This window comes from Gambusia affinis, linkage group LG02 (genome assembly GCF_019740435.1).
Source record: "Gambusia affinis linkage group LG02, SWU_Gaff_1.0, whole genome shotgun sequence".
Classification (NCBI taxonomy): Eukaryota; Metazoa; Chordata; class Actinopteri; order Cyprinodontiformes; family Poeciliidae; genus Gambusia; species Gambusia affinis.
Genome location: NC_057869.1, coordinates 5,125,223 through 5,245,740, shown reverse-complemented (window position 1 = coordinate 5,245,740; position 120,518 = coordinate 5,125,223). Strand labels below are relative to the sequence as shown.

The window sequence follows — 120,518 nt, the reverse complement described above, 5'->3', positions numbered from 1 at the left end:
AGCTGAAAGGATCAGATACAGAATAAGGGGATCAAAGTGAATCCTCAATAACATAATTTTGCTTCACTACGAGTGGAAGGAAGTTGTTCCGCACCCATAACAACTGTGAGCTGCAAGGCTAAGACAGGAAGAAGAGGAAATAGAGTTGTGTAGTAAGTAAGCAAAGTCAGCAATAGCAACACAGCTCATGGGTGCAAACAGACATGTCACATGATCATTAAGTGTTCATCTGATCTCATTAATACGTTGATCAAAAGATCTTTATGTGGATAAAAATGGGACCGCAAAAAAGTGAAATGCCCAACATTTCTGAGCTGCAGATTATGACCCTTTGGTTCATCCCATGGTAATGATCTGCAAACACACAGGGCCAGTGATCTCTCCAGATCGTCTAGTATAATATGAATAAAAAGGAGATTTGTGGCTATGTGTTTTTTTGAGGGTGATATTTCTGAAAGGGGCCTCTGCTTTGTCACACAGGGGGTTTGGCATAGAACATGAGCTCGTTCTCATCAAAAGGAGTCAGTTGAGGTGTTTCGGGCATTGACACAGAATATTTCCATTTGGAGGTTTTCCAAGCTTTTCCCACTGAGAAAAGACCTGGAACAGAAAAAAAAAATCTTCATCTGTCTCTTGTTTTTGGCTTGGGAAGGTGATTGGATTCCCCCAGAATAAGCTGTAACAAGAAAAATTGATATTTGCATTTCTCTCCTGGATGTATTAAACTCAAAACCAAATACTGGATAAAATGTGAACACAAACTGCACAATTAAAAACATTTATTTTGTGCTCACTATTTCAACGGACCTACCAAATAATGATGTTTTTAAACCCTGACTCAATATTCTTGTAGAATCTTTTTATTTTAAAAGAAATGTTACACCTTTTACCGTTCAAGTGGGCTGATGAATCATTGAATGATATTCCAGCTTTTAATCCCTGATCAGTTGACCATCGTAGCTTTTCTCTATCATTTAGCTGTGATAGAAATGGTGACTTTCAAGAGCAATGCCCTTTCTGTACAACAGACAAAATCTCAAATGATATGGAAGGCATCCTGCTGCAAAAGTCTGTATGAGAGGTGCTTAATGCTTACCTGGCAACAGATCCTGTCATCACATGGACGACACTCGACTCCTATTAAAATGTGCTCCGGGGGAGCTTGTTTCCTCTCCGTTAGACTACCTGAGCCAAGGTCACAGTGGGAGAAATCCACACAATAACCTTGATAAACTGACCTGAATGGGTTTTTGCCTATCAATATTGTTATCTGGCAAATAAATCTACAAACTGAGACAACCAAAGATATATGAAATATATCTTAGCTCAAAATATGATCACATTTTTTTAGCTTTTCTGATAACTGAAGATTTTCTTTCTGTTTTTTGTTTACGTATGTTTTTGCTTTTGAATGTGAGCCAGGCTAAGAAGAGGAAATGTTATAAAATGAGAAGTCAGAACCATGTAGGTGGAATTCTTTCCTGGATGGACAGTAGTCTTTCAACTGTGTCAAAAATTGTATCTCAAGAGCTGTTTCATAGTTCTAAAGTTTTTGAGAAAATGTAACTCATAGTTGTTCATCAGAAAACCACTGAACAGAAATTGAAGTTGTAACACTACACATGTTTACACTGAATATTTTCAGTGCTGCACTTTACTATTATGGGCTGTGAATAGCAATAGGTTCAATCTGATGTGCTTTTGTTAGAGTTTGGCTCCAATGACCCTATTATAGGATTTTATAGGATTGAATGACTAATTATGTTTTTATACCATTAAATAGGTATGTGATCTGTCAACTTCCTTAGAACTGGAACCAGTCTAAACTCTAAATACACTAACGCTGTACAACAGATACATGAATTACAAAGCTAGAAATGAAACCAATCCCATCAGACGAGATGGGGGTCAGGGGGTCTGTATGAAACAATGTACGAAACACTGTTAGAATTTCACAATGTATCTAAATGGAAGACATTAGTCAGGCCCTACTATTTTCACAACCAATTGGCTACAAATTATCGCTAAAGATCTGATGATGAAGGAAATATACGTAGGTATTCCAGTGTCCTCTAGTCTTCTTTAAAAAATAAATAAATAAAAAAAAACATTTCCATGTTATTGCTGCAAAATCTTTATGAAATCCATGACTGGTTCTTAAATACAGAATGCTTGTTGCAGCGATGGGGTTTAGAACTTAACATATTTGAGGAAGAAATTTGATCAAAAACATGTGAATAAATAAGAAAAAATAGAAAAAATAAAGCAACTTTGGTTAGTTGCCTTGTTCCCTCTGTGATGTCAGCAGAGGAATGTGTCCCTGAAAGATTAGGTTTGGAAGGGTGATCAAATAATGATCTACAATTAAATACAACAAATATTAAAGTTGACCATAGCAAGCTGTTTTAGAGGTAGCAAATTATATCTAAAGTGAGGTTAAGGGATTTTACAAAAGTCTTCCCAGTTAATTTAACTCTACAAAAATGTGAGTTCAATAGCCAATTTGAAATGTTTATTTATTTAGCCTACTACAAACATCATATAAAAAACGTCTACACAAAGTGAAGTATTTAATGCTTATTCTTTGGAGAGGCCAGAGTTCAGCCTCTGCATTGCTCTTCAACAGTACAGCCATGCAGTTGGCAAATGACCGAACAGCTGGCGGCTCGCAGCGCACCGCCCGGTGACAGCACTCCGGGCTGATAAGCGCTCTAAAGAGGTAAGGGACACTCATTCAAGCCTGGGACCTGTCATTTCCTGAACTACCCAGAAAACTGGGAAGTTATATACAGGAAGAGGAAAAAAAAACGTCCTTGTGATCTAGAGCATTAATAACAGAGTTTATAGCCTCCTCTAGTTTTATGCGTCTTGGTGCGAACAGGCGCGTAACAGAAGGTGTGCGCACATGGGCAAACATTTGTCATTTTAACTCAGTGACCGAAAAAAAAAAAAACTGTGAAAAAGTTAAGCTATAGAAGAAAGAAAGAATACCGAGATGTCTACTTCTTCTACTGCCGGGCGGGAGAACACAAAGAACTCCAGGAAGTTTTCAGGAGTGGCACGTGGAAAGAGACCACCGGATTTGGAGCTCTCGGAAACAGCATTCAATGGGCATGAATCAGGAACAGCTGCGGGGAGCAACGACACAATGCAAGGAGAAGGCAGCTCCCGTGTTGAAGCTCCCCCTGGTCACCTGGACCCCTACCTGTCTCATCCCCGGATGTCTGTGCGGATGTCGGTGTACAGCACCGGGGTTCGCCCAGCTGTTACCCGCGCCTACATCCAGGGACGAGTGTATAACTTTCTGGAAAGGCCGTCTGGCTGGAAGTGCTTCATGTATCACTTCACAGTGTAAGTGTTTCTTCAAATCTTCTTTACGTTTAAGCTTCTGGATCCGCGGGGTATTTCGTGGGATTATTACAAACAGATTCAAATTAAACAGGGAGTTAGTTGCACTTGCAAAGTGTTGCATTGGGAGGTCTTACAACAAAGAGCTGTTAATCTTTTGAATTTAAGAAAGATGCTGATCAGATAGCCATGCATCTCCAATTTCCACTGGGAAGGATGTAAGGACTAGGCTGAAAATAAATGTGATCCATTAAAATTTATGAAATGTTGGGGGCACTGAGATGACACTATTAGACACATTTTTAATTTGGAAACATGTTTTTTTGTCTAAGCACCAATCTGTATTTCAATTTCCAGCAAAGCATTGAGGATTTACTGGATTGTACTGAGAGATTCTTTAAAACACACATAATCTCTCCTGCCAGATGCAATGTTATTTTTCTTTTCTTTCTGCACACCAAAGATGAAATATCAAGTTTAATCACCGTCTATGTTTTGAATTTATGCAATCCACTTCCATGAAACTCACAAGCTTTAAACTGGATGCAGTTGATAACCAGCCAAAGGTTTTGGAATATGGGATATGGGATTTTCTAGCACACCCCCATGTGTGCTGTCCATCCCTGCTTGCTGGCACTGATAGCGGGCAGCTAAACTTGGCAGGGTGCATGCCGTGGAGGAGGCACTGGCCTGGTCTCGCCCTGCTACCCTGTGACCCTCTGGTGTCGGTGGGGACACAGAGGAACGCGGCCTGTCGGAGCAGGTTAGAATCTGAGTGACTCAAAGGGAACATGAGCAAGCTTAACGCAACTCCAGCATATTTAAACGGCAAGTTCACAGAGCACTTCAGTAAGGAAATTATATGGTTAAACACCGTTCTATGTTCAGTTATGTATGTATGTAGCCTTTATTTAACCAGGTATGTCTTGTTGAGATTAAAAATGTCTTTGTTCAAGAGAGACCTTGAATTACTGGATCTTTAAATGATATTTCTTGAGAAATATCATTTCCCGCTCTTGTTGCGTATAGTTAGTTTTTAATTCTGTTTGTTTAATTTGCTTATGTTTAGAAAAACTGTCCTTACTGACTAGTTTCATTACATTATTGGGATCCAATGTTTCTGTTTGCTGCAGCTCATCTACTTTCTTCATGACAACATTCTTTGCCATGTTACTGGAAGGTTCTTGTTTCACTAATGTTATGACTTTATTGGCCTAAGGGTTTAATGAAATTGGCCTTTCCCTGCACCCCCTAAAACAAATATGATGTCAATGACTTTTGTATTGATTGTAAATGCTTAGCCGTGTGAGAGACTGTAAAAGGCTGGTGAGAGTGATGCAGCAGGTTGTAGCATGAAATTGCACATTTGTGCTAAAAGTGGTGATGGAAGGTCTACATGGCTGATTTCTACGTCTCATATTTCCAAATGTGTTTGTGTTAGCCGGCTGTGGATAGAAACAAGGTCAGAGTTAAATAAAGGATATATTTCATGGCCCCTTCAATTGACATTACGGGAAAATACAGCTTTGGTTTGAGGGACAATACAATTGAATTCACATTTTCTGTGGAAACATATGAAACCGCATGTTTGACCTTGCAAAAGCATTTATATATCTTGAACTTTTCCACATCTTGTCAATTTCTCACCTCAAATTTTAATACATCTTTTTGGAATTTTCTATGTTAGCTCAGGGGGTGGGCACTCCTGGTCCTCGAGGGCCAGTGTCCTGCAACTCTTACATGTCTCCCTGGTCCAACACACCTGAATCCAACAGCTGAATCACCTCCCAAGTGGAGTCAGGTTCTCCAGAGTCCTGCTAATGACCTCATTATATGACTCAGGTGTGTTGAAGTAGAGATACATCTAAAAGTTGCAGGACACCGGCCCTCGAGGACCAGGAGTGCCCACCCCGTAGTTAGCTCAACACAAAATATTGTCTAACTGTAAAATAATAAGATAAATAGATAAAGAAATATGGAGACACATGGTTTTTAAAAGTTATTTTTTAATGAATAAAGTATAGCAGGCATTTGAGTCAATATTATTTAGAGTCCCATTTCAACAATAAAAATTCAAGTCTTTTGAATTGAAACTCCCTGCTTTGCATAGGTCTAGAGCCAGTGGTCTCAAACTCCAGTCCTCGAGGGCCACAGTCCTGCAACTTTTAGATGTGCCACTGCTGCACCACACCTGAATAGAATAATTAAGGCTCTGGAGAACTGGTCTACACAAGGTGGAGGTAATTAAGCCATTTCATTCCAGCATTTTTGTACCTGTGGCACCTCTAAAAACTGCAGGACTGCGGCCCTCGGGGACTGGAGTTTGAAACCCCTGGTCTAGACTAAATCGCTGTCCTTTCTTCTTTGCATTACAGTTGAAGTTCATTTAAACAGATGTAGAATATCTAGAAACCTAAATTTTGAATGGCTTTTCAACTGGATGGAGATGTGGACTTTGACTAAGCCATTCTGAACATGAACATGTTCCCATCTAAAATTATTTGCTGTTATAGTTATATGTTTAAAGTGGTTGTTCTCCTAAAAACTGAACCTCTGTCCCATTTTAAAGTTATTCCCATACTTGAACATTTCTTTCAGGATTTCACTGTATTTAGCTTCCTTCATTTTTGTTTTTCTTAGTAAAACCATTTTGAGGCATTGCATAACTTTTGTTTTACATCCTAATTATGCACTACTTTGTATGTGTATCTTTTAAAATTCCAATAAAATGCTCTCAAGTTGCATGGAGTCTGAAAATATTTTGTGATAAAATGTGGTAAACTTCAAATGGTAAAAAAAACATTTTAGCAAGGCACTGTGCAAATGCTTATTACATAAATTGTAGCTATCATAATCAGATGTACTGGATATTCTGAGTATGACTGATCAGCATACAGTTTTGTGATATGAAATCTTCCTGCAGGTATTTGGGGCTCACTACAGAACTTTGTTTTGTAAATATTTGATAGAACAGCAGCTATGAACAACCATGTTCTTGTCATTGACCCGGAACTCGAACATCAAAGTGACTCAAAGCCTTATCAGAGTGTTTCTTGTGTGTTTGCACTTGGATATACATAAGTTTGGTGATAGAGTATACCTTGGGCTTTAGATCTGTTCCATTATGGTAAATATTATGAATAACATGTTTTATGTACAATACATGTACATAAAATATGTAAATATGTACAAGTACATATTTAGCTTCATGGAATAGATAAAATCCATTGTCGCACTGAAACATAGAATGGTTATACATATTTAATTCTCCTTTTTGTTTCAGCAAAACGTTTTTTGGTGTGTTTCTGTGCGAGTGACAAACAGCTAAATGGGATGTTTTGGTCAGCAGCAGCATGGATTCACCCCACATGCTGGGCATAGATGCGTCAGCTGGGAGAGTTAAAAGAAAACTGATATTTCAAAGTGTTTTCCAGACTCAGCTCTATTAAACTAAACCACTTATTCTGACAAACAGTCAGAGGGAGGAAGTTCAGACATGCATCAATGATTTAACAAAAAGACTAAGAGATCACAAAGCGTTACCCGTCTTCATTAAAGACACATTTTGACTTACTGTTAGTATTTTATTTCATTGTTTACTGCAATTGTGTGATTTTCTCTTTTCAAATTCAAGGTGCTCCAGTTGTTCCACACCTTGTCAAACTTAACCCCCAAAATATCTGCAATTTACAAATATCTGCAACAGATGCTCACATTTTCAGTGAACCACAATAACAACATACTTTTACCTACTATTTACATACTGACTGCACTTTGGACTGATAATTTGACAAAGACTTACACCATGTATTTTACAGCCTTAAGTTAATTTAGGAATTATTTCTGTTCTTACTCTATTCTTTTCTAAACACACACAATACAACAGAGTGCAAGTGAGCCTGTCCATCAATAATAGATAGGTGGAATGCTTTGAGCTTTTGTTTAGAGTTCAGTGAAGCCTGTGCTGCTGAGCCATTGTATTATTTTGTCTGTTGCTACACTAAAAAGAGACAGAGGCTGTATTTTCTAAGGGCCTTGAGGTAAAGGAATTGTAGTACGATGGAGCAGTCAGTGGTGAGGGAAGGACAAGTTAGAAAGTCTTTGCAAAATAAATACTGAAGCAAGAGTCAAAGCTGAGGATTGTTTTACTGTTTATGTTTATTGTTATTGCAAATGACATAAAATAAACTAGATAGGGCTTCACTGAGAAAATAGCTATTGCCATATCAGAATGACTATTTGGAGATTTCCCTCTGCTGTGGAGTCGCTTTTTTTTACTGCTTCTGTCACACATATAATGACATAAACATGCATTGACCAGTGATTAAATATTTATCACAGCTATTTTACTTTTCACTTTCCAGAAGACAAACAGACTTTCATTTACATATGCAACATCCTGGGGGCAGAATTTAGGGGATTCCAGTGTCATTTTTACTGTGTTGTTTTGTCACCATGTTTAGTCATTTCAGACAGGACCATCTGCTTTAGTGGTGTTATCCAGCAGCCCTGAGCAGATCCCTCCTCGGTCTTTTATCTGTGTTGACGTGTGGTGTGCACGTTTTTGACTGTGTGTGTATGTGTTAGCTCAGAGGGGGGGCATTTGGATTCCTGGCTGGACTTCAATAAACGGGAAGCAGTAGCAAGAAGTGATAAGGGTCTTCGTCGTGCAAGCAAAACTGTTGCTACACATACTTTCCATCAGGTCTACTAGAGTAGGATTAACTCTGTGATTACTTATGATTCTTTAGTAAAAGTTGAAATCTTCAAAGACAAGACAAAGGACCAAATTTTTATTGATATCATAAAATGTCATGCTTTATGCAAGTATCACTTTTTGGTTTAAAGATACACTATTACAGTTGCAAAAATGTATTCATTTTCTGAATTTGACATATTGGCAGTGTTTAACTGAAAAAATAAAAAAAAACAGGTTAAAACTTGATGTTGGGTAAAATTCCTTGACTTTGAAGTATCACCATGTGTCATGAGATGGACACAAAGTTGAATTGTCTACTTCTCCATTGTTCTGCATTGAAGCTTTTCTGGATTTATTGTCTTTTCCATTGTTTTCTTTTATAAGCCTTTCTGTTAGTTTTTCTTATTTGCTGCCAATTTCCTGAATTTTATTTTAGTTATATCTTAAACTGATGGCGTTTCAGACATCTTAAAGTTGTTTCCTTGGTTTGACTCCCTGTAATTCAGCAGGGATTTTGGCATTTGTGACTTTTTACCTTGATATTTCAGTCTTAATTGTGTAGATTCAGTCTGCAGCTGTCACCATTTTTAGGTTCGCTCACAGATATCATCCAAGTGCACTGAGAGGATAATGCAAATGTTACAATTTGGATGCTCACAGTTATGTATGGGATCCATGTCTGTCTGCTCTGCAGTGATAACACAGAGTGACTCTGCAGTAAATCTAGTTAATGTTATCATTTCCAAACTCAGCAGTGTTATAACAGCCACATGTTCTCTGCTCTAGAGAGCAGCAACTCATTGAGATGGTGATTATTCTACTTGTTCAGTAAATTACCATTATCTACTGTATGGGTTAGCAAGAGTAATGGGGATCAAAGGGACAATCTACATCGTCTCCTTATTAAACCTGAAGCTTATAGCAGTATGAGATATTCATCTGAAAGTAACATGATCCACAGAATTTGATAATGTTCCAGTAGCTTATAGCTTTTTAGCTATGTCAGGGTGAAACCTGAGTGTTTATTTTTTTTTTCAATGAAACTCTTCACTGAGTTTTATTCATATGGAATTTATTTTGCCTAAAGATAATGTTAAAAACTGTTACTTCCTAAGACCCCAGGTCCAACGCTTACTGTAAACACTGAGTGTGGTCAATTTTGACCAAGTATTAAAACAAGCAGCAACTAAAACAGTAGCAAAAATTATACATTAAAAATTCACGCTCATGTTCAAGTCTGTGAATTTCCTTGTCTGTTTCCACATCAATCATCTTTTTTGGGTTTAACATTCCCAAGACTGCAGCATGCAGAAACTCTGGATTGTGCTATATTTTCTCTGTCAAAATTGGAGTTCATGAAGATTTTGTTTTTTATTTTTAGAATTAACTTAATTCTTTTGGGCTTTTTCAACACATCAAGATACTACATCATCTGTTTTTAAAATGTGATGTGCTTAATTTCTACCCTTGATTCTAAGAGATAATTGCACTAATTATATGCAGATAAGACAACCCCTTACAAGTACAGAAAATACAATGCTTAAAATTTCAGCTTTTCTTGTTCCACAAACAAAGCAGGTATTGAAATGATCAAAGAGGTAGGAGGTAAAAATAAATTAAAATAAAGTTCTGACCTGTCAAGTAATTGCTGAGTGATGCATGTTTCTAGTTCACTGTTGCAGATTTAAAAAGGCAGGGAAGTCTATTAGATTGCAAATGTATTATATAATCACTTTGCAAATATATACTGCACATACTTGTTTTACTTTGTGAAAAAGAAACCTGCTTGTGATTCTGATCACAAGCAGGTAGTATTGTACCTGCTGGTAGTGTTACTTACTACTAAATTAATGTTGGGAAATATCTGCCTTTGTGTCTAGATTCAGAATTAGAAGAACACAGTCAATTACCCAAAGAATCAATTCTTTAGTTGCATTGATTACTGCAATAGTGTCTTCTTAGGTCTGCCTAAAAGGTCAGACAGATCAGACAATTTTCTAATGACTACTTCCACGTCTAAACTTAAAATGGCCTTAAGCCAGCTTCTTGAACATGACAGTGAGTTCACTGTACTCCAATGACATCCACAGTCAACAAATCTCAATCCAATAGAACACCTTTGGAATGCGGTGAAACTGAACATTTCTATCAGGGATATGCAAGCAACCGATCTGCAGTTACTGCATTTTGCTATCGAGTCAATATGTACTAAAATCTTTGTGGAATGTTTCTGACACTTTGTTGAATCTGTGCCATAAAGGATTCAGGCACTTTTGAAGGCAAAAGACAGTCTAAGTGAGGTGTATCTGAGAAAGTCAGTGTATGTAGCTATACCTCGTGTTGATGTGGTAAAGATGATGTCCAAGAAGATCCTGTGTTTATGACAACTCAGCAATACGGGACACGCATCATTAAATATAGAATGATTCCACATTTTAAGGGATGTGTGGAAACCCTAAAGCTAGGATAGGCTCCAGCTTCCTTGTGACCTTGACTAAGCTTAGATGGGTATAAAAAATGAATTGATGATGCCAATACAGTAATTTCTTTCATGCTCTTGTCAATAATAGACGAAGAAAAGCATCTGGCAGATTGTTTCTTGTCGGCTGTTATGCAAATCACATTTACTTCTAATTCCATGTTAACTGCATGCTGCTTTCTATATAGGTCAATGAATCACAAGTATAAAACAAGCCTTTGGATTTATTCACAATCTCCTATTTCATTCACTTTCATTCAAGCTTTTTTCCTCACATTTCTCACCACCTCTTGCCAGCAGAATAATGAGTTTGTCCTTCCTTCAATGTCAACCTTTCTGCAAAATTTCATGAAAAGTTCATTTCCCATTTTACCTGTTAAACAGCTGAAACGCTGAAACACCATCATCCAAATTGAGCCGTGATAACAGAGACAAAACTGAAGCAAATGAAGTGAAAACTGGAACTCTGGCCCCACTTGATGGGTTGAAACACATCAGAGCAAGGAAATAAGTTGAGATTGGCTCGTGAGTTATATTGCAGTTCACCCTGCTTGCCTGACTTCCTCTTCTTCGATTGAAATTGAGAAGGATCCCTCATATTGACTTTTATGAACAACTCTGAAAAATGATATACACAGGGTAGCAGACTGTATTCTGACTTTTATTTCAGGATGCAAGTTACTACATTTGAAATTCAAACTGCTCTTTTTATTCAGATCTCAAAAACATGTTCATAAAAGACTCATGAAATCCAGTTCATCCCTAAATTTGTAATCTCTAAGAGTCAGAACTGGATTTATATTGATACTACTTCTTTCTGTGGTGAAGTGTCAAAGCAGCTTCAAGCCTTTACTTGAAGAATTGCATTTTTTTCTTTTTCTTATAAGTGGCTTGAAGGGCTTTGAACATCTTTTTTGTCACATTTGAAGCACTTTTCAACTCAACAGGGATATTGGTCAAAGAGTAATTTAGTACTTAGAGATAGAGTAAGTGGGTTGTACAATTCAGTATACGAACATGTGACACATTCTGCATGTTCTTTGCATTTAAATGCATACATTTTCTAAAAGTTCACTTTTCTCTATAGAGCACAGTTTCCTCAGGTTTTTGTCAGATACTTGAACTAAACACCAAAGTTAAGGCTTTTCACTTTTGATCAGAATCTGAAACGTTGACATAAATATGAGCAGGGATTGAGGAGATTCATGTTTGCCTGACAGACTGCAAGCAACATAGAGCTTTGATTTGAGAAGTCTTTTTTATTAGTGTAGACGGTTCAGTTCAGCTTAATTATAGACTCAGCTCCCACAAGAATATAGAATGCGACTTCTAACATAAACAACTTTTCAATCAAGACATTTTCTGCTTTGATCTATACAGGTTCCTCATAGTACTGGCCTGTCTGATCCTCAGTGTCCTCTCTACCATCGACCAATTCCAAGCTCTGGCTCACACAACTCTCTTCTGGATGGTAAGTTTAGATTCAAATATTCTGACATTCCTAATAGAAGATTACAGCAAAATGAAACTGCAAGTTAAGTCCCAATATAGCATAAAGGAGGAAGAATATAAAGCTGTAATGTAAATACAATGTCAAAACATGAAGATGCTGCTAATAACAACCCATAACCATTAAAAACACAACAGTCATAACATAAAAATACCACTTTTGTCATTGCAACAAATCCTTCAGGTGCAATCTCCATCTGAGTATTAAACTATAAACTCAACTTACATGGAATACTCTGGTAAAGTTAAAAATGCCCGAAAAAGCAATGATCATTGGCATTTAAAACAAAGGTGACAAAAATATCATATTAAAAACATATTATATTGTTTTTAATGTAACAATATATTAAAAATATATTGTTTTAACTATATTAAAAACAATATACTATAGGTACTAATAGTATATTGTGCACTATTATAGTGCACATAGTAGCTATTTTTGATTCAATCAGTGATAAAAACAAAGAAGAATTTTTTTTCGATCCGCACATCCGCCAATATTGTCGTTAGAAACAAACTTTGTGAATTTCATCCAGACAATTAGCATCAACTCTTACTAAATGCTATGTAAGGCTGTGTTGTAGAGCAAAGAATAACCTTCTTGAAACAGATCTTGAAGGTGAATGTTAAAATCTCAACAAGGACAAAGATTTTAACATTCTGTGAAAGATCTTGCCTTTCAGTGTGGAGTTTATATCTTTTGTTTGTAAATGTGTGGGCTTTTCTCGAGGTTTTCCAGCTTCCACCCACAATCGAAGACTACTATTTTATGCTTCACATTACCATTATGCATTTGTTGACGGTTGTTAGTCTTTTCATTGCTTTGAGTTTATCTTGCTTTACACTCTGGATAGGATTAATCAAGTAAATAAAAAATATTTGTGGATGAATACTCTGTAAATATGAACACTTCCTCTGTGATTGAATAAAGCTAAATTCCCATGTAGAGTTTCATGTAGATAAATAAGTTACTGACGTAAATTAACTATTCGTAACATTCCATCTCATTAAAATACCATGGCATATAGCGACAAAAAATACACACTTTGAGTGTGAAAGTCTGTGAACGGTACTGTATGAATTAAAAACTAAAGCTAATCTGGAAGGAAAAACACCAACTTAGAAATTGTGTTGGTGCAAATTGATTAGGTAATTGTAATAATATAAAATCTGTCAATGAATTTGTTAAATGCTTAATATAAAAAAATCACAAAAATCAAATCTCATGTCCTTAAAAGTAATATTATTGCATACAGGTTAAAAAATCTGACTCAAATAAAACTGTTTAAATGGAACTGCATAACACATTTTTAAAAACAATTTCAGTGTGTCCTGCTGGCTTAGCAGATATAACGCAACTCTTCTAAAATCAATATTTAAAGGGATAAACTTAACCCCAATCTTCTCAGCCAGGGAATTGTTGGGTAGTGGCTGAGTCCCTCAAACTCAGATGAAAGAAAACCCATTCAAGGAATAAAAAAGAGCTGAGGATTTACTGTGTGTAGAAATGAAGAGTGCTGCATGTGACAAGTTCACCTTGAATTGAGAATATTTTGATGAGAAGAGAACGAGTGCTTCATGAGCTGTTATATTAGAATGCCACATCCTAGAAGTATATTATCAGCTTCATGAGGAAAACAGTAAAACATGATTGTGTGAATGAGATCAGTAATTAAAATGAAGAATTGTTAATTTTATCATTATCACACAATCGGAGAATAGACATTTCCTTTGCAAAAATATTTTCCACCTCAGGTTTTCTCTCAGGAGATGTTTAATCTTCCTATTCTTCTTCTCGACTCAGATAATGAATAATTAATATTTACGACTGAACCTCTAGAAATCCCAGACATTCATCTGTTTCGTTCTCTGACCCAGGGGGACTGTTTAGTAGTTGGTGCTGTCTAGTTGGGAGATTTTCTCTGACCCTCCACCCCTTTCATCCATTCCTCCTCTATGACATAAGCCTTTCTTTTTGTCTTCCTTTTTTCTTCCTTCACACTCAAGGTTAACAGAGACCACACTGCCCTGTGCTTTGAGATGCAGCTCTGGCTGATGTGCTTTTGGTCAGATGCTTGGCAGTCTGCTCCAAAGATTTTTTTTTTTTCACTTTTTAGGATGGAAAATATGGACCATTTAAATAAATTAGTCAAATTTCACAGTGAATTGTAATTCTGAGAAATACTCCCAATGCCTTGATGAGATATTAACTTCAAATTTTAATTAGTAATAAAGATTTTTTTTTTCCCATTGCTGATTTCCTTGTCTTCTAAGAAATTACATAAGTGGGAGTATAAACAAAGTTTGCATGTAAAATGATGATTGATTTGGGTCAAAAATGTTGCCGTGAGGAACCCTGGGACTTAAACTCTGCGTGGGGGAAATGACTTTTGGAGGAATCCTAGATTTATTGTTCTCCTTGTGGCTTCTGTAATGAGAGAAAAGGAAGAGTAGGAGCAGTAGAAGGTGGGCCTGTGATCATTATGTGACTTGGAGGTTAGAAAGATGTATTGGTTTTATTCTTTTTAATTGTTATATCTTTATTCACAAATATCTATCTTTTAATGGAATTCTGAAGAATTATCTGGCACATTCTAAAACTTTATTTTATGTCCACATTTAGCAAATCACAAACACAAACTTAAATCCATTATATTTGTACTTTACCTAATAAAAAAAGGAAAAAAACAATCAACACATTAGAATGAAGTGAAAAGAAGATGATTACGCATTAGCTTCCTTTGACTAATATCTTACAGATTTAAGTGAGTGAAAATGGTTTGTGCATATTTTTTATCCCTCACTGTTGGTCTGTTGCTTTTTCTTTGGAAAGGCAGCTTATTTTTCAACGGCAAAGTAAAAACCACCAGTGATTAAATTAGGAAATGAAGCAGTTGGCTGAACATTAGCTTCCGGGAGTACAATTAAACATATTATTCATCCAATTTTCCTTTCAAACTGTGCTATTTTATATTCATTGACTCTGATAAAGAAAGCACTACTAAGAACACCGCTGAAAAAAATGCTCAGTTCAACATGGAAACATCATTTGTCAGAACCCTTTAGTGTTCTCCCATCATTCACTCCGTAGATAGTGTCATCATAAAAAAGAAATTGAAGAGGCTATTGACTTTCTCTCAGTTCTTTTTCTTTATGGCTGTCAAATATTAAGACATAGCTGGATGAAACTGCATTTTACAAAATATCATTAATTTCTACTCACTGGACTCACCTCGTGGTCCTTCTTTATTGTAAGGTGGAAATAAACTTGGATGAAAATAAAATAGTTGAAGACCATTGTGTTGAATGTATTCAATCACCATGAATTAAAAAAAAATTAACAGATGGAATTACATTGAAGTATAAAAGTAATATCTGTATGTGACACAAGCATGTTTTCGTAACACATGGGCAGAGAAAGTTTGAAGTCTTGGTGTGATCTCACAATTTCTCAGATCTCAAGCCAATATAACATCTGGACTCACAACTTACAGTACTTAAAATATCTGTTGCTAACATCTTGGTATCGAATAGCAAGGCATGCCGTTAGGGGTCTGGTGGAGTTCATGTTTTGGTGACGTCTGTTTCCCCCAAAAAATTGGGTTCTCCAAACTACTTGGCAGGTGGTCATTATGCTATGTTTGTACTGTGTATGAAAGTGTTCAAACTACTTTTGTATCTGTGATGAAATGATCACCATGAGTGTTCATAATGAACACATTGGAATCTGTTTTGTTAAATGATGCACAAAAACTTGAATCACAAAGAATCTAATGTACTACAAAGCTTTGGAAGTGAGGAGTGTCTATGATATATTCTATTGTCATTTTATTATTTCAGATTTTATTGTTAGATACTAAAACAATCAGAATTGAGACTGTTCATGCAAGTAGCGACCAGCTGTGCAGAAAAAAATAGAAAAAAATAAAGGGCTTAAATGGCAGCTTTAGTATATGCAAGATTTCTGATATATGCAAGATCCAGAACTGAACTAGATCAAGTTAGAGTTTATATTATGAATTCTTTAATAAATTTGATTGAAATTTGGATAACTGGTTTGACCGGAATATGGTGCATGTTACCAGATATGAACTACACCTGCTTGTTTTATACAGGTTGCTCCAAAATATTTTTTTTCCTGATTTGTCAATATATATATATATATATATATATATGTATATATATATATATATATATATATATATATATATATATATATACATATTTGTACTGTTTAAATACAGTACTAAGCCTTTTCCATGGCACCTAACCATAGATGTCACCTTTAAAAATGATCAAGCAGCCACTAGATATCATGCACCAGTAAATCAGAATTAACTACATATAGACAGAAGATGAATCAAAGGACAATTCCATAATTTGGTGCCAGTTAAACATAAACAATTTACTTATCTGCTGAGGTACACTCAATAATTAGGTCATATTCTGTTGCTCCATCCATCTTTTATAAAATCTATGCCTCTGTTTACATCAGGAAATCACAGTCTTCAACAGTAATAATTTCATAGAAAAATCAGATGAAAAACAATCTGAAGAACCCTTCTTTAAAAACAACACAATACAGATAGATTTTTTTGAACAAGCATGTCTTAGTCACATATTAATCAGGCACAAGTGCACTGCAGACGAGTCAGAGAACTCATCCATGAGGTGACACGAATAAAACATTAACAAATGGCGTCTCTTCTGGGGGAGAATCAATAATCCTTAATTAATTGTGTTGACAAGATTAAGACACTGTGAAAAGCTTTGCAGTGCTCACATTTATAATTTAACCATATTTGTTTTAAAGCAAAGGAGGCACAAACTTGAACCGCTGTTCAGGTGCTGTTGCACCAAGTAACCTGCAACAACATCTGATGTTTGTTTTTCTGTCCTTCTGTCCCTCTGCCTCATTTGTCTAACAGGAGATCGTCCTTGTGGTGTTCTTCGGTGTGGAATATTTCGTCCGCATTTGGTCCGCAGGCTGCCGCAGTAAATATGTTGGCATCTGGGGCCGACTACGCTTTGCCAGGAAGCCAATATCTATTATAGGTGAAAACACAATCCCCATACACTTGTATATCTCTACCCATGCACACAAGCAGACATGTCACTCCTCACCCACTCTTGCAATTTTTAAACAATAACCGGCAATGTAGCCTGAGCCTCTTCCTAAAATGAGATAGTTAAGACAAATTCAGCATGAAATTAAAACTGTCATTGCAATATTTTCTTACGTTTAGTTTCTATTGTTGAGATTTGTGCCTCCAGGTGGTTATTCCTATATGTGCCACTGTGAATATTATTATTACTCACACCTTCACATTTTACCTGATTAATATAATTACTTTGAATTAAAAAAAGCCAAATGTTTTCTTTTTCTAATCTGTTTCTATCCTAAAATAAACCTGTATTGTCTTATTGATGAACAACTCCAATATGTTCATCCCCATAACTATGCCAAATTTAAACAGAGATTCATGTGCTTCATTATCACAGACCTGATAGTGGTTGTCGCTTCAATAGTTGTGTTGTCAGTGGGCTCGAAAGGCCAGGTTTTCGCCACCTCTGCTGTAAGGTAAGTGATTCTGTGTGTTCAGGTAGAAAATGTAAGATAGAAATTCTTTAGAGTCCCAGTATAGAGTGACAGCCAGGACCCTAAGATCTCTTCTACCTTGATATAAATTAACAAGGTATAAATTTACCTTGCTAATTTATACCATACTTGTAAATACTTTAGTCCGATTGTGTGCAGGCATGCCTTGCAAAACTATTAATTTCCCCAAAACATTTTCAGGTTTTTCAGATTACATCCGCATACTGGAAAGTATTTCAAAGGAATTTTATGCAATGGATCAACACAAAGTAATATTTTTGTGAATTGAATGAAAAAGAACAAGCCTGTTAACAAATAGAAATCTGGGCAGTCTGGAATGCAATCGTATGCAGCTCCCCAATACTTTGAAGATAATCTAACATTCGTGTCCCAATCAGATTTGCATATCAAGAGGCTGAAGTATTTTCCCATTATTTCTCACAAAATATCTCAAACCCATTCCAGATGAGTGTCCGTAAAACATGCATTTCAAAACATGACACTGCTGTATTCCGCTTGATCCACCTTCCAATCTGATCAGTTTCTTTGTTTATTCTGAAGAAAAGCTTACTCAATGGATCATGCTGCCACTACCATGTTTTATTGTAGGGATGATGTGTTCAGGGCAATGTGCATTGTTAGTTTTCTTCTTCATCTAGCATATAAAAACCAGAAAATTACATGTACCGTAGGCGTCATCTGAGCAGAGCACTGTGCTTGATGTTCTGTATCCTGGCTGTGCTTCCTCTATTTGGTATTTCAAGCTGCAAACAGGATTTCTATCTGTTCTCTTTCAAAAACTAATTTCTTCTTGCCACTCTAAAATTAAAATCCGATTTGTGGAATCCATGACCAATATTTGTACTGTCAAGAATTTCTTCCTCCTGAACTATGGAAAAGTGGAGCTACGTTCACTGTTCTTATTGGCTTTTTGGCTGCTGGTCTTTCAGTTAAAGTCTATAACTAACTATTTGGTTTGAAATTGCGCCATAAGATCTTTTAAATCTGGGCTATCATTTTAAAACTGAAACATTCTTTGCACGTCTTCTGAATGTTATCTCTGACCTGTCTGTTAACCGAACACAAATATACCACAATTTTCAAATTTTTACTTGTAAAAAATGAGTACGAGGTAAAACTTTCATTTCACTTTACAATTTGGCTCTTCTTAACATTGGCCTATAACATAAAATCCTACTGAAAAGTTTGTGGTCGCAACTTGACAAACTGTGGGCAAGATTATGATATAGGAATAGTTTTGCAAGGCAATGTAGAGCCCCAGGTTAGAGTGGCAGCTGTCCCCCATATGACCCTAACCTTAAAATCATTTGGTGCATTTCATTAGCAGCTTCCTTTATGAAAGGATTATTACTTCCATTCTATTGTCTGCACTGGGATGTCTACTTGTATTTGGCAAACATATATTGTCAGCAGGTAAAAAGTGGTGCATTTTTCCAGAGGGATTCGCTTCCTGCAGATCCTGCGAATGCTGCATGTTGACAGGCAGGGAGGAACCTGGCGTCTCCTGGGCTCAGTTGTCTTCATCCATCGGCAGGTACAAAATCACAACTCTAAATGTGTTGTATATTTCAAGTCCACAGTCATTCCTGTCACTGGGGTTTCAGACTATTATAAATAAACTGGGGACTCTCCATCTGGGGAGTAATAGCTTCTCCACATCATGCATTATTTTTCTCACTGTGCAATGAAATAGATGGTGTTCATGTGAATACACATCATTCAGCCAAAATAGTAGTCAGAGAAGAGAAGTACAAGAAAAAGCTAAATTATGAACATGGTTGGGTTTTTAGTTTTATCGACACATTAGCTGGAAAGGATTATGTCTTTCTCCAGGGTGTCATTTAACCGAGACACAGAGGTGGCTGTGATTATCCCCAGTGGCCATGGTAGCTGCCTTTAATGTCCATATGAAAGTGATGAGTGATGGGTAGGGTGTCAGGAATTTTACTCATTCAGGGCCACCTGCTGTTCTTCCTTTCCTTCATGATGACTATATCACTTATAGCTGCTGAGGATTATCGACAGCTGCTGACCTTAGATATGAAGGTAGTTAATAATGGTGCAGGGAAAATATCAGAGACCTTTTCCAAACAGAGATTGGTGATGTTGACAGCTTTGCAAAAACGATTAAAAAGATAAAACGAGATGTTCACAAGAGTACACTTTTAAAATCGACAGTACACGATGGTGACCTAACAAGTACATTGTTGTACTTTTCTATTAATCTTGAGTAATAACTTCATTAGGTGTAATATCTGGTGCCTTCTTATAGGTTGTTAAAAGTTATTTATTAAAACAGCATAAATACAAAGCAAATGCATATGAAGCCAATGTAAGATAAAGCAAAAGCACACTGTCTATTAATGTTATTTATATACTCATATTATTCAAGTTATACTTTCAAAATAATCATCCTTCAAAAAATGTTGCGAGAAGGATGGCTCTGTGCCACAGTTAGTGGAACTAACTAAGAGTGATGAGGATCAGCCTGGGTATGAAGGCCAGCCTGGGGTTTATTTGGGGTTTGCATGATTCTCCATTCATGCATACTAGGGCTGTAATGTTTCCTCGAATGATTTGAGAACCTTGATTAGTAAAATTCCTCAAGGAACATTTATCTGCCTCGAAGCTCCGTTAAATTATGTTTTATTATTTAGCACACCGTGTTCTGGCCGGGTCATTATTTGTGTTAGGCAGCGTTCTCACTTCCACCTATGAGTTGTGGCTAATTGCTAGCAGCATAACATCCAATTTTCCGTTTTTTTTTTTTTTAATATCATTTTTCAGGGAACAAATAAGCATCCTTAAATTGACTGGTGTGACACCTGGAGTACAACAGCCTTTCTCCTCCTAGAACTTGCAGATGGCTGGTTCCAGGCGAACGGAGAGAAGAGCGCAGCAGGTCCTTCAAATTTATACAGATGACCGTTTTGGTTGGGAAGAATTTAGCAAACAAACATGTTCAAAAAGATGAAGAACACACCAGACAAAGCAGAAAAAAATGGAGTGAAATTTAAAGTAATATTACATTATAAAACAATATTCCAAGTTTTGAACACATCATGACCACTGTTGAATCCATCATATTAAAATGTAAATAGTATATCTTAGTGACAAGGCTACCAAGACATTGTCATCAAGTATGTTTGTCATCTAAGTGGCATACATGGCAAGAAGCACATTAATCAAAGAAACAGTCAAGGTCCATGATAATTTAGCAAGATCCACTGTCATATATTAGTCTGAACATGACATGACTATGGTAAAACATGGTAATGTAAGCATCCTGGTACAGGAAAGCTTTTTACTCACCAGGGACAAGGAAGCTGGCCAAAGTTAATGGGAAGATGGATGGAGGTAAATACAAGACGGTCCAGGAAGAAAACCTATTAAAAGCTGCAGAAGACTTGAGCCTAAGATGGACACTTAACCTGCAGCAGGACAACGGCTACAACACCTAGCCATGCACCAGTGCTACAATGGATGGTTCAGATCAGCGCATAGTTATGTTAGAATTAACCAGTCAATGTCAAGACCTAATTCTAATTCCGAATCTGAAAGTTGCCTTGAAAGTTGCCGTTTGCAAATAGTATTGATGTGTCTTAGCTTGAACTAGTTTGTGAAGAAGAATGCACAGAAAATGTTGCCTTTACATATGAAATTCTGATCAAGACAAACCACAAAAGACTTGCAGCTAAAACTGCAACAAAATGTGTTTCTGGATTAATGCAAACATAGACATGGCACCCTTTAGATTTTATTTTGAAAAAAAAAAAACCCAGAAATTTAAAAGAGTCTTCTTCACAATCATGCACCTTGTGTTGGTGTATCATACCACATGTGAATAAAATACATTTAAGTCTATGATTATAATGTGACAAAATGTAAATAAAAGGTAAATCAGTATGAATAATTTCATTAGGCACTGGAGGACTTCACATGCCATTAATATTGCACATAATTCATATTAATGACAATTTTTATATATTTTTGTTTAATTACCATATAAATCCCTAAAAAATTTCCTCCTTTGTTTTGAAAACAGCTTAAACCTGATGGTCATACAAAACAAAATATGGACATTTAATTCAAAACATGTTCTCCCCAGACAGAAGCTATTCACTATCCAACCCATGTTTGCCTCGGACTCAAGGCTGTGGAAAAAGAAATTTGAGGGCTTCAGCGTCAAATTACTCTCACATATATGAGCTGGACCCATAATAGGGCTCAGCCTTCACACATAAACACCAATGGAGTCTAATAGAGGAGTCTGATTCCGAGAGTGACTCTCTGAGAGGCCTTGTAAAACTCAGTTCTGATTAAAGGCATCAGCAGTCCATCTGTGTCTTGTGAAGGTGTTGTCTCTGTGAGAATTGCACTTTACTCATCATTTCATTTCAAATTACCTTTTTAAGAGTAACAAAACCATATGATATTCCAAAGCCACTTGTGACTCCCAAAAAACCCAATGCAGTGTGTGGTTGGATATGTTGTAGAAGTCAGCTGAGTTCTGCACTCTTCCTGTATTATTTTATGCATACTAATACCTTGCAACACAATCTTACAATTAATTTGACATGTTGGTGGTGAAAGCTGCAGTATCTAGACTGACAATAACATTATAATTTTTTTCTTGCTTGCAAATATAATTTTTATGGTTTAAGTCTAGTTCAGTCTCTAGCATATGGAAACGTGTGTTGTTCAGTAGAGTTTGCCAGGTAAAAATGGCAACTACACATTGAATAATGGTTAAAAATCTGTTCAATACTTCAATCCATTATTTTTTTTTACATGTTTTTTTGTGTTGTTGTTTTGTTTTTATGGCAAGAAGAGTTTTATCTGGGTTTATGTTGTTACCCAGATAAAACTATTCCATCTAAAGCAGATGGAATACTTTTTCTCAACAGAAAGTCATTCTAAATAATTACTCCTGGGGAGCATGATTTTTAAAGCAAATGTGAAATTGCATAGTAACTGATTATACTTCAACGATATACAAGAGTTTTGCCTCCTGGGCAGATTGTAGTTAGTTGTTTATTGTGACTACAATAATAAGGCTTAAGTTTGTTTTTTTTGTTGTTGTTGTTTTTTTTTGCTTTTTCAATACAGCACATGGGGAGAGAGGAGTGCTCAAAGTTTCTGGCTAGTTGAGGGCATGAAGCAAAGCTGCAGGGGTAGATATTGTGTTTCTACTATTTCCTCCTTTCATTTGGTTCCTATTTTCTGCTGTTGCAAGCAGTGGTCGTAAATACTTATCCACTCAACAAGCAATATTTGTTGTGTGTGGAACCTTCCACAGTTGTTTTGTTTGTTTTTTCAAGCTGCAGTGCAACAGCTCGAAAAAACATCAGGACATCAGCCCTGAGTTATTTTAGTCCAAGAGACTCAATACTTTAATCTACAAACATTAAAGTTGTGGAAAGTTTTCTTTTTTGGAGAGTGCAAGGAGACTCAGTTATTCAGTTCATTGATGGAAATGATGGTGGTACAAACAAATGCCCACCTATGTTTCCTTCTCTGGTGAATTAATAAAATAAGAACATTCTGAGGAACCTCGTTTGCATTCCATAAAGCAGTGTTTCCCAACCCTGGTCCTCAAGGCACACTGCCCTGCATGTTTTAGGTATTTCCTTGCTTCAGTGCAGCTGATTTCAATTGATGACTGATTAACAGGCGTTTGTTGAACTGCAATCAGTTGAATCAGGCACATTAAAGCAGGGAAACCTCTAAAACATGTAGGACAGTGTGCCTTGAGGACCAGGGTTGGGAAACACTGCCATAAAACATTTAACTTTACATTTCTTATTCTCTTGTAGTGGTTTATACTCGCATGCCAAGGATAGCACCATGTTGAGTTTTAGAAAGCAAAAACTTTTGATGTAATGCCTTTAATAAATTTAATTTAATAAATCAAATAATCATTTATGTGTGACAATAAAGCAAAAAAACGGAAAATCTTCTTCATAAAGCTGTGTATACATTTGAATTTGAAAGCATTGTTTTTATCATAATGTGTTTGTTGGTGAGCTCCGAAATGCAGACGGGATCTGGGAGCATGGGTCATGGTGACTGTTCTATTATGAAAGAAAATGATGAAAAACTTAGAAAGGAGCACAGGGAGTCAGAGCAAAATATAAAAAAATAATAATAATAAAAATCAAAAATCTAAGAAAAATGCTAACAGGGAAGAAATGGGGATGAGGAACAGCAGGGTATTGCAGGAGGAACCAGCAAGGAGTGTTAACAAGAGAGGGGTTCAAAAACTGCGAGGGTGACCGCTGGAACAAAAGACTTGGGCTGATTAGCTAACGGGTTGCAGGTGTGAGAGGAAAGAGCAGCAGGCAGCACACAGGGGACTAGGAAATAAATCTAACTCTTAGAATAGCTAGACATAAAAACAGAATTATACTAGAGTAAAGAGGAATAACTAGGGACAAGTTATGCACTGGATCAAATCAGAGAAAGAAAGAGAGTCAGGAACACAATAAACAAACCTCAAAACAACCCAGCTTAGAAAGAAAACAGTTTTATCTTTCGTCTTTCTGCAGCAGAACTAAGTTCTGCACCATTAAGTTGGCATAATACCAGAACATATTCAAACTTATATACAGATCATATACAGTAACCCTCCTGTATATTTTTCTTTGACTGTATTTAGGTTGAGATAAAATCAAAATGTGCTTGTCATAAATAAAGCATTAATTTGAAAGTTTCTAGTAACCTGGCCAAATCACAAGCTTGAGACTTGAGACTCCAGCAACCCATTGCATGAGGTTAGCAACCTCTCAAAATATTTTTCAAAAACATGCTGTCATACACCCAATAACTAATATTTCAATTTTAAAAAGTTCCCAAAGCAGACACTAAATTTTGCTGTGAGAGGATGTTATTGCCTTATTTGTAAAAGCATGGACATAATTGTTGGGAGACGTTTTGTCTATTTAGTGTTGTTTTTCAATACTATTTTGAATAATAGTCAATAACAATAGAATGACATCTGATGTCATTCTGTCATCAGGACAAAATAACTGTAAAAATCTAAGATGATTTTTAGGCTGCTGTTTAAAGGTTGGCAAGTGAATAAAATGCCCTTCTGAAAGGGCAGTTTTTTAATTGATGATTGACTTAAGAGAGTACATGGGACAGAGGGATATTTTAATCTTATTCACATACCATGTTTACATGAATATTCAAATCCATATGCCATTTGGATAACACTTAAATTAGACCGTGAGTAGATAAGATTAATAAAACTGACACTTCTGGGAAGCGATAACTATCAGAGAGTAGTTCACATTAAAAAGATATTTGGCTTAAGATTGAAATAACTAATGTTTGGCTTCATGTGTGTTTCAGGAGCTGATCACCACTCTGTACATTGGGTTTCTGAGCCTGATCTTCTCCTCGTACTTTGTCTACCTGGCAGAAAAGGATGCAGCTGATAGCACAGGTTCCACTGGTTTTGGAAACTATGCAGATGCTTTGTGGTGGGGAGTGGTAAGACTATCTCTACTGATTATGACTGTTTATATATGTCTTTAATTATGGGAAAACTAAACCACTCCCTTGTAGTACACATGAAAAACAGTAGCTGAGTTAATGCATGTGAATATTTGATCATCAACTAAGGTGACCAGCAACTGCTGTTATCCATAAATCTAGAAAATATTGTTAGGCTATTTCTGACTAATTTGAATTTCATAATTTTGTAGATAAAAATAAAAATAATAATAAAAAAATTGAAGTGGATGTCTCATTAAATTCACAGCCAAGTCAAACAATGTAGCATTAAAAGAAAAAAAGAGAAAAAAAACAAAACATTATACATTTCAGACTCTATGCCTGGGATTTATCACTCGAGGCCTAATGAGCCAGTTTCCAGAATGTTTTGCAGTTATCCTTGTCTCAGCACACCTGAATCAAATTAATAATCCTTTACCAGTCTGCAGAAGCCAAGGTTTCAGCTTTGTTGGAGCTTGAACATATCAAGATGTTGCAATGGCCCAACTAAACATAGGATCTCAACCTGATTGAATTGCTATTATGGAAACAAAAGAGAAATGTGCATAAAAAATAACTTCAACAGAGTGGACTAAAGTTTCCAACTACAATGTGAGATGTAAGCTATTTCCTTGGTTTTAGTCACTTTTGTCATAAAACAATCTTTTTGAATGATCATGGCAGTTTTCATGATCACATCAATTAAGAGTACATAAGTATGAAATGCAGCCTTTTAAATTACTATTTAAAATGATCAAGACAATGTTATCAGACACTTGTTACAAGAAATAAACACATGTAGCACTGTTTTCCAAAGTGTATTATCAACATTTGTAATGTTACTTAAGTTACTGCTCATCTGTTGTAGTTTTTCTGCTCCCATGTTACACTTCTTGTCTGCCGGTTCTAAACCCAGCAGCAGGGTGTTGTTCATAGGAGATTATCACCTGCTTAATCACAGAGTCTTCAATTTGCAAACACCATCTCATCATTACAATAGTCATGTGACTCTGCTGAGTCAGAGTCTCATCTTTGGTGCATATTCACTCAGTGTAAACAACAAGATAATGGAACACACAGAGCTACATTTTAAACTAGTTTCAATTTATACAATGTTTGAACAAATAAAAATGTTGTAATTAGGACTGCACTGATTTGTAACACACCTTTTAACAATTACAACAGTTTAAACATAGAAACTGCTAATCTTTATTGAGGCATTTCTCTATATGACCCATAGCTAAATGGGTTGATTTAAATAAGGATAAGCAGCATAAAAATAATGTAGTTCCTTAACTAATAGCTCCTTTCATAATGTAAAATTTATCTGCATTATTATCTCATTTAAAAAGACACACATTAACCACTTGAAGAAATATTGAAGCTGCATATTTACAGCATCCTCTGTCCAAATTATGATTTATTGCAGTGTGGATAACATTTTAGTTTTTTGCATAAACAAGCCAGTTACTTGTGCGATTCACAATGCGGAGCAAGCAAGTAAAATGCCAAGTTACTAAAGATGTACCTAGCAGATTATGCCACTTCGCTGCAGTGAGGCATTCTTTTTTGGGTAATTCCCCATTAAAATTAGCTTTTTATTGCTCAATGAATTGTATTTACAGCTTCTTTCTCACTAGTTCAGGATTGCTCAAGTTGCTAAAGGCAGATTGAAGAGTGGTTGAATGTCTAATCAATCAATCAATCAAACTTTATTTGTATAGCACATTTCAGCAGCAAGGCATTTCAAAGTGCTTTACATCAAATCAAACACAAAACACAATGCAACATAGAATCAACAATAAAAACACAACATCAATAAATTTGCAATTGATTACGTTTCGAATACAACTCTAAACAAGTGGGTTTTTAGTTGAGATTTAAAGGAAGTCAGTGTTTCAGCTGTTTTACAGTTTTCTGGAAGTTTGTTCCAGATTTTTGGTGCATAGATGCTAAATGCCGCTTCTCCTCGTTTGGTTCTGGTTCTGGGGATGCAGAGCAGACCAGAACCAGAAGACCTGAGAGTTCTGGAAGGTTGATACAACAGCAGCAGATCTTTAATGTATTGTGGTGCTAAACCATTCAGTGATTTATAAACTAACAACAGCATTTTAAAGTCTATTCTTTGAGCTACAGGGAGCCAGTGGAGAGACTTTAAAACTTCTAATTTCATATAGAAAATACATTTTTCATCTGTGTTAAACAGATGACATAATTTTAAAGCATATGAAGATACTAAGCTTAAAGAAAGTTTTCAGTAGGTTAATTGTCACTTTGTGAGTGTTTCAAACCATGCTTCGACAACACGCATACTCATTATGCATGTTGAGTATGCATAATGTCATCTTAACAACATCTTATTTTTTGTCACGATAACATGACTCTGAAAATTACATCCCTAATTAAACCCTTCCTATATTTATCGCCCAGATTTTTTCATGTTTTAATTGATGAAATTTGTTTAGTAAAGAGCTTCAACGCTTTTCTGGGCAGATGGCCTACTACTCTAATATTTAGCTGCCTCCAGAGATAGTCAATCAGAATAAAATCAGGACTTTATCAAAGACACTTTGAAGCTTTAATATTGCACCCAGTCAAAAGAAACCTGTTGGCTTGACCATGTATCAATCATAGATTGATTTTAGTTAACTGACCACTCCTGGGAATGTTCACCAATACTTCATGTTTTCTCTATTTGTGGATTATAACTCTCGCTATAGTTAACTAAAGTCACAAACCCCTAGTAATAACTTTGTAACTTTTCCAGACTGTTAGAGGTCAAGGACAATATTTCTCATCTGTTCTTGAATTCCTTTTGATCAAAGCAGGATGAGGTATTTAGATATCTTTTTGTCTTATTATTATAAAGATTCTACATAAGTGATTTATTAATTCCAAATGTGTGGCTAACAAAGTTAATATGCCATTAATGATTGTTTTTATTTATATTAATTCTAGTCAATTCATGATTTAGAAGAGGGTGTTTCATTTTTCACAGAAACAGGGTAGTTTTTGGATTGCTCTTTTCCCTTGGTGAGTGAAATTATTTGAAAACCGGATATGTATTCTGTAGCTCATATTAAAGTTCTTTGATGATCTGAAACATTTAACTGTGATTAAAAAAACTGAACAAAAACAGAACCTTTATCTGTTGCAGTTACCTACCTTATAGCTGGGAACTTATATTGTTGAATAATAGATTTACTTCTGATCTTTGATTATGATCATATTTTAAAAATATTGTTCTTTATAAAGAAGCCTTGACTACCCTGGGGCTGTAGTTCTTCAACTGTGAGAGGTCAAACACAGTCTGTGTTTTCTCTGTGGTTTTGTTGTTGAAGTAGGAGTGTGTAAACTCGTGGGTAGATCCAGTGGGCTGCTAATGCAGGCACTAACACAAATAGTGAAGAGAACATGGGATGAACTTCAGCTTTCTAAAAACTTAAGGGACTCTTTTAAAAGCACACACATTTTCAATTGAGTCGATAACCTTTCTTACATAAATAAAAGTTTTGGTTGATGGATTTTTTTTATCCAGTTTTACACACAGTGATTTTGTTTTTGGTTTTTCTATAGCAGTGGTCAGGAAGACTGGGAATTTATTACAAAGAGCAAGAGTTGTTTTGAGTATTTTTTCAAAAATAAGTTACGCAGTAGTTCTTCAGGAAGCTACACAAACAATCAAAGCCCTACAACATAAAAGGAGTGTTAATAATGCAGTACCCATGCTAGACCTTGACAGTTTTTGGCCTAAGGCCTTTAAACTGTTCCTGTTCTTTGCCTTTTGACCATCAATACAATATTTTATATTTTGTATTTATGTGTTCATGGTCAGAAAGTAGAAAAAAATGGTTTAAAATATAAGAGCAACCTGTAGATGACATGAAGCCATCTAATTTAACCCTCTACAAAACTGACAATTAAGTATCTTTGTAATGGTTGGAAAGCCATTGAAATCAGGTCACCACAGGTGTTATAGATTCCACTCTTGCTTCTTTATTCCTTTTAAAATATAGCCGTGTATCTATTATAGCTGCAGACCAAGTAACAAGTAAGGTGTGCTTTCACAATTATGAGAAATCTGTACTGAAACTTTTTCTCATCCTGGAGATTTTGATGAAGAGGTATTATGTACCATTAATATAACAAAAACGTTTAATGTAATAACTGCACATGATGTAATAATTTGGCCCGTTTAAATGGAATAAAGTGAATTATATTTAAAATGCAATAAAACATTTGTTTTTCACAGATTATCTATCTAATAGATTATTGTCATGACATGCAGCTGTAACTTGCAGCTGTATTGACATGTTAGTATGTTACTTGCTCAAAAGAACTACTTCCCTGTTCAAAATTACTTCATTGGCCTAGTTATGTTTAATTTGGCAATGATTATGTTCTTGGCAGTTATTTCAATATTATCCATTATTATTTTATTTGGTTGTTGTCAGATGAAAGCAGCAGGGGAAATTCCCATGCAAACTCCTGGACTGCAGTATCTCTCTAGTGGCTTGTGTCCAACGACTGCATCGTTACCTACTGTACTGGCCGACGGGTGGGGGTATTTCCCAGCAGATCCCAAATATCAAGAGCCAGTTTATTCAGCACACTGCCTTAGTCAGCTATGGAAGAACTGCTGACAGACAATTAATAAATCCAGTTCAATTCACAGACATTGTCAAAAACCAAAAATCTCTTGTCCAGTACATGCTCCATGTATGCCTAAATAATGAAATATTTTATTGAATAGGAGAACATCACCATTATAATGAAGATAGGACAGGACTATTGTCTCTTACAATCAATTTAAAGAATTCATAGATGTACTAAAAGCATAGATATTTCAAGGAGAAAGGATATGCAGGTGTTATAATTATCACCTTGAACTAGATATGTGCTTCTGATCTAGCCAACAACCTGATTGTTGAGAGAGAAAAGTACAGCATATTTAAAGAGCATTCATACAGTGTTTTGACCCTTCAATATTAAAACAAAATGTGATGTGACAACCAAAAACTTCTGATCATCATCAAAACATCTTATGAATGTTGACCCAACAAATAAATCCATTATTAAAACAAAGCCACAGAATGTTTGCTAAAAGCCATAGAAAAATGTAACATTGTTGGCTTATTTGCAAATCATATGTGTGGAGCAAACTAAATTTACAGGTCACCCTAAACATAATATTTATGTTTAGGGTGAACATTGTGGGATGTGGTCATATCAGCATATAGTACTGGACAAATTTCTCAGAGCTGAATAGAGGACGACAGAGCTACCAGGTATTAGAGGCTGTGGAACACTTGAAACTGGGACAGATGTTCTCATATAAGCAGGACAATGGCCCTGGACATGGGACTAGAGCCAGAATGAAATGGTTCATATAAATCTATATTTATGTATTCAATAAGAAAGCCTAGTCTAACTAAAAAAGAAACAAGAAAGTAATTTACCAGAAACGTACTCAGAAACAAAAGAAACTTTCATATGCATCTAATGCTTTAGAAATTAGTTTTAAATTAAACGTATGCATGGATGTAGACTGCAACGTAATACAAACGCAGGATAGTGAGTGAAGAAAAGTTATGGCAGAAATGTTTAAATTAAAGCATTATGACCAACTAGACTTTAAAGACATTAAATAAAACAGAAATATTTATAAGGGTCAAGAGGAAAACAGAAACCGATCCACTTTGTCACATGTTATAGTTTCACACAACTGAACACCTGTGAAGAACAGGCACATAAGAACTGCAATGAATTTACTTGCATGATTATATTAGTGATTTTACAACAAAAATCTCTTGTATTTATAGTGGATAAACATTTCTTTCTTCTATTTTTTTTATTTTAAAGGTGACTGTGACTACTATTGGCTACGGAGACAAAGTACCTCAAACCTGGATTGGAAAGACCATTGCTTCCTGTTTCTCTGTGTTTGCCATATCATTTTTTGCTCTGCCTGCAGTAAGTTGATGCACTCGGTATGATTTGTTGTTTTCTGAAAATGCAAATTATGGATATTTTCATTGTGAGAGTTTGGTAGTTAAATTATTGTAAGCCATAAGCCATAATTATGGAGAAAGGAAAATTGAGTACAACAGAAAACACAGCTAACAAAACTAACAACAGTGTAACTGTCTGTCAGAGATGGATTGCCTATTCCACCGACAGATGACAGCAAGATAAAAGCCATGAGTCAAAATAATTTACATGCGACTGAAGTTCACAGGTGTTTTGTCTCTCTGTGACTCATAAATCACTAAATTATAGACTCCCAGACATGTCAATCAAGCCAGCTTTGCTCCCAAACATTTCTCTGTTTGCTCTCTATAACAGTGATCAGAAGACATTTCCCTGGGGAAAAGTGTATTGACATTCATTATGTGAACTTATGGTTGAACATTGGAGCCTGTGCTTTTGAGATATTGCATGTAAACACACATTTTTTTATTTAGTACAAAATGAACAAAGGTCTATTGAAGTAGACTAATATTCAGCAGGAACACTAAATAAGCTGAAACTAATCAATTGCTCAGGCATTTGTGACTGACTGGCTGCTGACCGCTTATGACCAGAAATTAATTACAATAGCACAGCCATGTTTCTAAATCCCAGGAATTTTAAGGACAATTTCTGTTCATGTACAGCAACTGAAATAATCATTGAACACTCCAAGTTATCCACACTAAAAAAAGAATTGAGCAAATTAATCTGCAAATTAAGATTTGCAGATTAATCTCCTGAATACACGTTTTTATGCTACTAGAGCAAATTACGTGCTTGTTTCAACCCATCACCAGTTCATCTCTGCTTTTGGGTCTAGCCAGCAACCTACACAAGCACATCTACCTTCATATCTGCTCCTCACCTTATCTCTGACATAATCGGTTTCAAAAGAAAGAAAGTAAAAAAAAAAAAACTAAAAAAAACTTGTAAAAGTTGTATACATTTGATCAGAATTCTATATCTCTCCATCCATCCATTCATTCATTGCCATACATTGCCATACATTCTTATCCTTGCAGGGTCACAGGGTGGGGCGCTGGTGTCACCTCCAGCAGTCATTGGGCAGGTTTTATTTGTATTTGTGTGTCTGTTGTGTGTTGTTGGGCATTTTGTACTTTGGTTTTGGAAAAGAAAAAGCAAGGCAGACAAAATAATTTTTCTGCAGTATAATGTAAGTAAGAACAGATATTGCACATTGTGTAATGCTTCTTCATATATATAGAGTGCTGACCATCTGGTCTGTACAATAAAACATGTTCAGTTAGTTAAACAGCAGAATTGCAAGAGCAGGAGTAGCAGAAGTTTTTCGTATCACATGTTGCTATTTTTAAAGGCTGCTTTGTGCTCTGTTTAACATGTCTTGATCTCAGCTTTAGTTCGATTACAGATTTTGTTTAGCTGTTACATTCAAATGAAATCTGCCTTAGTTTTACAAGCTCAGGGATTTGTCACACATTGAATGAAACAGCTCCAGTTTAAGAGAATATAGATTCAAAATATCTCATGTGGATTTGGAAGCGTGATGTGGATGATAATATGTTCTGAAAAGTCTGTTGTTACAAAAAATAACAAAAAAGCACTATTTTATTTTTTACAGTAACAACTATCTTATACTCAGTTGTTGTTTTTAAAAATTTCTAAAAATGTGTCCAGAAGTAATGTAAACTCCAAAGAGATAGATGGGTTTTTTTCATTTTTATTTAAAAGAATTAAGTTGAAATGACATAAATGAAATGGTTTTTTCAGTACGGTAATTATTTTAGTCATTGTCAAGTCTCTAAAAGGTAAAAAAGACTGTTACAAAAGTTTTTAAATCCACGTTTTGTATTCTTTTTTTGTATCAATGTTTGCATGATTTGGAAAATGAAATGTTTTTCCAATAAACATTTCATGTTTTCTCAGTTTTTGGCCCTCGTTCATGCTCCTATTTGTGGGATTATAATGGAATTAATAAGCAAAAAGAAAAAAAAAAAATCTCCACTCTGATGTTGTTCACAGGGAATTTTAGGTTCTGGCTTTGCCCTGAAGGTGCAGCAAAAGCAAAGACAGAAACACTTCAACAGACAGATTCCTGCAGCTGCCTGCCTCATTCAGGTATTTACAAAAAAAAAAAAAAAACACCTCAAAGGAAACCTCAGAAAAGCTGGGGGACTGAATGGTCTCAAAGCCCAACTTTTATTACTGAGAGCAAACTTTCCTGCATCTTTTTCTGTCTTTTTTAAAATATGGTCAAGGATGAAGTGTATCCATCATTCCAATACATTTCAATTTCCATGTCTCTACAGACCTCTTGGAGATGTTTTGCAGTGGATAACTTTGATTCTGCTACATTCAAGCTGTTTTTGAGAAAGAAATCCAACATTCCTGCCTCCTTTCTTTCCAGCCCCAAGCAGAAAAAAATGGTTAGTAATCATTTTAAGGATTTCACTCCTCTTCACTTCCTACCATAATTTCAGATACACAAAGTCAAATAATGTAGTTTGAAGGGGATGCTGTGGATTGTAAATTAAGACCAGTTCAAGTATAAGGGTGTTTCTCTTCTTTTTTCTTTTTTTTTTTTTTTTGCTGAATGTCTTTATTTTATTTCATGAATATTTTTCTGTGCTGTGAAATAAGATAAAGAAACAAGACAGCAAGTAGAGCACCATCACCAACTACATTACATACACTTCAGTGGGTTGAATAAAAATACTGAGTAATTCAAATCCCTTGATACTCTTCAAACTGTGTCATACATTCCATTTCTTGTGGCTTGGATTAAAAAAAAGTCATACTGGATTATGCTGATGACTTGTGACATTTAATTCTTTTTCTTGAGGTAGGTGCATGTAATGTCTGTATAGGTTTCAAAAAGACAGAGAAAACATGTTTCCATATATGACTGTTCTGGTTTTGCTTTTTTGTCTTAGTTACTTTTTTAAGTTCATCAAGCAGTTCTTATTGTCAGCTAGAGATATACTGAGTAGATAAAAAATAGTTGTTGTTTTTTTATTTAGTTGAAGAAAACTATTTATACCAACTCACTCAATAACCTCCAACTTGTCTTTGTATGCCTTGATACTTTGCTAATTTCTTACAAAATAATTTGACATTCACAACTATATATATATATATATATATATATATATATATATATATATATATAAATAATTTTTCTTCCTTTGGAGACCAAAATTTCTCTGACTATCAATGACATGTCAAAAGAAGACCTGGATGGGTCATAAACTGTTTGGTTCTATAAATCTCTTTTGCCTGGGGGCACCTGGGTGGGTACTCAGTAAATTTGGTCCTTACAGCTTCTGTTATTAGATCCCATCACACTAAGCTATTAAGCAGTTTCACATGTCTCATTAATGTCCTGCTGAGAAGGACAGGTAGGGGGGCTGAAACTGCTTTAGGTGAGTACTGTAAAAGTCAGAGGTGTGACTTGTTTTCAAAAATGTTTAAGTGAAAAAAAAGTAAGTAAGTAGCAAGATATATCAGGATTACTATATCTGTCAATGGTTTTAATGTTATGTTTGATCTTCTATGTGTAGATATATACACGTATATATATTTAAATGTTGTTACTACCGTGGGAAGCGTTTTTGTTCCAGGGGTCAAACATTTCACCAATACCTAAGCAAAATGACAAAATAGCTTATTTTTTTGACACAAGGTCAACTTTGTTTTGGGGTTACGTAATTTAACACATTTTTTACTTGTGCAGGTGAAGATGAGGAGGAAGCTGAAGAGTACTGACAAGGACAATGGTCCAGCTTCTCCCACTGTCCCCAGCATCACCTGTGATTCTGTGTTTGACAGCGGAAGGGAGCTAAGTTCAGATGTTTACAGCACTGTTGGCACAGGTACTAAAACAGGACTTATAAAATATAAAGGTTACATCACAGCATTAAAAAAATTGTTGGACCCCTATTCAAGTTACAATATTGAATATTTACTTCAATTGAAGTAATATTATTGAATTAATATTCAATATTACTTCAATATATTGAATATTGATGTAAATATCCAATATTTACTTGAATATTTACTTCAAGTATGTACTGGATGTACTGGAAACATAATGTTTCGACAAATAATATTCATTCAGTTATACTTATTTCCATTGTAGTATACACACACAAAACAGGCTATTAAAATAGCCTGTTATATGATAAAAAATAAAGCCAAGATGTGAGAAAATGTGTTTTGATCTGATAACACCAAGGTTGGACTTTTTGACCATATTTTCTTTTAAATGTCTGAACACAATTCACATCATGAAACCCCCAATGAAGCAGAATGTTTTAGGGTTATTTTGTTCATGTGCAACTGGGGCTTTAGTCGTGGAGGGAATTATGATCAATTTCAAATACCATTCAATGTTGGCACATAAACCTAAATGCAGTTTTATTTTTTCTATCAATAAGTTTAGCATTTTATACAAATTACAGGCATACAGTTTCACAACTTATGTTTAGCAATATATTTGGACTTTTCTTACTATGGTATATTACCTGAGGATCAGGTCATTAATTTGAATATCTCTAAGAACATAAATACAGTTCTCAGTAATTCATGATTTACAAAAGTCATAAATTATCTGCATGCTGTGCATTGTTACATGCACAAGTTCCACATTGAGCCTACCAAGCTTAAATCTGTTACAGAAGCAGTTTTACTTCTTTAAGCTATTCCATTAAATGATATATCAAAAAAGCTAAATAAATTGTATAATATGAAAAAGAACAAGTTTTGTTATTTATAAATACTGTTTTTTTCTACATATAATGTACCCTTTATATGACATGTCTTTTATACACGAACACTAATGTTTTATTTTGTAGTAAAACATTTCACTAGAGAGACATGTTTACAATTGAATTTCATCACCCCCCTTTTTGTTTTTTTAAACATCATTTTTGGCATTTAGACACTAACCTAATTCCATTTGCTGCAGTTTTGAAAGTGAAATGTTTTCCCCATTCCTCTTTGACATTCAATTCTGGATTTCTTTATTGCCGCTGTCTTTTTTGCAGCTCAAGCAGTATATGTTTTAAAAGATGAACAAAATTTGAGACACAGTTTGCTAAACACTGTTCACTTTGAATGACCTTTTGAAGGGATTTTTTTCCCCAGTTTTTTGATTATGTAACCGATGTACAGATGAACATTCTTATCATGTTTTGAAGAACGTCTTCTCTCTTTTAAAAAGATCCAAAAGGAAAAAGGGAAACATCACCTTTATTATGCACAAACCCACATACAGGGAATTAATGAATGAGTCTCTTCACAAAGGAATATTAGCGGGGACTGTCTGTTTCAAAAGCAGATAAATATGGATACTTTTAGCACATCCATAGCATGTAACACCTAATTGGATGATGCTCTTTGTGGTGCCTAGCTGGTGACCTTTTTCTTTTATACGAGGCGCTAACATGAAAAGCTGCTTAGATGTCTGACTGCGGTACCAACACCGGCGTGAAACTGCAAATGGTTTTTGCTTTGCACTCAGTTTTCTGTGAAACAGTAGAATTTAATATTCCCTGTTGTACAGATGTATATGCTGGCTGAATGTTCACAGTGAATCAATGTCTTTGATAAGAAACCAAATTGATGCAAGAGGTCAGGCTCTATGTCTAACATATAAGGCATGCTGCTTTTAACTTTAATGCATTTTCTAAATTACCACTGCTGTGAGAGGATGGATGCTGACTGGATGATGACATGTGCATCAGCTTCCCATGGCTCTCTGCTAGCAGTACCCTTTTAGGGTATTTTGCATAGGCTTTTTTGTTTAATAACAACACAGATATCTGTAATTTCACATTCTGTCAGTTGTCAAGATATCAAACTGGTTCTCAATTCAAAAGATTATATGAATAAAGCAGTAAATGGTGAAACTTTATATTTTATTAGCTGACTGCAGTAATATATTCTTTTTATATTTACCTCATTAATATTTCCATCTAAAGTTATTTTGTTGTAAAATTTGGTTCAGGAAATAGTGATGAAAACATTATTTTAACATTGGTGTACATTTTTCTTTTATTTCTATAACTGTTAAGAGAATTGATGAAGCAGAGAGTTGAGGCACCTTTTTCCTTTTCGGTATCACTTGATTTTTTAATTTTTTATTTTGCTAAATGTAGTTCTGATTGTTCCATTCTCTTACTTTAGTCTTTCTTCACACTTCTGCTGTTATGTTTGTGTATCTCATTTGGCAGGAAGCCAGCCACTTGGAGGATGTGGTGAGCTGCTGTTAGTGTCTATGTTCTGCATGGGTCCACTTCTTTTGGCTTTGACTGCTTTCCCTTTTCTTATTTGTACCACTAATAGATAAATAGAACTGTGTTGCAAATGCTGTATTTTTAATTGAAAGCAATACAGTTGCAGTTATGCTCATGTTTGTGTGTGCCTTAGACCGCCAGCAGTCATGGACATCTTTGTCATCTCTGCAGTTCAGCTCATCACCCCCAGGTGACTTTTTGTATTTTCTTTCACATTCATCACCATCAGTGACACCTCTGTGGAGACACGGGTTGGTGGGTTCACTTGACCCATTACTGAATGTTTATCATATTTTCTGAGGATAATTAACAAACTCTGCATGTTAAGGACTAACACAACCCCTTGACAAGCAAATTATGCAGTTGTCTTGACTCTATAAATGAGAATAAAAATCTGCTTGTCAAGAGAAAAGTACATGCCAAGTTACATTTGTTTTAGCTTTCAGCACAATTAGGACCTTTCCATTTCAAACCCAGCTAAAGCAGAGGCACTTCACACCATTTTATTCTTCACACATCAAAATCATGAACCTGTTGTGTCACACTTCTCCAACTGGTGTGGTTGCTCTTAGTTGAATAATCAATGTGTTTCTTTCCAGCCTTCCTCAGCAACAGTCAGAGCTCTGCATTAATTAATACTTAACTAATTATTTTGTGTGTCTATTTCCCACAAAAATGACAACCCCACATGACCAATTATTGTGATAAAACTGTTATGTTAGGCTTCATCAAAGGGAAAGACATGCTTTACTCTCAGTAGGGTTTCTCATAAGTACTAAACCCTTGAGACATACTGACAGACTTAGTGTTTAGGAGGAAAATAAGCTTTGACTTTGTTGTTTACTCTTTGACTCCAAACATTCCTAGAATTTTACGTTCTACATTAAATTACTGGAAAAGACAAAAACATTGCATGAAATTAATATTTTTTTGCTGAAAAGATTTCTGTAGATACTGTTTGCAGAGAAGCTTTTGATCTGAATACTGAGGTTGACCTAAGGTCTAGTATGCATGATTTGGTGTCATCTCAGAGTGCAAACGGGAAATTGAAAGTAGCTGAATGCTGTGCACCTACTCCCAAACTGTGGTGGTCGTGAAACATGCAGAGAAAGGAAAGGAATAGAAAGAACCACTTAAGAGTTAGTGTTTGTGTGTGTGTTTTTTTTTTTTTTTTCCTTCTGGGCTGCTGCAGAGATGTGGTGCAGCATGGCAAAAGGCCAAGGAGAGTGAAGGCATCATACAGACATGATGATTTTTAAGCATTGTCACTGTTAAATTTGTTTTTTCTTCCAATAACTTACTATATATATTACACACTTGTATTTTGTGCTGGCATTTGGGAAATGTTTGATATCTAAATCAACAGATTAATTGAGCTAATGTGTATCATATTTTGTTATTGAATTAGCTGTATGTGTGCAGCTCTCAATGACTTCTTCTTTCAAATGACAGCTATGTGGGGTGAAAAAGATCAATTTCCAGCATTATTTCACTGTATTTAGTAGACAGTCTGTGGGAAATAAGAATGTTTTCCTCTTTCTATAGCATCATGTTTGTTCTTAAAATTAAGATGGAGCAGTAGAACAGCGCATCCAACTTAGTGTGAGATTTTCATAAAATAGGACAGATTTTAATTACCAGAACTTAGATATCTTGATGGGATATATGATATCATAGACTATCAAATACCACATTTGACATGCCAGATTAGTTCCTACTCACAGTCATTCTGGAAGAACCCTGAGGAAATGTCCAGAACAATAAAGTATTCCCAGCAGATCCAGTCAGAAAATCAAATTACTGAGGAAATCAGTCAGCAGAAGATCAAAAACACAACTTTTCTTTAATGCTGCATATTCCTTATATTGACATTTTTAAATAAGCTATTATTTAAGTTATAAGTTATTATTGATTCGAGAATCGCTTGCATAAATTTTTAAACAGGATCACATGTCTAGTATATATATATGGCTTCTCAGAGTTTTGGTGTTGATGCGGAAACATTTTTCCACATTGCCAAAAACATTAGATGTTTGTTTGTTTTTTGGTGTTTTTTTTTACTTAGCTGGTGATAAGATTGTGTGCTATAATGTTGAAACTGTAGGAAAGCAAAGCTGGAAAGTTGTTTTTGGTCTTCACTGAAATTGTTTTAATTTATGTCCAGGACTTCCTCTTTTGAGATGCTGTATGTCACTGAGATCTTTCTGGCTAAATACAGGCATTATCTAAGTGATTTATTGTTTCTTAAAGATAGGAACCATCCAATGTCACTGAAACACAAGAGAGTTATGCATTAGGGTGACAAGAGTGTAAGGCAAACAGGTTAAAGTTGCCGCTGCCTTGTTTTGATTTTTGAATTAGATCTCATTTCTCTGTGGCAGTTCTGGAATAATGCAAACCAGAGCTCTGCTCTAAACATGCAAGTTTACATGTAGTCATAATTTTGCCACAATGAACACGTCCCTTCCCAAATCATTTGGGTTTTTACGAATGTGCTGTAAATGTTTCTCTTTGTCTTTCATTTTCGTTCTTGTTCTTGCACTTTTTTTGCAAATACAAATGAATTTTTTGTCGTTTCAAGTAGCACATTATATAAAGATCTCTTAACAAAATACCAAAAAAATACTGAAAAATGTTTATAAATACCCCTGTATCTGATCTGCTTTCAAAGCTAAGCAAAGGTAGTACAGAAGATGTTGCCTCATTAAAAACAATTAACTTGTTTTTTTGTGAATATACAGTAAAAAGAGGTCCCAGCCTTAAGGATACCCAGTCCACCATTCCACTCCCAAGAAACTGCAGCTTTGCTGACGATCTAGAGCTGGAGTTTGAGCGAGAAAGTGATTTGGCTCCAGCTAGCACAGTATCACAGTGAGTTGCCTTCACTCTGTTGCAATGTTATTGCATTAGATCAAACCACACTTTGTTAATCAGTGTTTATGTGTGAGTGAATCTTAAGCATGAACTGGCAAAAGATGGGGTGCTTGTACTTTATTTTTTATGCTATTTGTAATTAACCTTTGCATTATGCCAACCTCAAGTATGATTGTGTGCTAGAGATAATCCCTTGTTTTCTGAGACACTTACACAGCTAGAGACTGCCACTGATATAAGGAAGTGAGTGTTAAGTAAAGGCAGTATGATGTAGATGCACCGTAAGTGAAACAAATGGAGCGACAGTTCTGACCCGTGGGATTCGCGTCCTAAATGGTGGTGTAATGATGCAGAGTGAGAACTGCACGCAGACGTGTTGTTTGGCACAATAACTGTGCTCTGCTGGCTCCAAAATACGTAACCAGCTGTTCTCACAGAGCAACACCACATCAAATCCCATGCTAAATTGAATCATTATGAGGCAAACTACTATTTCTAGTAATTGTGGTGAGAGAACACGGTGAAAAAGAACTCTTTATCGGGCTCTTTTTAGTTCCAACATACCTTTCCAAAATGTCCATATTGTGTAAACTCAGTGCATAGGAAGAAGAAAAGCTTTGCTACATCTGTTACAGAAATTTCAAGGATTCTTGCAATGCATTGACCTAAAAAGGAATCACAGTTACTATTTATACAGTTAATAATACTGTATATCATTATTTTGAAATTAAAGGCTCATGGGCTACTGAGAATTTTAACATGTCTTTTTCTAGAAGTAAAACAAAAATACACCGACATAGACTCAAAATAAAATTACTTGAAGTCAAGAAAAGTGCAAGAAGTATAATGTAATAAATTATAACTCAGAATCTAATTTCTTGTTAGATTCATATGGGATTCCAGTGTCATAGCAATCTAAATTACTATTATTATTATTATTATTATTAGTAGTAGTAGTATTTTACGTTAATATTTTTATTGTCTGTATTTTGCAATGTTCAAAACAAAGCATTATATCATCTTCTTACAAGGCTATTATATATATATATATATATATATATATATATATATATATATATATATATATATATATATATATATATATATATATATATATATATATATATATAAACAATGTATATATACATTGTTCATATATATATATATATATATATATATATATATATATATGAACAATGTATATATACATTGTTCATATATGTATATATATATATGAACAATGTAGAGAACATTAAAATTTACCTCATACAGCAGTAGTAGTTCCACAACTAACTTATGATACTTTATTTCATTGTGGTCTTGGGAGTTAATTGTGACTGAGTTTTGACAAGTAAATTCATGTTTAATTCGGCCAAGTAGCAATTTATAACTCATTCGATGTTTCAACTTTCTTGTTGTAGTTATAAAGCTTTGCTTTTTCATTCAGTCTTAATGTTCCATCTGCAGTAATTTAGTTAACCCTCTTTCATTGTTACTTGAAAAAGATGAAAGAGATTGAGTTTTTGATCTCATAAACTACAGCATCATGATCAAAAGCCTGTGTTGTGTGAAGCATAGCCTATAGATAAATCCCCATTTTCTTTGAATCTAAGTAAGCAAAAGGAAGATGTATACATAACTGTTGCCCCTAGTTATGTACTGTAACATCCTGGTCAAACTATTATATAGCTGCCTTTTTTTGCTTCAATGCTGAAGAAGACACAATGTCATAGGAATCTAAGGCTCCAGCATCTCTAGTAGGCATTTGACACTGTAACAGACGTTGCTTTATCACCAGATAAGCCAAGTTGCTGTGATTTTTTTTTTTAGACAAGTCAAAAAATGTTGCTGCATGAGCACCACAGCTTTCTCAAATAATTTATATGCCACATATGTGCCACTCATGCAGAACTGATATGTCTGTGTTATGTGTCCCAGCAGTCACAGAATAATTTTTGCTTAATCTCACACTATTTGCAGATCCTTCACTTACCTTTGAATTATCTTAGAAGCTTGAAACTGAAAGCTAAACTGATAACATTTGTGATAAAATCTGTTAATAATCTGGACCACCTGAGGGAACACTTTGTCTTTCTCTGAGAGAAATTAGCAGTTTCCCAGATTCTCAGTTGATCTTTAAATTTAAAGCAATAAAAAAATTGAGACAATAAGACAAAGGTAAAAACAGCCTTTTATGTCTTGACACATCAGTTTTCTGCATATATGAACTATTTCCATGCACTACAGCTTGTTTGTGGTGCGACACTGGTTGTCAGAGTTGCATGCTATATTAATAATCTAAATAATATAAGATGCAGAGGTATTTGATGTTTATTCTACTTTGGAGTATACCTAGTATTCCATGTGTTCTCAAGAAGCATTGTATATAATATTAAATATATATATATTTTTTATTTTAGTTAAGGCTAGGCACTTGTTATGATCGTTGTCGTGGAAAAAAATCAATTTCCAAGCACTGTTCAGGTAAAATCACTCAGTCAGATTTATTCATATATTGTGCACAACATAGAGAGCTCATAGACAATCAGTAATGAAGCAAGTCTGGATGCAAAAGCTCTGCCAGGCAGAGACAACACATGTGTTTTATACAAATAGGATAAGAGATCCAAAGCATGGGAAACAAACTGGTTCTCATGCAGCTGGGGAAAACAACGTTCAACCTTCTACATGTAACCCAAATAGTGAAAACGTGATGGGAATATTCAGAAACTTATAATAAACATAGAGCAATACAACTAGCAGGTGTGACCTTATTGTAATTTTCCACATCACCGTATAACCCTAATTGCCCTTAAACGTATGCCTTTTGTATAATTTTACCTAAAAAAAAAAATGAAGCTATGTAATTTACTAAAAATTTTTGAAAATATGGTTATTTCATTTTATCATTCATCATTAAATATACGCTTTTAAAATTGAGTATCCCATTAGACCTCAGCATGTAAGGCGAACTCTAATGACTGAAGTTGATTAAACTGCGGGGGGATATTTAAAGACAGAACCAACTCATAACTTGTTGTCAGACATGAAATAAATACAAAGAGTTAGTTCTTATTTCATTTTAACATTTATCACAAGAATAAGGTGTTTTACACCTTCAGTAACATAATTTCTGCAAGTTTGTTGAGATCTATTGAACATAATGTTGAACTATGTCTTTAAAGATGACAATGTTCTTAATCGTGGCTTAATAAATTCATATCACAACATTCATTAGAAAGAAATGCCTTTACTATTATTTTGAAAGCATTTCAATATCTGCCTATTAAATTAATAGAACATTGGATTCACTGCCTGGGCGTTCATTATATCACTAACCCATATTCCTTTTTATGATGGAAATGGCTTCTATAATAGCTCAAAGATTAAATTATTGAGATTTCACTATGTTAATTTGACCAAATGTTATGATAGTCAGATGGAAAAATCCAGCCTTTTAAAAGTCCATAATGAAGCTCTTAAAGACCTTGTTCGACATCAAATGCAACTCAACAAAACATACGCAGCTCTCCCGCCACACATCCTAACTCACTGCTTTTACAGAGTAATGAACACTGATAAGTAACAGCTTTTCAATAATTCCCACAACCTAATAATGCAGGCTAACTGCCTCACAATCACTCTGGGCCTTTTACTATTTTTCACCTGCCTTTGTTCTCACTGTTCATCACCTTGGTAACACCAAAAGGAAGCAAGGTAATGAGGGAGAAGCTTTGATGTAGATTGTACAGGGAAAAAGAGCATGCTTGATGCTTTTCTCTAACATGATGAGTTTTGGCATAACGTTCATCTTTTCTTAGTTTTTTTGTAATGCCTGTTTCCCTGAAGAAAAATCAAAGGAATAGCACAAAGGATCCTGCTTTAATTTAAGGTTTTGTTCAGGAACTTTTTGTGTGATGCATCCACTCACAAGATGTGTTGAGATATCAGAACTAAGAAGCTAAACTTTTTTTGAAACATGTTGTCACAGATTGACGGAATCGCACCGAAAAGCCATTCGTGTCATACAGAAAATGCGTTATTTTGTGGCTAAGAGAAATTTTCAGGTAAGAGCATTTTTTTTATCACTATACTGTTTCTTTCTGTTTCTTCAGTGGAGATTTGAACCAGCAGAATGTTTTCAAGGGCTTTTTGTTGACGCATGTGAAAAGGGATCTAAAAGTAGTGTAGGTGAGACAAAACAAGCACTGGGTGACAATATCCCCTATGCAGGAGCCAACCAGATTTAAAACAGAGGTCTGGAGAATATGAAGAGGGTTTCATGTTTTTTAGAATATTGCTGATGTCTTAAAACTTTACAACTGTGAAGGATGACAATGATTAGGAAGAAAAGTACTGTAAGCACTTCCAAAGTTTATATAATCTTATTGAAAGAGGTGTTATAAGTTCATATAATAAGTGAAAATTTTAAAATGTACTCTGTAATTTAGTTTTAACACACGTTCTTCTTAAAACTAGAAATAGTATCATTTATTCAAGAACCGTTCTGTTTTGATAAACATGACTGATTAACCAGAGCCAGTAGGTCTAATTCAGAGCAGCGTTTGTGATGAAATGATCGAATAAAGGCGTTAGGATCATTGCCATGAACTGAGTTCAGGTCAACTAATGCTGGAAAAACATCAGTTGCTGACTAATTAAGAATCTGTTTTTCTAACTTCAATTTACAAAGAATATTAAAGTGCTCATCAGAAGAATTTAAATGCAGTGTCTACAAAGTAAACTACTTTTTGAATTCTTCATACTCATACTTGATTGGCATTAAAAAAGAGCTTAAAGTGTATGTTGAGATAACTGTAAATTGTATCAGTTTGAAGTATAAGAACTCAAAAATAGTGATTTATCTGGTTTATTGTAAAGCCTCATTTCTCAGAAGCAGAGTTGAGTTAAACTAAGCCGCTTCCATATATTCGGCCTAATTTTGCAATGCCTTGTTCTATAGCTACAAGGCAACAAACACATTATTGTATCTTAGTACTTAAAACCCTGTTACCGTTGTAGTTATGTGAGCAGTTTACAGGGCCCACACATCAAACAGCAATGACCAGCATTTTCCTGATCACAAGAACTCATCAGCAGCAAACTGCAAATCAGCTCTTACAGGGTTTTGTCCATACTGGCCAATTAAAGCAAAACTGATAAAAAAAAAAAAAAAAAAAGATGTGTACAGAATTAATCTTTAGCGTGTGGGCTGTAAATGTCCCTAACGCAGTAAATGCACACCCGTCTCTGCAGCAAAAAGACTAAAACTTTTACAGTGCTTTTTGAAAAAACAAAAAACAAAAACTGAAACCAACTAATCAACCTGTAAAGTACAGGGTTTAAATGCCATTTAATCAATGTTTTTTTTTGTTGTTGTTTTTTTAGCAAGCCCGTAAGCCGTATGATGTGCGAGATGTGATTGAACAGTACTCTCAGGGTCACCTCAACCTCATGGTGCGGATCAAGGAGCTTCAGAGAAGGTATCCTCTTTAAGTAAAATGAGCTTAAATTAATTAGTTCCCTTGAGTAATGAAATGTGTTTATGGTGTATATCTTTTTGCAAGTATATCAAGAAAAACAATCCTTCCCGAAAATATCTTGGAACACGGAAGAGTGTGAGGGTGACAGAGGGAACACAGAGGGAATCTATAAATATTCTTCTGATGTTAGCTCTCTATTGTTTCTCTCAGACTAGATCAGTCTTTGGGGAAAATGACTTTGTTCCAGACGGGTTCAGGTAATAAATCACTGTTGTTCTACCTGAGAATGGATTATATTAACTGTGGAAAAAAAAAAACATTTCTCTTAATGATCTCTTTTATATCTTTCTTTAATTTTTTACATTTCATTGCCTAATGTCAACCTCTGAAGACCGCACCAGAGATAAAGGAAACAACTCAATTGGATCAAGGCTCAACAGGATGGAGGACAAGGTAAGAACTGTGTAATGTTAGTATAAATTTACAACCCTCCTTCTACTTCAAGTGGTTTGCACATTTTTATTTATTGTTTTTAGATAAAAGTCTTATTTAAATCAGACAATACTCATTTAGTATTCATAGGTTGTGGGCTTTTATGAAAGAACAACTTATGAATGTCCTCTTGAGAGAATTTTGACAGCACAGTTAACTTATTAAATGTTAAACGCAATTGAAAGTGGTTTTGGATATGCCAGCAGTTGCTTTTGTTTCCTCCCATCATTTGTTATAATAAAATATGAAATGTGTGTTTACTCTTTTTTTATTATTAATTCAAGTAACAAACTTGAATATTGCAGATATTTTACAAATACGAATTGAATTCACTACCCACAATTTCTCTTACAAGAGTTAACAGACACATACTTAATAAAGCAATACATGACAAATAATTCATAAATCATAAAGATTTTTCTAGAATTCCTTAAGTTATGAAGTTTCTTGTTTATTACCAGAGTAAATACTCTGTTTTAATATGTGCTGTATTTAACATTTTTTCTAATTGTAGGCAAAAAAAATTACAGAATATATTGTGCAATCCATAATTTTAAGCTTTATTGATACTTGAATATTGTCATTGAATATATATCAAAAAGAGTGTTCTTTCTTTATCATCTGACTTCTGAGTTAACCTTTTGATAAATTAGACACATTTAGATAAATTAATTTAACCATAAAACTGTTGATGCTGCATACTGGCATATCATTTTGGCAATAAAATTATGTGGCATTTATTCCCATGATGCTTGAATGTAATCTTGTGATTGAAACAAAAACAGCCCATCTAGTTCAAAATGTTTTATTTTATCAATATTTTTTGAAAATCTCACAGATAACACACATGGATCAAACGCTGAAACACATCGCAGAGTCCCTCTCCTTCCTGCTGGACCAGAGGGAAGTCGGTGGTGGTGAAGTCAGAGGCCGGCTGAAACCTCGGCTCAGGCGAACCTGTAATGTCCTCCACAGCCAGGACAGCCTGCCAACTAATGACCAGCTGTCTTCTTCCCCTTCATCCTTCTCCTCCAACAACACCAACACTGTGCTGTGCCCCAACCTTCCACTCAGCTCCACTGCCAGTCAGGATGAGAGCTGCTGAAACTTGAAACCAGACATCCTGAATGCGCTTCACAATGTTTGCTCATCTGTTTATGATGGTTAAAGACCCACTGGACATATTCTCCTGTCTTTGATGAGCATATGTAGCTACAGCTGTTTGCTGAAATGCTGACTTGATGTTATTTTGGTAAAACTCTTACCAGGACACGTGGCATGTGTAAATATGAAAATGTATGAAGGGAGTGTAAGAAACCAATGCCTTTCAAATCATGTCTTTTGGGCAACTTCTATATAAGCTCTAACTTTGATCTATTTAAAAGTTTTAAGATTTAAAACGACATCTAAATTCTAGCTGTTTCTTTTGTTTCTAAATTTCTAGAGAAAAAAAGAAAGCTTCAATATTTAATACTGAATATTATCTGTATAATTTTTATTTTATTCTTGGAGTTTTCAAATACCATAAATGTAAATGACATAAAGGTTTTAAAATGTTTGCATAGTCATTATTTACTATTTATTTCTGTGCCAGAAAAAAAAAACTGCAAACAGTTTTGCAGTCAGCAAAGAATTGTTCAGTTATATTTAGAAATCTACATTTTGTGAGAAATTTGAGGGCATCTTGCATGCATTGCACACTTAAGGTGGACTTAAGTTGTCGCTTAGATCAGGGGACAGTGAGGATCAAGATACAGCCATGCATTTGCTCCTTGGTGGAACTCTGATAACAATATAACAAATCATAAAATACTATCAATCCAACTTAACAGGTGAACTTTTTAAATGTTGATATTACCTCTTGTCTTATTTGCTGCTAAATGTGATGCTGAGGTTTGTTATATTACTACAATAAAAACTGTCACAGTAATGAAAAAACTATCCAGAAGGCTAATACATCTCCATGTAGGTATTTTATGATAAACAGAAGCTTTATAGCAGCCTGGCTCCTTAAAAAGAGTCTGTAGCTGTGTATTACTGAGGGAAAGTTTTGTAGCATTACCTACTCTCTCCCAAAGTTTGGCCATGACAAGAGCTAACATTCTGGGTATTCCCAAACCTGTTTTTATTTCCTTTTTTCTCTGAATAATTTTGCAGTTCCCAAGCTCAGACAATGTTTCCTTTTTATGTATCAGCTTTTGGAAGGACATTCACTGGAGTTGCCAGTGTTTTTTTTGTTTGTTTGTTTTTGTTTTTTCTTTTTTCTCAAATGTCCTTATCTTAATAATTGAAAACATACTGAAGCAGAAGGGCCACATAATTTTTTTTAAACACTTTCTTTATAAAACTTTTTAAGTTCATTTATATTGAAGGACATTAATACAATGTGTAGCTGAACATTAACAGAAAAAAATAACTAATAGCAAAACAGAAAATAATGAATTGATGTAAAGCAGGAGTAAATTTATTTTCGGTGACACCTGCTCAAATGTCCAGCTGATCATCTTATCTGTAAGATGCAGTAAGGTGGTTGAATAAAGGGAGCATCATTGGGCACTCATATAATCTAATACTGGATTTTGTAGCCCAGGGAAACTCCAGAACGGTAAAGGATAACTTGTATCTCAGTCTTTCCACATGCAGAATGCTAATAAGTTCATCCAGCCAGGTCTTGGAGGCTAAATGGAACTTCCAGAGTTTTAGAATAAACCTCTTAACAATCCTTAACAATAGAGTTATAGCTTTGCGTATATTGCAAGTTTTTCAAAGTGCTTAGTAGCGACAGAGTAGACTGATAAAGACAGATGAAAACCACTGGAAGATGAACCAACAAAATCTATGTAATTCTGGGCAAAACCAAAAAAGATGCGCATGAGGACCTTCACCCGCCTTACATCTATTATGTAGAGAACATGATTAGTACATTTCTTTCTTAATCTAATTATAGAGTAATTTAATTCATGTACCGAGTCCACCGAAGACAGCATTAATTGAACAAGACTTGATGTTCGTTAATATTTCATCCCATGTTTCATCCTCAATCTCAATATCAAGCTCACCTTCCCAGGCTTGTTTTATTTTTTTATCTTAAGTACTTAAGAAACAAACCAGCACTGAGATCAAATGTTTTGCTTCAGGGGGACCCAGGAGAGATTTTAACCATACATTATTCTCAGATGGTAATTCATGCGATTTTGTAGTCTGTTGGACGTAGAGTCTCAGTTTTACATATTTAAAATAATTGAGATTTTGATGAGAGAAGGAGAACAGAAAGAGGAGTCTTGTGGGATAGGCTTTTTTTAATAGTGAGAATGAACCACTCCACATTCTTAAAGCCACATTGCCAGTACATCATATTTCTGACATTGGTGGCAGAAACAGTGAGTTCAGTTCGTTAGATATTGATACAGGTTTCTTCCAGTTAGTGGTATAACTAGAGACCTTCCCAAAGGAATTAACAAGCAAATGTGGTTTTGACTGTTCAGGGTCTAATCCAAACAGGGCAACATTTTCTGCATATAAAGAAATGCTGTGATCATATAGCTAAATATATAAATATATACATATTTAGCTATTTGGCTGGATTTTTAGTGATTATCTTAAAATCTATGTCGAACATGGAAATTGGACGGTATAATGAAGGCTCTGTTTCATCTCTCTCTGGTTTCAGAATTAGTTATTTGATTTGCAAATTTGTATTAAAATTCAATGCCAATTCGTTCTTGTTCTGGGTTTTTCTACTTTGCATTGACCTGAAAGAGTTCAGTATTTCTGCCAGACATATTTCCGCGTAAAGGACTTCACGAGAGGCTTCATCCAGCCTCAGTATGTTTACATTTTTTAGCCAGTAATCCACATCACCTATGTGATTAGATCTGTAAAGCTCTTTTGTACATAGCTCTGCTGGCTTGTTACGCCATAAGCTGCAAAGCTAAAAGTGTATGAGGTTTGTTCAAAATTCTGCCTCCTAAAGTGCCAGACTTGGTCACAGACCTGTTGTGATAAAATCATGTTATATTTAAGTTTGAGAATATTTTTGCAATGTTTGAGAGTTGCCTAAACTAATCCTATTCGATTTTTCCAAAGCTGACTCGTATGCAATAATTTGGCCTCTTATAATCACTTTGAGCGGTTCCCACAAGTGTCACTAATTTCAAGACATTCTGTATTTTTTTAGCAGACATATTTAGAAAGGTTTCATTCTGCTAAGAGCTGCACAGAAATCCCATGTGGAGTACTGTCTGAGAGTCATGGAAATTAGGACGTGATCTCAGATCAAAACATCACGGTATTTGTTTTTTGGTAAGCTTGGCGTTCAATGAAAACAAATCAATGCAAGAAAATGATTTGTGCTTAAAAAGGGTATTTTCTGTATATTGGAAAATGTTGCAGAATGTCAACAAAATTAGTAAAGGTGATAAGATTATTTAGAACCATTAGAGTGGCTCCATACTTTGCTTGCTGAGCTGTCAGGGTTGAGCCAAAGTACTTTATGGTCCCCAGCTTTGAAAGGTCAAATGACTTTCAAAGGTTTTTCTGAAAAAAGCTGGACCATCAGTTTTGGGCCTGTAGATATTCAACTTTGTTGCATGAGTGGAATAGAGATAGCCCCCAGATGCAATGATGGATTGACCGTTTGGTTCACATATTGTTGAAATGAAATGTGTTTAAAAGGAATGCTTTTCCAAACAATTGCAACACAGTAAGTCTTGCTGGAAAATCTGGATTGATGTATTTTATCTGTCCTGTGAAACTTCTGTTCAGATGCTCTTATAGTATGAGTCTCTTGAATGAACAGTACAACATCAGCAAGAGATCTAAGGCATGTGAAAATGTAATGTTTTGCACATAACTTCTGTTTATTGTAGGAGAGGAACAAGGTACAACATGTGAGGATGGGATGTCATGCCCCTTCGTGTCATGACTGAAGACACCTCTAATCACACCTCCTTGCCAAATGGTGTGATGATAAGTGACAGGCCCCCCTGCACTATATACCAGTCTGTCATCAGAGTGGCTGACTTGATAGCCATTCTTTACCAAACCACACTGAGGAGCAGGGCAGCCATTTGTTGTATCTTGTTCCTCTCCTTTAGGCAACAGTAGTTGTGTGCATAGCATTACTTTCCGATTTAGCTGAATCACTCAGTGCAACTCAAGTATCAGACATTTATAAATGCCCTGCAGAGCAGCCATCAAACCTGGGCCCAGCATAGCAAGCTAATGCAGCACTTCAGACGCAGCAGAAAATACAGAGTGAGTTAACATTCAAACATTAAAACTGTACAAATGTGTACAGTGAAGACCAGCTGGCTACAGTGCAGATATCAAACATCAGCACCCCCCAAGTAGAGCCCAGGAAATTATTATGCCCCTGATGAAGTGAGCCCTCCTACCTTGGGGCATCAGTTGTTCCTTGTAAACTAGAAAAATGGATTCCACAATCCGACAGGAAAGTCTGTCTGGACAGAGTTTTCCCCATTACTTGGTTAACAACACAAACTGTTGATCACGCAATCTCACATTCTGTGTGTGGTCAATGTAAATGTGCAGTCCGCATACAGGGCACAGGAAGTGTGACCTTTACTGTTAGCCATGGAGCTGTAGTCCAAAGGTTTAATATTAGGCAGATGTACTGGTTGCATTAGGTCGTAAGGTGAGGCAATATCAGCTGATGCATACCAAATGTACTAGTGCACAACAATCACCCCTCTTTGTTGGCCCAGTAGTTGGGCAGAAACTACTGGGGTGTTGAACATCTTGTTAATGTCAGTAGACTCGCAGCATAAAGAAATCCAGTGCACATTGTGGGCTCATAGAAGTTTTTCTTCACCTCCTCAGTTGGTTGGTGCCATTTCATCTCCACTGGAAATTTTCAGTAGGTCTACATGAAGGTCCTGATGTTAAGTGTCAGAGAGGTGTTGTCTCATGCCTGCCTCAGTATTTTTTCTTGATAGTCCTCCGTGCATAGTCCGCCATAAGGTGGTTGTCCCAGTCTGTGTACTCTATCAAACTCTGTGGGGAAGAACAATTTGAAATAAAAAATCTACAGATTTACTACCTTTAGCTTTTTTAGGCAACCTTGCCACTTTTAGATTTTAGCTCTGACAGCTCATCTCGAGGTGAAAGCATTGGTGTAATTTGTGGCTCTCCTCCAATTGCAACCGTTATAGGTTTTAGTTGAGTAAGCCTAGTACAATGGCCGCTGCCAGCTAAAAAGTGTATTATGGAGGATTGAAAATAGTCATATAATGTTTCTTTGGCTTTTTATCTTTTTTGTTACTTTTCATTTTATCTTATTCAAAAGAAAAACAATTTGAAGAATAAATCAAGCTGCTATTCAGTAACTATGCAAGCTTGCATTTGCAGCAATATTTCTTTCGAAGCTACAACAAGGGGGTGGATTCTTATACAAATGGTTAATAGTCTGTTTTTTTACATAAGTAACCTTTAGACAGCAGATGGTGACCTTTCTCCCGCTGGCCATCCATGGGGTGCCGAGGCATTCCTTCACACAGCTGACCATGTGGTGAAAGAGCCTAAGTGACCATCTGCCTCTGGTGACCACAACAATAGGCAGCACCCTCCTGAAGTGTGCTATGGGATTTTGGCCTTTGTACTGACTCAGAACTGGTGAGAGGAGAATTTTATTACATTGATTCCAGCTTGGTTAAACATTCTGTTTTACCCCTTTAATTGATGCTGTTTAGGTAATAAATAGACAAACAAATGCACAGGACCAGTTTGGATGGAGATTACCAGACAAATAACATGCTAAGAATATTTACACTAAAACCTACCTTGTTTTAGAATGGACAGAAAATCTACTTTGTTTTTTTTCTACGACATAAAACAATTCAAAGTTAAAGCCAATGACAACGGCAGCTGCTTCCCTTTCAGCCCCATTTATTTATTTATTTATTTATTTATTTATTTATTTATTTATTTATTTATTTATTTATAAATTGAGGTTATTTGACAGTGTCTAGTTGTTTTGTTTGTTTTGAATTTAAATTCAGTCTAAGATGCAATATATCCAGCCATTTTTTTATTTGCCTGCATGTATTGTGGTGAGTCATAAGTTCAGGTTTAAGGAAAAACATTTGATTTAAATAAGTACTCATTGGTTCAATCATATTTTTAATATGGTGTAATGAAGTTGAATCTGACATGACAATTGGTAAGAGAAAATATTTCGTTTCAGGAAATACACTCAATTATGTCAAGTCGTTGGCTTTGCAACAGTTCATTTCCTGAACAAGCATGTGGCAACAGTGGCTGGTTGATTTCATTGGGTTGTTAATTTTGTCACAATCCTTCATAGTAAGCGTACATGTGACGATGATGTGAAAACAGACTCCTTTTTAACAGGAACAAACCTGTACTGCAGCCTGACTCATAGTGAACAACTCATTTCTGCTTTGACTGAGGGTTTAATTAGATATGACAGGCATAGACAAACAAATTAACAAGACCAAAAATGTACATGTTTCTAATAAATAAATAAATAAATAAATAATATTTTATTAATAATATTAAAATATCTGATAAGGTTACAAATTGGTTTGCCTCTTTGCTGGGTGCTCCCCCCATTTCATACCCATGTGTTAAAATTAGAATTTTAACTTACTCCCACTTTGTATAAATAAGCCTATTTTGTACCATTAGGTACAGTTTTATTTCTCCTGAGAAATTTTAGGAAAACATAATTTAAAAAATGGCACTTATGATTCAGTTGTAGGTCATTTTCTGAAGATTATATAGTTTATCTTTTTCCACTGAAAGTAGTTCTTACCCTCTCTTTGGTTCAGTTGACTCCTATGGCATATAAGTGAATATGACACCAAAATAACTATGAGTGACCTCCTTCTAGTAGAGAGTATTTACCTGAGCTGCACAACCACATGTCCTTGTAGCAGAGTATCTGTGCGTGATGTGTACATGACATTGCATTTACGGTAATTGCTGGCTGTCAAAGGGGAAAACATAAAGATAGGTGCCAATTGATGCACTGCTGGTACAAAACTCTGTTTAAAGTATCCAAAGCCACTGAACCATAAAATACTAATGGGGCAAAATGACCAAGTTTTCATGTTTTGGGGGTATATGAAGATTTAATTTCTGTTAATTAAAACAATTGCCATTGTTCTTACATCTAATTTCTTTCACTGATGATGCACGAGGCTTGTTGTATACATCTTTAAGCAATTAATTATGGTACTTTGTGGAGAAATGCGTTACCCAAGGGAATTTTGACAGATTTTTGAAATGGCAAGAAGAAAGTTTCTTCTGTCCTTATTCATAAAAACACATTGGATTTTTCATTGTGTGGATTAAAATGTGATTCTTACTCTGAGTTTCTATGTTAATATGACCACAGTCTTCTCACAAAAGTAGAAAATATCAGGCTGAGCTGGGTCTGCTTTGGGCACATGTCATTTCTTTGAGCTTGAAAAGAGACAAAAACTAAAAAGAAAAGAGAAAAAGAAGGTCCCGAGAGGGGTGGAAGGACGTGAGAACTAATTTGCAGGTGAATTAGATGGCACACTCTCCTTTGTGGCCATTGTGCTGCTCTCTGGCCAGATGGCCTCTTCAGACTTCTTTCACAACTAAAACCCAAACATAACAGGAGCAAATACACAAATACACTTATGTGGGATTTAGCCTCTCTAATGGACTAATTTGGAACTCACAGTTAATGTTAATGGATATAATTTTAAGCCTGGCAGCACATTCTTTATAACTGTGATTATGACATTTTGCATAATAAGACCCAGAAAATGCAATTACTGTATAGTAAATTTCTTCCTTTGGTTTCTAAACATTCAGCTTCCTTTCCATTTTCCATCACTTCAGAGAGACACTTATGAACCCATTCATCTGTGGCTAACACAGAAATATTGCCTTATAAGCCTGCAGACAGTCTGAGAAATTATTAAACTGAAAAACTGAACAAGGTGGAAAACTGATGCTTGAATTCAGCAAGCTAAACATTATCCTATAGGTACAGGTTGCTGGACTATTAATTATCAAGTTAAGATAAAAAAAAAACAGCTCACAAAGATTTTATGGCTTTAAAGGACAATTGAAAAAAAATTAACTGTTTATCATTTCAAGATGCAACATACACTCTGCATCGACTCATATAGTTATTTATGAGTTGATGGAGAATTTATTTGCAAATTAGTGAAGTAGAACATTGTTTTCTCTGAAGACTACAGGGAATGTTTCAGTATGCCAAACTAGATGGAAATGCAATCACAAAATCTGAAGCATCTGTGCTTTCTTCAATTACACCGTTTATTAGATCTGCAATGACTGTACAAATTTACAAGCCTTTAATTTATCAATTTCACAATAGTAGCTAATCTGATCCACAAAATTCAATGAGAATACTGACAAAAACAAAACAAATGCAACTTTATTTAAATTAGCACACTCATAAATAAAATAAATACAGATTAACATGACTAAAAAATAAAATAAAATAATGGTTTCCCTCTTAATTCTTAGTTCTGGCGATCAAAAATAGTCATGCAAACGTTTCCCAAAGTATGTTCATCTTATTGTCCCGCACTGAGTTTCCTTGTTGAAATTGGTGTGAAAAAGACTGACGATGCTTTTAGCTTCTGTTGACCGTCTTCTCTTTGCAAAGTAATCTGCCAAACAGAAGAAAGAGCATTTTATTGATATTAGCTCCTATTATGAAGCTATAATATGAAATATTCACCATTATGAATATTTTCTTGTACCTGTAATTCTTGCATCATTGGACTTTGCTACAGGTTTGGAGAGTGACCGCTTTGTTCTTGTAGGCATTCTTTCAGCAGGATGCTTCAGTGTGTTGGACACACTTAAATAGTTTTCTTGGTTTGTGCCAAGGTGTTCATCATTATTGTTCTCACTACCACCGTCCTCAGTTCTTGGAGAATTAACTTCAACCACTGGCTGTGGGGACTCCTGATAGAAAGAGGCGGCACGACCTGCAAGTATTTCCTCCCACTGAAATCTGCCAAGCTGCGGCGTCTCAGATTGGAAGTTGAAGTTCCAACGCTGGCTGTCCTGCGACATCATCTCCTTCAGTTTCAGTTGTAAGTCCTGACGCAGCTGGTCGTGGTCCACTGGTCCGAAGAGGTTCCTGCAAACAGACTCTCTGCATCTGATATTCATTGTGCAAGTAATTTTGAAGAAGTTTGGATGGAGAAATGTGTCTGACAGGAGATGCTGCTGATGAGTCCCTGTGGTCTACATAGTCCATAGAGCCATGCAGGACAATTTAAAGGCTGCAGGGCTCACAATGTTTTGTTTGTATACAATGAATAGAGACTTCTGATTGGCTGCAGCTGTCTATACCAGGGGGAAGCATCAGAGGGGGTGAAATTGGATCATTGTCTGATGAAAACTATTGAGACCCCAAACTCCTCCAGTTCTATCAAAGTCTGCCTTCACAAGCAGAGGTCAATTTAGAATTATCATAACAATAGTGATGTTTTTCCTGCTGAATGCACTGTTGCATAGACTGGGTACACTTTGAATCAGGTCATTGAGAGTCACTTCTGATACTATCTAGATCTTCCATGTTACTAAATAAACAATGAAAAATGCTAATTAACAGATGTATTGTTAAAGACCCTTTTAAGATGCAAACTTTGAATGTTGTCAGACTGGCTCCTCAATAAAACAAACAAACATTCAATGCAAAAAATGCATTCATTGCAAATATTTTAGTATTGTAGCTATTGGATGGATAATTGGTTGATTTAACGTGGTATAAATCACCAGAAATAGTCGTTAAATAAAAAGAACAAATACTTAAGCTCCATCTATCTCATGTAAGGTTTGTAAGATTGCTACTATTGTAACACTACAAGGGTAAATACATGTTACCTTAAAATAGGAGGTTGTGTGTAGAGAAAGAGCAGAACAGTGAGAGGGAATAGTGTAGCTGTCCAGACTTTTAGTCAACTTCAATTAACAGAAATGAACCCGTCTTCTAAATAAAAAAAAACCAAAGAGCTCCTCAAAAAGGCACAGCACGATTCCTTAGCTATAGATCAACTTTAGTAAATAACTGATCTTGTTTGTAACTGCATTAATTGAAAAGGGGAAAAAAATCATCTTACACTATTAAGATGTTTCTGAATCCAGAAAGGAGGAACAAGCAAAGCAAAGCAAACGAGGAAAACCACCCTCTTCTCTGTTCGAGTGTCTCATTGCGTATTACATGTAACACACTTAAAACCCTTGGCACAACACAGTTTAAAGCAAAGCACTGCAGACATAAAGGGAAATATCTAGAACTACAGAAGAAAACTAAGAAGTAGATAAATTTCAACAGAGGGCTGACAAGAAAATTCCAAAAGGTTAAATGCTTATATACCACAACAAGCATCACTTACCATTCACAAAGAACCTGTCCATATTCACATCAGAGGGAACAAAAGCTTTAGTGGCAGGACAGTGACATGAGGACTGAAGAACCCAGGATTTAACTACTGATCTCTTCACTGGCAGATGACAGCTCTAGAGCTTGAATCACTCTAAGCTTTTACAAGAACACATTGTCTCCTAAAATGTCTGCTGTTCTAAGGTGTGTAACTCCCTTATTTGCACTTCTTGGTGCATTTATTTCTTACCCATTCATGTGTTTACTATGTTTGATTCATCTATTCAATGTTTTGTTTTTAAAAAAAAAAGTACATTTTAGCCAATCACATGACAGCAGCTCAACCCATGTAAGGATGTTGACTTGAGGAAGTTCAAACTGGGCGTCAGAGCACAGAAGAAAGTGAATTTAAGTGTCTTTTGGGATGGTTGTGGATGCCAGTCGGTTGCTCTGAGTATTTCAGAAACTGCTGATGTACAGTTGGCAGCAGCTGTGTGAATGAAAATATATTGTTCACACCAGAGGTCAGAGGGGAATGGCCACAGGGGTTTGCGATGACAGAAATGCAACAACAGCTCAAATATCCACTCTTTCTAACCAAAGTAAAAAGAATATCATCTCTAAGTACACATTTTATGGAACATTCACCCAGGCGGGCTACACCAACATCAGACAACATGGCATTTTATCCAAACAGGAAGAACAGGAATCTGAAGCTTCAATGCCCACAGGTTCACCAAAATTTTACATAAGCGATCAGATTTGCCTTATCTGACTGATGTTTCTCAACATTCCCACTCCTTCTTTAATGTTTGTGTTTTGTGTTGTCCATTTCCAGCAGGATAATTCAGAACCTTTCACAAAGCTCAAATAATCTCAAACTACTATCTTGAACATGTCAGTAAGTCAACTCCACTCTAATGACCATTCCTTTGGGATGTGGTGGATCAGAGGACTCATATTGTGGATGTCAAGCTGATAAATCTGCAGCAACTGCATGATGGCATCAACATAGCTCTAAATCTTTGAGGAATGTGCCTGATTCTTAATTGGATCGATAACACAAAAAGTTAGGGTTGTTCTGAAAGCAAAAGGTAGTCCAGACAGGTACAAGCAAGGTGTGCCTAAAAAAGTGGCCTCTTAGTGTATATTGATGACTTAATACTTACATCAAGATAATTTTTTTCAGATTTGCTAAATAAGTATTGAATAAATACCTATAGTCAAGTATTGGTGTTGCAATCAATAATGAATTTATTTGATGGTTTTTGGGTGATCTGTATCACACTTTATCAAATCTGGAGGGCTCTGTTCCCATTTTTTGTCAGTGCAGAAGTTGCTATGGCAAAAAATATAGAAAACTTCTAAAAAGACAGTAAATGTGCTTAAAATGTAAAGAAAGCAGCTGGCTTAAAAAAATAAAGGTGTCATCCTGATGGGAGCAGAGTATAGCAAACCAACATGCAAAGTAATGGTGCACAAAAGGTTCAGGGATTGGCTGAGGGAACAGCTTTACCTTCATGCCACTTCCTGATGAGCCAAGTAATTCACCTGAAGAGAAAACTCACAGTCTCTCCTGCTGTGGGTAAGCTGAACAAGGAGAAAAGTTTGTGTTGGCCATGCCGGAGAAACAAGACACCCCTCTGGTGAGTACCTACTGCAATGTTCTTTTTCCCTTTTCAACATCATCAAAATGTCTCATATTAAGCAAATGATATGAAACATATCAAGAGCTGTGTGCCTCTTGCAGTATTTTAGTAAATCTGCTATATATCATCAATTATAAAACAAATATAGTAAAATCAGTTTAGGATTTGGGTAAGTAAAATTTTGGGGCCTCATCTGGGGAGCATGTAGTTAAAATTCTATTTTATTTATGTAATCAGAAACTACATTATCTCAAGGGACTTTATATCATAATGGTGTCCTTGCCATCATAATAAAAAATAGATACTACCAAAATTCCCTCTGGAGTAGCACTTGTAAATTGAACACAGAAATAGGAACAACCATAAAGATTAAAGACCTTTTCACAAAATGAAGTGCAATGAGGATGGCCAGGTGAAATTTCTGTGTAACTTGAAATGTGCAATCAGAATGATTTTTTTCTATAAATATTTGCTGTGCTCTGATAAAGTTTTGTATTACTAATTTGCAAACAACATTTAATCAAAAATCAATGAGAAATACAAAATTATGAACTTAAAGCTCAGAATAAAACAACATGGACAATTTTTAACCTATACTTTGCTGTTATTTTCTTCATCACTTGCATAAGACAAGGAGTTACCAAAGCTCCCACTGTTGTGAAACACAACATAGTATAAACTTCAAACTGCACTTCATTCAAACTGTAATCAAGCTCAGAATGTCGAACATTGAACAAAGTTTAAGGCGTGTGTCTGAATTAATTTTTTGTTCCAAGACATGTTCTTCTCCAAACCCATTTTCAGAACACAGACCCATACTCACACAGGTTCACATCCTTTTCTTTCCTTTGCATGCAAATTATCCTGTTTGCATACCCAGTAGTCGTTTTCCTCCTCCACCCAAACCTGTAGTCAAATAAAGCATTCCGTAGCTAGCTACCTTCATAATATCAAACAGATTGTAAAGCAGATATTAGCTTTTTTTCCCTCTGCATTATACACAATGTCACTTTTCTGGATCCAAAATAAACAGAAACTTTTTCTCCTTTCTTTTGAATTGGACATGCTTGTCTCTTATTTTATTATTAACCTTTCATAAGAAGCTCAAATGGAAATGCAAATGAAAGTGACTGATAAAACTGTGTTTTCTGAGGTGCAGGGAAAATCTTATCATTAAAAAATGAGTTAGCATAATGATAGAGTGCCATTTATTTCTAGGAAAATCTTCATTCGCAGATGTAATTCCTGGTGATGTCTTTAGTGCATCAAAAACCGAGATCATTACGAAGACATGTTTTAATTGCATACTTATTGCTACAAAATTCTCTATAAGTATAAAGATATTCTTATGAAACAAATTATAGGACTAAATATAAATGAGCAGTTCCATACAATTCGCCATCACTCTAAGACAAGTATTTCCTGGGAATACTTTTCAGTTTTTACAGCCTTTAAAATCCATTTTTTTTCAAACATGATGTAAAAAATATGTCTACAATAAAACCTTTCTAAACTTCTCTTAAATTAAATTAAACAAATAATAAAAAAAACATTATATAATACATAAAAGAGAAGCAGTAGCTCGCTTGTATTATTCTGCACACTCTTAAATATTTACTTCTATGCATACTATGATGGAGTGAAAAGAGTCACAACAGTTGGAGGAAAACGGGACAGCAGAGACATTAACAAACCTGGATGATTTTCCAAAACTGATGAAAAGAAGAAATAGAAACTGGTCTGGAATGCTGCCAAGAGCCTGACAGTAGCAATGAAAAAGATGCCAGAATTTCTCGTAAGAACAGGTCATGTTCTACTAGTACGACAAGTTCATGCATTCCTTGTATGTCTGGACTGGTTCATGACAGAGGCCTTCTCTTCAAAGAAAGCATTTTGGCCAATATTCTAAAATCTAGTGGGAGAATGTGTTTTAGTCTAAAGAAATATTACACACATGTTTGGGTCATAAAAGAGGTGTGCTTTGTTTTGAAAACACCAACTAATTCACAAGAAGAATATCACACCCACAGCAAAACATGTAGACATAAGCTTTATGCTTTGAGATTGCTTTTCTTTTGTTTGTTTTTTTTCTTTTTTTTCTGGCCCTGGTGGCCTTCATTGAACAGTATATAGGTGGTAAATAGAGTGGAGAGAGAGGAGAAAGACAGGCAACAAATGGCTTGAGACCTGGAACTGAATCCATAATAACCGACAGCCTCGGTACATGTCATGTGTGCTACATCAACTGAGTCATCTAACATGCCCATTCAGGCAGTTTTCTACATTCAGACAGTTATCAGAAAACTGTCTGAATGTTTTCTATGAGTTAAAGTTGCAGTATCTAACTTTTATTTAAAAATAAGTTTCTTACATGCTTGTTAAAACTGTCAATATGCAGTTAATACATTGAGCAGTTACTGGAAAACGATGTTATGCAACGTTATCTGTAGCCATGCTAATTAGTCCGAGCATTTGTGGCATGCTCTATCAGGGAGAATCTGTAGCGCAGCACAGAGCATGGGGAAGGATATGAAGAGTACCTACATCAGGGTGATTGACAGTCTGAGGCTAGGACTGGATCACACTAATGTATTTGTTTGCTGGCGTGCTCACTTATGCAAATAGATTGTTGCAGGATTTTTTCTTTTCATATTTCTCTTATATAAATGTGTTTCTTTGGAACATATATCATGTAAAAGAAGATTAAATATTTTACCTCCATTTATCAGAGGTTTTTAATATTTTTAGTGTCCATTTAAATGTGAGACAAATGTGTTGACTTTTTGTCAAATTGTTCTGAATCAAATCAGTCCTGCTTCATAGGCTCGCCATATACATTCCAGTTTCATCTATTTGAGAAAGTATGGTTGCTATGCTGTTAGTTGAAGCAACTAGTCTGGACAAAGTACTTTGCATATGAAGCGTGAATGAAAATTGTCCCAGCTTTGCATTAGCCACAAATACCTATTACCCTCTTTCCAGTCATATAAGGCTGGTGAGTGAATTTTAATGGATTTAGTGGAAACTGGGATTAATGTCTGTGTATTTATTTGTTTGCAGAGGCCACTGCAGCCACAAACACAATGCCTTCAGTGTGGAGACATGCTGGAGTGGTCAGAGGAGCACAGGTGTGTCAACGCATTGGTTTGCTTGTGTGTAACACAACCCAAATATCTCTATATGAAACAGCACAAAAATTTGTTAAACTAACTTTATCTTACTCTGAAGAGAGTAGTTTTATTGCAAAGAAACCATAATTGTATTCTTTCAGATCAGTGCACTAATTTGAAGGCTTTGTGACAGAAGGCAAACATTTGTGCATTACTAAAAAGTCTTAACTAGATCCAAGTAGATTTTTTATTTTAATTATTCATGAGAAAAAGTAATTTCTAAGCTGCAGAATAGAATGCTATGTTTAACAATGTAGCTCTGATCTACATTGTTAGGAAGGAGGATTATTGATGACACGGCTAAACAACAAAGCATTCAGAATTCCTCTACTGATCTCAGTTATTTATTTTTATCAAAAATCTGCAAATTTCATAACATCAAGGTATAAATATTTATACTTTGAAGGATGTTTTCATCTTGTGCAGGATTTTAAACATTAAAAGAAAAACTTAAAACTCTTGATAAGCCTCTAATGTAAACAAGTCATCACATTATTTTGGCATGTCTTATTATTCTGAATTCTAAGAAAAAATCACTTCACTGGAACCAAAGGTGAGTCTCTAACCGTATGTATGGCTGCACCTTTTACAGTTGCTATGGCTATTTGCCTGTTGCTTGCATGACTGCTTCATCTGCAGGAAGGGCAGTGTTAAAGTGCAAGAAATTCAGAAGGGAGTGGCCTAAAGGTATAATTTGTTTAAAAGTTCAATCTACAGTATGTCCCTCTTTTGTTTGATTTTGCCAAATTCTACTGTTTAATGTAAAATTCTACAGTACTATGAAAAAAAAGTATTTTCCCCCTTTTTTTTGCTACTGTAAATGTTTCAGATCTTCAAAGAAAATTTTATATCAGACAAAGAGAACATGAGAAAATACAAAATTCAATTCTCAGTTGTTTAATTTGTCAAGATAAAAAAAGCAATACAAACAAACCTTTTAGTTAGCTTTTATCTCATCAGCTCACATCATGTTTCCAGATCTATAGTATCACCACAATGTTTTTATTGGCAAAAGTGAGGCAAGTCTTCTTTATTTTTTGTTCAGCAATTATTGGGACAGGGTACTCTCAAAGAAATGCATTTTCTTATCCAATCTCTTTATCATTTTCTTGGAGTGTTTCAGTGTTGGATTTAATTTGTCTTTGTATATTTGTTTGTCCTCCTTATTGTAGCTTAAAATATTTTGCATATTTAGTTTGACATTGCTGTATGTGTTTGTTGCTTTGTATGTAGTTTCTGAGTTTATTCTTCTGTTCTGTTTCTGGTGTTTTTGCAATCATGTCTCTTAGATTATTTGTCAAGCTTTTTCCTTTGGTTCTAGATCCTTTGAGTCCTTGTTTGGCTCTTTCTGTGTTCATTATTCATCTTCCCTGAGTATATGCATTTGCCTTCTCTCCCAGCTGCAGTGTGACTGTAATTAACTATATGAATCTTGTCATTCCTTGTTGGATCTTTTCTGTTTCCCTTCATGTTGCATTCCTTTACCTATTGTTCTCTGGATTTACTCCCATTGGTTTTCATTAAAATGCTATCCGGGTTGCCTGAGTGCTCAGGTCTTTGCTACGGAAAGCATGACACTGTTGTTGTTGAATGATATAGGCATTATTAACTTTAACATGTAAGGTGTGCAATGATTTAGATGTTGTGTTAGGTTCTTTTGTGACCTCCTGAATGAGTCACTGACTCGGTCTTGGAATAATTTTGGGAGACCAGTCACTCCCAGAAAGATTCACCATTGTTTCATATTTCATGTATGTGTGGATAATGACTCTCCCAAAATCTTATAAATGACTTTGTGACTGAATTCCCATTTCATCTGTTCTGCAATTGATTGAATAATACAATCGATTCAATAATACATTCATATTTACTCAATGAGTCTTTGTCACATATTCACATTTGTTCAGTGATATGATATATTTCACTCTCTAAGAAACGCAATTAGCAAAAGAGGAAATGTTTCCACCGAAATGCATACAACACAGTTTAAAGGTTAATATTCTAATACATTTTAAAAATGTCTGTAAAGAAATTAATTTATGTGAACTTGTGACTTTATTTACCTGGAAGTGCCAAATAATGAAATATTATGAGCATCTTCTTAGATAATCTTTTGCTACAAAGTAAGCAACACAATAACATTGTTAGAAAATACTTTGCAACCGATTACAGGACAGTTTATAACTTGGTATATTGTTTTCAAGAAGTGCATCAGGGTCACTCAAAATTAACTGTTTATTGTTGTATGCTAAAGATGACTTTATGACACAGGACAATTATCTGTGTCTTTGCAGTGTCCCCCTTGGCTGCTCGTGTTGTTCTACAGTGGATGAGACTATTGTGAATGTAGCCAGAGGCCTGGCTAACAAAATGAAGGAGAAAACTCACTGGGCTGCTGGGAGAGTGGGTGACATTGACTTTATTGGACCTACAAAGACTAAAGGAAAGGTGAGATTAAATAATGCAAAAACATAAATAAAAACACACAGTAAAATAATAAGAGACAGTCTCAGAAAAAACCTTGCACAAATTGATTTGAACACATGATCCTAACATCATATTTCTCTTCCTTTTATGCAGTTTGTGAGGGTGTGCAGCAACACAGACCCAGTTTTGATTTACAAGATGCTGACAGAGGACTGGGGCCTCTCTCCTCCACACTTGGTAGTGGCGTTGGTGGGAGGAGATGAGCTGGCTCAGATGAAGCCCTGGCTCAGGGACACTCTTAGGAAAGGACTTGTGAAAGCTGCACAGAGCACAGGTTATAATCAATGGGCCAAAGCTGGCCTTGACTTTTCACAGCAAGGGAATAGCTTGTGCTTAGCCTTCTGCTGCAATGTGGCAGAATTGTTATCAGCAATACCATTGCAGTATATTTTTGTCAACGATGTTTCAATTCTTAATCAGTTTTCTTATTTGTTCTTATTTATGCTTTTATGCACAATGAAAAGTTGCATTATTCACTTTTAGCAGAACCCGTATACTATTCATGACTAAATGGGCAGAAGTCTAATTTGCGGTGATTGCTCTCATGCAATTTGAGAAGGAACCTTCCAGTCTAATATCTTTTACACATTTCCATAAAGTGTTTCTGTTTAACTCAGCATTGTCCAATTTGGTAGAAGTCAGAAGTTTTCACGCACGCATCATCAGCATGATGTTATGTTAATTTTAAACTTTTTTTTTAACACTTTTTCAAATCATTAAAGGGGCTGTTTCAAAAATATCCCATTTTTATTCTGATGAAAATCATTAGATTTTGCTCAAAAATGTTGCTTTTTCCTGACACAAACTTGACCTTTGACCACAGTCCCCTGATTTTGTAAGAAGATTGAGATCATGGAGTTCCCAGAAATTGTTTAGCTACTTCATCTATTCCAAAACCATTCTGAAAGGATTTTGGAGAATTGCCAAGTTAGGACACCCAATTGGGTCCATGTTTTAAATTTCTAGCTGTTAAATGAGTGTGAAGTTGAAGACTCTGGCTGTGATTCAGTCACACCAGTACCACTGGAAGCCCCACAGTATGATTTTGTCATCCCCATGTTGAAAAGTGTTTTCAGATTTGAAAGCCTTGTCATGAATCCCCAAGTGGATTTCTTAACATAGATCATAAAACAACAGAAAGCAGATGAAATAGTTCCTGTCAGAAATATGGAGACTATGTGTAAAACCTCAGTAGGTGTCAGAAAGGCAGTCCAAAAAGCCATGAAGTTTATCTGCAGCCTGATAAACTACATCAGGTGTGGGTGTATGTATATGTTAGTGTCTATGTTTTAATTTGATCTTGTTTAGACACTATAAATTGCACATAAGTTCTTGTTCATCAGCTGTATCATAATTTTACTATGGAAAATGAATAGTTCATACACATTATGAAAAGCTATACATGACTTTCATGCCTTTGATTAGTAAATATGAACATCTAAGCAGCAGTAGTTGTGCAACTCCTTCTCTGTTCTTCAGGGGCATGGATTTTAACTAATGGCCTTCGCTTTGGCATCACTAAGCATTTGGGCCAGGCAGTAAGAGATCACTCCCTGGCCAGCACCTCCTCTAAAGTTCGTGTTGTAGCCATTGGCATCGCACCCTGGAACATGATCCACAACCGAGAGGCTCTTCTCACTGCCAAGGTTTCCACTCAGATACACAATACATTGCCACTAAAGGCCACACTGTCGTCTGTAAACAACCTCAATACATTTGTGCTCTCCTGAGTCTTTGTGCATTGTTATAATAATTTTTACAAGGTTGATGAGCCTGTAGCATACACACCACAGGACTTGCCCCATGGTGCAGTGTATTCCCTGGACAGCCACCATTCCCACTTTGTGTTTGTGGAAGAGGATCCCAACAGACCAGGAGCCACCAGTGAAATGAGAGTGAAGCTTCTCAAACACATCTCCCTTCAGCGCACTGGTTATGGAGGTAAAACCCTTCATGCTCACATATGTTTTGGTTAAAATGATATATTCTATTGTTATTTGATTAGTAAGTTAAAATTTAGCATTGCAACATTTTTGTTTGTGTAAAATGTTTGAATGATCATACAAATAAGTGAAAATGTGTTCATGTAACTGCAACCTTCACTGTTTTTAATTATACATGCATTCAGTTTTATTGCATTGTAATTCTGTACATAAAACATGTTGCTGCTTCATACAGGAACATTTTAAAAGAAGCCATGATTCATATTTTATGACTATTTGCTATAGCGTGCTTAACTCAAAATGTCTCAGCATTGTAGAGAAGTGCAGCAGTCATGTTAAGTATTCTTTTTAAGTGACTAAACTTTGCTATTCCTTATTCAAACCCATCACTGTGCAAAGTTAAAGGAAAAAGAACCACAAATACTAGCAGTGGAAGGTCTGGGCCATTTGAGGACACTGCTTCTCTCCTTTCCATTATTCAGTGATCAGTCAGATTAAAACTTTTTTACATCTATCTAATTATGTACTATTTAGGATTTAATGATGTCTACAGTATATTTTTTTTACATTATTTAGGTTGAGGATGTAATCTAGTTGGCTTATAGGGACCATACATTTAACATTGTGTATTTTCTTTTTTTTATTAAAATTAATAACTTTACTTTATATTTTATCATGTAGCAATATTGTTTGAGCCATTTTTCTACATCTTAATTCTCGGATATATAGGAAGATATAATGAAAAAACAGTTTAAAATTACATATTTTGATAATAAAACACAATTTACTGTGATAAACATTTATAAAAATCTGGTTTTTCCAACACTGCATGCATTATCACTGTTTTAAATTATACAGACATGACCGTTCAGCTTGTGCACATGACATTTTTGCAGCTGTCCTCAAACATTAGACATGACAGCACATCATGTACTTACTTAACTCTTCAAGGAACTATATGCACTGCATACACACTCTATCCATTCTGTTCGAGATCACCATTAAATCGGTTTTGATTATATCAATGTTTAGGGGGATTACTCAATTCCCCTTAAGTCAATATTTTGTCTTTTGTGGTGTCTAAAAGGTTTTCATCCAAAGTGCTCTGATGGAAAAGAAAAAAAAGAACATACCACAACATGATGCTGCAACCACCTGGTGTAGACAGTAGTAACAGGGTCTATTTTCTTCAAAGTTTGGAATATTATTTTATAAGCTACCCCAACTTTAAACACCTAAATAACTTTACCTTCTGTTCTGTCTGGAGTCTTCAAGAGTGTTCATGATTTAGTATGCTCAATATGCTTTTCTGAGAAACCTTCAAGGTCTCCAAATGGAGCTTACAGTTGTACTATGATCAAACTACACATGTTGGCTTTGCTAATAAAGATGTTGACTTTTACAGGCAATTAGAGAAAAAGTAGTTTATTTAGTGGTATCAGAGGAAAATGGACTAAATGCAAATACACATCAAAATTGCAATTTGAAAATACGATAAAAAGCTTAAGTATTTTTTCTTGCGCTTTACGATAATTACCTGTTTTATGTTGCTCTAACAACTCAATTAAATACACTGAAGCGTGTCGTGGCAACATTGCAAAATGCTTTTAAAATCAAACAATATGTTAGTCTCAAGGTCTGAATACTGTTGCAAAGTGCTTTATGTTTTCCATTTGTGCAAATGTGGCAGCAAGCATTTCTGACCTTCCTAGTTTATTTAATGCTTTTGTACATAGCAAAAGTGTTTAAACTTAAAAAGAAATTGTTCCACTGTGATAAACAGAAAAGACCTTGCCGTTAAAATGATGATAATCCTTAAGAATATTTCACACCACACAACAATTTTTGGAAAAACTATATATTAAATGCTCTTTGGTTTAATTAATCAATATATGTTTATTCATTGTGCAGTAAACTAACACCAGAGTTCTAAAAGACAAAAATGTTTATTGCAGGAACAGGAAGTTTTGAGATCCCTGTTCTGTGTCTCCTGGTCCATGGGGAGCCCAGAATCCTAAAGGTAAACAGTTTTATTTCCTCATGCTGTCTTAATTATTCCACAGTAAAACAGAAATAACCCCAAATGGTTTTTCAGAATGTCAGATTTTGCTGTTTTGATTTCCATTTTTTGACTCTTTAGATAACTCTTAACATACGTTAGTAGACGCTGATCAGCTAAAGTAGCAGTAGGGTGGACAAATGACAAACACTTCATGTTATCTCATGACTAATCTCTTTATCTAAAAGAAAAAGCTTGTCCAACAATTATTTTTCATAAACAGGGTGATAACTGAGGAGATGGAAGACCACAGCACTATCTAAACAGCATGGCTGTCTGCTGATAACATTGTTTCTCTTCTTGCAGAGGATGTGTAAGGGCATTGGAAATTTCACACCGTGGCTGATTCTGGCAGGCTCTGGAGGCGTGGCTGACATCCTAGTCACGCTGATGAACAGAGGCTGCTGGGACGCAGACAGCGTTCATGAGCTGCTGTTGGACACCTTTCCCAATGCCCACCACAGCACAGACATCAGTAACTGGGTCAAGCTGGTGAGAGCCATGCACACAGCAGGGAGGCAGACACTTACAAAGATATGCACTTGTCAAGTATTGAACACTGGGATAAAAGTGGGGCACACTGGGAAACACAGTGAGACAAACTACTGTGTGAATTTCATATTTATCTTAAGAAATTTGTGTAAAATTGCCTAAATGTAGCATGACAGATAAGAAAAATGTTCAATGTTTTATCAATTTAATGTTTCTTTTTCGAAGTTTATGGAGTTTAAAAATATGTTTACACTGTTAACTGGCTGTCAACTTGCCTGACAGATCCAAAAGATACTTGATCACAGGCATCTTCTGACTGTCCACGACCCTGAACAGGAAAGTTCCGAGCTGGATACTGTCATTCTGAAAGCTCTTGTCAAGGGTAAAGTTCTTCTTAAAGATGGAATCCTTTTTGTTGCACAATTTCAGTATTTCTGTCTGTGAAATGTTGAGCTCTTCATTGCCTGTGGACTTGTTGGCATTGTAAATGTCTGTGTGTTTATCAGCTTGTAAGAGTCAAAGTCAAGAAGCTCAAGACTTTCTGGATGAGCTAAAGCTGGCAGTGGCCTGGAACAGAGTGGACATTGCCAAGAGTGACATCTTTAATGGAGATGTGGAGTGGAAGGTGGGTAAATACTGAAAATCTCTGTCAATCTGTATTTCATCCTGCCATGCCTTCTAATTGAATTCAATTAGAAGGTGTGTCCAAACTTCTGGTCTTTACTCAGTTCAGACCAAAAGTTTGGTTTGGTCACAACTTTAAACCAAAACTTGTGTCCAAACTTTTGGTTTAAAGGTGTTAGTACTAAGTTTAAGATCACTTTCTGTCATGTCTTGTAAATATGTGTGTCACTTTTTAACATTCCTACAGTGCAAGTGGATTGCAAATACAGTGAATACAGTTCATACAGTGTAAGAGGATGTTACTATTGCTGTGATATGATCTTGTTCTGTTGTTGTTTTTGTAAATGTAGAAATCAATTTACTGTTTAAGGAAAAAGGCTTAATGTTGAAATTGTTAAAATAATTATTAGCCAAAACATTCAGACAGTAGTCTAAGCTGCCAACAGATGAAGCTGCTCAAACATTAATAATGTAAAGGTAAGAGAATGTTGATCAGTACAAGCAGAGCTTTAGCATAAATTTGTAATGCTATCACTTGGTCACTGCTGCAACATTAAATGCCCATATTTTTACATGTGCAATATGGCTCACCTCCTAGGATAGCAGGGATGTGGGAGAAGCACAAGAACTTGCAAAGAGAAGTTATCTGCTGCACCACAGCTGGTGCTTTCAGTTGATTATGTGTGGACACTCCCCATATGTGTTGCTGCGTGGGCTGTAAAAAGTATTACACTATGCGTGGCTAACAACACAGATTGGTATCTGATTTGCACCTTCTGATTCACAATTAAATTTTTCTGTTTTTTTAGTCCATTCTGTTTATTAGTCCATTGCAATTTTTATTTTTAAGCTATGTTGTGCAAACATTAAGGCACAGTACAACTGATCATATTGCAAACTTGTACTTTCAACCAGACAAATGCTTGATTTACCCTAAGCTGACAACTGACTCCTGTGACTTTGCAGAAATGTCTGATATTTAATATTACACATTATTTTGTTAGTTTGTCAAATTATACTTTTAATATTTGCTAAAATCATAATTGAATCACTTTGTCAACAATGAAGCTGTAGACATGTGATCATCTTCGCTCACACAGCACACATTTTATGATAATAAATAATTCCATCCATACAGCTGTCTTGTTAGTATGGCTGTAAATATATCCAACATGCTAACATTTCTTTTCACTGACTTACTAACTAGTTGTTTCTCATGAGATTGCATTCAGCTAAGAACACCAATGTATACTGTTGTAAAAGAAGTCAATGAGCTAATCATTATAAAACATTTCATTAAATTGCTTTGTGACTGATTGCTACAAAACCCTATAATTATTGCAGGCTTGTGACCTTGAGGAAGTGATGATGGATGCCCTTGTCAACGACAAACCAGACTTTGTGCGCCTCTTTGTGGACAACGGGGTGAACTTGGGGGAGTTCCTCACCTACGGTCGCCTACAGGAGCTTTACTGGTCTGTGTCAGAGAAGAGCCTCCTTCACAACCTGCTTCTGAAAAAATATGAAGAGAAGCAGCTCTTGGTAGGGGCAGCAAGGACACCTGGTCCACCAGGATACCATCCCTCTGAGCAAGGGAAACCCCGCTTCACCCTGTTTGAAGTCGCCAAAGTCCTGAAGGATTTTCTGCATGACTCCTGCAAAGGCTTTTATCAAAAGATACCAGCAGTGAGTGACATACACAGACTGTGACTCATATGTGAACTTGAGTGAATAACTACTGATTTCAGATGACAAATTTCTAACTTTAAAGTTAAGACAAATTCTAAACCAAAGTGATTATTCTCAACCCATTTATTTGTTATTTTTTTGACACATTTTATAGTTTGCAACTGACTTGTGGCTAATTTTGTCTTCTGACTTTCTCAGATTGTGTCATTTGAAACATCGGAATTTGCAATGAATCAGATATAATACTAAATTTCTTGGTACACTGAATTCAGGGAGGCTATTGAATCTTTAATTGATAATTTCATGCTGTGGTTAAGGTTAAACAGCATTTTACCAATGTAAAATTTTAGTACTTGCTATTTTCCATGTTCTGTACTCTTCTTTGCTCTCCAATTGTCTTTTAGATGCTTATGAAACAAAAAAATTTATTGTTTTTTCAGTAATGAACACCATCAATTCTATAATTCATTTAGGCACTGAATGTTGTGCTGAGTGTCTGCAGCTGCCCCATTTACAAAACATGTTTAATACATGCAGTGTACTGCCTCTGCACCCCAGGAGAAGCCACCAAAGGGCCGACTGTTCCATAGCCAGAAGAACCTGCCTGAGCTGGAGGAGCACTGTGAACATCCTTGGCGAGATCTTTTTCTCTGGGCCGTTCTTCAGAACCGACAGCAGATGGCTAACTACTTTTGGGCCATGGTCAGTCTTATCAGCTTCTTTGCTTGTTTCAGTTCCAGCTTGTCATATATCAATCAGCAGCACCCTAAATATGCCTGGCACTGGAAAAATCTACTCTATCAGAACTGCAGGCTTGTGTGAGTTATACACAGAGAGTGTAACTTCAAATGGAGGGTGACAAGAGGCAGGATGCCAAACACAGAGCAGGTGTAGGTCAGTCCTGCCATATGCAAATGTCCCTCTAGATAAAAGAGTGCTGTAACTTGGTGAGCTAAAAAGCAATCTTATCTTAAAGAACATTATTGAAATGAAGGTCATGTCGCTTGCTGAGGCAGTCAGCCCTTGGTGAGACAGGGAAAGCATATCTAAAGTCCTGACGAAGTTAATGAGAAATATATCCAGACATGGGATTGATGCTCTTTGAACAGTTCAAATGACACAAATCAATGATGATCCCTTTTTGTTTTAAATAATTTTTCAAGGCTCCCGTTTTTAATTTCTTCTCCAGTCATCTCTGTAGTGAGGCAACCAATTATTGTAATCTCACAAGTGGTCACCTTAATGTGCTCCTTCCTGGCTTCTTATTTCAAATATTATCTGAAAGCCTGTTAATTGCATGCAGTGTGTGCACACCCCCACTGCAAGTCGTTTTCCTCTCATGCTGTTGCCTGGATAGCACCATTCATAACTTGATTGTTAGAAGCATCTCTCTCTCACACTGAAAGCTTCATCTAAATGCAAGGGAGCGCATATACTCATCTCTTGGCTTATATGTATGTATGCATTCATGTCTGTCTGAATGTATGTATTACAGAGCATGAAGGATAGAAATCATAATACATTGAAATGAAATAGAGATGGAGAGTCTATGCATACTCTTAATTTAACAACTGTACTGCCGCTCTTGTGCTGATGTACTTGTAAGTTATTAACTGGATGTTATCTGATGAAGAATGGACAGGCAGGAGTGTTATAAAAAAAGTAAAAAAAGTAGATGTATTATGAGGTTTTTGTTGTATATGAAGAGTGTCTTTTAACTGGTGTGCTCCCATGAGCCAGAGTCTTTCTGTTTAAGAAAAAGCTATCAAAGTGTAAATCCTTACTTGCAAAAAAATAGCTTGGTATCTTGGGAAATATGCCTTGTATCATCTCCCTGAGAGATGGAGGTTAATACTGCTAGCAATTAGTTTTCCCACAACATTCTTCAGGTATTTAAAGGAAGTGAACTCACCCTAGCTCTTGAAACACATTAGGCTTTATTGAGCAAAATGAATGCTGGTAACTCTCTACATACAAGATGACTATGTTTAATAATCTTTAGATGTTTCCCTTGAGGCCAAAACCCACATAAAGGGAGAAATGATCACCATATGCAGGTTAAGGACTCTTATGCACATCTCCTTCGGTCACCAAAAGAAAGAAATTGCACTACATGGGCCCTCGATTATTAAACAGTGTGGCAAAGACAAGTCATTGGGTATTGGTGCTAGGTATGCAAACATTTTCAGCCATTTTTGTCATTATCTAAGTGTGCCTGGGGCCAATTTCCGCTCTCTCAGTATGGAAACACATCAACATAATACTTGAAAAGTATGGTTATAAAAGACTGTTTAACATCTCTGTCTCTCTTTCACTGATATTTTACAATTCTAAATAAAACCACCAAACCTCTAACATATTCAAGTCCAGCAAGTCACTGGCTTCAATTTATTCCAGTAAGTGATTAAAATCACCAGACAATGATAAAACACATCTGTATTTTCAATCATAAAATGTAACCTGTGGTAAATTAAGTTCTCTGCAATAAATTACTACTGGTTCTTTTAGTTCATTGAATGAACTGAAAATGAATCCTGGGAGGAATGAAAGGAAAGCCGAATGAAATGCAGATTTAATAGTGAATAGCCAAACAGACTGTGTCAAAGCTCTTAGGCGAACAGAGGGGGTGATTTTCTCATCCCTTAGATAACAGGACATAGGTAGAAAATAATGCCAAAAAACAAAGGATTACTACAGAATCTTTTGTGAAGTGAAATTCTGGTGATCCATTTCAGTAAAATAAACACCTGAAATGGAAGATGTGAAGCATTTCTAATCTGCCTTACTTTTCAGCTAAATAGTTACTCTAACTGCAGATCCGTTATCTGTACTATTATCAGAACATGTTCTACACAGGAAGATCACAAGTGATACACCACCTTCCAATGCAAACAGGATGACAGTTTAAAGGTTCATAGAAAAGTATTTGCATAATCTTCTATGGCCTTAATAAGATTAGGGTTATTTTTGAAACTCTACTGTGATCTTGACCAATGGCTTTTGCTTTCAGGATCAACTAATCTGGATTTATACAAACCATGAGAGTTATCTACTGATGTTAGATTTCTCTGAATATTTTATCCGAAGCTCACTTTAAACATCCAGAACTAAGCTTTTAAAACAGACACTTAAAGACTAAAGGGTCAATTCTACTATTTGCCTCTGAAACATAGATGATGCAGTATGCACAGTGATTGAGATGCAAAAATAAATCATTCCCAAATTCACTAGATGTTTCTTCCAGCCCCATTTCTTGGATCCAGCTTTCTTTTAATCCTTCAGGGACCCGAGGCAGTTGCAGCAGCCCTGGCAGGATGTAAGATTCTGAAAGAGATGGCACGTCTGGAATCTGAGGCTGAGTCTGCACGCAGTATGAAGGAGGCCAAGTACGAGCAGTTTGCCCTTGGTGAGTTCTTAAACTGTCCGATGATAAGAGTTGACAGTGTGGTTATAGAACCCAAAGGTCAAGTAAGCATACCCCCTACCTCAAACCAGCATTGTCTTGAGAGAAGCACAAACAAATGGCATTAGAAGAGAATAAAAATCTAAATCTGAAAGATGGAAATTGTCCAACATAAAGGATTTAATTGGTTGACACTTTGCTGACTGTTCTTGTCGGGGTTTTTTTCAGATGTCTTTGGAGAGTGTTATTCCAACAGTGAAGACAGGGCCTATGCTTTGTTAGTAAGAAGAACACACTGCTGGAGTAAATCCACTGTTCTCAACTTGGCAACTGAGGCTGATGCCAAATCTTTCTTTGCCCACGATGGAGTTCAGGTAACAAGAAGATAACATTTGGCCTCCTGAGATTGGAGGCCAAGCTTTCTTACTCAGCCTGTCATTCTGCTGCAAAACAATGTTGTGAAAACTGATATATATCTATCTAGGTTACTTAGTGACGTTCTCATTATGGTTATTAATCAGAGCAGTGTATTCCATTAGATACTTCATACAGTGCATTTTTCTTCCCAAATTTCCCTCCAAGATATGTCCTTGTCATTAGAAAGTCATCAGTGAGAGTTAATTGGTATTCAGTATCAGCAGGGAAAGTTAGCGCACAGCGAATAACATCTTTTATTTAAAGGACGCAGTTGGAATATTGTAGTCCTTTTTTACTTGGAAGCAGTTAATTATGATTCAGTACATGTGTATTATTTTTTTTTTAAATATGCAAGACAACACTATTTTGTTAGGGTGGACATAGTCATGGCTAATTAGCAGGTGCCTCGACACATAGGAGACTAAATTCAAACTGCAGCTGTAAATCCAAACGTAAATCATATATTGTGCGTTTTTGTTTGTTTGTTTTTTTGTTTTTTTTTTTTTGGGGGGGGAAGGGGGTTATATAACTCTTAATATGTGTCCTCTAAGAATGTAGTCCCAGAACAGTATGGTGTCTAAAATGAAAGACCTATGGTGCCCCCTTGTGGTACACATTTCTTCATTCAGGTTAATCCTTCACTGCTAGAAATAATCCTAATGACAACTCTCACCACAGGCTCTCCTCACAAAGCTTTGGTGGGGTGCGATGACAACAGACACCGCCATCTCCAAACTTGTGGTCTCTTTCTTCTTTCCACCCCTTATTTGGACCAACCTCATTATGTTTAGGTGAACAAAAATTGTATTACACAACATTAATCATGCAGTTGGCATGTATTTATTTGCTTATGTTCACTGACAGACTGGTTTGTGTTTCAGTGATGAAGAACTGGATAATCGTGATGGTAAAAAGGAATTTGTGGAGCTGGACAGCCTTGATACAGAAAAGGCTTTACTGCTAACAGATGACGATGGTCCTTTGTGAGTTTGCCTTCAAAGTGTTTTCACTGTAAATCGTTTAATTAACTGCCAGGAAAACTAACATAGTCAGACATTTGATTAAAATAACCTTTAATATGTTGTTATCTGACCTTGAATAAATATCTTTGTGTTATATGCATGCAGCGTGCTTGTTTCAATGTATTTGTGGCATGGTTGTTTTTTCAGGGATGCTGCACCTGGAGGTCAGACATCCCAGAGCTGTGCCAGTGTTTGGTGGCGCTTCCTGCTCCGCCGCTGGCGTCGCTTCTGGAGTGCTCCTGTCACTGTGTTCCTTGGCAATGTCATCATGTACTTCGCCTTCCTCTGCCTCTTCACTTATGTTCTTCTTCTGGACTTCAAGAATCCACCCAATGGTCCTAAAGTTCCAGAGATAATGCTCTATTTCTGGGTGTTCACCTTGGTACTGGAAGAAATTCGACAGGTGACAGATGTACAGAATCACACATGATCCCAAAGTATTCTGCTTAATATTTTCAAAGCCTTGTCAACCTAGCCCATCCTGTTTTTGGGACAATTTGTCAGGGATATTCAGCTATCTTATGCAAGAACATTACACCTTTTGTGAAGGAGCAGCACTTTATGAGATGTGCTAAAGCATTCAGTCCCAACAAGTCAGACACATCTGAGTAGGCGATGATGTGATTTTGTTAGAGTGAGCTCATTCTCTGTAGGGAATTTGAGGACTCATGAGCCTCTCACCTCTCTGCATTACTCTCTCTCTCTCCCTGGGAGACAGGTCAGATAAGCATGATTGCTTCTGGCAGTGATCCCTTGGAGCATTGCTCCCCTGGGCACAGTAGACCATCATAAGACACGACTTCAACACTGTTGCATTATCTAACTATGCCAAAATACATACAAACATGCATACATACATCTAGAGATACTCTGATCAGACATTTTATAAATGAATCTCTTAAGCAGTATCCCATATGCTAGAATTAGCAGGTAAAATGGACATATTTGTTTAATAACCAATGCATACAATTTTATATGTCATGATGTAATAAATTAAATTAATAAAAATCCTCCAAAAACATCATGTTAAGGCAATAACTGTGTTCTATGGCAGAGTTTCTTCACTGACGAAGAAATGAACATCCTAAAGAAGTTTAAGCTCTACGTAGAGGACAACTGGAACAAGTGTGACATGGTGGCCATCTCACTCTTTGTTGTTGGGGTTTCCTGCAGGTACAACAATAATGGAAATGAAAAGAGCAAATGAAAGAATGTATGGATGTACTGTTATAATAGTTATAAAAAATGGGAGGGTCATAATCAAATTAAATGAGTTGATTAGGGAGTGAAATACTGTGTTGTACCAATGTTTGTCTTTGATTCTGTAGGATGTCGAAAGATACCTTTGAAGCGGGACGGACAGTCCTGGCCATAGATTTTATGGTTTTTACTCTACGTCTCATCCACATCTTTGCCATACATAAGCAACTTGGCCCCAAGATCATCATTGTGGAAAGAATGGTGATCAAGTTAAATGGTTCTTCTAGGACATAAAGTCATTAATTTACACATTCTCCCACTAATATATCCATTAACATGTAAAATATTCATGTCTTACAGATGAAAGATGTTTTCTTCTTCCTCTTTTTTCTGAGTGTGTGGTTAATTGCTTATGGCGTAGCTACGCAGGCTCTCCTCCACCCTAATGACCCAAGGATTGACTGGGTGTTTCGTAGAGCCTTATACCGCCCTTATCTGCACATATTTGGCCAAATTCCACTGGATGACATAGATGGTAAAGAACAAATACACCATGTTGAAGAATGCCATTTATTGAATTTGAACATATAAACACATTTTTCTAATAGAAAAAATATTACAACTTAAATCACAACTGTATCACATTCTGACGATTCCTGAAGATTTTCTAATTTTGTCTATTTCTTTCTTTTCTCCTGAAATGTGACCCAGCTGCCCGAATGCCAGATATTAACTGCACCACTGACTCAGATGAGATTCTCATGGGTCTGTATCCGCCATGCCCCAATAAGTACGCCAACTGGCTGGTCATTCTCCTGCTAGTTATCTTCCTGCTTGTCACCAATGTGCTTCTGCTCAACCTCCTTATTGCAATGTTCAGGTCAGTCAAGTGCTTAAAATACATGCAGAAAGCTGCTGATGTCAACAACACACATTTAATTAATCAAATCTATTTTTTTCATTGTGAATTGAGAGCCATGCAAAAATATTCACACCTCTAGAACATTTTTGATCTTCTGAAATATTAGAATTACAAACTTCTCTGTTTTTTTATTTGTGTTTCATGTAACAAATCTTTGCAAGTAGTTCATAGCTGGGAATTGAAAAGAACTTTAAACATACAAACTAAAACATATTTATGGGCTGGACCCATAAATTTGTTTTATGGGTCTACCCCTCTAAATTTCAATTTCTAGAAATGTCTAAATACAACTGAGATTAGAAGAAAAAAATTTAAAAAAATGTGCTTACATTTGCTCTCTGTCCAATCTGACTCGGTTTGAGATGTCTGGCAAAAAAATAAATAAATAAAATCAGCAAATGTGTCAGGTTACACAAATACAGCTCCAACAATGTGTATATTGTGGAAAAAAATCTTGTTTATTGTCATTCATTTCAGAAAGGATAGAACATGTTATATGCAGTCATTACACTTAAAGTGAAATATTCTTAAGTTCAATGTTATAAAAAAAAGTTCTAGAATAGCCATTGAAAGATGAGTGAAAGGAAGATGCAAAGTTTGTAAAGATAAGATTTGCAGCTGTAATTAAGTCAAATGGTGTTTCTATTTTATCATTAAGACTGAAATACAAATGCATGTCACACTTTTCTGAAACGTATGTTTTTATTTCCACTTAATCAGTTTCTACTTTATGTTGGTATACCCCATTACAATACCAGAAAACTACATTGACTTGTTTGGTTGTAAATTGACAAAATGTGAACATTTTCATAGCATATGAATACGGTACTTCTGCAAGGCACTGTATCTACAAAAACTCCACCAAGATAATACTTTTGACTATTTGTACCACAATTTGCAGCTACACCTTCCAAGTGGTGCAGGGTAATACAGACATCTTCTGGAAGTTCCAGAGATATAACCTGATTGTGGAGTACCACAGCCGGCCTGCGCTGGCCCCACCCTTCATCATCATCAGCCACATCTCTCAGCTCATCCTTTGCATGGTTAAACGGCCTGAGTCCAAGCAAGAACATCTTGGTATGTAGGTTCTACAATCCATTTTCCATTTGGGAATTTTAAACCATTCCCAACTGCTTGTTTTTTGGGGAACTAATTTTAAAAAAATATGAAATATGAAATACTTCAAAGCACAGTGTTGTTTTCTCTTACCTTTTACCTTCAAGGGAATTCTGTTAGTTTGTTTCATTCCCTTCACCTGCATGTGTCTGTGTGTTTGTTTACCTGTGTGTTGGCAGAGAGGGAGCTGCCAGCAGGACTCGACCAGAGGCTCATAACATGGGAGACGGTGCAGAAAGAGAATTACTTGGCAAAAGTGGAGCGCCAGCACTGGGAGAGCAGTGAGGAGAAACTCAAGACTACCTCCTCGAAGTACTTATTTTGCAGTTTTAAGGAGCATAAATCCATGAACTCCCAATATGTTAGATCATTAAAAGATACCCTGCTTTTTTCTGTTTTTTATTTTTTTTATTTTCAAGCTCCATGTACACTATGTCCACAGCCAAAATATTTTAAGCTTTAATTTAATTTACTAAGTAATATTATTACAGCTAATTCAAGCTTTATGTTTTTATTCAGGGTTCAGAGCTTGCTAAAGATCGTTGGTGGTTTTAAGGACCAAGAGAGGCGACTGGTATCAGTGGAAGCTCAGGTAGATCGGCAGCATCACCTTGATGCATTGCATGGCTGCTTCTGCTGTTACTGTATTTTAACTTATGGAAGTGCAGAGACTGGTTAATACCCAGTTATTTCTCCATTTCTGTGAAGGTTCGATATTGTGGAGAAGTGCTGTCCTGGATGGCAGAGTGCTTTGCGCAGAGCACACTCAAATGTGAAAAAGATGCTCCAAAACCTCCAAGTGAGTCAAAAATCAGAGATCTGTGATGGCTAACAAAAACGATGCAGGACAACGGTGAGCGTTTATGTCCAGTTTTGTACTAACACTACATGCCATGTCAGCATCTCTAACAGGCAGCAAGGCAGACCGCACTTCAGACACACCTCAAAGTCACTCTGAGCAAGAAGCCAGACAAGAAGAGGAAGAATCCAAACCTGGTCACCCAGGATATGGAGCCAACAAGAAATTTCCATACATTGATGAATAATAGTCACAGCACTAACTTGTAACACATGCCTAATCCAATCCTTCTTCTTATCCTCCTTGCACTTCTGTTTTTTTTTTTTTTTATCTTGACGTTGCAGTAGTTCATAGTGTATCTTTCTTTTAGTAAGAATTGTGAGTTCAGGTTATTTGGCTTATCCTTATTTTTGGAGCTGCACAACTAATGAAAGGAATGAGTACATTACAAAGTCCAAATTAATAAAATGGAATATCAGTTTTATTTCAGCAGGTTGCTAAAACAGGAAATGGCATTTTCAAAGATGCTATTAGTGGATCCTAAAAATTTGGGTTCCTAATGATTACAGAGAGCATCATTTTAACAAGCAACAAATGACAATTTTAAGAAACCATCCCATAATATTCTAAAACTTTAAGACAGTAGCACTGCTTACATAGTCAAATCAAATGACATTGTTTGCAAAGAAAAAAACAAAAAGTAAAGTAAGCATTTTGCTTCTCAACAAGCAGCAAAATGCTATGCAGTAAAAAATTATGTTAAATTTATATTTACTAATCACATTACCCAGGAATAGGTATGAAATATCAAATATTATTTCAAAATTAAATTTCTGCAGCTAAAACAGCCGAAAAAAATGGAACCCATGGAATATCTTCTATGATTGTAAATCTATTTTTCTCATTTCTGATTATGATTGGAAATGATAAAGAGCACATCAGGTTTAATTACTTTTTGCAGTGATTTTTTATTAAAGCACAGCTTAGAGTTATAATCATTTTGTTCTTCTGAAAAATACTGAAATATCATTCCACATGCACTGATTTAAAAACTTTCTACTAAACATCCAGTGAACTGTAAACCAGGGGATGTTAATCTTCCTATTTGGCTTAATTAAATAATTATTTTTTTGTTTTTGTGGTAGAATCTTTTATGTCTTATACAGGAGCACCTTATTTGCTTCACTTCCTTCCATCTCTTCATACCTTTTATTTGCTAAAATGTCAATTTAGATTATACAACTGTTTTTCCTGATGTTTTGCAGCATTTATTGCTGATAATTTCATATCAAATGTTGAAATACAAAATGTGGACTCAATAAAAATAATTTCCACATAACTCAGTGTCATTTCTACAGGGTCACCGTTTTATTTTTCTTTGAATTCTTTTGCAATCTGTTATTTTTCCTGCATTCTGCACTTGCTATATCTGCATTCAATAGGGACCAATGGAGTACTTCATAGAGACTTGTATTTTGAGACCTTAGATAACAACTAATTATTGATCCAACTAATTTCTGTAATTCAGCTCTTTACTTAAGAAAGAAAAACATGCACATTTTAAAATTATGGACTAAGATGCACTTTACACAGGCACATAGTATTAAGGTTTATCAAGTCCACATCATAAATATAAATGTGTTTAATTTAGAAGGCAGACTCCTCATTTTGAGTAAAAGTCAACTATGCTCAGATTTAGAACTGAAAGCATTTTTTATGCTTTTACTTGTAACTTGTGGAAAAAAAAGCTCAGTTCTAACATGCCATATCACTTCTAAAGAAATCTGTTAGATAACCGAAGAAATATTAGGTTTTCTAAAGTATTGATTAGAATCAAAGGTTAATACATATTAAGAGTAATAGTAGTTGAAATGTAAATTAAATATTAAAGCTGTGATAAAATCTAACTAGAATTATCTTCCAAAAAGTTAAAATCTGCATCAAAGTGCCACTAATTTTATGCTGTTACTTAGAAGCACATTACTTGAAATCGTACCAAACCCACTCCCATGCATCCAACAACCGCAAGATTAAATCAGATCAGGTTTTCAGAGGAAGACAAAGACACCCTTAAAAGACATTCATGAAAACAACAAAAATTCAGACATTGGAGAAGAAATAAATACCAGAAAATTCACTTTGATGAATGAAAGCGTGATTTGATTTTGTCTTTTCCACTGTGTATGTTTTATGATAAACAGGCAATACTGAAACACTGGTACTTGTGCTTTATACAATCAAAATGACACCAATCCCAAATAAAGAAGCTTGACCTTATTCTTTGGAAATCGATGCTTCAGGTCCTCTTGGCTGCACGGCTGGTCCCTCCCGATGAAATGTGCTATCAAAGCGTGGCGTCACCTCGCAGCGGATCAGCAGAGTGTCATCTTTCAAAAAAGCTTTCTGACTCAGCTGTTGCAGATGCAAAAAAGTGACATAGCCAAATCCTTTGGGATTGCGTGGAATCACGGGTTTCTGGAAGGCTTGCAGGTCTGGCTTTGTCTCCATGACCTCCGTATGATGCTGACACTCAGGTCCCTGGTCTAAGATGGAAAGCCGGATCGTTCCTTGAAAAGGCCAAGTCAGCTGCCCGTCAAAGACTCCTTGCATAGTGTGGACAAAAAGCGAGATGAAGTTGGAGCAGCGTGGGGCGTTGGGCGTCTGCAGGTGTAAGCGCAGACATAGCTTGTAGCCTGGACGGCCTGTGTAGAAGCCAGGGCTGTGCTCGACCACTGTCATGCCTGCTTCTTGGTTGCGCAGGAGGGCGGAGAAACCTCTGAGGTGCCAGATGAAGATACCATGGCAATGCTGGGTCTCCAGATCCTTTACAGTTTCCTCCAGCATTGAAACCCTACGTCGCAGCTCTGCAAGCTGCCCTGCCTGCCAATGACATGGAGCATAAGGTTAGTTATAACATAATAAGTAAATTAAGCAGCGTATCATAATCCATCAGTCTTAACTATAAGAAGTTATAAAGTAATCTCTTCTTCTTAAAAAATTGAAAAACTTGGTTAAAATGAGATTCCAGGTTCCAGAGTGGATACATTTCAAAACCCCACTTTTACGTTTTAAGTTTTTATATAACTTTATATAAATTCCTCACATTCACTGAATACATAAATAATATACCTAGAATTGGGAAAGCAAAAAAAACAAAAAACAAACACAACAGAAAAGAAAAGAAAAATGATAATGTTGTAGCTCCATCTCTCTCGCTCTCTTTATCCTGCATGCATCTCACTCTCATAAATAAATGTGGTGAGAGTCTATGTTTTTGTTGTCTGTCACTATTGTCCCAGCATACCTACATCATTTTTTTTGTGGCATTGCAATCTGTTGTGTAGCCACACATTTTTTCTAAATTATTTCTAAAAATATACTGTGCTTATATCTGTCCATACAAGGCCTAAAATTTGGCACGGATATATTGTTTATTACAAAGATATACCTCAAAAATGAGTGAGAGGTGAGATAAAATGAATATGTTGCGAGTGAGGTCATGTAAGGGTTTTCTTTCTGAAAGAAACGGCGTACTTATTAGCAGAGATCTAATATGATCTCTGTTAAAGTGATATAATTTATATATTTTTTGGCTCCCAGAAGGAACCAACAATGTTCTGCTGAATTACATGCAAAGTTTCTGAAGTAAAGTCAAACGTAAGCCTGCACAACACGCAGGCAGAAGTAATGCAAGGGCTAGACAGAGAGAAATATACCAGCATTTCTACAATAAGGGACTGAAATTACCATGCCATTAGGTGTAGCTAATCTGACTGAATTAGCTACACCTAGATTTAATTCTACACACAGAATTATTGATATGAAGTTCATCTAACTCATAAAAATCATTTCAGTGGTTTGCTGATCGGACTGATATTGTGATTTTAATCAGTGGAGATATTTTACAGAAATCATAATGAGCTCACTAAGAGCACTTGGTAAGCTCTTACTTGTGTCTCTTTCAGTATGATGAGCTCACGCAGCTGGTGATCCTGCTTCACCAATCGCCCATCCATCTCTCTGATCCTCTGCATCTCCTCTGTGGGTTGAGATGCGGCGGAGCTGATGCTGCAGCTCGCAGCTCCTTTGAGCCCGCTGCAGGCTGCTGCTGCTGCTGCAGCGCCAATATCCTCGGCCAAAATGGACGGCCCTGGAGTTCTGAGAGGTTTGGGAGGCGTGCCATTGAGGCTGAGGCTACGCAAGGACTCCGCCATGTAACGCATGTGCATCTGTGTGAACTCTTGCATGTGCTGAGCCAGGTCATGTCGCTGCATCTATAAAGTAAAAACAGTTTGTGGTCAGACACTCTTAGAAATGTATTTGTTAAATTGTGTAACAAAACAAATCACATACCCTTTCCTTACAGCCAAACATGCTAAAGTTACAGGCAATGGGGGCTTTTGGGCAATCTATATCACAATGGGATTCCATCTGAAAAACATAACATGAATTATGGTTATTTAACAAAAACAGCATTAAATGTGTAAATAAAAAGTATAACTATGTACCATGAACTTCAGCTTTTACAACTGAACCAACATATTGTAATTCAATTGCATGTGTGTATTGACTACATGAGGAACAGTTCCCTAAAGTTTGAGCAAAGGGGAAGCTGTTAAGTGAAAGTAAGTCTAACAGCTTACATCTCATTTTCTGCACCAGACATAACTGTGACTCTCACCTGGTCTCTGATCAGATCCATCTCACAGTACTGGCACCTCACGCTGGCAAATGGGCACTGCTGCTCATGAAGCTAAGCGACAAACCAGAATGAGATTAAAAGACCAACTCATCATCAGTACTGTTAAACAGTAATAAATAGGTATGAGTCAGTTACTCATATACTAAAGTGATAAATGCTAAAAAATTATTTTACAGAAATCATAATGAGCTCACTAAGAGCAAGAAGATTTTTGTAGTTTTTTTATGTTCTGAGAAATTTTTATGTTATGAGCAATTTAAAACATGATCATAATACATTTTCAAATGAACAATCCAGTTTTTACAACAACATCTCTCTCAGCACTTAGTGAAATACCAAATTATGAACAAACTGCATTAATTTAAAAAATAAAGAAATACACAACTGCCTTAACCATTGTGAACCTTTATGGATTATAGATTTTAAAATATATTTATATATTAATGTACAAAACTTGTTTGCACTAGTGTAAATCTTCTTGCACAAGCACAAAATAATGCAAACTAGGTTTACACCACTGGTTACAATCTCATCATCTTGTAAAAATACCTAAACAATGGTGGCACCAAGTACTTCCTATTAGCCCAGATGAATTAAATGTAGTACTGATTTTATTTGTAGGTACGGGTTTAAAGTCCTTCATACCAGAGCTATATGAAACATAGAATAGCACAGTGATACCCAGCTCCCACATATTGATTCTCAAAGCTGTCCAGCAGGCTTAGAGAAGTTCCCTACACATTTCCTTTGCATTAAAAAAAGACAAATTTCACTGTCTGTAAATAATTTTGGTAACAAAAACACAGACTGCCTTGTTGTGGAAACCTACCCATCACTCCAGACATTTTAAAACTACTCAACAACTCTCCAAAAAATAAGCAGATATAACAGGAAAAAAATATTGGATTGATGTTTATTTTTAATCACCAGTTGACAAAATAAGGCAAAATGCCTGTAGAGCAGCTGAGCTGGGTATCTACAGTGCCTACCCAGAAAGTTAGCTTAGCTAACTTGATTTACTTCTATAAAGGGAAGAATTGCAAAAGCTATAATGATGTGTACAACATGCAATTGAAAATTGCTACTAGATTGAAGTGGTGTTTATCCTATGTATTTGTGTAGATTTATAAATAACATTTAAAAAATGTCATTGAGGACAAGGTTTGCTTATAAAACCTTTGATGATTTGGCTTTTTTTAAATATATATTTTTTTCTTTTTGACTTATATTTCACACAATCTCATGCCTAGTAGTGGGACAGCAGTACCTCTTTATCCTCAAAAACAAAGGATGCCACACAGTCTGGGCAAGACATCGGCCTTCTTTGGCACTCAACAGTTTTGTGCTCCTCTAGGTAGCCCTTTCTTATAGGCTGCTGGCACTGCGGACAAGGCACAGTGGCAAACTGACACACAGCCAAATGATTCTGGAAGAAAAAAACAAAGTAAATGAGTTAACTTAATTACATGGCTGGCTTTACTCAATTCAATTTACTCCAAGTCACTTAAGGTAAAAATAAGATGGGACAGAAATAAATCCGTTACTTAAAGTAGACAGGATATGAAATTCAATGTAGCACATGGATCAGAAATATTTTAATGTAATTTAAGCAGAGGGAATACTAGCAAAAAATAATGACTACAGAATGCAACAAGACTGAAAACTATTAGCAGAAACAGAACAATCACAGAGTGTATGTGGTTGCTGTTATGACGAGTAAAATAAGGTCTCTGCAACCTAAAACTGTTTTTCATCTTGGAACTGAATGCAAGCATCAAAGTCTCTTTAAACTTGCAAATCAATGTCCTTTCACAAAAAAGCTTGATGGAATTGTCATAATTATTCTGTTGGATGAACTGCATCAGAAATAATTTTTTCTTCCATTAAACTTCTAACCTCTAAATGTCGGAGCTCCATTTTGTCAGTGCAGCCAGAGTTTGGACAACGAACAGTTAGAGATAGAATCTCTCTTTTGGCAAAATTATCAGGAAACAGTTGGTCTTCTGACAGCATTTCATTGTCCACAGGGCACCGTTGTCCTGTATCACTGTTTTGCAAGAGGAAGAGTAGCAATTAATTAGGCAGGGCATTAACATAATCTGCATCCAAATGGGGCTTTATATTTGGGCAGAAAAACAATTGAAATGTTTCATAATATTCACAAAAGTGAAGCGTATTATTAGGACTAAGGAATTTAATGACGACTGTGCTGCTAATAAAAATAAACAAAAATCCTTCAAAAATAAACCAGATTTGGTTAAATCCTCTTTTATTATTTATTTCATATAGTCTAAAATACAAGACTATAACTTACCGAATAGACTTCTCAATGCAGCTCTTGCAGAACCGGTGACCACACCGTGTTTGAATGGCATTCCTTAAGGCCATCAGGCAGATTGGGCACTCATACTTGCTCTCGAGGGGTGGGTCAAATTCCACATCATAACCCTGAAGTGGGGCAGAGGTCTGAAGACTACTAGATGAGCTGTTCATTAAGGTGCCAGGACTCTCCGATGGGCTTAAAAGGGATTCCCTTTCTTTTTCCTGCATTAACAAGGCACATCCAGATAGCGATCCAACTGGTCCGTCATAGCTGTCCTCCTCCAAACTCCCCTTATTGCTTTCACAGCAAGCCATCTGTACAGTGTTTGAATGCCAAATCAAAGCTAGAAGACAAAAATTATAATTTTTTATTAAATTGAACTAATAATCGCCCTTTACACTGACAGAAAAATGTTTCGAAAGTGAAGTGAAGTTTTTATTTTATGACAGTTGAACTTATTTTCAGTTTGACAGTTAAGTTATATGGTGCCAGCTCACAACAGATACAACACAAAAGCCAATTCAATCCAATTATACAAAGATGTTGATCATTTGATTCAATGATACAGCTTTTGAAAGAATTATTCGTTTCTGTAAAATGGATGGTATACTATTATTCAAACTCAGATGACAAGACAAAAATTAATACAGTATATCAATCTATATGTTAACAGGTTAAAAACATCTACTTGCCTTATGTCCTTTTTAAACACCCATTTTAACTTCCTCATGTCAACATACCAACACTTTAACTTCCTCCATTAATTCACAAAGCCGAAATAACAAAAGCCAACATTTATATATCCCTGCTTTTGATTTAAGTCATCTTTCTTAACAAGCAGTTTGCCTGTTTTCTACACAGCTGTGTGTGAAGGCACACGACTTCATATTAAAGACTGTGGTGATTTTAGAAAAAAATAAAAACACCTTTAATCCCTTTTTGCCAGTGAAAATCTCTCCACAAGGCTCAACAAGGCAGAATATTAAAAAAGAAATATTACAAAAATGCATGGTTCTGTGCTTGGTGACCTAAACCTTTAAATGGTTGTCAAAAAAGTTAATCAGTTTACTTTTAACTGATGTGAAAAACAGATCTTTGTTTATTTTATTATACTTATGAATTTATATTATACAGAACTAGCTTCCAATTAAACTATTTCATTCTATTACTATTATAACTATTCCTATTTCATTATTTCATTCTTGCTCAGAAGGAAGAATTGCTGCAAAGCTAATAGACAATTTATGCCAACAATCGTCCGATGTCAGCACATGCTTACCAAGAAAGAGATATTGTGACAAAGTCAATGACTTATAGTAATTGGCCAATGTTATTTTGATAACCTCTTACCAATTGCCATGATAAGTAGAATTTGAATACAAATTACTGTAGGAAGGACTGTTTACGAATGGAATGCATTTGTCCAGTGGAGTCTTAAGAATAAACTTGTGAAATCACAAATCTCTCCAAACACTGTCCTCCTTTCCTATTGTACCATATCTGGAGTGTTGAGTAGAAGTCACTCACTCTCCATAAAACAGCACTTAAACCCTTAACTATAAAACTGCAAAAAAAAATTACAAAAAAGAGAAATGAGCATGGTTAACAATGTTGGCATTTGTGAAAAATATACAATTTTAAACATCAAATGCCCAAAGATTTGTTGATCTGCTCAAGTACAAAACTACACAAATAATGTACAAAGTAAGACACAACCTGCTGCTAGTAAATGCATAGAAAATGTTTTCAGTGGCAACTTTGACCAGAGAAGAACATATAATCTTGAAATTTTTAGAGTTATAACAACAATGAAAATATTTTTGATTCTATGGGTAGAGTGAAAAGGTGGATTAGTCTCAGTGGAGAAACTTAGTCCAAAAATGTACTAAGTTAAGAGATTCAAAGCTATTTAACTGAAACAGTGTTTAGACAAGGAGGTTTTTACATTTTTATAGGTCTTAGGTATTTGTATTTGATGTACAGCATGCATATTAGATATACTCTTCGTTAGGCTTTAAGATAACGGAGGCTCGAATACATCACTATAGTAGTGTTGTATTCGTGTTCTTTTACTCTATTATTTTCCAGTCATATTCGAAATAATTCAAGCTAAAACAAATGGTGCATTATAAACAAGTGTAAATAAACTGTATTTTAAAACTGTGTTATTGTCACTATAGTTGACCAATCAATGTACATTTATTTGCTGTCAATCGGTAATCAGTAATATACACAGGGATCGTGCCTTAATCTACTCGCCTATGAATTCTAATTGATTTTTTTCAATAAGTAGGCTTGAGAAACTACTTTGTATGGCTAAAGTTATAATTTGCATATAACTAAGTTGGAAATGTTTATTAGCTGTTGTGACTTAGCCTGCTAGCAAAGTTATTCAACGTCAAACCCATTTCTCAAGCCATAACCTTACGCTCGCAAAAGTTAGCATTTGATTCACCTGACAGTCATGCCTCTAGATGCGGAACTGCAACCTCGAACCTAGCGGCACTAAGAAGAGACTAAAAGAAAGATAAATTACACTTATACTCACCTAAACTGTTGAGAGCACACACCCACGTGCCTCCTGGTGCAGTAGAAATAACGTTGTATCGGTGGAAGCCCGGGTTTTATCTCCGAAATTTAGCCACCTTTGCCCCGAACATTTAGTTTCAGATTTCCTGTTTTTCTTTTCCTACGTCATCGAACATGACTCTAGCTGCTAGATTTTTTTTTCGCTTGCTGGGCACTCGAGCACCATCACGCGGCAGGAGACTGACGTTGCCGCAGAGCAGCAGGAGACAGAGAAATGGCGGACCTCAGAAAAATCTGTCCTGATTCTTTGCCCTGTCGTGTCAACCACACTCAGAAAACGTCCTTCCAGGGGAAGCTTTTCGTCTTTCTTTGTGTACTTATAGTGGATTCCGGAGGAGCCACGACACATTGGGTCGTCACAGAGGACGGGAAAATTCAACAACAAGTATGCCAGTTAGCTTACTACCTGCTAACGCTTACGTTATGTGCTTAGCCTAAACAGCTAAGTATTTTTTCCCCTATAACTTAGTAATAACGACTTTCTGCATTGCTCTGCATTTGTATTTAGTGGAACTTACTAAAACGTATCAGCTTACTGGGCTTGTTTTATAGAAAGGGTGTAAGTGTTGGTCTAAAAACAAAATGTTTAAGTATCGTAGCTTAATGTGTTTAAGATAACGTCACTGTCAATCGGTTGTGAAAGTCCAGGTCAAGATGATGACTACATCATCGCAAAGCAACATAAGTTCATCTGATAGAAACTGCTAAGAAGCAATTAATCTACGCGAGACACATAGTTTATGTTTTAAGTGACACGCTAATTAATGGGTCTGACAGGACAAGTTAGGAATGCTGGAGTGAGTTCAAGATGTGTACGAGTACAATAATTGTGCTGTTAACCTCATAGAGTAGGTTTGCAGATTTTCTAATTGCTTGTGGATGATACCAAGATCACTCAATTGGACTGAAAAAAGGGTATCTACAAGATTTAAATTTTAAATTCTAGGCTCATTTATCATCTCTTTTCACATTTTAAACTTGTTGGAAATGTAGGTTCTTGTAATAGAAAATTATCTAAATCATTTTTGTAGACATTACCAATTGGTCTTTAACAATTTTTCTTAGCTCTGTGTGTAAGGTTAAAATATATGTCAGGTAATGGACTTGTAACAATCCGTTTATTCAGCTAAATAGTCTGGCATTTCGTTTCCACTGTTAGTATTAGGCACTCTATATTCTGCCTTAGACAAAAAGAGGAATTTTGCCCCTTATATGTCAATTCTGAAATTAGCATATACATTTTTGATGGCTCTTTAGCTTCAAATTAAATTCTACTTATCTTTAGATGAATGAAAAACAGTTTTGGTGGATGAGAGGTTTAGCAATAAACACCACCTATGTTGTTTCAAAGTATGAACTCATAGACAGTAAATTATACTGCAAACCACAATGGCAAATCACACAGTTTTTGTGAATGTGGCAGAAGCATGTTTAATGTACATTAGCTACAGCCAGAGATTAATTCACTGCCTCATTCCAATTCAGGTGGACTCTCCTTTGAATCTAAAACATCCTCATGATGTGGTAATCTTCATGAGACAAGAAACTCGTGTAAACTACCTCAAGACTTTGGAGGTGTGTGGGTTTCTCTTTTAATTTTACTTTAGTCAAAAGGTTGTCAGTTGGATATTTTCATTCCTTTGCATTTCATTTTGGCTTTACTAATTTTAAGACTTGTTTTTGTTTACATTATGTGATCAGAAGCAGTTAGTAGCACAAAAGATTCACATTGAGGAGAATGAAGACCGAGATACAGGTTTGGAGCAGCGGCACTACAAAGAGGATTCAGATTGCATAATGGCTAAGGTGCCACTAGGAGACCTGGATCTGTATGATGGTACTTATGTCTCCTTGGAGAATAAAGACATAAGGTAAGCTTTAGTAAAATGTCAAAACAAGTAATTGTGATTTGACAAGAAATATGACAGTGGAATTTGATTAAGACATAATCAAATAATTCTCCTTTCATTGCAGCCCTGAAGATTATGTTGATTCACGATCTGCTCTGCCTCCAGATCTAGAAAAGCCAGACTGTGCTAAAGTCTTTGAACTACCTTATAGTATCCATGCTTTCCAGCATCTCAGGGTGAGTAATTGTTTATTTTTTTGATTACACTCAGTAGTTTGTAGCATGCGTTTATAATCTGAGCAAAAGTATTTGCGAGATGTGCTACACTCTCCATGTCTTTGTGCACAACAAGTCAGTAAGCTTTCACCTATTTGTCTTTTTCAGTTATATATAATAGTCAAACATTTTGCTGTGTCATTCAAAATCACTGAGGATATGAAAGAACAGACAGTCTGACAAAATTATTAAAATTCACAATGTAGGGTAAAAACATATGTGTAACAATAACAACAATAGTCTTACAGTTTAGTTTTTAAGATTTTACTTCTTATTGATAGGCCTTTCCTTTTTAATAACACAATGTGGGAATAATTTAGTAGTAAGTCACTTTTCTTACATGTTTTGGTAAAGTATTTCATTTAGTTTTCTTTAAACTAAAAATGTAAGTTTGTAACAACATGCATTATTTTATATGGATTTCATTGTTGTGTTATCTTTACATATTTTAGTTTTTGTGTGAGGCGTATTCAATGATTTTTGATGATTGTTTTGCAGACATTTATATTCATAGCCGTCTTTGGCATCACTGTGCATTCAGTGCAGTTCTGATTGGGTTGTCAGCTATTTTCATAGTATTTGTAAGGTGCTGTACACAATTGTCTTGCTTCTTTTTAGATCTGTGCAAACAGAAACAGGACAGATGCAGACAGACATTGCTCTCATTATTTTCTTTTAAAACAGAAGCTAGAGGTTATATTAGAGATACCTGCAGAGAATCATAAATTAAAGGAAATATTTTAAATTTCAGTTTAGTTCCAAAAACAGATTATGAGCAAGGTCCCTAGGGTAATTATTTGTTGTATAATAACTTGAAATAAAGTTTCTTTTTTTGGGGAAAAGTGCTGACTGTACAACATGGCACAATTCTGTATAATCTGAATTTTCATTTGTTTTACCATAGGGGGTACAGGAGAGAGCAAACTTGACCTCCCCACTTCTTTCTAAGGATGATCCCATTTTTAGTTCTTTAACTAAAAAGTTTGGTCGCACTATTGATGAAGTGGGCCACCGCATTCATCAGAGCTTGCTGAAGGTAAACTTTTCCTGAACAACTTTGCTCCTTAAAGTGTATTAAAAACAACAAAACAACAACAATATTTTGCTGCTTTTATAGAATTGGGTCTGTTTTGAAAAAAACTTATCTGAGATATTTTCGAGATTGATATTTGAGTTTATTTTGTGTTCAACTGAAGTTTGCATGTGACAATGTCTGTACCTTTGAAAGAAATATAAACGCAGCACATAGTCTATTTGGATTCTGCCTCTTCATCTGCATGTGAGCTTTAATGGGCATCTGAGATTCATTGTTCAGTGCAGCTTAATGTGCATCACTGCTGTGAGGTAACATTTTATAGAGCTTAAAAATGGTTTTACTTTACGCTTTTTGTTTTTCAGAATTCATCTTCCTGGGTGTTGTATAACATGGCATCCTTTTACTGGCGTATGAAAAATGAACCTCAGAGGGCAGTGGACTGTGTAGTGCGTGCTTTGCATTTCTCTCCAAGGTAATAACTAGTGGGCCAAAAGGCCTTTGCACTACTATATTGTGTACTGTGAGTATGCTCACAGGTGTGTCAATGTGTGTTTTGTTCTTACAGAGAGCACAAGGATATAGCACTGATTAACATGGCCAACATCCTGCACCGGGCCCATTTCTCAGCTGATGCTGCTATTCTTGCCCACGCTGCCCTAGACCTTACCTCAGATCTCTTTACCAGTCATTACACATTGGGCAACATTTACGCTGTAAGTAAAAGTTAAACCTGTCTGCTTCACTGAAAGCTCTTATGTCTACTTCAGAAGGGTGGTCATATGCAAAGGATCTTAAGTCTATACACTTTCTAGCTCTGCTTTTTTGCCTCTGTGTGTTGGGAATGCCTTAAAAAAGACAATATATTCCTAAACTAAGTGCCTAAATGTCTTTTGCCTATAAACATAGGACATTTATTTTTCAGGAATTACTGTTTATAGAAAACAGATTTGTATATTAAATTAAAAACAGATATACCGTAAATATATGTGTGGGTGTGTGCGTGTGTGTGTGTTTGACCTGCGCTGTAGTCATAGTCTTGATTTATACTCTTCTGTTGCTGTTTCACCAGATGCTTGGGGAATACAACCACTCAGTGTTGTGCTACGAGCAGGCACTGCAGGCCCAGCCAGGCTTTGAGCAGGCCCTGAGGAGGAAACATGCTGTGCTCTGTCAGCAAAAGCTGGAGCAGCGCCTAGAAGCTCAACACAGGTAGGTCAATGCTTGTGCGGAGGCTCTTGCAGGTTTTTTGTTCCTTTTTTTCATGCAACCTACATTTCCTACACATAATAAGAGTACAAACTGGGTACATTGCAAAATTAGGCCATAAGCTTCTGCATCATCAGATTGTTTGGTATGTCAGCAAAGCATTTTTGTTATTTGTTATTCCTTTCCAGACCAATATCCATAAGAAAAAATGCTGTCAAAAGTGACAGTGTGCTGAATGTATATTTACTTTCATTGCAAAATCAGTTTGATGTTGATAACAAGTAGAAATACTTAGAGTTGAGAAATGCCTAGATTTGGCAAATTGTCAGTTGTTTGCTCATATTTTCTGATAACTATTCTGTATTTTTCATCTTTGCTTGTGTGGTTGCAGATCCCTGCAGAGGACTCTGAATGAGCTGAAGGAGTACCAGAAGCAACATGACCACTACCTCCGCCAACAGGAGGCACTAGAAAAACACAAGCTGCTGCAAGAGGAGCAGATTCTGCGCAATATTATCCATGAAACCCAAATGGCCAAGGAAGCTCAGCTTGGTGAGAAACAATTCCTATCAGCTAAACTAAGCCATGAAAGAGTTGAGAAAAGCAATATTTAAAAAAACTAAAATATGTGCTTTCACTTTTTAAAGTTCCACATAGTTTCAACACAGTTCTACTGTGTTGGAAATTAATATACAACTTCCAATACTGTCAGACATTGTATATTAGGACAGCAGAGATAAACTGGGACTGCATAAATCTAAAGAATCGTTTAATGTGAAATGTGTGTAAAAATGTTACTCTTGTGAAAAACTTTAATTGCAGCGTTTTTTTACAGCACTTGCCAGCAATTTCAGCAAGACATTTTATTGTCTGTCACACCTTAGTAGTTTAATTATGAAACTACTCTCTTGAAATTGACTCCAACAACAATACATATTTTTTGTTTTGAAACAGAACTATCTATATAATTATAATGTCATTGTTTATTTGCCAAATAAGCTGTAAGACACAAATAATGCCAGAGTGTTGAGCACCATAGGTTTTTTTTTGTTTTTCAGGAAATCATCAGATGTGCCCATTAGGTCAGCAGCAATGCCGTCTGTACTGCCCCTTTGATCTCCCTGTGCGGTATCACCGGGGTGATCTTTTCGAACATGTCCACCATGTCCAAGTGAGTTTTGCGATAGAAAAAAAGTAGAACTTGAAGTGTAAGTCAAAAGTGTACACACAAGCAGGTATTCCTATTCTTTATTGTTATAAGTGTATATTTGTTTTATTTATGGTACTTGTGACTATCATGTAAGCAAATTACCGTACCTAGTAGTAGAGTTTTCATTATGGCAATAACCATAAAAGTGATTGAAGTGAAAAAGCACTCCCTCCCCACTGCAATAAAGACAAGCCAAAAAGTCAAGAATATTTCAGGAACTTTGAACATGATTTGGGTGTGGAGGTGAGAAAGTTTCCACCCCTAATTCTCTCTACGGCAAAGATATGTTTATTACCATTGCATATATTATTACCATTCTTATTAAACCTCCCAGTTCCCATATATGAAGCTACATTCACCTTGCTTTTTACGGAAAATGCAGACCTTGAATGAATGCTTACATGTTAAAAAAAAATCAAAAATTAAATTGTCAAAAGCTATTCAGTCTGATTATTTAAACTACAGCAGTGTTTAATATATTTGATCAAAAACGACATTAATCCAAGATACCTTTTTGATACATTTAACTTGTTATTACTTATTACATTTAACTGAAATAAGAGTAATGTAGTACTTCACTATGAGACCTTAAAGAGATATTTTAGGACAAACGTAACAAGACAGTTAATAAAAAATTGACTAATCAGCTAGCTGAATCTAAAGTTCTTTCTCTGTGTTGGTTTGCAGTTTGGAGAGGCGTTGTCTGTAGCATCCAGTGTGGCACTTGTATCAGAACGCAGCTCCAACCAGACAGCTTCCAGCCCCCAGCTCCGTCCCACTGTGTCTGGTGATCAGGACCCTGCTGTAGCCCTCTGGGGTGGCCATCAGGCGTACACACAGGCAAGAGGAACATTGACACTTTACTTATACTTGTTCTACAGAGACTATTAAAATAAGCAGACCTGATAAATATAAAATTATGCACTTTTTGTGATTTTCTGTTGACAGAAATATCTTCCTTATAGCATTGGTTTGAAAACAAAGACTAATTTTGTAACAGACTGTATTATGTGGTTGTTAAAATTTAGTTTTGGTTTCTGTGACGACGCCTAAGTTTTTTGCATGTGTGTGGTCTTAGTACTAAGCTAAAAACTAAACTGGGTACTTGCAGGTACCTACACTCTCAGTGTCAGAAATTTAAATTTATATCTTAGTACCACATAAGTTGAGTTAAGAATAGTATAAAAATATTCAATAAAAGTGACATGAGAATGGAGCCTTGAGAAACCCCATAAGCAGGATGAAGGCAAAGCAAGGCAACTTTATTTATATAGCACCTTTCAGCCAAAGACAATTCAAAGTGCTTGTACAAAAAAGTTAAAAACAACATACAACAAGAAGATAATAAAAATAAAGTAAATTAAAGATCAAGCAGATTAAAAATGAACAAAATAAACATTACAGTTTTTAATATAGTTTAAAAAACAAACATTTAAGAATAGGAAATGTCAAATGAGAAGGTTTTGAACCTTGTTTTAAATAAACTCAAGTAAAGGGCAGTCTTACAGTGAGCAGGAAGCTTATTCCATAGTGTTGGAGCATAAAAACTAAAAGCTGCTTCACCATGTTTAGTTCTGACTCTCGGAATAGTTAGAAGGTTTGATTCTGATGATCTTAAAGGTCTGAGTGGTATATATGGTTGAAGAAGATCAGAAATGTAGTTTGGGTTTCTATTATGAAGGGCTTTGTAAACCATTAAGAAGATTTTAAATTATATTCTATAAGATAGAATATAATTTATAATCTATTTAAATTCTATTAATATTTATATTAGACAAATATTAAAATTTGTCTAATATTTGACAGATTTTGGCTTGCTGATCTAACCTGTAGGTTTGTTTAATTTTGTAGCCAGAACAGTAAATTTGGTTAGAAGTTTTTTCTGGTCTTTTATTAAAGCTTTTGCTTCTGATGAGGAATGATTGAAAATGTGATTTTGTTTTAGGACACACAGAGGATATTGTGGCCTCAGAGGGCAGACTGTGCCCATCAGTACCCAAGTATACCACCTGCCCATCTGCTACCAACCTACTTCCTTTCACCTGAAGCACAGGGCCTGGGGTTAGTTCACATTATTTGATTAACTTTTGATAAATATTCTTTAAACAAACTTAAATTGACAGTTGGAAAGTTAATCTGTCACCTAAATATTTTTGTATATCTTTCAAATGATTCTAAATGTAATTATGTTTAGGTCCAGATCTGATAGACGCTAATCCAAGTGTGAATTTTCATATTTTCTATGGCTTTCTTTCATAATTTGGATTCAATAAAACCTTATTTGGTGATTTATACGTTTATACATCACCGAGTAAACCTTGTATTAAAACCAAAGTAACTACAGCCTGCTGAGTTTTCTTCACGCATTGTGTGTGGATGCTTTTGCTACTTTGTTTTTGTTTGTTTTCTGTAGAACTTTACTGTGACCTATTATCTTAGCCAGATTTGGTTAGTTGCACAATCTCATCAGCTGTTTTGTTTGCTTGATGCATCTGCAAATTAGACCGTGATTCTGGAAATTATCTTTGCTGTGATTGTTTAAAAATTAAGACCTTGCTAGACCAGTCAGAATTAATTAAGTAGTCACTATGCAAAACTGCCTCTGGGAACTTCTGTTATCAGCTTTTCTTGTTTGAGATACACCAAAGATACTCTGCACTGAGGCAGAGAAATATAACTAACAAGCCCTATTTGTGTGTAAATAGGGATGCACAATATTATTAAATATTTTGAGTAAATATATTTTGCAATATATTCCCATTTTTATTTTTTTTAGTCATCTGTGCTTACATCTAAAGTCTAAAGCATGTTGGGCAATGTCATTTAGGTCTGTTGACATTTCCTAATTGCTCATAGATTGATCTCACATTGGCATGTTTTCTGGTTTGTTGAGAAACTACAGACCAAACGACAACAAAAAATAATAATTGTAGTGCTACATTGGCTGCACTTTGAAAACATTTCATAAAACACAATTGAATTATTTCTTTTCAGCCCAGTGGCAACTCTCCTGTATAGCAGCGCTGGCCCCGTTTCAGTAGACAGTCCACCGGACTGTAGTCCTGTCCCTCAACCATATCCAGCTCTCCTCCCCGCCTCATTAGACTGGCCCCTGGAAGAAAAGGAGCTGCCAGATCCTTTTGCATCTGAGGTATCAGTTTGTTCATTGATTTAATAATATACGGCTGTGTTGGTTTAAATGTTGTGTTGTTTTATTTCTTTTCTCTTTTCAAAATGAACTTAAATTATATATACACATCTTTGTTTACAGATGCTACATTTACGCAGTGGAGGATTTTCACTGGAGCAAGTTGGCGACAGAATAGCACAAGCTATAAAAGAAGTAAACTAATTTTTATTTCTTCACAGCAGCATATTGCATCCAATAATAAAGACAGTCTCAGCACAATATACATAAAAAAATAACAATATAAAACACTTTACTCATCTTTAACATCAAAAATTTAATTTACACAATGTTCAGCCATTGTTCAGACACTTAAGTTTTTGTTTGGTTGATAAAAGACATCTATCACCTCTCCCATGCGCTTACATATTACATTTGCATTTAAATTTATTCTACACTTTACTAAGTCTTCCTGTTAAGAGCTAATTTGTTTGTTTAGGCCACTGTACCCCACTGGCTGGTCAACAATGAGGCAGCTCTATTTTGGCAGGCCAAAGGCAACGGCAGTCGTGCCTTGCAGTGCCTGCGTCAAGTGTTGAATTCTGCTCCGCCTTTGCACCATCACTTGGCCCTTACCAATGCTGCTAACCTGCTGCTGCACTACGGTTTGACCCCCCATGCACAAATGCTGCTGGACCATGTGTTGACACTCAATACATCTGAGGTAAATGAAAGTTGGTTTATAAAGTAATAAGCATTTTAAAACTGCATATTTAAGAAATTTCTTAAAAAGAAAAATGGTTGGAGATTGGTTGGTATCTTCAGAAAATGTGATTGTGAATATGAATAAATAAGGGTTAGACATCCAGGGTGAGTGAGACATGACAAATTTTAGCATTAGATTTAGCAATAGTTATTGGTAAAACCCAACCCTTTTTTATTTGTTCTTTTGTGTCAAACAATCTAGAGTAAGTGTTTACGTAATAAGTACATCTTGTTCTATCTCACAAATTGCAGTTTTTACACTTGCTTAATGTAAGTTAGTTCAAATGCCAAAAAATTGCAATTTTGTGTGGGGTTGTTCTTCCATCAGCTGCACATGCTGCATTCATGTAAACTTGGTGCCCTCAAAGAGCAGTGCATCTTGAAAGTTAATAGAGATGTCACTTTAAACACTGCAATTTGTGAACAAGGATGTTTAGACTGTATACCTTGTTTTATCTATCAGTGTCAGATACACATATCTGTTTAATCTCAGTGTCAAGATTCGCATGTTACACCTGAGGTAAATTCCTCTCTGTCTCGTTTTGTTTTCCTTACTCAGCCTCACGCCCTGCTCAGCTTGGTGAATGTGCATTTGGCCCAGAGCAATGTGACAGGTGCTCTGGCCTTGTTTCGCCACATTCTGGAAGCAACCCTGTCCTCGTCGTCTTCCTTCTCATCCATTGCTGCCTGCGAGCAATGTCGCACCAGCCTGCCTTTACTACGCTGTCTTCAGTTCTACCCTTCGCTTTACAATATTTCCCACCGACAGCCTTGTTCACGTAAGTAACCTAAACAGAGTAAGGAAATTTTTTCCTCAAAATATGTAAAAAAAAAAAATTTCACTGGTGGGATACAGTAAAAATAATGAATCATATTTTAATAAAACAAAAGTATTTTTATCCGTACGCAAAGGTTTACATTTAAATAGATTTTGGTTGATGACTAGGAGATGACTCGCCGCAAGTGAACAAGCAGCTTTAAATTTTTCTCTTTTAAATCACACAACGGTGAGAATAAAATGTATTTTTTTAAATATAGGGCTTTCAGTTAAAGCATTTAATTTTGCACTTACAGCCACTGCATTTTATTAGAAATGCAACTTAAAAAATCTGAATCCTTTTCTTAACATGTCTCTCTACCCAGTCTGAATGCAGCATAATTACCCAAACTGCATAAATAAAAGTGTTTGGATGGTTCTGTAATAATATTTCTCTATGAAGTTTGTTCTCAAAAATGCTCTTCAACTTACATTTGTGTTACCTATTGCAGTTTTATCATGCAAAACCGCCATCAGTCAAACACACCAGAGTGGAGGTGTTCTATTCTCATAGGTCACAGATCACTCTATGCTGCATTAATTTGCACTTGGACATATATTCTAATTTAAACACATTTTCAGATGTTATTTGTTTTAACAATGTACACCTCAACAAAATGAGTTAAATTTTTTTCTCTAATTAAATAATCAAAATCAAAGAATTAAGCCCTGTCTTATTTTTTAGAACAGAATAAGTTGCTCTTGTTCTTGATAAACACTTTTTACTTGTACCACAAGGTGGCATCATTAGCCACCAAGTGGATTGCTAACTGCCACTGTTTTTTTCATTGCATCTGCAACTGGTACTACACTGTCGGTTGTAATGTATCAACTATATGTATATATATATCTATATAGATATAGATAGATAGATTTTAACTAACATTTAAATAATACATTTGCATTGCAGAATACGTTGGTGACAATAAACTTTTGAACTCAGAGAAAAAAGATTAATTGGGAAATTTACCAGATTTTAAAAAATCTAAATCAGCTTTCTGCTGAAGAGAGGAAGTAAAAGGAGTCTGTGTGATATGTGCTTTCATGTTGTCCACTCTGAGGACCTTTAGAGTTGCTATAAAAAATGCTGTGATGTATGATGTGTTCTTTATTTGAACAGAAACCATGCGTTTTCTTTTTTCAGTGCAGCTGAGGAGAAAAGTGCTTTGAAGTGGAGAAATTCTGCTCTTCAATAATTTAAGCAGCTGAAAATAGCTAATGGTAGCTTTAGATAAGACTATATTTTACTCTCTAAAGCTAAATATTGTTGCGATAAAACATAAAACATACTTGAGTTCAAACAAGTTCTAACACAACACTTCTGTTTTATTAGTAAAGATTACAGAAGTAGCTCCTTGGTGCTTGAACGGAAATGTGTCTGTTTATGTTTGTTCAATTCTTTAAAATTCAGGAATCTCTTATTCAACAGTTCAACTTCTAAAATGTATACAAATGGAGTTTGTTTTCAAATGCCTTATGAAGCCATGAAGGAAGTTGAATAAAAGTTTCTATGCTGTAAATAAAACTAGGGAACTGTAGCTCAAATAAAAAGTGAAAGTCAACAGAGTACAGGAGATCAAAAAGCTACAAAAGGAACCATAGTTTGTGTTTCTCAAAATACAAAATATATTCTGGTGTGAAATTTGCTGGATTCTTTGTATGTGTAAAATCTGTCATGCTGTGTCTTCCTGAGCTTTTGTGCAAATGACTTTGTCTTACACAGTAGCTGAAGCAAAATGATGATTCTGCAGATTATCATATAATCAGAACTTTATCTGCAAATAACAAAAACATGTCAGTTTCTATTCATATGTTTTAAAAACCACTAATGTGGATATAATGAAAGTAGTAATGCTTCGAATACTAATTGAAGTTTTTTTGGTGATCCAGAAGATGGAACGTGCATGACTGAGGAAGACTTTGGCATACAGCTGGAGGAATGGGAGGACAGTGAAGAAAAGCAGGACTCAACTGCCAGTTCTGCCATTGAAGACATGTTGCTCTTTGAGAGTAAGATCAGAACCTTATTTGATTTGTTATTAAAACTAACAAACAGTTAGGAAAACTTGTTAACCCACAATTAAAATTAAAGTTAGTTTTAACACTCAGTGCTTTGCAAGAGTATTTCAAGCTTTTTCCTCCACATTGTGATACATTACAACCGTTAGTATAATCCCATTCCTGTCAATTCAATTCAGCTTGATATTACAGTACAACCCAATTTTACTTCAGTGTTGATAAGTATTTAAGAAGAAGAAACAAACATATGACATTATGTTTTACACAATAAATAAACAGGTTATGCTTTACTAATTCCCAGAACTGAAACTGTTTTGTTTAGTTTAGCTCATAATGATGCTTTTGAAGATTGCTTCATGAACAAAAAAACCTGCAGATGACGATTTGATCCTGATTAGTTTTTTTTTTGTTTGTTTGTTTTCAACACTTTTCTTCTTTTTTCCAATCATTCAGATGTAATCCTAGACAGTAATGGCTCAGGTGAGGCGACAACACAGCAGCAGGCTTCTCCCTCCTCCACAGGAACTGCCAAAATGTCGTCATCCTTTGGAGACGGAGGAGTGGAAAAAGAGGAGGAATGGCAGCTGAAGGAGGACCTGATGGGAGCATTTGAGGGAGCGCTGGATGTGGGAGGGAAACGCGGAGACCTGCAAGGCATCAGAGTGCTGAAGAATGACCGCGTCATGGGGGCCCGAGCAGGAAGTGGACCGTGTTTTGGAAACTGTGAGGATGATGATGGAGCTGAGTGGGTAAGAGTGAAAACTGAGCTTTTGTTCTGAATTATAAAAAATAATTTGGAGAATGTGACTGAAGTTATTAAGTAGGTTAGCTTGAATGTGTGTTTTTGTTGCGTGTTTTTAGATCACCTTCCAAGTAAAACGGGTCCGTAAATCAAAGGCAGATGGGTCAGAAAGTGTCTCCATGATTGATGACAGTCAAAACGAGGAGTCGATACCTGGAGGGAGCTCTGTACTGGAAATCAGTGGTCCAACTATTCCATCTCCTGGTCCTTCAGGTAGCAAAAACACTTGCGTTTTATATCCCTACTAAGGCAAAAACATGGGGGAAAATGGTATTTGATAAGGATCTTCTTATGCTTTTTGATCAGGTCGCTGGAGAGACTATACAAGTCTTGGTTGGCCTGGACCAGAGGAGTGCCAGCGCACACGGAGGGTTGACCTCACTACTGTAGCTAGTACTTGGTTGGCTGTTTCTGCCAAGAATATTGAGTAAGTCTGTCAACATAATAAATCCATCCAAAATCACAGTAGTTGGAATATATTTTCCTATGTTCTTATTTAGGCATATTGCGAATTTTCTGTAGTAGTCACTTTAGGGAGAAATATAGAAAAAGTCAGTCGTAGTTTTTATTCCTGGGAAAGAAAGCAGCAAAATAGCATGATGTCTGTTTGTTGTGTTAAATTAGAAGCATGTAAAACTGGTGTTTAATATCTCATTTTGTGTCTCATCACCACTTTTATGTAGCATCACAGAGCACATAGACTTTGCCACCCCACTCCAAGAGCCTGCAGCTGAACCTTTATGCAATGCCAACCTACCTGCCAGTATGCACACCCTTGACCACCTGGCAGGTGTAGCCAACCGTGCTTCCATCCACTACACAGGGGAAGCCCAGCTGCGAGAGGTGCAGAGGCTGAGGCCAAGGATTACACAAACTAATGAACAAAACAATTCAAGCTGTATGTGTGAGAATGAAATGAAGGCAGTGTTTCAGTTAATATTAAAGCAAAACCGAATCACTCTGACTAAAGTGGTTAGAAATGTTACTATTCTTATTTAAAAGCATTTTGTTTCACACGTCCAGTTTGATAAATTACAGATTATGTAATTAATCAAATACCCAAGTATCAGATTATATTTTAACTCTCACTGGGACCTTTTTTTGTCACTTCTGAAGGTTCTGCAGAACCTTGGGAAAGATAAGTTTCCTCCCCAGTCATTTGAGCAAGTGGGAACTCGCATTGCTAAAGTCTTGGAGAAGGTAAGTCCATTGAGGTGATCCAGGAGAATTTAGGAGTAATATTTACTTATTACTGGTAATTTGGTTTTTTTCTGATATGTATATGTATGTATATATATATATATATATATATATATATATATATATATATATATATGTATATATTTATATATATATATATATATATAAATGTCCTTGTTTTATTTTACAATTCCAAACATAAAACATGCAAGTTTTCTTTTCTGATTGAGTTGTGTTAGGAAGCAGAAACATGTACAAGTCTGCAACAATTGAACAGGTAACTAAAATGGTATTAACGTTTCAAACTCAATTAATTTTGATTTTTTTTTTTTTCTCCAATCAGAATCAGACATCTTGGGTGTTATCCAGCATGGCTGCACTTTACTGGAGAGTGAAAGGTCAAGGCAAGAGAGCCATCGACTGCCTGCGGCAAGCCCTTAACAATGCCCCTCATCACATGAAGGCAAGATAGACACAATTATTTAGTCTACTTATAGCAAGTAACAAATCCACAAATAAAAGATATGTATTGTGTTTTTTCTACTCTTGAATTATGGAACAGGATGTACCACTTATCAGCTTGGCCAACATCTTTCAAAACGCTAGGCTATGGGAGGATGCCCTCACAGTTGCTCGCATGGCTGTTGAGATTGCACCGCACTTTGTTGTGAACCACTTTACCCTTGCCAATGTCTATATTGCAATGGTAACAACGCTAAATCAAATAATTGTTTGTTCTGATGTATTTTTTTCTGGTCTTGTACTGTAACAGCATCTTAAATCTTTTATTTCTTCTCTATAACAGGAGGAGTTTGAGAAAGCAATGCACTGGTATGAATCCACTTTGAAACTGCAGCCAGAGTTCGCCCCTGCCAAAGATCGACTGAGAACCATTCAGTGTTATCTGCTCACCAAGAGGGAGCGTCGCCAGCCCTAAATCACTCAATCTGACCTACCCAGTGACCATAAACACATCAGACACATGCACACATTCAGACATTCTCTACCACAGAACTATTTGAATAAAATGAAAATATAGGGAAGTTGAAAGTCAACAGTCCTAATTTTGTGTATTCCAGGCCCCTTTTCTTCATTGGTGGTCAAACACGGTTCTGTTAATTAGGTTGGAATGTAGATAATTTAGCCCCACAACTGCAAGACTTTTGCTATTTAACAATCAAAACCTTGTGATGCTCATATCATGTTTTTTTTCTGTTTGCTTAACTTTAAAAATATGTGGGGTTCAAAGTAAGTTATACATTTAAGGTCCGGCTAATTCTGATGTAACTTTTAATTCATACTGGGCCAACTAGAACACTTTATCATTATTCTTCTTGAAGACATTGAAAAATAAAAAATAACGTTTTGCTCCTCTGTTTTCAAAAATAATGACATATAATCTCCCAAAGTTGGTGCCAGTTTTAAATTCTAAATGAAAAGACTGTATTACAGTATTTTGCAATAAATATTTTGCTGAGATGGTAGGGGAATGTGCTTCTCAACTCAGAAGTTAAACGAGTTTTAATTGAGCGATTATGCCCTTTCTGCTTCTTTCAATGAATGGGAATTCTCGGTTTATGCACTTTTTTTTTTATCATTCCTATTTATATGGGACCCACAAACTGATTTTGCTACAAGCTAATTTAAATATGAAAGCGTGAAAATAACATGCTGTTTCATTTGCTTCTCAACATGTGGAAATTACATGGCAAAAAAGAATTTATCATTGACAGTCTATTAAAAACAAATCTGTATTAAATGTACAGTTTTAAAGGCAGCTTGTGGATTTCCTTTTATTTCTTGGTGTGACGTATGCATGTCCTTAGGATGTGAAAACCTTGGATGTATTCTTCCTAGTTTAGCATAAACTATAAACATTTGTTCTGCTCCTATGTAAAAATTCCTGGTTTAAACTCTCATACAAAACAAGTCACTGGCCTAATGGTGGCACTGCTGGACTTTTTCTAGCCAGACATCATTTGTCAGCTCCTACATCATCTCCCTCTCAGTATGACGACACCACTTTCATTTTATTCCATTTTAACACTTAATCTTTTAGATACTGTTGCAATATGTCTTCAGAGGACAAGGACAAAATTACTTTGCATTATATAATATATGTTATATAAACAGACTTGAGTGAAGCACTTTTTTAGGGCATACAGAATTAGATTTTCATTCTTCCAATAAATATATATATTCAGAAAGGGAGACCATTAAAACTATCAACCAGGAAATTCATCAGATCCTGGTTGAGTAAAGCCTACTTCTTCAAGGTTACTAAGATTATTAGTAATTTTTTTTACAGATTTCTTTTCCTGAAGCATATAGGTTTTTTGTATTATTTGATGAGGTAAGTCATCTTTTATGCTTTTATTTTCCTTAAGTTGTAGAAGTATTTTAAAGTAGTCGGTTATGATTACAGATTTTAATGGATGGAATAAATAATACATTTCAGGTTCTGAACTATTTGTTATAAAGTTCTTTTGTTGGAAAACATGTAGAAAGTAGCTATGAAGCTATACAGTCTAAATGAAAATGAATTCTGTAGATAGAATGTGTTGCTCTAAATAATTTGGACCTTTGTCTAAAAAATGTCTACAAAATATTGAAGTCTGCAGTTGCTAAAGAAAAATGTGCCCGAACTACATGGTTGTTGATTCAAGGAAAAGAGATAAATGATTTTCAATTTGAAAAGAAATTGAACCCCTTTTTATTATGATGCTCTTAAATGAATTCAGTACAACTTTTTGTCCTGTTACCAAAGTAAAAACTGTCCCCCAACATGTAACTTAGTCATATAATGTTATATCATAAATACAAGCTTTTAAGATCTCAGAGGTTTCTTAAAGAAGTAAGATCTGCAGAGATCTACTGCCCAGTTGTAGTTTGTGTCATAAATGAGATGTCATTAAGAAAAATTGTGTATATAAAGACAAGTGACCAATGCTTTTGACAATTTACATTCCAACAAATGCACCAAATGCTAACATAGATGCTGACTGGCAAACTCTGTTTTTATAGTGATGTTCTCTGGCTCTACTTTTCCCCCATCTTCTTTTGTGTTGTTGTTTATTAGTTGCCATAATAGTGCAAAAGATGCATTATTTTTTTTTTTTCCTACATGGTGGCAGTGATGATCTATCTTGCAAAAAATGGTTTCCAGAATGAGTTCTTTTCATATTTAAACAAGCTTTTCTGTTAAGTTCTATTGTCACTCAACTTGTCCTTATTTGCTGCTAACCAGACTCACATTTTGGAGCTGGCTTTACTTCCAACATAAACTATTTAAATTTCTGTACTGCATTTCCAGCATTCTTTAAATATGCTAAAGATCTTTTTTGTCACATTACTTATATAATAATATTATAGTGAAGTATGAAAAAGGTTATCTTGGAATCAGACAATATTTCACTTGTATATATTTAGACAAATACAAAGCTGAGATATTAATTATCCCCTGGCTATTTAGAGCTATGCATTTGAATGTGCTGCTGCCTCCGCAACATGGAGCTTCATGAACTAAGGATGGAACACTGTGTTCATTCACATAAGAAGGAACAGCCACATAGTATTCATGTGAAAAGACACTTTTTTTCCTGCTGGCTTTTTTTCCCCCTGAAAATACTCTTTCTAAAAATGGCTTCAGCACAAAACAAGCTGCTATTTTTAGAATCCTGTGAAGTAACAAGATGGTTGCAGAGGAGCTGAAGTGTATGCACGGAATCCTATAAAGAAAAAAAAGAAAAGCACATGCAAGGGGAAGTTTGCAGCTACAAAGCCCTCCCCTCTTCTTTAGATCCACTGTGGACAAAACCTGCTGCATTGCAAATGGATCATATTTACTGTCATCCCCGCTCTCCATGTGTGTGTAGTCAAACCTCTTCTTCACTCTTGTTTTGGAATGTTTCTCAATGAATAATTGACTGGAGCGGTATTTTTGACCATCCCTGTCTTGGGTGCAGTGTATAAATAGTTCATGTGCTGCAAAGCGTGCATGGATTTGTCAGGGGTGTTAGGCCTGGGAGTAGGAGCCCTGTTATGTAATAGGCATGTGAGTTGGCACACCACAGAAACACTGCATTGAATGGGTGTGTGTGAAAGCTCTGTTCCCATTGAGTGTTTTCAGAGCGATTGTATTCTCACTGGGAGTCCTTTGTTAAATCTTTTGAAGCTGAGGCAGCTATTTTTTTTTTTTTTTTACCGCAATGGCAGACAGGACATGTTAATCTTATATCAACACAAGCATACTTATCTTGAAACATTATATACCAGATATGTTAAATTTTGATTTAAATATTATTCTTTCCACAGCGACCACCACCCTCCAAATACCAGCATTTGAATGAACAATTTGTACGGCTTGTAGTTTTAAATAAATACAAGAAACTGCTCTTATTTTTCAAAGGATGAGCTACTTATTAGCTTTTGAGTTCACTATTTTTATTTTTATTTTATTTTTGCATTTGTATGTTAGTAACCAGTTAAATAGCTTCACTGAAAAAATACTATTTGGGGTTTAGTATATATAAATATTTATTACACTTCGCAGACTGAAGAATGTTGCATTCACTTCCTAATAAATCAGCTTTATAGATTCTCAAAAGGGATAGCTTTTGACTTTTCAGTCATTTGTCATTGTAGTAAACTTTTGATGCTCATAGGCATGTTGGAATTTGCTCACCGTATGCAAGCAGTGTAAATTTAGCTCAGCATGGTTTATTTTAGAAACACTGAATGAAAGTGATGCAAGACATTATGTAATAATTGTGAGTTCCCTACATGGACATGAAAGACTATTTTTAAAGGCACTGAGATAAAGTGCATTAAGATTTCAAGCACAGACTGAATCTTTGTTTGAGATTCCATTTTATCTGTTCACTAGAAAATTGAGACAGTTCTCATCAATTCAATTATTTGTCTACAATTCAATCATATTTTACAGTTTATTAGTTGAGCAAAGATCTACCTATCTTGGCCATGAATAGATATTTTATTGCAGTATTACTCAGATTGGATGATTTGTTTCTCTTCACATATCGATAATCTAATGAACTGTTCAAGGTGGATCCCATCTCTCCTCTGTGGATTACTGTAATGGGCTTCTTTTTTTTATTTGGTTAAAAATTAGACTTTTATTACTTCCAAATAAAGCGAACTCTTGAACAACAAATTACATATACTTCATGACAAAACAGAAGGAACCATGTCTCAAGTTTTACTCATTTTTACTAACTCTGCAAGAAGTAAGTAAATAAATACATGGATGCATGTGTCCACAATGGGTTCTGTGGATTTTGCTTTGTTTTTAACCATAGTTTTTGGTGCAATTATGGTGCAACAAAATATTCATTAACATTTAGTGTTGAATTTCTTACAGCAGGGATTTTCTTCTCACTTTTACTAAAGCTAAATATTGCAGGAATGCAACACATATTATCATCAGTTCATCATCTAATGACTAATGTCTAATGAACTATTGTCATGTTCCAGTCAGTGTATTTACAAAGAATACACAAACATCATATCATAAAGATTAGAAACAGGAAATTGAATGTTTTACAAAAGAAAAAAGAAAAGAAAACATATCACAAAAGGATTGTTGATAAATTTTATTTTTATTTAATTGATCTCCACAAACATCTTGCAGCCTTGTGCACATCATCCTAAACCCCAATCTGAACAGGTCTTCAGCACCATGGACAGCTCACCATTGAGTCCCTTACATTTCATTCAGAATCCTGCTCTCTTCTCAAATTTGTTTATATGGATAAATTGGGGGGGAAACATTATTTAAATCTTGCCTATTAATTATGAAAACACAGATCAAAGCTAAGGACATTTATGGTGCCACTGAATCCAACGGGAAAATATCACCTGTGAATTGTTATTCAAATGCTTTTAGTTACATAGTCTACTATCTAAATTATACAGATGTGTGTTAGCATAATGTCAAAGGAGAAAGATACCTAAGAGAAGCTGTTATCACTGCTAATCAATCTGTTATAAGACGCTTTACCAAACAGTTTAAAACCTTTCATTCTGCTGTGAGAAGGTCATTTACAAATGGAAAACAGTTAAAGCCATAACTATTTTCCCAGGAATAGACCTCATGACAAGTTCCCTTTTGGTTCAGATTGTGCAATGTTCAAACAGACTGCAAAGAACCCAAAGAACAACATAATAGACTCCAGAAGATATTTTGCAGGCCAAAAGACTTCTGCAAAAATGTATGTCCTTATACCAGGGAAAGCCAAAAGTAGAAACGCTTGCCCAAGATAGAGAGCACCAAATCTGAGGAAAACCAAATCTAACAGTATCACAGACTACCAGTTGTCAACCATTTTGGGGAGGAGTGAGGATTTGGACTTGTTTTCCAACCTGAGTATCTCTAGATGCAAAAATACTCCAAAGTTATTTAGGGCAGAAATTTATCTTAATAATACAAGACACTTATAAAAATTAGGGAATCAAACTGTATGGAAAGCATCTGTAAACATCAATGTAAAGGCCTTTGCACAGATTTTCAGTCAGATTTAGGTCTGGACTTTGACTGGAATATGCTAAAACAAGAGTATGGTATGAATTAAACCATTCAATTGTACCTCTGAACGATGTGCTGGAGTCTTAACCTCTCCACTAGTCTCAAGTTAAGGTCACGTTTCCTTCCAGGTTTGCTCTGGATGTGACTTCAACTGTCTTCAAATCAACTCTGACCAGCTTCCATGTAACAGCAGAAGAAAAGCATCCCCACAGCATGATGCTGTCATCACCATGTTTCAGACTGAACAGTGTGAGGTTAAGTATTGTCTGCAAGTTGGTCTCATCCAGAGACCAGAACTTTTGTCTTCACATGCTGTGTCATGCTTGCTGCGCGTAGCACAGCAAAAGACACAGCATTCTTTTAAAATTGGCTTTCTTTTTACCACTCTTCTGTGATAGCTGGGTTTCTAAGTTCATGACTAGCAGTTATCCTCCCTATCGGTTCTCCCTGGGTTGTGGATCTCTGCAACTGTTCATGAGTTATCATGGCTGCCACTCTGCCAGATGTTCTCCTTATCAGACCTGTCATTTAGGTGGACAGCCATGTTTTGGTAGGATTGTAGTTGTACTACGCTGTTCATTGTTGCATTTCAGATTGAGTAGTGGTTTTAAAATGTTTAGATCTTTTGTGTAATGTTTAATCACTTAACTTTGCTTTTAGTGTCTCCAAAAATGATCCATGACTGGTTTGCTGGGTTAATGGGTCATAATAGTGGTGTTTATTGAAGTTTTCTATCAAACGTCTTGGACCCTCATGTAATAGCAGAATTGATTACTCACAGAAGGGCTAAAGTTCAAAGGGAATACAATGTACATGATACTAAAGCCTAGTATAGATCTAATTGTTTTTATTATGTTTTTACATCTAAAACAATCAGCCATAGGTAACAACGCTTACTTCAGTTACTTTAGAAAAATGAATTTCTTGACACAGTTATACAGCATCACATTTTCTTTTTTACTTTTAATCAAGTAATATTTTCAAGTAATACTTATGTTACTTGATTACAATTTAAGATTATTTAACCCCCCCACTAATTAAATTTTTCTCAGTTGCTTTGGTGCATTTCTCACATCGCTTAGCATTTGGGCAACATACTGCATTTATCAAAACAATTAGAGCAAACTGCAACTAGTTGACAACCTACAGAAGTGTGTCATTTGATCAAAATAGCTCAGAATAGTTTTTTTCCTAAAAAGCAAGTAATCCTGTCAATGAATGTGTGATTAGAAGGAATATGAAATGGCTATGAGGCTGATTGTAAGGAATAGAAAAGTACTATGATCTGCACTTTCTAAGTACAGTGGAAAAAATTGTAAATCACCAAATCAGATCAATCATGTTTTAACCAAATGTCCCAGATGTTGGCGCACACGTACACTATTTGGGTTAAAGTAAGTTTTCCTGTTCAGAAGCTTCATTGAGTTAATGTTAGTTTGTATCTGCAGAGCCTGTTGTGCCATTTGTAGGCCAAGTCAATATGTGTGAGATGTTACACATTTTCTGCACTGTTCAAACATAAATACAAAACTTACTGCAAGTAAGTCTATACATCACCAGTCAAAAACTGCATATCTACCAAGGTCCTTGTTACTGTAGAAAGCACAAATGTCCAGAAACAGCCTCTGATATTATACAAAGCTTAGGAATTGCAACAAAATGTCCTTGTATCATACTTTTAACTACAGACCTCTCCCTACTTGTTTTAGTTTTCCTCATTGCTCCATCACCATCTGGCGGGTTAAAATCTCACTGTTTCAGTTTCAGGACTTCTATTAATCAAGCCAGGTAAAAAGGTGGAATCTGAATTGAAAATATACAATTTCTCTGATTTATAGATTGTTGTATAAACAATATTTATAGTCTCAGTTTTCTTGTGAAAAGCTACTCATCACATCAGGTGTCACTGTATTGCAAATATTATGAGTGGGTCAGCATTCTGAATAATTGGCCTTTTATTAAACATTTGAATGTTTAAAACACAGACAGACAAGAATGAACATCGTAGCTGCAGTGTAATCAGAAAACATGTTAAAAAGACAGAAAAAGAAGCAAAAGTTCACTTTCCTGCAAATGCAATGCCATGAAAATCCTGCAGGTTGCAGCTTTAGTGAATGAGACAGTGTCTCCATTCTTAAAGAGACACGCTTTTAAAAAAAATAAGAATAGAAAAAATATTGGAGAATTTTTAATTAATTTCTATTTTTATTCCGGAATGGCTGTAATTTGTCCGATGAAAGCAGACGTGGGTTAATATCCCGCTTCCAGTACAGTAACACCTTGAGCAGAGAAACCCGCAGCGCCAGGCGTGTTGAGTATGGGAGTTAAAAATAGCATCATCGGTCGGCCAAGCGCCGCTCCGTTACTACGCGTTTCAGCATTCTGCCCTATGCAGGGGTGGAGTCTGCAGGACTGAGACCGCGGCAACCCTCCACCTTTTTGTGCTGCTCCGCATTATCAGTCGGAGGGCCACTTGTGGTTGTTTCGGAGGAGTAAACCCAACCTGAAGTCCATTTTAAGCACATTTGCAATCTTTATACGAGTCCATTCTCACATTACTCACCATTTTGCTCCTGATGCTCCATGTAAAATAAAACAGACGTTTTAGAGTCACCGAACCGCGGCCAGTTCGGTCTATTGAAAGAGGTGTAGGCTAGTCTTTTGGCTCATCCTCTACTCCTTTACATTTTTACTGGCTAATTGGGCCCTCGATGGTGTTTATTCACATTAAAGGCATAAGCAGGCTTTACTTCCACCTTCAAAGTGGGAGATTCTCTACCTGACGTCAATGCCTGTGTGACTGACGCAGCCCGCAGCAGAAGGAAGTCGGTTTTAGTTATCCATTTGTTTAGACGTTAAAAATAAAAAAAGGACACCCAATTATCCACCACCAAGCTCTACAATTATAGCTTCGTTTGACTATTTTCGCTATATATATTATTAATTTATTTTTTCCTTTTTTGTCCCTTCCCACAGGGTGGGTGCGTCTCTGCGCGCATGGATGCACGCGCGCGCTGGGAGATGAGGGTGCCACCGTGTTTTCAGCGACAAATCATGATTTTTTTTTTTGTTTTTGTTTTTTTTAAGCGTCAAATTTTGCACATTATTAACTCCTGTTTGCAAACTCGGTCCGAGTGGTTTCCTTGTGGAAATCATGATCACTATATATTGGAAAATATGCGGGTGGGCTTGCGCGTGTGTGCGTGCAGCCCACCGTGCAAACAAGGCTCGCGCTTGCTCTCAAACGCCGCACGCTCGAAATTCCTCCAAGGAACCTCTGCGAGCTTTTCTTTTTTCATCACGCGCGAGCTAAAAATAGAAACGGGGTTGGATCGTGATCCAGAAATAGATAGGGGGCATCACTCCTATAAAAGGCATACCATTCAAGAGTACAGTGAGAGAAGAGAAAAGCCGGAGCAGATTTAATGGACAAATAAGGTTTTTAGTCCATTTTTTAAAAGCTTCTTTCCGTGCTTTTATCAGAATCTCTGCAGCTACAACGGTGAGTTGTTCTAACCTTTTTCTGAATGCACCTGTTTCATTTTTATCCCAGTATTCTGCATCAGTATTATTTCTTGTTGTTCTTTTTTTTTACGTACAATTTTGGGCATTGCAATTCTTTGATTAGAATGGGACACCTGCTTGAAACAAATAGCATTTAAGGAGAGCTTTTTCGTAGGAATTGCTGCTATTTCTGCAGCTTGCTGGAAGGAACATCAACCGGTGTGTGCTTACAGCTACATGGGGATCACCCTCAGACACTGTTTTTAAAATAGGTAAATTAGTCTTCTCACTGTTTATGAGAAGTGAATTGTCAGCATGAGTCTTGCTGTTGTTACCTAGTGATCCTCATTCTGAGATTTGTTGAATGGTTCTCAGCCAAGATGTTTGAAGGGAGCTGTCCTTCTGGTAGCGGTGCTGAAGCGGTTCAGGTAGCGGTTGCTGGTTTACACCCAGTGCAACTACCAATAGCGCCAAGGGCAGCTCTGATTAGTTTGATGCACTTTTATGCTTTTTGATGGGTTTTGGTCTTCACGCATTACCGCTGTGTGAATAAACAGGATTTTATTTTTATGCTTAAACTGAAGGGAGAGGAGTTCGACGCCTCACACCAAATGCTACATTTAGAATTTGGATCCGTCTGCAGAATTGTTTTTATTTTATTTTATTTTTTCCATCTCTCCTCCCTTTTGTGCACGATGAGCCTCGAGTCGTGACTGCTAGAAGTGAGTAAGGCGCGTGCTGCGTCAGTGGCGTCTGGCTCCGGTGCGCTCGAGACAGATGGGGAGAATCGTGACAGGCTGGGGAGACGCGTCCTCGACTGAAAGACTGGGCGGCCCAATGAAAACGAGGCGAGGGTGGGGCCCCTACATCAGCAGCTGGTGATTTGGAGCCAAAATTAACCCTTTGCAAATAACGAAATAAAACTTTATGTTTATTTAAGATGAATACGCTCTGGGTAACACGTCTGGTTTGGATCCACACATCTGATCTAGATGAAAAGTCGTGCGTTTTCAGCTGCAGCCTGATTGTTTTAAACCGCTCTGATGTCCATGAGTGCAGAGGTAGTCAAGAAACTGTCAGGTGCTTTGGCCTCCTGCTTTTAGGTGCTCTTTTTCTTTGCATCCTTATTGGTGGATGACTGGGTACCCTGTCCAATCAGACCACAAGCATTCCTCTGCTGCGTGTTAAAGTCTATAACGGTGATAAGATACCGCCTCTCTACATCGCCGCTCTTTTTAATAACAAGGCTGCGTGTTGCTGCAAAGCCAATACCAGTTAGACGAGTGTTCAGATTAGATACAATTCAGTCAATGAACAAGTCAAACGACAGTGCAAAAGCTGAAGACACTTTGAGGATGAAGACCCCCGGGGAGTCGTGGACTGGAGATTCATGTGATTTATAGCAGCTGTCCGTCACGAATCTTTTTGCGGTCTGGGCTTGCTGTGCATACATGAATCCGGGAAGCCCTTACCCCAAAAAGCATTCGTGGAGGACGTTAACGTCGCTCGTGTTGTTTTGGATGGATTAGTCACACTGCTGCTGTCAAAACGGGCTCTCTGGTGTGTTGTAACAACGAGAGCTGGACCCTCAAAGTGCTTCCGCGCACACAGGCAGTGTTTGAATGTAATAGCTAGACGGTTTGTTAGATACTTAAATACAACTATTATGTCTCTGCATCTACTGAAAGAGGGAAAGGCAAACACGAAGATGCACTCATCTTTCATGCACAGTTAACTCTTCAGCAGTTTGCACAATTACGCAAAATGTTGCTAGCTGTGCAAAGGGAGAAAAAGAATAAAGAAATTTAAGAAAAAAATATCTGGATTTCAGAAGAGTTGTGAAAAAGAAAATGTATTTTTTGGACACATTTTTATTTTATTTTAGTTTATTTTTAAATATTGATTGCACTTAATTATCTATCTATCTATCTATCTATCTATCTATCTATCTATCTATCTATCTATCTATCTATCTATCTATCTATCTATCTATCTATCTATCTATCTATCTATCTATCTATCTATCTATCTATCTATCTATCTATCTATCTATCTATCTATCTATCTATCTATCTATCTATCTATCTATCTATCTATCTATCTATCTATCTATCTATCTATCTAATCTCAGCATGTTTAAATTTTGTTCTAATGCTGTATCTGAATTGTAATCAGGTGCGTGTGAAAGACTGCATATTGTAATAAGTGGGAGAAAATAAAAACAATTATCATTATCCCCAGAATTTGCCGTGTAATAAGTTATCCAATATCTGGTATATATTTTAATTTTTGAATTTTGAGACATCTATACAAATACCAAGTTGCTTTTTTTTTTCAACTCACTTTTCATGTGCAATTTATCACATGTATTATTACATACACTTAATCTGAAAATAGAAGTTATTTGTACGTTTATTTTTTTATTGAATCTATCCATGTTCATCATATATCCTCCCTCACACCAGTGTGTGCATGTTTTCAAATAGTTTTTCTGTTTGATGCAGCAAAACAAATTACATTTTTACTGTTTCTGCTCCCTCACGTTGTGCTTACTTTCTAATTTTTTTTAACGCTTTAACTCTTAGGCTCCCCACTTCACACGCAAATACAGCACACAACACCTGGAGACAGCAGGAGTGACCAAACAACATCTAGGTCAGCAAGTGGACTCTACAGTGAGTGGGAAATCCTGTAAAAATTGTAAACAAAAATTTGCATCCTATTCTGTTTTTACTTTTGTGAAATGTTCAAGAATGTCTGCCTTCTCATCTTTAAAATGCACTTCAACTGAGTGCATCTTAAGACATCAAGAGTTTTTCTCTGTCTAGCTATTAATGACGTAAATACTAAAAGTTCCACTAGAAAGCAAATTAATTTGTCTCATCTTATTTTGCAAGCTGTGATTAAGTGTTCTATTTATGCACTGTATTAGTAGGTTGGCTTCTGAATATTCAGGGAAATTATTTAACTTTTTGTGTTCTTGTTATTTTTTACCTTTCACACATTACCACATCTTTTGTTAAACTCTCCATACGTAATTTTTTTTCTTTTTTATAAGTAATCTGTACAAACCTTAAATGTGGTTTAAGGTTTAGCACTGAACAATTTATACAACATATGAATGTTGTATAAATCTGAATGTTTTCTTTATTCCTCTAACAAATTCCGCACATGATTTTTTCCTAATATGCCGCTGACGTAAGTGACTGAACCGTTCATTAATCTTAAAGCTGCTTTAAATAGCTAAGAGACTGATATTTTACCCATGTCGAGTAGCATGGGCAGTAAACTCCCCTCACTTTTTTCTAGAAATAGTCAAATTTATCCAATTCCTCACAAACTAAGGAGCGTCATGTTTGTGATTCATCTCTTTCTTTGCAATTTTTCATCTCATGCACGTCGGCGTCTGCACATCGATCACAATCCCTTGAAATAGCAGGTGAATTAAAGGGTTTTTTTTATCATGTGACAATTTAAATGCATTTAAAACTTGTGTCTCTTGAAATAAACAATGTTTAGAAGCTGAAAATGTTTTTATTCTTATTGTGTTTTTGCAGGGTTAAAATGTATTTTCATTATGCTCCTTTTTTCATGAGAAAATCCATCAGAATGTGTTTTTACTCTTCATAAATAAAAACAAGAACTATGAATCAACATTAACTGTGATGACTGTTATCATCTTTGACACTATCCAGTCTTTTTCCTTCTCTTTCATTATTTAATTCTTTATTTCTCTACACAGTATGAGCTTGGATTTTAATTAGAAGCAGTTTGACGGTACTAGGAGTGTACAAGTATCTGGATGGGAGACATTCTGATCATCATAGTTATTTACAAGCAGCAGTCTAAATTGATTGAACCCGTGCATGCGTGTGTCCAATTGGTCTCTCTAAACTGCCCTCAGGAGTGAACGTGTGTTGTGCATGTCTATGACAGACTGACAGTCTGACCAGGGTGTGACCCACCTCTCGCACATTAACCACTAGAGATAGGCCACCCCTACCCCAGCAACCCTGCAAGGATAAGCAGGGGTATACAATAGATGGATGGATGAATGAGTAGATGGCTAGATGAATGTGTTCTAGATGAAAAGACATTCTGCTTCACAGTTAATGGGAATGCTGTGTTAAGCTCCCACGAAGATGTGACGTGGTACTAATGTCACCAAAGCCCAGCATGTATCAAACACTGAATTGAAATAAATATATATCTCGCTCATTTGGGCTCAGTGGAAAGTAATTGTAGTATGAGTATTTTTTTTCCTCAAATACGATTGGTGATATAAAACTGATATGTCAGAAGTTATGTGAATGCCCGTCTTTGTTTTAAAATCTCCATGGATGGTAAATGTATTTACCCCTGTAGTTTCAATCAAACAGTGAAAACACCCTTATTTATGTTTTCATATCTCGCTCAGATTTTTTTTGTATTATTCTTTTTACTATTATTATTACGGTTATTATTTAGGTGTGTGCAGTTGTGTATAGATTGCATCGTTATTCAAATAAAAATATATTTTTTAAACTTTTGTATTATTGGTGAGCTGGCTTTGTCAACTTTACTAATGTATCAATGCCCAAGTAATATAGATTAAACACTGCTAATATGTAATCACAATTAATATAGATTAAACACTGTTGACATGTAATCACTGTTCACGTGAATTCTGATTAATTCTGTTTTTGTTTAATAATAAAAAAACAGAAGGACATCCTGATCAACATGAACATTTTACACTAATTTAGGAGATATAATATCCACATTTTCTTTTGTGATTACTACTGTGAAGATGAAAATGAAAGCTAGTGGAAATTATGTTTATTTTATTGCTTTTGTACTAAACTGAGTTGAATTTATGCAATAAAGAGTATACAAAAACATGACTTTATTATTGTCATTGTAAGCCTGCAAAGCAGCTAAGCAATAAAGTAGAGTTTCATAGGCATAAAATTAAAAGAAAGCCCAGTAAAATAAGAATGTGTGATCATTGGCCTGCAGCATTGTTTTACTGTACAGACATTTTAAGTACAAATATATGAACAAGTGTGGCACTTTTGTTATGAACCAATTAATGCAACAAGTTGAAATCAACACTCCTCATTCACCTACAACACACTCACTTACTGAGGCATGAGCAGCAGACTCACAGGACTTGCCTGGGGTCATTCAGAGTAAGGATCAGCTGCCGGTCCATCTGCGATCAAGACAATGCTCTGATTTAAATTTCATTCAGGTTCCTTTGAAAGTCCACAGCCGTCAGTTAAAACCCATGTTTACAATTGGTGCATTTCTATTTTTAGTAGCAATGTGCTTATGTAACGCTCACACTAACGTTATAGACCACGGATGTCTGTTCCACTTGACTGAACTATATTTTGCATATGTGTGTGTGCATGTGTGTATGTGTTTGCATCTGTACACTAACTTGGACATAATTATGTGAGTTATTAAAACATGAAGGAGTTGTGTTAACATTCATAAAGTTTTATTCTATTCACACTGTATCCTTGTGAATTTTTTTAGTGCCATTGCTGACTTAAGGTTTATTATTTTCAAACAAAGGAACAAGTGAACAAAATGTTAATCATCACATCTAACAATTTAACCCATAGATGCATGAAAGCACAAAAACCTAAAGGAAGTAAAATAAATTAAACAGTGATGTATAAAATGGCAGTCAAATAACACAAGTAAAGTGAAATCAATGATCAGCATTTGAGGTGAAAAATATAATTCCAACACAATCAAGAAATTATTAAAATACAATCAGAATAAACAATGACTGTTTCATTTTATTATATATAGAGTTAAATTTTTCAGTTCTTAATTTTTTTAACTGGGTTTCTTAACATGATAAATGTAGTACAAAAATTATGC

General features: G+C 35.8%; 5 protein-coding genes across 11 annotated transcripts; 3 read left to right on the top strand and 2 right to left on the bottom strand.

Moving 5' to 3' along the window:
- Nucleotides 1–2,729: 2,729 nt before the first annotated feature.
- On the top strand, nt 2,730–50,433 carry kcnq1.1 (potassium voltage-gated channel, KQT-like subfamily, member 1.1). 4 transcript variants are annotated; one of them, XM_044098149.1, is made up of 18 exons: nt 2,730–3,351; nt 11,907–11,997; nt 16,964–17,090; nt 17,538–17,616; nt 19,093–19,189; nt 25,012–25,152; nt 31,018–31,128; nt 33,169–33,264; nt 33,456–33,572; nt 34,880–35,018; nt 37,380–37,403; nt 37,576–37,632; nt 40,184–40,313; nt 44,308–44,383; nt 45,705–45,799; nt 46,010–46,056; nt 46,191–46,252; nt 47,130–50,431. In XM_044098149.1, the coding sequence occupies exons 1-18, from the start codon at nt 2,996–2,998 to the stop codon at nt 47,394–47,396; spliced, it is 2,112 nt and encodes a 703-aa protein (XP_043954084.1). In that variant the 5' UTR covers nt 2,730–2,995; the 3' UTR covers nt 47,397–50,431. The 4 variants fall into 4 exon arrangements, with proteins under 4 accessions (XP_043954084.1, XP_043954092.1, XP_043954088.1 ...); XM_044098157.1 differs by lacking the exon at nt 37,576–37,632 and having other exon boundaries at nt 47,130–50,433; XM_044098153.1 differs by lacking the exon at nt 37,380–37,403 and having other exon boundaries at nt 47,130–50,429.
- Nucleotides 50,434–55,849: 5,416 nt separating this feature from the next.
- On the bottom strand, nt 55,850–56,461 carry cdkn1ca (cyclin-dependent kinase inhibitor 1Ca). Its single transcript, XM_044097731.1, has 2 exons — nt 56,044–56,461; nt 55,850–55,950 (listed from the first exon to the last, which is right to left on the bottom strand). The coding sequence occupies exons 1-2, from the start codon at nt 56,459–56,461 to the stop codon at nt 55,850–55,852; spliced, it is 519 nt and encodes a 172-aa protein (XP_043953666.1).
- Nucleotides 56,462–59,234: 2,773 nt separating this feature from the next.
- trpm5 (transient receptor potential cation channel, subfamily M, member 5) lies at nt 59,235–80,922 on the top strand. Of its 2 annotated transcripts, XM_044141788.1 has the most exons (26): nt 59,235–59,323; nt 62,387–62,454; nt 64,791–64,944; nt 65,077–65,257; nt 66,463–66,629; nt 66,747–66,924; nt 68,882–68,946; nt 69,292–69,477; nt 69,760–69,859; nt 69,984–70,102; nt 71,446–71,787; nt 72,349–72,492; nt 75,073–75,196; nt 75,422–75,567; nt 76,289–76,401; nt 76,492–76,593; nt 76,780–77,035; nt 77,687–77,805; nt 77,961–78,093; nt 78,193–78,367; nt 78,544–78,712; nt 79,656–79,834; nt 80,053–80,185; nt 80,393–80,465; nt 80,582–80,672; nt 80,774–80,922. In XM_044141788.1, exons 1-26 carry the CDS (start codon nt 59,297–59,299, stop codon nt 80,917–80,919), a joined length of 3,690 nt encoding a protein of 1,229 aa, XP_043997723.1. In that variant the 5' UTR covers nt 59,235–59,296; the 3' UTR covers nt 80,920–80,922. The 2 variants fall into 2 exon arrangements, with proteins under 2 accessions (XP_043997723.1, XP_043997724.1); XM_044141789.1 differs by lacking the exon at nt 62,387–62,454 and having other exon boundaries at nt 59,241–59,323.
- A 209-nt stretch (nt 80,923–81,131) lies between these two features.
- On the bottom strand, nt 81,132–90,403 carry traf6 (TNF receptor-associated factor 6). Its single transcript, XM_044141816.1, has 8 exons — nt 90,246–90,403; nt 87,689–88,040; nt 87,271–87,421; nt 86,642–86,800; nt 85,354–85,425; nt 85,026–85,103; nt 84,623–84,946; nt 81,132–83,552 (listed from the first exon to the last, which is right to left on the bottom strand). Exons 2-8 carry the CDS (start codon nt 88,009–88,011, stop codon nt 82,947–82,949), a joined length of 1,713 nt encoding a protein of 570 aa, XP_043997751.1. The 5' UTR covers nt 88,012–88,040; nt 90,246–90,403; the 3' UTR covers nt 81,132–82,946.
- A 45-nt stretch (nt 90,404–90,448) lies between these two features.
- On the top strand, nt 90,449–106,370 carry ttc17 (tetratricopeptide repeat domain 17). Of its 3 annotated transcripts, none has more exons than XM_044141793.1 (25): nt 90,449–90,671; nt 91,772–91,861; nt 91,991–92,157; nt 92,261–92,372; nt 93,316–93,447; nt 93,810–93,919; nt 94,013–94,160; nt 94,517–94,656; nt 95,045–95,205; nt 95,712–95,824; nt 96,551–96,703; nt 97,809–97,924; nt 98,858–99,014; nt 99,135–99,206; nt 99,490–99,714; nt 100,315–100,534; nt 102,463–102,582; nt 103,045–103,340; nt 103,453–103,606; nt 103,700–103,820; nt 104,077–104,236; nt 104,510–104,593; nt 104,937–105,056; nt 105,156–105,299; nt 105,399–106,370. In XM_044141793.1, exons 1-25 carry the CDS (start codon nt 90,501–90,503, stop codon nt 105,528–105,530), a joined length of 3,618 nt encoding a protein of 1,205 aa, XP_043997728.1. In that variant the 5' UTR covers nt 90,449–90,500; the 3' UTR covers nt 105,531–106,370. The 3 variants fall into 3 exon arrangements, with proteins under 3 accessions (XP_043997728.1, XP_043997737.1, XP_043997725.1); XM_044141802.1 differs by having other exon boundaries at nt 91,988–92,157; nt 102,466–102,582; XM_044141790.1 differs by having other exon boundaries at nt 91,988–92,157.
- The last annotated feature ends 14,148 nt before the right edge of the window (nt 106,371–120,518 follow it).

Coding starts and splice junctions, on each gene's coding strand:
- traf6 (XM_044141816.1), bottom strand. CDS start 88,011: ATGGCTTGCTGTGAAAGCAATAAGGGGAGTTTGGAGGAGGACAGCTAT. Junction 87,422..87,688: donor TGCATTGAGAAGTCTATTCG/GTAAGTTATAGT, acceptor CTTGCAAAACAG/TGATACAGGACAACGGTGCC. Junction 86,801..87,270: donor TGGAGCTCCGACATTTAGAG/GTTAGAAGTTTA, acceptor TTTTTCTTCCAG/AATCATTTGGCTGTGTGTCA.
- ttc17 (XM_044141790.1), top strand. CDS start 90,501: ATGGCGGACCTCAGAAAAATCTGTCCTGATTCTTTGCCCTGTCGTGTC. Junction 93,920..94,012: donor GCTTTGCATTTCTCTCCAAG/GTAATAACTAGT, acceptor TTGTTCTTACAG/AGAGCACAAGGATATAGCAC. Junction 94,161..94,516: donor CATTGGGCAACATTTACGCT/GTAAGTAAAAGT, acceptor CTGTTTCACCAG/ATGCTTGGGGAATACAACCA.
- cdkn1ca (XM_044097731.1), bottom strand. CDS start 56,461: ATGAATATCAGATGCAGAGAGTCTGTTTGCAGGAACCTCTTCGGACCA. Junction 55,951..56,043: donor CAATGATGCAAGAATTACAG/GTACAAGAAAAT, acceptor TCTGTTTGGCAG/ATTACTTTGCAAAGAGAAGA.
- kcnq1.1 (XM_044098149.1), top strand. CDS start 2,996: ATGTCTACTTCTTCTACTGCCGGGCGGGAGAACACAAAGAACTCCAGG. Junction 19,190..25,011: donor TTGTCTTCATCCATCGGCAG/GTACAAAATCAC, acceptor TGTGTGTTTCAG/GAGCTGATCACCACTCTGTA. Junction 40,314..44,307: donor CCAGCTAGCACAGTATCACA/GTGAGTTGCCTT, acceptor ATGTTGTCACAG/ATTGACGGAATCGCACCGAA.
- trpm5 (XM_044141788.1), top strand. CDS start 59,297: ATGCCGGAGAAACAAGACACCCCTCTG. Junction 64,945..65,076: donor CTACAAAGACTAAAGGAAAG/GTGAGATTAAAT, acceptor CCTTTTATGCAG/TTTGTGAGGGTGTGCAGCAA. Junction 78,713..79,655: donor CTCCTTATTGCAATGTTCAG/GTCAGTCAAGTG, acceptor CACAATTTGCAG/CTACACCTTCCAAGTGGTGC.